The sequence below is a fragment of the Eublepharis macularius genome, chromosome 17 (assembly GCF_028583425.1).
Source record: "Eublepharis macularius isolate TG4126 chromosome 17, MPM_Emac_v1.0, whole genome shotgun sequence".
In the NCBI taxonomy this organism is placed as follows: Eukaryota; Metazoa; Chordata; class Lepidosauria; order Squamata; family Eublepharidae; genus Eublepharis; species Eublepharis macularius.
This window is the reverse complement of record NC_072806.1, coordinates 5999776-6143954: the sequence shown is the minus strand read 5'-3', so window position 1 is coordinate 6143954 and position 144179 is coordinate 5999776. Positions and strand designations below refer to the sequence as shown.

The following is a 144179-nucleotide window of genomic DNA, read 5'->3' as shown; positions in this document are numbered from 1 at the left end:
GGACTTATTATAATGATAACAGAATTACAGAATTAAATGCTTATTTCATCTAAGAACAATCAGGATACTAATTAAAACAATAGGTTTTTTAAAAACAGAAGCATCAACTTTACTTGGAAGCGCTACTGCCTTCTTACTTCCTAGTAAATGAGCACAATCAGGTTTATGAATCTGTGCAAGAAAGTGGGGAATGCTTCCTGAATGGAGACTCCCGCATACATTCCTTCAACATACTCTGCAATCCGCTGGTAACAATTGGGCTTAATTTATTCACAACAGCCATATAGAACTTTTTAACCATATTGGCTCTCTTGGGAGCAGTTGGAAATCAGGCAAGAGTGTGTGCGCGCGTGGAGAGGTGCTGGAATTTGGAATACGCTTTATAAAGTGAAACGTGCTAAGATTATGTTTTGAAAAGACCATTTGCAGATCTGTGCTTGTCCAGATGTGCATTCCGCACTCATAACAATATGTTGCATTGGGATGCACTTCCAGGTATGCAAAATCAGAAGAAAATTCTAAGGCCTGCGTTGTGGTGGTGCTCAGATTGCAGTGTTATGGTTGTTGCTGGGGCCTGGCAAAACAGAGGCGGCAGGAGGGGGAGAGATCCAAAACCATCCCTCTCTTCTATTTGCGTGTTTCCAGAAAGCAAGAGGGGCATAAACCCAGGGTCACATTCCAGCAGTCTTGCAACACACTTGGCAGCAAGGTCTGTTTGCAAGTCCTGCGAGTGTCAACAGCCCCTCGCTCCTCTCTCGTGAGCTGTGGCTGTCATGAGACAAGTTGTACCCGGGATAATTTTGGAAGGGGCTTGTTTTAAAGGAGCGAGACTGTAAAGGAGGGGAGGGGGTTACAGCTTCCTAAAGGCTGCAATCCAGGCACACCCTTCTTCCCTGTGGAATCACCCTCCGTCAATAGTCCAGAGCAAACGGGTTTCCTTTTTTAAAAAAATACAAGCAATAATGGGTAGGCTTATGCTGAAATAAAATGGAGCCAGCCTTTAAGATGCCACAGGCCTCCTGTCAAAACCAGATGCCTCTTTGGAAAAAATGATGAGACTTGAGGAGGGGCTGTGGCTCAGGGGTAGAGCAGCTGCTTGGCATACAGAATGGCCCAGGTTCAATCTCGTGTCTCCAGGTTGAAAGATCAGGTAGTATATGATATATGATGTGAAAGGCTTCTGCCTGAGACCCTGGAAAGCCACTGTCCAGTAGTCTAAGTCAATATAAGGCAACTTCGTGAGCACAGGAAGGCCTGTTTATTGATCAGCCCCGCCCACTCCCAGTGCAATTTTTATAAAAGTGCTACCCAGTTTTGCAGCCCCGCCTTTGACGCACTCCACCCCCTTTTGATTTTTTTCTCCTTTGTCACTTGGGCAAACTGAAGCCGTCCGTGTTCATTTTTATGCTATTCTGCTTCCATTTCAAATTTCCCCTGTTAAATGGGCCACAGCCCATATTCATTTATTGGAATATGTGTCTAGAGAATTGCTCTCTTTAGGGAAAGAGCCATATATATACACACAGTTGCTCCAATGTAGATTCTGTCCCTAGAGTCCTGTTCACAAGTTACCAACATGTACATTTTTTTTCTTTATTTTGCATTGAGTAATTCTCATGTTTGCCCTGACCTGGATAGCCTAGGTGAGCCTGATCTCATCAGGTCTCAGAAGCTAAGCAAGGTTGGCCTTGATTATTAATTAGTATTATTAATTCATTAGTAATTGGAAGGGAGACCTCCAGTGAAGACCAGGGTTGCAGAGGCAGGCTATGGCAAACCACCTCTATTAATCTCTTTCCATGAAAACCCCACCAGGGGTCGCCAGAAGTCTGCTATGACTTGAGGGCATTCTCCACTATCACCAGTTCTCAAAGTTATATTCAACACGTGTACAGAATGTGTGATTTTAACCCCATATTTATCCAGGTATTTATCCATATTTATCCACTGGCAGGCAACCTGGGAAAATATGCACCGGGCACGCTCCCATCGGGGCATGACAACATCACTTGCTGATGTCTTCGTGCCAGCTGTGGGCATGCTTCTGTGCTTCATTAGGGCCAGTTCTGGCCCCAGATAGGCCAGAATTAGCTCTGCATGAAGCATGGGAGCACACACATGGCCAGCGTGATGACATCACTTCTTGGAAGTGACATCATCACATCTATCTGAGAGTGCATGCATGAGAGAACAACACAAGCTATGTCCCAGGTCCACCTGGAGTGTATAGAGACCTGGGAACCCTAATTTGTGGGAAACAGGATGCCCTGTTCCATGTCATCAGCATCTGCTAACACAACCCACACTTCCAGTCCTCATGGCTGTTAGAGAAGTACAACCCATGGTGCAGGGGAAATGGGAAGATGAAAAGGCAGGTTGCTTCACTCGGTTTCAGGACTGACCCCTGTGATCTTTGAATGCTTATCAGAATTTACACCCGATAAGCATCTTTCTTGCAGGCAGTATTGGTGCAGAGATCATGTGATTATATTTGATTTTCGGAAGCAAACATTCTGTCCCAGTCAGATGATAAACCTTCACCTTTATCCCAATAGCACAGTTTCCCCCGAGCCATCACACGATTATCACATGTACAAAACATGGACACATTGCCCAGACAGTAGGCGGAGCCAGGGGTGAGTTGTGACATGTGGTGGGTGGAGCTTATGAGGATTTCTGGGTTGAGAAGTTGGGGGGGAGGGTCTGGCCCCTTCCAGTGGTTCAGGCAAATGGCCCAGTTATGTTGCCTCGATAACTATTTAAAAGAATTCCCCAGCACAAAGTAACTGCTTCATTCAGCAACATGCCCACGGTCAAACTTTAGACCAATAAGACCAAAAGAAATGTAGGTTACCTAAAAATCAGAAATCTCATGATTTAGACAATCAAATAGGCTTTTACTGAATTTTACTATTGCAAACTGGGAACATTGCTTTTATGACTGCCTGTGTACAAAAAACTAGCACATCACAGAAGCTCACTGGATCTCATTTTATTACCACAGATCCAGAGGAGTTAGCCGTGTTAGTCTGTAGTTGCAAAATAGTAAAGAGTCCAGTAGCACCTTTAAGACTAACCAACTTTATTGTAGCATAAGCTTTCGAGAACCACAGCTCTCTTCGTCAGAAGTGGTCTGCTTGCAAGCAGTTGTGATACTACTCCGAATAAGCTGGCCGCCCTGGATTTCCCTTCTTGCCTTTGAAGGCGGCTTCCTTTCACACAGCAGTCCAGGATGGGCACAGCCTCCTCAGGGAGGATGCAGGCTAAGCCCTCAGCCAGGAACACACGTGCTGCTGCCAAAAGATTATTTATAACCTACATGCAGCTCTGGGACAGAACCGGTTTGTTCAGCCGGACAGCGTGCCAAAGAACCTTTTAACAAGCAGGATATGGGAAATTGGATCGGTAGGCGTTTCAGGGAAAAGAAAAGGTGACTCGAAGCTGGCCATTGGGAAGATGAGGAAAGTCCGGGGAAGGGGGTAAAAATCTGAAAGGTTGCGGTTAAATTTACAGGGTTCTGCGGTGTGTTTCTACTTGCAGTTACCTTACGTGGAGGCAAATGTCAATCTAGAAGAGGCATGCCCTGAAACATGAACATAAAGAGGGAATGCTTCTTCTAAAGTGTCACCTCATCACCAGGATAGGTGATGTCAGGGGGTGTGGCATATGCAAATCAGTTATGCTAATGACACACTTCTGGTGATGTCAAGGGATGTGGCATATGCTAATGAGTTATGCTAATGAGTTCCTCCAGCTTTTTCTACGAAATGACCCCTGCTCATTGCTTAAAATACAGTCATACATATATAGCTGATTAATATATAGTATATAGTAAAACGTCCAGTAGCACCTTTAAGACTAACCAACTTTATTGTAGCATAAGCTTTCGAGAACCACAGCTCTCTTTGTCTACAGACTAACATGGCTAACTCCTCTGGATCTATATTGTATATATAATTGTTACCAATTAATGGAATTAGTGTCTCTTTAGTTCCTTAGCAAATTTTTAATCTGACTCATCTAACAGATTACGACCCTTGAATACATTGATTGCAACCCTAAACATTAATAACCACCTCTGTTGTGGAATTTGTGTCTACTATGTTTTATTTGTGAGACATAAGCAACGACAACTGGCAGGTTCTCACCTCAAGGCAATCACAATCTAAAATTTGTCAGTGGCTGTTTCTGCATGAGCCTCCGGCTCAGTGCTGTTAGTCTTTAACAATTTTTATTTTATTGATAAATTTAAAATCCCATTAAAAAGGGGGAAAGAAAAGAAAAAAAGAAAGAAAGAAATAGAATAAAAAGGAAAGAGAACAGAAACTAGAGAAAAATGATATTGCTGGGAAGCAGGTTTTCCCCCCTGCTTCGCCAGCCTCATGGAGCACCTCGTGGGGTTTCCCCGGCTTTTCTCAAACCTGCTTTACTACAAAAGTTCTGGGAAAGATTGCAGTAAAGCCGGGACGGCTGCCGCGTGGGTGGGAAAGTTTGGATTTCCCCACCTACATAGCAGCCATTTTCCCTGAGCCTGCCCTGGCAGTGGCCATTTCCTCCCCCTATAGTTTCCCACAGTTTCCTCTGTGGAGATCAGTTGTAATTCTGGGCAGGGGTCATTTCATAGAAAAAGAGCTGGAGGAACTCATTAGCATAACTCATTAGCATATGCTGCACCCTTGCCATCACCGAAAGTGTGTCATTAGCATAACTGATTTGCATATGCCACACCTCCTGACATCACCTATCCTGGCTGTTTTGGACCCAATCCTGGCCACTCAGGGCCGAAAAGGGGCCCAAAGTGGTCAGGATTGGGCCGCTGCTGAGTGAGAGTGATTCACCACCTGTAAGAGGCCTGATCTGGGCCGTTTTGGCCCCAATCCAGCCTGAAACGGGCCCAAAATGGCCGAGAGTCAGATGGGCGGGGCCACCTGACATGTGACCTCTTTGGGGAACTCCCGGAACTGTGTTCCTGTGCATTCCCCCTCGAAATTCCCCCTCGAAATTCTGGGAGATCTCCAGGCACTGCTTGGAGGCTGGCAATTTTAGTCCAGGTTTAATTCAGCTCCGCCTATCAGCAACTTTATCTGGCACTGCCTGTTGCAAATGGTCATTGGCTGGTCTGAGACTCAAAATCAGCGGAATATTTGGACGTGTGAAAAGGGCCTGTCTCACAAGGAGGTAAACCCTAGATGCATTTGGTGAAGTGGACTCTAGTTCAAACCAGTCTAAGCCACAATAAATCTGTTGACATGGCACAGAAGGAGCCACATGATACTATTCTGATCACAATAGACTAACACAGCTACCCTGCTGGACCCTCTTTAGACGCAGAAGAATTATTCGGGAGGAGGAAGATAATCCACTCCTACTGAACAGGTTATTAGGGAGATGGTGGTTAACCTGCCCTCCAACCATTAAGGTAGGTTTGGTCTATGGGAACTTGAAAAGGGCCCTTTTCCTACCCCTCCCAAATTTGGGAAGGGGATATAAGGTTTCAATTTAAAGCAAACAAGATCATTTATTTATCAGGTTTTAGGTCTGTAAGAATTTATAAGATGGTCAATTGGGATTCAGGTCTCTGGGATGATTTTTTTTTTGTTGACAATAATCAGAATTTACAGTTTCATTTATTTTGATTGAGTGACTGGATAATGCTGCCCTTTGGTCCTGTTTGCAGGATCTCCAAATGCAAAGGTGTGATCAAGCAGATTACATTTTGCATTGTGCCTTGGCATCCTGATTTTGCACCTCTCACCTTCTGACCTGGGATAGAAGGGCTCAGGGATCCCCATTCCTGCTGGTAGCTGATGAAGAGAGCTGTGACACTTTACAGCTTCTGTCCTGGAAAACTTGTTGGTCTTTAAGGTGCTGCTGTGGTGGTAGAGAGCGCAGCCAAGTCATAGTTGACTTTTGGCGACCCCTGGTGGGGTTTTCACAGCAAGAGACTAACAGAGGTGGTTTGCCATTGCCTGCCTCTGCAGCCCTATTGGAGGTCTTCCATCCAATTACTAACCAAGGCTGACCCTGCTTAGCTTCCAAGATCTGATGAGATTGGGCTTGTAGTGGACTCTGATCTTGCTCTTCTGCAGACCAACATGGCTTGTGTGTGTCATGTGCTGTCAAGTCGCCTCCGACCTATGGAGACCCTATGAATGAAATACCTCCAAAACGTCTTATCATTGACAGACTTGCTCAGATCTTGGAAGCTGGAGGACGTTGCTTCTTTTATTGAGTCAAGCCAGCTTGATTTGATCTAGTACCCGCTTATTTGTCTTTTTGGCCTTCGATGGTATACTATCCGCAAAACTCTCCTCCAGCACTACATTTCAAATGCAGCAATTTTCTTCCCGTCAGCTTTCTTCACTCTCCAACTTTCACATCCATACATCGTAATGGGGAATAGCTGTACTCTGGCCAAGAGGCCACTGTTAGGACAGAATATGGGGAAACAGAATGGCTTACAATTGGCAAGGGTGTCAGACAAGGATGCATATTATCTCCCTATCTGTTCAGCCTCTATGCAGAGTATATTATAAGGAAAGCTGGATTAGATCTAGAAGAAGCTGGAGGAAAAATTGGCGGAAGGAGCAACATGGCTTACCTTCTCGAAAGTATCTCCATATAACAGTTGTTGTTGGAGGTAGCTGCCACCAGAGGGCAGCGAAAGACTGTAGGCAGCAGCCAAAATTCACTTTGAGGATCCCAAAAAGAAAGGGCCAGGGGTGTGGTTCAATGGTCAGTCTGCAGGATGTGGGGAGGTTTGGGCTGCCCATGTGCTTGATGCATTTCCCCCCTCCGCACACTGCAGAGAGCAATGAGGCACCCGTTCAGGAATGCGCTGTTGACGGATGAAATCTTTTGTGACTGGGAGTGACACAGGGATGGGGGGTCAGGGGGTCACAGGGTGAACGGCACACCCTTCTGGGCAGCGAGGAAGCTGAGCCGGCTGAGATGGGGAGGGTGGATTCCCCATGTCCAAATTGGCCATCTCAGCCAATAAATAACAGGTCATTCGTTGCATAGGACCAAAGAGTTGGCCAAAAACATCAGAGTTCCCGAAGAATTGTTGCATACAGCCTGAAGCACAGGGTGGAGGGGCAGTCATCTAGGGATGCCAGCTCTTGGTTGGGAAATTACTGGGGATTTGGGGGTGCAGGGTAGAGTTTGGGCTGGGGAGGGAACTCCACTGGGGTGTGATGTCTACCTTCCTGAGCTGCCATTTTCTTTAATGGAATTGGTCTCTGAAGTCTGGAAATCAGTTGTAATTCCAGGAGACCTCCAGGCCTCTCCTGGAGATTGGCAACCCTAGGCCCAAGCCCTGTTCTCTCCCCTCCCCACAAAGAGGCTTCCTGAAACTGAGAATTATAAGCACGTTTTAAAAGACCCCTAATAAGAACAGGAGTTTGCACTTAACTGTCTTGTTTCTTGCGAATCAATCTAGTATGGTCTTGCCTAGTGATGTCTGAGGAACTCACTGCCACAGGATCCAGTGATGGCCACTAGGTTAAGTGGCTGTAAACCCCTCGTCAGTCCTGCCAGTTGGCCCAGAGACCTCTATAAGACTACCAAGACTTTGGTTTGCTCTTGTTAGACCTGCCTGTGCGGCTAAAAGGAATGGAGAAAGTTCACTCTGCACCCTTCAATGGAGCTACAATGGATGGGGAAGGGATCCATAACAATAACTGCTCATATACCATTCTTCTAGACAGATTAGTACCTCATTCAGAACAGTGAACAAAGTTAGTGTTGTTGTCCCCACAATACAGCCAAGGAGCTGAGAGGAGTGGCTCACCCAAGGCCACCTACTGAGCTTCTGGCAGTAGTGGGATTTGAACCAGCAGAGTGGTGATTTGCAGCCCAACCACTTAACCACTATGCTAAAGCAGTTGGGGTGCTGTGATTGGAAGGGGAGGCTGCAATAAATACAAAAAAAAAATAGATGGAGCAGCCCAGACATTTTGCCCTCAGGTGATTATAGTCTGAATAGCTCGAGAGATAAAGAAAGCAACAGAGGGAGGAAGAGGAAAAGGGATCAGCAGGTAGCCAGGAATGAAGAGGCATAACAGACCTTACCTTATGCAGGCAAGATGCCAAGGCAAGGGGTCCATCGTTTCTATACAGCACCCAGCACACTACAGGGGATTAAGAAGTTTTGACTTCAGCTGGAGGACTTGCAGCCAATGCCACAGTGGTATTGAGGGAGGAAATTCTCTGTCGTTCATATTATTATTTGTTTCAATAGGTGCAGTGCTTTAAAGAGAGAGTACTGATCTCTGCCCAATGAAGCTGCAGAGGGTAGATTCCAACTTGCAATTTCCCTTAGTTCTCTGAAAGCAGAAAGCCAGCACTGCAAGGAGAAGGGCTTCAGATGCTGGTTTTCTACTTGCCTGGAGTTAAAAAATAAACCACATTCCAAACTGTAATAATCTTCCGGTTCTTCCTACTCTCTCATTCTTCGGCAAGCATGAAACAGGCCTAACATTCAGAAGAAAGGGGATAAAAGGAGAGGTGGAACGCAGAGCCGAGGGTAAAGAGGGGGAGTGGAGCTAAGGAGAAAACTGTGTGATTCAGTGCCACATTTCTAGACTTGGTTTTAGTGGGCGATGAGGACTTCTGTTCACATCTTCCTCTTGCCCTCCCCTCCAAGGAGGCCAGGGCTCAGGGTAGCTTGCATGTACTCCCCCCAACAGTCCTAGGTAGGACAGGGTAAGAGAAAGCAACTGCCCAAGGATTATCCAGCAAGTTTCCATGGAAGAGTGGGGATTTGAACCCAGGTTTCCCCAGTCCTAATCCACCACTGGACCATGCTGAATGTTTGCCTCTTTCATCTCTCCTCCTTTTTTGAGCAGGACTTGCTTTGTCCACAGGGCGAGCAATAACTTCGGCTTCGACCCACCTTCTCACTCCCTTTCAGCATGAAGTTATTTCATGCAGCCAATGTTTGGCTGTTGCCGGGGCAACGGTTCAAACAACCCAGGCCTCTTGGGCCTCATGACAGCTTCACGTGGCTGCAGAGCCAGGCCAGGCTTAGAGGAAACGAGCTCAGCCCGCCTGCCGTTAACACCCAGAGAGCTCTGAGGAGGGGCGACCTTTTTTAATAAAACCCTAGGCCGCAACTTTGCCCAGGACTTCAGCTTGGAGCCAGGAATCTGTGTCAGGCAAAACACAATTCCAATCAGGATTCTGTGGGTCAGGCAACAGACCCATCCACCCTGCATTGCCTAGAGCTGCCAGGAGAGACAAATATTTCTGATGTTTCATACGTTGCTGTTGCAAACTGTTTTGTCCCATCCCCATCTATTTAGGCTGCTGATATTGTGGACACATTTTTCATGCCGCTGATATGCACAGCAGCTATCTCGGTTACAAATAATGTGCGTGTAATGCTGATGGATTGATGAAGAAAGAATGTTGAAAAATGCTTTCTGATCAGTAAGGATGTAATAGTCCATTATTGAAAGAAACTACACTTTGGATAGAGCAAGATTCAGGTCCCGTAGCACCTCAAAAACCTACTAGATTTCTAAGGTATGAGCTTTCTAGAATCAAAGCCCCCTTTGTTAGATTCTCAAAAACTCATACCCTGGAAATCAAGTTTGGTCTTTAAGGTGCTATTGTCCTGGATGTTGATCTTCAACTGCAGACCAAAACAGCTTGTTGCATTGCTGCATTTAAACACCCGAATCCTGAAGCGGGAAACCCGAATCTTTTTTGGGTGGACACTTGGCATTGGCTTCAGTGACTAGAGAAACAACCATCGGAAGAGCTCAAGACACATATCCAGAGACGTTAAAAATAGCTGCACCCAGTTGGTGGGCAAAAGGACCCTCAAAGCAACTTCCAAGAGCCAAAGAAAAATGCCTCCTAGATTCTAAACAGCCGACAGCCCCGACCACAAATGGAAGATCAAAGACCAGCAGAATCCGAAAAACCAAGCCAAGCCGACAGAAGGAAGAGCTGCTCTAATCAGCAGAATGGAAAGCCCAGGAACTGTCAGAAGTTAACTTAAAAGAGATTAAAAACCAACATAAACAAAAAGGTACAAAGGCACAAGAAGGTATGAAGTGTCTCTTAGAAGGGAGGGAGGCCTGAATTGCAGGAACCTGCAAAAATCAAAGCAACATTTCTTTAGCAGCTAAGTTAGCAGCGTTTGTAGCATGTTCCATCTTCAAAATAATTTTTAAGGCTATATTTCAGTTAACAGAATCTTAGTTCCAGATGGGTAGTGTGTTAGTCTGTCTGTAGCAGAGGAAAAGAGCAAGCGTCCAGTAACACCTATAAGACTAACAAAATTAGAGGTAGGATATGAGCTTTTGTGAGCTACAGCTCACTTCTTCACTTACTTAATCAACTAAGATTCTTCAGAATCAGAGGGCCAAGCTACAAGTGACGAATGACACTTGAACGGCAAGTGGATTGAGTGGAGGGCAAGTGAACAGGGAGAGATACACTTGCCGTTCAAGTGTCATTCGTCACGTGTAGCTTGGCCCTTAGTTGATTAAGCTCTCGCACATACACACACCGGGAATGTTTCTGACTTTTGCAAACCCGCCATGCCAGCTTTGCTTCTCCCTTGTACTGATCAAACCCACAAGACCATTGCCAATCCATTTTCTATTTCCCTGTGCCATTATTTCCTTTTAACTATATACAATTTTTACCCTCCCGTTTGCATCCAATGAGTCTAAATTGCACAAAAGAAACCAATACACCAGGAACACCCGCAATGAAAATATCTTCAGTGACCGCATGGGATAAAAATAAATGAACAAGGGCATATTCGTGCTCTCCTAATTGTTTGAAGTATTTTAGGGCACAGCACATTCCAGACTCCAAAAACCAGGATTCCATGGTAGTAACTCTTTCTGGCCAATTTCAGGCCCCTTCCACCTTTCTTGGCTCTTAAAATTAACTCTGAATTCCATTCGGATTCAGGGGTCTTTTAGTAAAGCTCGTAAGTTCATCACCCCCAGAGCTGAATGCTACTGATTCAGCTGTTACAGTGTACATACACACACACACACACACACACACACATACAGCCTGCAGGCTATAAATAGTCTAAATGTGTCTAGACTGTGTCTGCAGTCGGCTGGGGTGCATCTTTGACTCAAGGGGAAGACTTTGCTAGACCAGTGCAAGAGAAGGGGAAAGGAGCAAAGGCTGCTCTGTCTCCCTGCAGCTGCGCCTCGCTCTCTCCCGCTTCCCTTCCAAGACAGACACTGGCATCTTTTGCTGAAGGCATTCAGGAGATGCTCTTCCCCTTGCAAGGCTACTCGGCAGCCTGCCCACAGGAAATGCCTTACCCCAAATCCTTTCCCGTCCTGTGTTCAATGCTCCATTGAGTGTGAGACGCCCACCACATCAGCCGTGCACACCTCTGCTAGCCACCTCTGGCTCCGCTTTGTACCAAGGAGGGCTTTCCACTGAATACCAGCAGCTCCAGTTGGAGCTGGTTTACTAATATACAGGTTGACCAGGCTGCATAGAGACACTGGAACAAGCACGCTGGTCCCGGAAACATCACATCATGCCAATCTCCCAAGGGGCTCTTTGTCAACCCATTTTTGAAGACAGCTTGTAGTTCAGTGGTAGAGCATCTCCTGGGCATGCAGAAAGCTCCCGGGTTCGATTCCCTGCATCTCCAGTTAAAAGCATGTCAAGGAAGCAAAGCAGGGATCTTGGACGGCAGCTGCTGGTCAAAGGAAACCCTCATTGGCTAGACAGACAAATATTCTGGCTCGACTTCACAGGTTCCGGTTTTGCAGGTTCAGTCCCAGGCGTTTCCATTTCAAGAACCTCAGGACGGAAGGAATAATACATGAGGTGCACTTCTTTTTGTTCTCTTCAGAGGTGCAGCTGCCGAGGGCCTGCTGTGTGAATCAGCCAGGAAGAGAAGACAGGCTTCTTAGCTCTGCCATCGGGGCCAGCTGGGCCAGAGGTCTGACTCTGGGTCGGGTTGCTGCAGGTGTTTGACCAGGGGCTGCATCAAGACTTCTGCTGTGGATGCCAGGATCAGCCCCAGGTTCAGTGCCTGGCATCTCCATCTGAACAATTTCCGGTGCTAGGAAAGACCTTTCTCCACCCAAGAGGAGAGCTGCTGCCTGCCCATCAGAGCAGGCAGTAGAGGGACAGCGGGTGTAAGAAAGTGTCAGTTCTTAGCCATGCAGGATTTCTAGGTAGTTTCAGATGGGTAGCAAGATATGGGTCCAATAGCACTTTAGAGATCAACTAGATTTCCAGGGTGTGAGCTTTCGAGAGTCAAGCTCCCTTCACCAGACACATGGAGTAGAAAAAGGTAGGACTCTTTAAAGTCCAGGCAGAGGGTGGGAGGGGTATCGCAAATTAGATTCTCAGGAAGCTAGCTATAATACATTTTGTTATTAGCTTGATAGAACATGGGTGTGAAGTGTGTAAAATTAGCATCTGTGATGTGAGAAAAATCCTAAATTCAACGTTGGTGGACCCATGGTTCCAAATCTGCAAATAAACTCAATTTCAGTGATCTCAGATTTCTAGGGGAAATGCTGCCCTCTGTTGGCCGCAAGGAGAGCATTTTTCTTCTTGGCTGTGTTTCAAAGCTTAATATTTGGGCTGAGAAGCATCTTAGAGCCAAGCTACAAGTGACGCCTGACACAGGTTGGACACTTGTCAGCTTCCCTCACATTTTGGTGGAAAATGTAGGCATCCTGGTCTTGCAGCTGTAATGGAAACCCAAGCTGTAAAACCAGGATGCCTACATTTCCCATCAAAACTTGAGGGAAGCTGACAAGTGTCCAGCCTGTATGAGGCGTCACTTGTAGCAGGGCTCTTAGAGACCAACTAGATTTCCAGTATCTGAGCTTTCAAGAGTCAAAGGGAGCTTTGCAGACCAAGTATACCTTCAAGCACCAGGTGCTATGGATCAACAAGTGGATTCCTAATGTCTTGTTGACCATCCCCCCTCTCAATCTGTCACTCTTAAAGGCATTCCCAATCTACAACTACCTATTGGAGCTACCACTGCTGGTCTGATGGAGGCTGTGAACATCACAAAGAAGGGTTCTTATTACTTCTGTATTCCGTATGTACAGCACCTAGCACTGGCACTAAATAAATATTAAAAATGGTAGAAGGAAAAAGCCATGGACTGGCAATAAGGCAGCCAAATGTGTTCCCAGGAACCCCCCATCTTTTCTTCTGCCTTCTCCAGACAGCTGGAGGTGTTTGTGTGAGAGAGAGAGGGAGAGGAGAGAAGAGTCCGCCAGATCCAGACACAAGGACTGTTATTTAGTCTAGAGGCTCTCCGAGGAAGTATCCATTTGCACGTGAAAAATTTCTGGAATTTCTCCCTTGCTCGCCTGTGTGCCTTCTGACACAATTCGCTCTCTATGCATCCTTTTTTGCACCCTGGATCGGAAAAGCAGCTCCTCTGCTCTGCTTCCCCTTCACTGATGTGCATATGGGAAAACTGGAAAAGAAGGAGCTTTCCTTTTGCCGCCTGCGGGTTGGTGTTTTCTGGTATTGCTGGGGAGATTCTCAGATGCAAAACATTTACAAGCAAGCCCTGGAAATAATCAACTCCATTTATTAAAGGTCAATAGTCAAAGTAGAAACCAGCAAATGAAGGCTGTTGGTCCATACCTGGCCTTTTAAGGCTAACGTGTCCTCATCTGTAGCCAAATCAAAGATGGATGGGAGAGGTTGCTGCAATGGGAATTGTAAGAAGGCCATGTTGGTGGCAGAGTACTGGGGACTTGGCCCCCATTCCTTTATCAAAATGCAAGAACTAACGGATGATTAGATCAAGATGGGTTGCTGTGTTAGCCTGTCTGTAGCAGTGAAAAAGAGCAAGAGTCCAGTAGCACCTATAAGACTAACAAAATTAGTGGTAGAGTATGAGCTTTCATGAGACAGCTCACTTCTTCAGATACAGCTAGAACATGAGTCCATCTGTCCTTATATCTTGGAGAGTGGAGTGATTACAGAAGCCGAATGATAATAGCCGGTGAATGACAAAGGCAGGCATGATTGAATAGGGTACGGTATGCAGAGGGGTGGTGGGTGTGGAGAAATCAGCACTGGTGATGAGACAGGAATTCTTTGTCTCGATTCAGTCCAGGGGGATGCATTGTCTTAAGCTTCGTTATCAGTTGCCATTCAGCAGTCTCTCTTTCTAATCTCCCTTTGAAATTCCTCTGCAGGAGAACTGCTACTTTTAGGTAGCAGTTCTCATACCTTGCCACTAATTTTGTTAGTGTGATAGGTGCTACTGGACTTTTGCTCTTTTTCATTGCAACAGATGATTAGAACATCAAAGTGAACCTTTTGCTTATCCCCCATCAGAGAATGCCTGTCAGAATTAAAAAGACTCTCGGAATCTGTTTTTATTTCCATCTGGCTGATAGGAGTTTCACAGTACATGAAAGGCCACCAAGAATGCCTCTCTCAATCTCCTTTTTCAAGATTGTCACCTCCAAGGCACCACTGAGAAATAACTCATGGAATTAGTTACTGCTCAAATTACTGCCTAAAGTTGCAAAGTCTTGTAGGACATGAAAGTGGGCTGAGGGAGAGCTGGGGGCCTGTGACATTTCCACATAAACCTAACAAATACAAGCTGAGAACCGAGAATGAAAGACTTGCTATGTTAAGCTGAGCAAATTGTGGGAAACACGCAGTTCCAACTCAGTCCAAAGGGAATAGAAGCAAACTGTATGATGATAGATGCAGGTGGGTAGCAGTCAAAGGGCAAAACCCAGGTCCAATCGCACCTAAAGGACTAACTAGATTTCCAAGGGATGAGATTTCAAGAGTGAAAGTTCCCATCTGGCCATTTGACACCCAAGCCTAAAACGGAATCGGAGTCAAAGCTTGGGAAGTTCTGCCCTTGTGGAGTTTCTATGTGCAGAAACCTGGATTCTTTCAAAGTGACCTGGACAGGGTTAAAGGAATGGAAACAGAAGAGGATGGGAACGCTGAAGCAGCCGAACTGCAGGTGTTGGTTATACAAAAGTTTCCAGCCAGACAGTTGGCTCTGGTCTATCCTTTTTCCCCATGACTCGGGCATTGAAGTTCACAAGCTTTTCCCCGGAAACCCTGAGTAAGAAGCACCTGCTTGGATGTGGTCGCCCCCGTGACCTCAGCACAAGCTGAGCTTCTCCAGAGGAGGAGAGGACTGCAGGTTTCAGGGAGACACTTACAGCACTCACAGAATACAGAGGCAGACTCTCCGAGGGTAGCTTAATACACACACGCACAGCAACGCCACTCTGCAAAGGCCAAATACACTGTGGGTGCAGCCCAGATGGAAGGACTGCTTTTGGTCCTTCGATAATTTCCTTTTAAAATGTTTCTTTCAAACCCTACCTTTCCAGCATAAAAAGGTACTCGAAGCAGCTAGCAGCAATTAACTCGGCAATTCCGAACTGTACTGAAAGACGGAAGCCCTTTTCATACGTTCTGATGGAGGGGTTCATATCATATATGCTCCTCTCCCAATCTACACATATTCATTCAACCATATGTGCAAAGCCTGTGCATGTAGAAGTGTACGCACATCCTGCAACTGGAAACCTGGAGAGAGGGAGGTTCCTTTCAAACAATCCCATGCTTCGACTGTAAACTCTTTGTAGACAAAAAACAAACAACTGTTTACAAAGCCGAAGCAGACTTCAAATGTGTGAAGCACACAGAGTGGGATGCCGAAGACCTCAGCCGCTCCAGAGTTCCTTCTGCTCATTGTAAGCAAACTGGCTGGAGCGGAAAGCAGCCCGTCTCTGCTGACTCACAGATGCAAAGCAGCTGGAAGTACAGAAAAGGCCCCACACCAAAAGCCGGCAAGAAGGAACAGGGGGTTGGGTCCAGCAGAGGATTTCCGCAGATGGGGCAATTTTTCACCAGTTCCCTCCTCCTTCAACCCCCTGGAGCAGCATAGGGGTAGCATTTGGGCTAAAGTGGCAGGGTGCAGGCAAGAGAGCCCGTGCTCAGCTCATGGAAATTGCGGCCATGAGCAGAAATGCCCAGGGGATCCAAGCCATCATCTGTAGTCAAAAAGACAGGCCAACTGGATAGATGTCCCTGGTGCTTACAAGCCATTGGCCCAGCCAGCAGGCCCCTGTGACCATACAGGGAATTCCACCATCGAGGTGCCTCTACAGGGAAGGCCTCTCTCTGGTGATCACCTCCTAAATGTCTAAAAGCGGGAGGTGCTCAGAGAAAGGTCTTCACAAAGGAGTAGGTTTGGAGAAGAGCAAGCCACCCCGGTAGCACAAGTGGTACGGCTGCGAATCAGCACTCTACTGGCTCAAATCCCACTCCTGCCATGAGCTCAGCAGGTGGCCTTGGGTAAGCCTCTCAGAGCCAAGCTACAAGTGACGCCTGACACAGGTTGGACACGTCAGCTTCCCTCAAGTTTTGATGGGAAATGTAGGCATCTTGGTCTTGCAGCTGTAATGGAGAGCCAAGCTATAAAACCAGGATGCCTACATTTCCCATCAAAACTTGAGGGAAGCTGACAAGTGTGTCGGGCGTCACTTGTAGCTTGGCTCTGAGCTCCAGCTCCCCAGCTGTATTGTGGGGATAACAGTAACACTAACTTGTTCACCGCTCTGGGTGGGGCATTCATCTGTCTAGAAGAGCGGTATATAAGTGCGGTTGTTGCTGTTGTTGTTATTAAGTGCTAAGTGGTGTCAACGTGGACTGGCGGCCACCGTTTTCCCAAGCCTCACACTTTTACAGAAATCCTTGCACTGGATATGCAGGCACGTGAACCAAGGAAAGATCTCCTTCATTCTATCTGCACTCTGAGCTACAGTTTTTCCTGTTACCTGAAGCATTTCTGAAACTGTTTTGGCTCTGGCATGGAATCTTAAGCGGGAACATGATAGTGACTAAGAGGCAGGAGTTATGGAAGCTGTAGTTTCACAGTTCAGAAAAAGCACAGGTTTGGATATATGCAGAATTTGGCTTCCTGAAAACCCTCGTTTTCCTTAAAAAAAAAAACAGAGATCAAATTTCCAACCTTTGGGATTGTGATATACTTGAGAGCATGTGGCAAAGTTAGAGAGATGGCCAAATAATATCCATAGCATGTGGGAGTGCGCGCGCACACACACACTGGCTAAAGTCAAGCGAAGCCAGAACCATTTACACAAAACAGGAATGGTCTCAGGAGACAACGCGCACAATTTCTCACTGGGTTCATCATGGATTTTTTTTGCAAAACCTATACTGAACGCACTCTCTGTGAGGCAGAAATCCACTAGGCCTCTATTGTCCAGTCCGTGTGAAAAGAAAAAAGTGGCAATTCTGCATGGAGGCCCATCCAAATTTGGGTGCAGAAATCAGAAATTCAAATGGCCTGGGTTCAGAACTTCACTTTTTCACCCTGCACGCAGCCTTCAATGAATCTCAGCTGGACGGAAAGTGTTTCTGAGCATGTACGAAGAGACTTTCCCCTTTGTCACCAATGACCCACGCCTGTGCACTGAGGATTGGAGGAAGTGCCTTTCGAGAGAGGACCCCACAGCACCGTCCACCTTTCAAAGCAGCCATTTGCGTAGCAGACCCTGAGAACAATTCCACCATCTTCTTTGCCGGGTCAACCTGCCTTGCTTTGAAAATATACAGGAAGGTCTCTTGGCCCGCCGACTTTCCTTTCCTGTCTGTTTAACAACATTGACCGTGGCCTTGCGACATGATAAGGGGGATCGTTGTTGGCAAGCTATAAATAGACCATTACTCTGGGGTCACCAAGGCCGTGTGTTACTCACTGCTGGCGTGTCAGCCAAAGGTCTCCTGTCAGGAAATGAGTGTCTGTCACAGCCCTGCTCTGTCCCCCCCGCCACTCCTGTCTCAGTATTTTCTCCTTATGCACCTTGTGCCCAAAAGGAACTGATTCGAACATCTGCCCGACTTGTCTCCTACTCTTGTGAGTTGGCAGGTTTCCGGAGGAAATGTGGGAGGAAAGTGACTTGCAATGCGGCTGAAAAACCTGAGTCAACTACCGTCACCCAGCTCACACCCCCTACATCACATACGTAAAGGATTAGTCTCTACTCTCTATACAATTGTATTTTGTTACAGGAAAAGCTCACCCAGAGGTGAGAAACGTCAGGCGTTTGTTCTTGTCTGCCCCCATGTGGTGAAACAAAAGATGACATGACGGAATTTGTTCCACGGAAAATTTTTTCCTCCTGTCCCATTTGTAAAAACAAGCAAACATGGGGGGAAATAGCAGTGATTTCTCACCTTGTGAAGAAAAAAAGTGTGCCAAAATTCAACCTTAGGATAAAAATCAAAGCAGCTTTCTTGCTATCGCCATCTAGGACTCACCTTTGACTTCACAATAAGGATCAACTGGCTGCTTCTGGATTCTGTCCCTCTGGATTCACGCCCCTGGACTGATCAGGGGCACAAAAACAGACCTTCTTTGAAAGCCCTGCAGTACATCCTCCCTTCCTGATATTCAAAGCAGGGCCTTTTTGGCTGTGGCACCCCAGTGGTGACAGATCACCCTCTCTGTACCTGTTCACCAGGTGCCATTTCTTTTTTCAGTGTGAGGATGAATTTCTTACATCCTCCCACTGCAGTGTTGGTTATCTGTTTTATCAGCTTCCTGCCCTAACTGAATCTACTGATTTTGTCCGGCCTGTTTAAATTGTTATTTTTCCTGTTCCAGTAATCCACACAATGCTTTTAATGTCGATTTGTGGATTTCCTAAATAGGCCTGCTGGCTTTAAAAGTTTGGGTTATGATGGTAAGATTTTAATTGTTTAATGAAAGTGGGTGTTTTGGTTCTTGCAAAGACTTTAGGTAAGCGCTCCCCCCCTCCCCCGGCAAAGTATCTCATGGAGGTAGAAATATTTTCCAGCAAATGAGGTTCAGTGATCTCGCTGTGGTGCAAGGGATTCAGCACCGTGGCCCATCGGTTCCTATCCCAGACAGAAGATGTCTGCATGAAGCATTATATGACCGGGAAAGAAAAATGTGGGCACCCAACCATGCTTGCACAGCCTGTGTTCACAGTTGCTGTGAGGATAAAGCGCTGGCAGGGAGCATTACATATGTGTCTTTAGACAAAGGGTAGGATTAAAAAAAATTAAAGATAGCTAAACGGAACCTCCCTGTTCCAAGGCAGTCTCTCTCTTGGGAACAAATGGCTGATGTCTTTGCATGGTGCTAGCTGTGTATCTGGGCTGACCGCTGGTCTAGGTAAAACCTTACATCTGTTCCACCAGTACAGTACTTGAGTTTGTATCGTCAGCCAGCTTGGAGGATAACTGTATGAAGTGAAGCTAACCTCAGTGTCTAGCCTTCTTCTTAGTCTGAGGCATATGGTTGCCAGCTCCAGCTGCCTGCCCCATCCTGCAGAAACCACACACACACACACACAGGCACACACACACAGGCAAGCAAGAACACAGCCCCCTGCCCCCAAGGAAAGCCGAGGGCCAGATGTTCCCCGGGCCTGCCACACAGCTGCCTGCCGTGGCTTGTGGTTATGGTCGGTTAGTCAATCTGTCTGTCTGAGATGCAGCCAGACGCTGAGGTTGCATTTCCTGGAAGGGATGCTGAATTGTGGCAGATTCCGTCCACCAGTAAATTCTGGGCCTGCTGCTGTGGAATCCGATAAAAAAAATTCAGGCCTCACAATCTCAGGTTGAGTTCACCAAAACGGCTGATGAGGTTGTATACCTACATCTGGAGGGCCCAGTTCCTGACATCTGACTGAATACTTGTGAGAATAAAATCCCCGTAATCCAGAAAACAAGTATGCCAGGGAGAATCTATGCTGGGTAAAAGACTGTTTGTAACCTTTATTTTATTAAAACGTTTATACCTTGCCTTTCCCTGTGGCTGAAGGCAGCTGTAAACTCCCTGGGAATGCCTTTAATAACAAGGTAAGGTGTAAATTCCTAAGTGCAAGAAATCAAAGCCTTTCTACTCTTCACAATGTGGAAGCGTGGTTCTACTAGGAGTGGCCCTGTCCACCTCTTATTTATGTACAACATTTATACCCTGCCTTTCTGCCCCATCAAGGCCACCAAAGCAGCTAAGAGATTAATAACATAGATAACAAAAACACATCTTGAAAAGCATTCAAACCAAACAAAATCACATCATTAGAACAATTAAACCTAAAGATAAAACACACAAACAAAAACATTTTAAAAAACCTATTAGAACAAAGGGCAGGGATCGCTGAAGGGACACAAGATGAAACAAAAAGAGACTTGCTGTTGGAAGACAGCAACAGAATGGGACAGGCAAGTCTGTCTGGAGAAAGAGTTCCAGATTTTTGGTTGTTGTGGGTTTTCCGGGCTGTATTGCCGTGGTCTTGTTATTGTAGTTCCTGATGTTTCACCAGCAGCTGTGACTGGCACTGTGACACTGAGAGATCTCTGTCTTTTGGTGCTACACCTCTGAAGATGCCAGCCACAGCTGCTGGCGAAACGTCAGGAACTACAATGCCAAGACCACGGCAATACAGCCCGGAAAACCCACAACAACCATCGTTCTCCGGCCGTGAAAGCCTTCGACAATACTTCCAGATTTTTGTTGCCACGACCGAAAAGGTCCTCTCCCACGTTACCACCCGCCTAATCTCAAAAGTCCATTGCAGAATTCTTGTGCTGGAGCAAAGCGCCATCACTAGCAGGACAGACCCATGAAATCCACACAAACTGACAAACAAAAACTTGGGCAAAGATTTATCACACCTTGATTGAAATTGGGCAGGGCTGCTAGAGGCCCTATAAAGGGGGAGGGACAGATTCAGCCCATAGGCTTCCAACAGCCAGTTTGGTGTAGTGGTTAAGAGCGGCAGGACCCTAATCTGGAGAGCCAGGTTTGATTCCCCACTCCTCCACTTGAAGCCAGCTGGGTCAGTCACAGCTTCTCGGAGCTCTCTCAGCCCCACCCACCTCACAGGGTGTTTGTTGTGGGGATAATAATGACATACTTTGTAAACTGCTCTGAGTGGGCATTAAGTTGTCCTGAAGGGTGGTATATAGATCGAATGTTGTTGTTGTTAATAATAATAGTAATAATAGTAATAATAACAACTACAACAACAGGACACACACCCCTCCACTACAATGCATGTTGTGTGCTGTTTCTTGATGCCTGGGCTGGTTCCTTGTTTCAAAGGAATCACATGAGTCGTATAGAGTACCTAAAGCATCTTAATCAAGTCCAATTTTTCAGAATTTCTGAGAAATGGCACACTTCCTCCCCCCCCACCCCAGACCTCAAAGTTAAATGGGAGCAGCCCTCTCAACCCAGAGGTAAAACTGGAGTCACACATGCCTGAAAAGGTTCATCTTTTTTATAAGAAAAGGCTTAAGAGCCTTCAAGGGAGTCTCCCATGAGTCACTGTTCTGGGATTCCTGGCAAACCCAGTGCAGTGACTCATGCAGAGTTTCAACAAGCAGCCTCCTCTTGAGGACATGGTGATCCTGCTGGGCCTCTGCATGGGGAGCCCTTGAGCCACCCAACTGCAGAGACAGAGTTACCTTTCCCCATCCTTTGCCACAAGCAAGGGCAAGACCCGAGCAACCAATCATACAGAGACAGGGCAGCCGCCTCCGTGGGTGGATCCTTGGAACTCACAGGAACCTTTAATTATTGGAGTAATTTATTTCTTGTGGCACGCGAGCAGCTCTCCCACAGCAGCCACACACGCCAGCACATAGTTTGGGCCTTACTCATTTAGATAGAAGCTGTGAAATACTGCAGGCATTTCTGCACAAATGGCCCTCAAATTTTAAAAAGGTTGTAATAAGAGAGAAAATTAGGCCTAAGCAGCACGGAAGTTGTGCTTGTGTACAAGTCTGTGCTAAGAACACCCACAAACAGCTCTGCCATGGCTGTGCAACATCCCGAGAGCGGCCTCCCTCCATGTGCATCCAGAAACATTAAAAGGGTCAGTTGAATCTCTTGGATTTCTTCTGCTGGCGGAAGAACCCTTCCTCTGCAGAGAGCACGTCTGCTAATGGAATTGATCCGCTCCGCCCTCAGAGACTCATCTCACAGGAACATATGAACCTGCCTTATACAGACTCGGCACACCAGTCCATTTTCCTCCGCATTATTTCCCTTGACTAGCAACAGCCTCCAGGGACTCACACAGAGAAGATTCGTTCCCAATTCCAGCTACCTTTTAACTGGAGCAGATGGGATCAACCCTGGGACCTTGTGCATGCTTAGCAGGTGCTCAGCTACTGAGTTGCAGCCCTCCACTGAAGAATAGTCAAGAGGACTAGATAGTTTAGGGTTAAAGCAGTCTACCGAAGATGTTTCGGCGAACCAGTGGCAGAGGGGAAGTTGAGCTATTCAGCCTCCGAAAGGTGCCTTGTCTTCGTTCTCATCTGACAGAGGAGATGTGCTCAGACATGGGGGCTACAATGAAGGTACTGCTGGTGTGCCTACAGCGATTAATGCTGGCTTTTGTCAAATGCCCCGTATAAGCAATGGAGGGAGCAAGTCAGAGATGCCCCAGGAAAGCGTCAAGAACAGATGTCAATCTCTTTTCGTCGGCAACCCCTGGCGCCAGAATTGTATAAACTCTCTGCAAAATGTCATACATCTGGCAAACAGCACCTGCTGGCCAGCACCCATTCCATGTACTAGAAAGCAATGGCTTATGACAACGACACTGGGGCCTTGTTTCAAGACAGAAGGCAAAGCACACCTGCGTAACCCTTGGACATAGCCAGGCTTGTGTTTCTATTGCTGTGAGATGCTCAGGAGGCCATTGAAAAAGACAGGGGAAAGAGACACCACTAGAGAGCGTGAGCAAAATGAATGCGATTCGGGAAAGACAAAAGAAAATACTTCTTTCCACTATGCTTGTGGAACTCTCTGCCACAGGAAATCGAGATGGCTGCTCACTTACTTAAATGAGCACTTTAAAAGACAAATTTAAGAAGGCACCATGAGAATTAAAGCGGGTTTGAGGATTCTTTGGCACACTGGCAGCTTGGCGTGGTAAGACATGTTCTGTCTCAGGTTGCAACCAACAGTCCATTCTTCCAAAACATTCTAGCGGCCACCAGATGCCAGTTACTTAAAACACACACACACGTTGCCGATTGATGGTCTCCGTAAGCAGAAACAGTGCCTGAAAGTAACATTTTCTCCCAGAAAAAGAGACAGGCCCACGTGCTGCAAATTAGAAAATGGGTTACACAGAAGGATTTGGCAAGCAGAAGAAAGCAGACATCCAAGCCATTCCAGTGTGGTAGACAAGTAATGCCATTAAGTATGTACACTGGCCAGCCCCCCAGTAGATACTGGTTGTGTAGAGACCCCCACGTCCAATCCTTAGCTAATCCAGGGTGGCTCCCAGACTCCCAATCCTGCAGAATGGCTATAGGAGAGGTCTGAGCATGTTCTAATGCATTGATCCTAAATGGCTGGACCAAATTTTGTCAAGGCGCATTACTGGGGAAAGAAGGGATATTGATTTGTCAGCTGCTGGGGTCAGAAATGAAGGACTTGTCCTGGAAAATAGGAACCAGTAAAGTGTATCGGCTTTCCTTTTTAAAGGTGCACCTGGAATGCACACAGGCCAAAGTGCGGTCAAAGATGCCTGGCTAAGCATCCTTCGTGAGCCAAGTTGTGTCCCCTAGCACATGCCCCAGAAGTCTCTGTGAGGGGTCATGGCAGATGTGCCAGGATACTATGCAGCTATACAGCCAGTGAGTTGGAAACCCCGGAGCTGAAGTCCATAACGGAAGCCACACTGCCCAGGGCCTACAAGAAATCTGAAAAAACTGTGTGCGTACGTGTGTGTCTGTCTGACCACCTCTCTCTTTCTGGTTTTCATCTCTCGGCAGCATGTTCCCGATTAGCTGTGGCTCGCTCTTGTTTCTCCACAAACCATCTGGGCAACACCACCAGCGAGCCACAGTCTGCCTCTGCTCTGTGACAGCATGCCAGGAGGAGGAATTAACCACCAACCCGGCCTGACTGCGCCTCCGATAGGAAGCAAGCAAAGCTCATCTCCTCCTCCTCTTCCTCAAGGCACTTTCAAAAGGAGGATGCTGTGGTCTCCACATGTGGAGGCAGAATGGAGGAGGTAGAGACTTGCAAAGAGGAGGAAGTGGGTGGGTTGGGGAGGGGGGGGGAAAGAGGCTTTGAAACTTAAGCAGAGGAGGAGGGAAGGGAGGGAAGCAGGAAGAGAGAAATCTGAAAACTTCGGGGCAGAAGTCATTCCAAGAATGCTTAAGCAAACCAGCAGAAACGAGATCCGTCAGTCTTCCGATTGCTCTTTCTGGGCTAGGGGCCCTTTGAATTGCAGGGTAGCGATCAAAGGCAATGAGTGGCTTGGAGGGGGCTGCAACGAGATGTTTGAAGACGCATGGCTGCCACCGATAATGACAGCTCCGTCCTCCCAGAGGATGTCTAGCAATACAAAACGTGTGTTCTGGACGGTGTCCTTGTGTGCTGAATTTTCCCATTCCTGTGAAGTGGCCGCTGATTACTCCGAGCACAAGGGCAACACGGTCACACCACGCATGTCCTGGGACTCACTGGAGAAAGAAGGCGAAACAGACCCAGAGCTGCTAGCTTCAGTGGCAGCTCCGTGATTAGCCAGATTCCCCCTGGAAACCCAAAAGCCAGCCACGGCCAGCCCCTGCAACTCGTGGTGCCATTTGCCACAGAGATAACTTGCAGTGCCTGAACAGATCTTTAGCGAGGCTTGCAAGAATATGGTGGTAACTACGTTGCAAACTTAATAGTTTTACATGCCCAGGGGATCCAAAGACTTTTCTGTTAAGGATCCCTAGAACACCTCCCCCTTACAGACTGGCCATTAAGGCCACTGGGGGAATTACTGGGGGGCTGATGAACTGGGGGGCTGCCCCAACCCCAGGGCAACTCCCTGTGAAGTGGGCAAGAACTACTGCCACCATGAGTCGGCAGCCCCTGCAAGGAGGTTAGGAGATGCCACCACTGTAAGCCAGCAGCCCCCACCCCATATGAGGCTAATGGGTAGGAAGTGGGCAGGAACTGCCAGAACCTCCGCTCTGCACAATGTGGGCAGGTGCAAGCCAGGTGGAAGCCGCGAGGAGACTGTTCTTCCCTCCCCTCTGTGGGTGGGCAGGGCTGTCCCTCTTCCTCTCTCCCAGGTGATGCTGGAGGTGAGCCAGAGGTGGGGCCCTTCTTGCCTCCCAGTCCATTGCTGCCTGCAGTTCCCAAAGTTAGGGTGGAATACGCAAGAAAGAAGATAAGACCCTTTCTCTTTCTCCTCTAATAGCAGGCTTTGGTGTCACCTCAAGCAATTGATAGGCAGTAGATTCATGAGCGAGAAAAAGGAAAGACATTTGACAATGTATAACTTTATTTGTAGTCTGCCTTTCTCACTGAGACTCAAGGCAGATTACACAGTGCAACTCAATGCATTCAATAGGATGAAGCGTCCAATAAACAATGCAACAGGACTAGAACTGCTAGAGGATGCAACTGTAGCCATAAACATAGGTCACTTTAATGGGGCATTAGACAAGTTGATTGGTAGGCAAAGCAGTGACTTTGTACATCTGATCCAGAGGAGTTAGCCATGTTAGTCTGTAGTTGCAAAATAGTAAAGAGTCCAGTAGCACCTTTAAGACTAACCAACATTTTTGTAGTGTAAGCTTTCCAGAACCACAGCTCTCTTCATCAGACGCATCTGATGAAGAGAGCTGTGGTTCTCAAAAGCTTATGCTACAATAAAGTTGGTTAGTCTTAAAGGTTCTACTGGAACTTGCGAGATTAATGGCAGCCCACTTGTCGTCTAACACAGATGGTGACATTTCAAGAGGCCTTCTGTTTTTATAGAGCATCAAATGAGGTAGGAGTTCCAACTCTTTGGCCCCTAGGAAGCTGGAAGCTGGTGCAGAAGAGCTGATATGACAGTTAGGTGTGATCCCAGAGGTCTCTGGTTCGAATCTCACCTCAACCACAAACTCACTAGGATAGCCACTCTCAGCCTTGTCCAGCCACGATAATACCAGCCTACCTTACAGGGCTACATGAAGGCAAGATAGTATGCATGAAGCTCTCGGAAAACTACAAGCTCTAAACGTTAAGTATTAGGAACCAGGTCTCTAATTTAAAAAACACAGACATTTTCCAACCTATGAAGTCTGCTTAATCAGCAAGAACTGTTTTCTTTAAGTGGTTTTGGCTTCGGTTTGTGGCAATTAGAGGGACTTTCCAAGCTTGCATTCAAGTGCTTTTCAAGGAAACAGGGATTCTCAAGGCTACCTTCCTTCCCCGCAGCCCCATCCCGTTTTTTAGCTTGGGTGGCTGGCAGCTGGTGTCCAGATTGAGAGCAGGAGGAGAAACTGAAATGATTTCCAACACAGAACGCCTGTGCCCAACTCCTCTTTTATGGAAAACCTCCAGAAGATGCGTTTTCCAAGGCGGATCTTGCTAACAAACAAGCAAACCTGGAGAGATCTGAGAGTGGTAACAGTGGAACGAAAAAAGACCAAGCGAAGGTGAATGCCCAGCATCTGCCATTCAAATGTATACTGCCTCTGTCCAAGGAGTCTCCATTCCCAACAACCACAGCTAATCAGAATGCAATAATCATACCCTCTAATCCAGCATCCCCTTTCCTACAGGAGGCTCTCAAACAAGGCATGGAAGCTCCACCCCTTCTAGCTATTAATATTCAAAGGTATACTCTCCAAACACGGCAGTTTTATTTTGCTATTATGCTTAATAGTAGAGATGGGCATGGACCAGGAAAAAAAGAACCATGTGGTTCGTCGCATTTCACGAACCACGAACCTGCCCTGGTTCACGAATCAGTTCATTTGGTTCGTCAAAACACCACACTCGGAGCAGCAAATCATCACTTCCGGGTCAGCAGAAGGCCACTTCCAGGTTAGCAGAAGGTCTGCAGAAAGTCCATCCCCTGTTGCCTAGGAAACTGATTGATTGGCGCCAGGCTGTCTGCAGTGACGAACCAAAAAACGAACCAAACAAACCAGCCTAAAGTTCGTGGCGGTTCATCAGAAATGGGCTCTGACGAACCACCGGTTCGCGAACCACGAACCATCCTGGTTCGTGCTGAATTTTGGTTCGTATTTCGGTTTGTGCCCATCTCTACTTAATAGCCACTGAGTCCAGTGGCACTTTAGAGACCAACAAGATTTTCAGAGTATAGGCTTTTGAGAGTCAGAGTTCCCTTCTTCAGACACCTGAAGACGTATCTGAAGAAGGGAGCTCTTACTCTTGAAAGCTCACACTCTGGAAATCTTGTTGGTTTCTAAGGTGCCGCTGGACTACTGCAGGCCAACACGGCTACCCACCTAAAGCCAAAAGGAATTTGCTTAACCTTCTTTTAAACTTGTGGCTTTCAACACATCTTGGAGCAATGAATTCCACAGGTGTTCCAGTCTAAGAAATCCTGGCAGGGCAACTTCCCCTACCCATGACCTTTGGAATAAGGTTTTGAGTAGAGGAGGAATTAGCGTATTTAGATGTCCCAATTTTAACTCCTTTTTCCTTTCTCGTACAAGTGAATGAGGCGGTTGCTGTCTCTCCTTACTCCCTCTTATTGTTGCAAAGGAACGGGAAGTGAAAAGGGGAAATGTATGGCTCCCTAAAAGATCCGCCTAGTTGTCTTGGAGTCTGCCTTCTCACCCCAGTCAGATGCTTGTGCTGTCTATCAGGTTGAGCTGACCCTGCGGCTGAGGATGTACTAAAAAATATTCTGCCCTGCCCTTGCGTACCACCCAGGATGCCCAGGTCAGCTCACAACAGATGGTAAAACAAGATCAAACTGTTAAAGGGTGGATAAAACTAGCAGGTAGCTCACCAGTGCCAGCAGCATTATTTAAGAATCAATCGTCAGCAAAACCCCAGTCAACAGCCAGATGTGGAAAAAAGCCAGCCTTCAGTTTGCCCTCCAAAAGCTCTCTTAAAGGGCACGGCTTCCTACAGCCAACCAAACATGCACAAGGAAGCAAGGAGAGGATAGATCCCACCCCTTTGGTGCAGGAACAAATACGCAATGTATGTGCACAGACATGAAGGAAACCCACATCTGCTGTTTTGTAAACTGCAGCTGCAGAGGCATGTTTTGAACTGCTGGCAACCTACTGCAGGGCGATGCAGTTCTTCTAGAGAGGAACAAAATAGTAAAGAGTCCAGTAGCACCTTTAAGACTAACCAACTTTATTGCAGCATAAGCTTTCAAGAACCACAGCTCTCTTCATCAGCTCTGACGAAGAGAGCTGTGGTTCTAGAAAGCTCATGCTACAATGAAGTTGGTTAGTCTTAAAGGTGCTACTGGACTCTTTACTATTTTGCTACTACAGACTAACACGGCTAACTCCTCTGGATCTAGAAGGAACAAACACCCCCCTGGCTTTTATACTGGGAGGAATTGAGGGGCTGCAGAATGTTAGTTTATTTTATATATTTATATCCTGCTTTTCTCCTTAATGGACATCCAAAGTGGCTTACATCATTGCCCCCTCCTTCTCCATTTTATCCTCACCACAACCCTGTGAGGAAGGTTTAGGCTGAGACGGTCAGAGAGACAGGCCCAAAGTCAGCCAGCAAGCTTCCATGGCAGAGTGGGGATTCGAACTAGATTCTAGCCCATCACACTAACTACTAAGAGCGGGACCACAAGTGACGCCTAACACAGGTTGGACACTTGTCAGCTTCCCTCAAGTTTTGGCGGGAAATGTAGGCAGCTTGGCGGAATGTTGGACAAGTGACAGTTGAAAAGTCCATTGGACAGCAGTTGGAGAGCCAAGATGAAAGACCAGGACGCCTACATTTCCCATCAAAACTTGAGGGAAGCTGACTAGTGTCCAACCTGTGTCAGGCGTCACTTGTGGTCCCGCTCTCAGACACCATTCTGGCATCAATCCATTGTGTCAAAGGGAGACTAGAACTTTTGGCAATGTGCCGTTATGGAGTGAGGAAGGCTAGAGCGGGCCACAGATACTTGAATTGGATGTTAGAAGCATACCTCTACACTGGGAAGGGGTATAAAGTCCCACAAGATCACAACGCACACACCCTTTCAGGTCACAATTGCTTAGCGGCTTCTGGGTACTAACAGCTTCTTAAGCATCATCAAGAGCTTTTTGGAGGTGATTTCAGGAGGGTGGTTATGCTGGAACTAGTTCTTAGCACGACCAGCTCTAGAGTTCAAGGATACTTGAGAGCTCCTTGAGAGCTCCTTGAGCTGAAGTAACGGTTGTCAACTTCACAGCACCCGCCACCCAGGCGCACACCTGGGTGTGATAGCCTCACAAGAGGGCTCTCAACAATACAGGCCAGTCCGAGAGGAAGACGAATCTAATCTCTTTCACACTTGCTGGCCGGTTTTATTTTATTTTTTTAAACAGACACACAAAAGGGAAAGAGGTTCCAGCATGGTTGAAATAACTGCTTACTGTCAACTGTCCAAGAACAGCTCGGCCCGCTCATAAAACTGTCTCTCACATCCATGCGGTTTTGCGTCGCTAGGCGACGAGATACACAAAACACACCATCGTGCATCGGGCACTATAAAACCTTATATCCCCCTCAGAGCCGGACTTCATTTGAAGAAACTGTATCACCTAATTAGAACCAAATTGCGTGCACTCAAATTTTTTTTAAAAAAGGAGTGCTTTCGCTCAACACTCCCCTCTATCCAGTTATAAGTTTAAAATTACAATAAAGTTTGGAAAAGGGATTTGGGTAGGCCTCTCGAGTGGGCACAGCGGGTGGCAGAGTCCTCGCAGGTGGCTTTCCAGGAGAAACATGGAGAAGAGAGAGTCACTCCTTCCTTTCATGACTGCCTGGGGAAGCAGGTGTTGTCTGTTTCCACGCTACTTTCTTACCACCGAGGAGCGTGAAGGAATGCCTACTACGGGAAGCATGAAAAGAAAAACGGTACAAAAAAGACTGGCCCCTGACAGGCTGTTTTTCCTGACAGGAGAATAATTTTTTTTTAAAAAAAAAACTGCTCTTGATTTTCGTGACTTGAAATTTTGGTTCCCCCTCTTAGGACAAAGCTAGGCTTTTTAAAAAAGATAACAACAACAACAACAACAACAACAACGTTGATTTATATACTGCCCTTCAGGACAACTTAACGCCCATTCAGAGTGGTTTATAAAGTGTGTTGTTATTATCCTCACGACAATCACCCTGTGAGGTGGGTGGGCTGAGTGCCAAACTACAAGTGATGCCTGACACAGGTTGGACATTTGTCAGTTTCCCTCAAGTTTTGATGGGAAATGTAGGCAGCTTGGTGGAATGTTGGACAAGTGACAGTTGAAAAGTCCATTGGACAGCCGTCGGAGAGCCAAGCTGCAAGACCAGGACGCCTACATTTCCCATCAAAACTTGAGGGAAGCTGACAAGTGTCCAACTAGTGTCAGGCATCATGTGTAGTTTGGCCCTGAGAGAGCTCTGAAGAGCTATAACTGACCCAAGGTCACCCAGCTGGCTTCAAGTGGAGGAGTGGGGAATCAAACCTGGCTCTCCAGATTAGAGCCCTGCTGCTCTTAACCACTACACCAAACTGGCTCTCTGATGGCTCCAGAATGAAGCTGTGTTGCCCTGAGTCAGATATATTGTTCAAGGAAGATCAAAAAAGTCTGCCCTGACCCGCAACAGAACAGGAATTCCAGTCTGGGTCTCTCCGATCTTAGTCTGACACTCTAACTACTACACCACCAGTGGCTCTCTCACTTGGCCACCCACCATCACCCCTGCAGTGTGCGTCCATGGGGAGGGAATATTGTCTTGTTGGGCTCTCAGTTCCGGTGCTCCATTTGGTGGCATACCAAATCTAGCTGGCATACCTCCTATATTGAATATGCGTCAGTGACGGCACATCCTTTCAGCAGCCCTTATGTACTAGGGGCAGCCAATTTTCTGGCAGCTGTCCCCGGCAGCTCACAAGCCTTACTCCAAAGTCAAGGCACCAAAGATGGGCAGCTGTGGCTATTTTGTTCTGGAATGAACAAAAGGCAAGGGAAACACCACCTCTTTTATCAACGCGACAATCTTCCCAGATTCAGACGCTCATTCTATTAGCGTGGTTTAGAAAAATTGTTACGGTCAATTTGCAAACATGCTGTGCTTCTGATGCTGGCACAGGATAAACTGCTGTAAAGTGAGTGAGTATAGGGCACTGCAAGCAGAGAGGGGCCCTAACCCTAAACCATCTAAAAGGAGGAAGGTCTTCGGCAGTGTCACTGTCTTACATCTTCAGCATTCGGCACCCTGAAATTCCTCTGCTGTCCCTTTCTTCCTCTCCTTGGATGAGCCAAAGTTATTGCATGGCAGATTATGAGGCAGCTGGACAGCCCAGAGGACTTCCTTGAGCAAGAACGCTTCATCAGTGTTATGGGAGTGGAAAGAGATTACTCACCCTTTGCTCCAAACCCCGTCACTCTTTGATCTGAACAAATGGATGCCGCCCAGGCAGGCTCGCTCCGTCTCATGGGCCTTAGCCCACCTGCCAGCCAACACTCGCAGCACAGCTGTCATTCCAGAATTTCCAGCACTGTGCAGGGCGGGTGCAGCGAGAAAGAAAGAGCGGCTGCTGGAAAGGTGTCAGCTGCCAGCATTGCCCGTCCTTTCCCCTTTGCGCAGGAGAATGAAAAAAACGGAGAAAAAGACATGTGGACTTCTGACGCTGCTTCGGGTGCCAACATTAGGATGCCCCAGAGTTCTGTCTCACTGGGGGGAAATGTGTCAAACTACAACATGGTGTGGGAACAATAGGCCACTGGAGACAATGCCATACTCAACTAGGAATTATTTATTTAGGGGTGGGGGGGGGAAATGATGCATGGCAAACCTGAATAATAGCCTCACTCCAGTTTACCTTTTGAGCCTTTGCTCCTCGGGAGTTCTTTTGATGCAAACATCATCTGGCTATTCTGGAAGGGGCGCGTACTTTGTGGATTCACAGTATTGCTATTGTGGCAGCTTGAAGTCCGGGTGCCGGCCTGAAGCATTTTGCAATTAAAGCACACTGCTGAAAAAAAGAAAAGCAGGAATATGCATCACTAACAACTGCATTTGCCTATGGGCTTCTAGATCTCCTGGGATTTCTACCGATCTCCAGATGACATTGGCTGATTCCGCACATGTTGGATAATGCACTTCCAATCCTCTTTATAGATCATTTGGAACGGATTTTTTTCGTGTGCGGAACAAAAAATCCACCTCAAACGATTGATAAAGTGCATTGAACGTGCATTATCCAATGTGTGCAGAATTAGCCAGAGATCAGTTCCCCAGGAGAAAATGGCTGCTTTAGAGGGTGGCCTTATGGCCTTACACCCTGCTGAGGTGCTTGCCCCCCCCGGCTCCACCCCCAAATCTCCAAGAATTTCCCAACCCAGAGCTGGCAATTCTATCTGCTACCCTTCCATCCTTTTATTATCTTGTTCCTTCTCCCTTCTCTACATGCCTCAGAACATGTGCAGAGTGCCATTGCCTCATTACTGCCAGTGAAGTACTGCAAAGATCTGGGGTGAATTTCAGAAGTTTCTTTGTGAATGGGTTCAGTGGCCGAGTGCCAGCTTGGGTAGGCAGAAGATCCCAGAGAACACCACTAGTTAAAAAAGTTTGTATCAGGGAAGCCCCAGGACAGCCAGTCAGAGTACACCCATGCTAATCTAGATCAGAGATCTTCAGCCCTTCTAGACTGGGGCCCATCTTTAATTAACCTATTAAGTTAATTAAAATCTATAGGTATTAACCTATAAAGCCCTAAACGGACTGGGACCAGCATACCTGAGGGACCGTCTCTTCCCATATACTCCCCAGAGGGTGCTGAGATCAGCTGGTAAGCACCTACTGGTAGTCCCTGGCCCCAGGGAGGCTCAATTGGCCTCAACCATGGCCAGGGCCTTTTTGGTCCTGGCCCCAACCTGGTGGAGCTCTCTGTCTGAGGACACCCGGGCCCGCCAAAATCTTGTCTCCTTCAGGCGGGCCTGTAAGACGGAGATGTTCCACCAGGCATATAGTTGAGGCCATCAGGGTTTCCACCAAATGAGCCTCTCTCCCGGTCTCCTCTATGTCTGTAGGGGGTATTGACCATCTTCCCCCCATATATGAGTGATCACGCATGGTTAAGCCGCACCCCCATCTCCGTCAGATGTTATATGGTTTTTATACGGTGAGCAGGTGTTTTATTAGAAAGCTGTGTTAATTGATTGTGATTTTATTTTGTATATTTTATCTTCTGTTGTGACCCGCCCTGAGCTTGCTTGTGGGGAGGGCGGGGTAGTAGTAGTAGTAGTAGTAGTAGTAGTAGTAGTAGTAGTAGTAGTAGTAATAATAATAATAATAATAATAATAATAATGGCTTTTTTCAGGGGGAACGCGGGGGAACGGAGTTCCGGAACCTCTTGAAAATGGTCACATGGCTTGTGGCCCCGCCCCCTGATCTCCAGACAGAGGTGAGTTGAGATTGCCCTCCGCGCCACTTGGCGGCGCGGAGGGCAATCTCAACTCCCCTCTGTCTGGAGATCAGGGGGCGGGGCCACAAGCCATGTGACCATTTTCTCTGAGGACAACCCACTGAGTTCCACCACCTCTTTTCCCAGAAAAAAAGCCCTGATAATAATAATAATAATCTTTAAGCAGCAACATGGAACTTGCTAAACTGCAAGTACTGTAAGGATACCAGCTCTGGGTAGGGAAATTTCTGGGGGTGGAGCCTGTGGAGGGTGGGTTTTGAGAAAGGGGCGGACCTCAGTACGGTATAATGCCACAGAGTCCACCTTCCAAGGCAGTCTTTTTTCCAAGGGAACTGATCTCTGTCAGCTGGAGATCAGATGTAATTCTGAGAGATCTCCAGCCACCGCTCGGAGGATGGCAACTCTAGAGCACTGTGAAGTCAGGGGCAGGGAACACACAGGGCTGGCACCACCAGGAGGTGTGGCACCCACAGCGAGGAACAAAGCCAAGAGTTAGCAGCGCACTATGGAGGGAGCTTCTCTGCTGCCGTATGGCTTTTGCGCCTTCCTGTCTGGCTGCTCTTCCCATACAAAGAGAGGCCGAAGCCCTGTTCTCTTTTCAGCCGGATGCAGGCCGCTGGCAGCACATCCTGCCGAAAGAAAAGATGGAGGCTCTAAAGGGGCTCACGGCTCAGCAGAATTCCTTATGGGGGCCCCAAGCTTTTACAGGCACCTGAGGCAACTCTCATTCAGCTCTTGCGGTCCTTCTCCTGTCCAAGGAGAGTTTCAGAGGGAATCAGCCGCCACGGGTGTGTAAAAGGGAGTGTCACATCCGTAAGAGGCTGTATGCTCCAAAGGGGATACAGCTGCATCCTCCGGGCCAGGAATCTGCTTTATGCTGCTGTGTCTCTCCCACCATAAACGGATTCCTAGACCTAGCCCCAGTCTGCCCTCTCAGGCTGTGTGGCTGTGCTGTTAGGAAATTCACTTGTGTGGCCACCTGAAGAAGGACCAATCCAAACAGGAACTCATTACCGAAATATCATTCATTTGGGGTGACTCCGCAGCCACCCATGGCTGTGGGATTGTGCTCTGACATCATTTTTAAAAAGAATTAGAGAGAGAACTTCTCCTTTTGGTTAAATTTCATTTATGTTTTCAACTTAAGTATGTGCTCCTATGTGCTACTTCAAGTATTGCCCTTGAAGCTTGCTTCAAGTATGACCCTACTAGCTAGTTCTATGTTGTCTAATGTCAGTCTTAGAATTGCTTATGCTCTGTTTCGGCATTTCTCTGTATCTGTATTGGATTTCTGCTAATGTTATGTCTTTGCAAACTTGTGTTTATTTACCCTATGGCATTGTTTACGGAAAAGTCCTTGATATTCACTGTACTAATCTCACACTGCGTAATCCGCCTTGAGTCTCAGTGAGAAAGGCGGACTATAAATGACATAAATAAATAAAAATAAAATAAAACTGCACATATTGGAATAAGAAGTAAAGGCTTACCACCAATATTATAACCCACACTTAAGCTGGGATTTCTCTCAGCCACTCTTGGTCCACTTCATTCTCAGGGTGGAGGAGAGGGGAGCTCTAGCAGAGCAAAACAGGTCAAAATTCAACAGGTGAAGTTCCCTGCCTCAAGACAGGATGGGAAGCTTCAACAATTAAATTCTAGCTTGCCACACAGTAATTAAAAAAAGAGAGGCCCCACTAGGAAAAAGGTCATGCTAATAAGAAGGCATGCTCCAAATTAGACATGGGCATGAATTGGAATACACAACGTCACGAAATGGGCTGTTTCGTGTGAAGCGAAACCGTGTTTTGTGGGGCCGCAGTTATCACGAAATTATTACAGACCAATTAGTCTCTTAAATATTATCTGTAAACTGTATACTAAACATCTGTGTATGAAACTATACAGTTGGCTAGATCAAGAGAAGTATTTAGAAATGGAGCAAGCAGGGTTCATGCAAGGTCGTTCAACTCTGGACCACTGCCTGATTTTAGATTATTTCATCCAAAAGTATGTAAGATCAGCTAAGAGATCCTTATTTGTTGCATTTGTTGACCTTAAGGTGGCTTTTGATACGGCGTCACAAGGCAGGCTCTGGGCAAAATTAGGAAGTTCAACCATAGATAAAAGGCTCCTACTTCTGATAAGCAAATTACATGAGAAGACTCAATTGCAGATTAGATATAACTGTGAAGGTAAGCTAACCAGACGTATCCCCTCACAAAAAGGAGTTAGACAAGGTTGTCTTCTGGCCCCCTTTTTATTTAATATTTATATAAACTCATTGATACAGTGTCGACAAGGGATAGATGTACATGCCCCTAACCTTGCGGGAAGGAGACCTGTACCAATACTTATGTATGCGGATGATGCCATTCTCATCTCACAAACTAAAATTGGGTTAAAACGCGCTTTGAAGACATTTATAAAACAATGTGATGATGAACTACTAACTGTAAGTTACTCAAAAACGAAGATTATACATTTCAGTAGAGCATATAAGAAATACAAATGGAAAATCAATGGTCAGAACATTGAACAAGTAAATATTTGGGGGTAGCCTTTACATATAATGGCAGTCCATCAGCCCACCTAACATCTATAACCACCACAGCAGAGAGAAGTGCCAACACCATCCTAAGAGCAGAACCACAAGTGACAAAAGGCACAGATTGGACACTTGTCTGCTTCCCTCAAGTTTTGATGGGAAATGTAGGCAGCTTGGCAGAATGTTGGACAAGTGACAGTTGAAAAGTCCATTGGACAGCAGTCAGAGAGCGAAGCTGCGAGACCAGGATGCCTACAGTTCCCATCAAAACTTGAGGGAAGCAGACAAGTGTCCAATCTGTGCCTTTTGTCACTTGTGGTTCTGCTCTTAGATTCTTCAGAAATGAAGGTTCAGGTTTAGTCCCGGCAGCTTTAAAGCTCTTCTCTGCTAAAGTATTGACCCAATTTACGGGAGGCAAGTAATCGTAAGTAGCAATAACAATTACATGGAGCTAGAGAAAGTACAATCTTAATTTCTCAGGACACTGTTCAATGTATCAAAATGTACACCTAATGTGGCCCTAAGACAAGAGGCAGGGATGCCAAGAGGAGAACTGAATATCTGGACAGTTGCAATCTGTTATTGGTTAAGAATCCACCTAAAGCCTACGGGACTGATCCCTTTATATCTAGCTTCCGCTCCCTATCCTGATTGGTCTATTAGACTAATGGATAAATTGAGAACAATTGGGTTATCCCTGGAAAATCTTTTGGAAATGGGTTTAAGTAAAGCCCAATCTATGGTTGAACAATGTTTGGTTGACATAGAGGTTCAAACTGACGGAGCACTCTCACCTAGCATGGATAGTAGTTTAAAATCGTGGTCTGGATTTGCAGCAGCCCCATATCTCTCTAGCATCACGCATCTAAAGAAGAGATGGGCCTTTTCTAGAGCATATTTTGATGCCTTCCCTTCCAATATATTGCAGGCCTATCCATCAAAGATGTTGTATATGCTTAAAGAAGGAAGTTGAAACTGTTGCTCCTATTCTTTTACGTTGTAAGTTGTATACCAGAGAGAGACAGCAGTTAATATATCCATTACTCTCCAATTTTAAACCTCTGGATAATCATTTGAAATCTGTAGATTCTGTGCTGCTGAAATATTTGCTGGAAGATACTAAGAAGACTGTAACCTCGGCAGTAACAAAATATTGCTTTTTGGCTATAAACAAGCAGAAGTTTTTAACAAGAGGAGAGACTGAAGATAGCTCTATTTTTTAGGATATATTATTTGCAGAGTATGAATATAGTTTTAACTAGATCTCTTGTGTAGACAGGAACTGTGGTTTGTATTTGTGATACTTTCCTTTTATTGTCATTGCTGGTCAATTGACCGTAATAAATTTGAATTTGAGGACATTTGAATTTATCACAAAATTATCACAAAATTCACGACTTTTTGGCCTGCTTTGTTAGCTTTGTGAACTATTTGTAATTTCAGACAGGCTGGAGCCGATCCATTGATTCCCTAGGCAACAATGGGCCCAGAACTTTTGTTGCCATTGGAAGCCCCAATCATAGCCCACTTACCCTTGACTGACAGCTCTCCTAGCCATCTGGAGAGCTTCCATTCTGCCCTATACAGCCAGGAGCTGGTGGCCAATCCCCTAGGCAACCAAGGAGGTGGGCCTTTTGTAGCCATGGGCACAAAATCTCACCCCTCCAAACCCTGTTAGGCAGGTCTGTCAGCCAACCACAGACCTCCTGTTCTGCTCTATGTCAGCATTTTTTATAAAAGGCACCTCTCTCTGCCTCCTGTTTCAGTCTCAGTAGACAGAGGGAGAGGGAGGAGGACCTGTTGCTGGGATTAGAGTGAGAGAGTGTGTGGAAGGATTTGGGATTGTGCTTTTCGCTGTTGCTGCTTTAGAAGAGACTAAAAGAAGCCTCTAATTTCCAGCTCTTGGCCTTGTTGTAGGAAGGTCTTTGGGTGAGGGTCCCTTTTTTCCTCCACCCCACCCCACTCTAGTCTCAGGCCTTAGCCTGGCTCTGGGACCTAGCCCTCCCCTTTTTTAAATTTGCTTGTCTTTGTTTCTTCTCAATTCTTTCTCTGCTCTTTTGAGGGCTCACTCTTGCTGTTGAAATGCCCCGGGTTCTGACAAATCACGAAACTAGCAAATTGTTTTGACAAATGTGTCAATTTCATGAAATTTTGTAATTCGAGATTTGTGGATCGTGACAAAACCCAGGTTTTTCCCCGTTTCATGCCCATGTCTACTCCAAATAAGTCATTTTGGTGACTTTGAAAAGGCTACCCTGGTGTGTGAGTGCTGGTGGGGAGGACATATTTAAAGGCGTTGACTGCATTTTCCATCGGCATGTTTTACAGCAGCAGCAAGGGACACCATGCTTTTCAGGCAGTCGCCCATTGCTGTTTCATCTCAAGGACTCAGGAGCAAGCGGGACCCAAAGACAAGATGGAAATAAGCCAGCACTTTCTTATGTCTCTACAGATTCTGCATTTTACCCTGGATCTTCCAGATACCTGTTTTGTACATAGTCCCTCAGTAAGCACATAAGTGGCTCTTTGTTGGGGTCCAGCTCAGCACACAACAGCCGCCTTGATATGCTTCAGCTTTTGGGGGGCTCAGACCTGAAGATCACTGAGAATCTAAAGAACCTCCCATGAAAAGGAGAGAAACCAACTTCTAACCAGTGCCGGCGAGCAGGAGGTAGATAGCTTGAGATTCTGCCACCCCTCTTTGTCCAATCTTTAACCTTTCTTCTTCTGCAAACCTGGGAAAGATATTGTTGTCTATTTTGTTTTGTGCATGGCATGGCAGCTGCCTGCCTCCTGCCAGGTGCTACCTGGATAATTCATATATTCCATTAGAGTCTCTCCCCCTGCCATCTCTCCACCGCTTCCCCCCATTTACACATGCAAAAGTGATTCTCTTCTGCAAATCCAGCTGCCAGCAAGGGAGGGAAATTCTTGAGACAGCTGGTGCCGATCCAGCTTCCTGGCTAGTCTTGGCCTCCCGTTCTCAGTGGCGACTCAGCACAATCCACCCAGCAACCAAGAGAACAGAGGAACTCCTCTTGCTTTCCAATCGGTGCCAAAAAGTTGATGACCCCAGGGGAGTGGCGGGAGGGCGACAAAAATATATTAAGCAGTTGCAGAAGATAAGGCAGTACCAATCCACTGGCTGTGCAACGCTCATTAATGAATGAATCCATTGTACTTTATCTCATGCGTTTCCCAAACAGAACAAACTGGCATACAGAGATCCCAGCCCAGTTTCTTCCCTACGATACTCCTGTGAAGTAGGTGAGGCTGAAAAGGTTACTGGCCAAAACCTACTGATAAAAGTTTGAAATTAGCATATTGGGTTGGATCCAATAGAGATGTTTGCAATTAGAAGGGATTTCCATCCACGGAGCCTGACTTTTGGGCCTCCTTTTAAACCTTTGCAGTCCCCAAATGTCCCATCCAGCCGGGATAGAGACGCTCAGGAATAGCAAGGAAGGTTGGAGATCTGTGGGAATAGGAAGTGGCAAATATCCATCACCACCACCTCCTGAGAGGCAGGCAAGAACTAAAATATGAACCGAAGTTCGTCAGGAACCTGGCTGGTTCATGGTTTGCGAACTGCCTGTTCGAGGGAGCTCATTTCCCACGAACCATGACCAATTTTAGCCCGGTTCATTTGGTTCATATTTCCGTTCGTCACTGCAGACAACCTGGCGCTGATCAATCAATTTCCTAGGCAATGGGGGGATGGGCTCTCTGCAGACCTGCTGACCTGGAACTGATGTTTTCACGAACCGAACTAAATGGTTCGCAAACTGGGGCAAGTTCATGGTGTGCGGTTCGTGAAACGTGATGAACCACGAACCACACAGTTCAGAATTTTCCCGGTTCATGCCCATCTCTAGATCCAAACTAATAATCTTTGTTATGAAGAGGTTTGGGCAGCCCACTGACTCAGCCTTCAATAAAAATAGACCTCAGGGCTTGTTTTTTGTTCTCCCCTCTCTCTTTCACCTACTTTTTGTGAGAGAAAACTGATGAAAGCACATTATCGTTCGCCCATGAGCAATGGGAGGTGGGGAGACATGCTATTTTATTTAAGTGTTTATATACCTGCTGTCCTCCTGACCATCCTGGGACTCAAGGAGTGGCGACAAGGTCACAAGAGCCAGCTGTGGTTACAACCATCACACACAAAGCAAGCAAAATGCAGGGCTGGTGTTGCGGGTGGGCACGGTCATGCAGGGCAGAATAAAAACGTTCTGGATAAATAACTTGTAGCTTAAATGCGCTGGCCTGTCCGCTTCCACCCAGGAGCTATGATGCTGCAAACACTTCTGGGGCAGCCTAGGGTTGCCAACCTCCAGCTGGGGCCTGGAGTCCTTCCAGAATTTCCACTCGCACACATATGAAACTGCCTCGTGCCAAGTCATACCATCAGTTCATCAAAGTCAGTAGCCCAGATAGAGGATTTTCATATTACCTCTCACCTGGTGATGCCGAGGTTGCACCTGGGAACTTCTGCATACCAAGCAGATTGTCTACCACTAGGCCATGACCCCTCCAGACTTCAGAGACCTGTCCCTCTGGAGAACATGGCTGTGTTGTCAAGTAGACTTATGGAATCACATCCTGCTAAGCTCCCTTTCCTCCACCCTGCCCTGACTCCACCCCCACATCTTCAGGATTTTCCAAGCTGAAGTTGGCAACCGTAGCAGCCATCTCCTAGTACCTGATAGAAAACATGCTTTTATACCCCACCAATCCAGGTGAGCTTGATCTCATCAGATCTTAGAAGCTAAGCAGGGTCGGTCTTGGTTAGTAATTGGATGGGAGACCTCCAACAAAGACCAGGGTGGTAAAGGCAGGCAATGGCAAACCACCTCTGTTAGTCTCTTGCCATGAAAACCCCACCAGGGGTCACCATAAGTCAGCTATGACTTGAGGGCATTCTCCACCGCCACCAATCTTACTTAGCCCCACCCTATGCCACTTGGAGGGACTGGGGCTTACTTGACAAAAGGCCTACAAAAACCTGGCACTGGCCCGCTCAGCTCTATCCAGATTAATAACGCATGTCCCCTAACTTGATAGTTTAGGCCTGTGAACTGGCCTCGAGCCAAGTTAAATTCAGTTGCCGTTTACACACAGGCGATTAAACTGGCTAGCAAATATCCTTATCTCACAAGTAACTCCCCCCCATTTTGTAAAGAATTGCTCCACTTTCTATTTTTAAAGACACTTTTGGACCGTCTCCCAGATATGCAAACTTCTCTATGTCCGTGATTTGTTAGAAAGCTTTGGTTGGATTTCTCTCAGGGGATATCACTGGGTAGTGCTTCAGCACAGCTCTGCAGTAAGGGATCAGGGCCAAGCAACTTCCTAATTTTTTCTTTTTTTAAAAAAAAAAATCACACACCCTGTTCTCAGGACATCAGATGTCAGAGTTCAGCGCTAACAGTCAACAGGAGGCTTGCTCGAAACAAAAGCACAGAGCTGGTGAGAACATAAAAACCCAGACAACATCTTGTTATATAAATATCACACAGCAGTACTCTCCAGAAAGGGCTTCCAGTCTATTTCTCAAGGTTTAAAAGAGGATTGCAGGTGGTTTTCACATTATGGCAGTGGGGGGCGGGGGGCGGGGAGGCGGTCATTGTCTCCCATCTGGTTAGGTACGCTTCCCTAAACTTTCAAACATCTGAATTAGAATTACATACGTTTACAGGACAATCCCAACCACAGTTACTCCATTCTAAGCCCATTGAAATCAACTGGCTTAGACTAAAGTAACTCTGCATAGGATTGCACTGTTAATGTATATCCCTTGAAGTCAGAGAGAACAACGGCCTGTGCAAAGGAGGACTTGCTTTTTGCCTCTGTGTAAGTCCATGAGTTCATTCCTAACTGGAATGAGGCGCGCACAGAATGATAACTCATACAGAGATGCAACAGGCAGGCTCCTCAGAGGCCAGACCGTACAATTCTGCATTGAACTTTTGTAAACACAGAGATATGGCTGAACTATATGTCTGTGGTGGTGTCTGGTTTGAAAGGTGTGACTGAGTGACCCAATCACAGCTGACCCTGCAATGTGGCAGAATTGCCATCAGATAGGAGAGGCAAAGGGAACCATAAATCATGCAGAGCTGCAATGGGCAGCATCTTTTGCAGCTAATTGTTTAAGTTATTCTTAATGGCAAACTAATGTCTCCCAGCAGATGGACTGGAAATGACCAAACTAGTGGTGTAAGAACGACACATACCTTTATAGGAAGTCTACATTTTTGCCCAGCTGGATATCACAAGTTAATTGTCTTAGGAGCTAAGTTCTACCCACGGAACAAAACAGGAAGGGATATTTTCTTTTCTGTCAGATTAAAACAAATCACATGCATGCATGCACACACAAAGAGGTGGGACCCACTCAGCTTTTCCCAATCTCACCCAACGTTCTTCCTTCACTAAAGCGCTCAGTCCTTGTGTTTTTTTTTGTCTGTGCAACCCCCCTATCCCCAGCATAGCCTTTTAGCATGATTAAAGAGACCACCTTCCTCTTTATTTCCCCAGCGGAAATGCCGGTTGAATCCAACCCAATTCTTCTGGCAACTGCATCCTGAGTTTGAACACAATGTCCACTTTGGCAACGTTTTGCAGACTGACTAGGCATGTTTTTAACATGCAGCATAATTGTACAAGCTTCCATCTGCTCCATGTGCATCGAATGGGTTTGGGAGAAGCGACGCCTGAATCCACTCCTGGTCTGTCCTTCCATCCTTGTTGAGTTTTCTTCCCTTATAGGCAAATTATTTTTTTGTATTTTTCATACTACCCAGTTCTTCAGCTGAGAGTTTGGGGGGGGGGGAACACCTTATAAAAGAAAAGTTAGGCAGTGCATTTAACATTGTCTTTTGGGAAACACTTCTTTCCCCTCCCTGCCCCCAAAAACAAACAGCATGTATTCCCCTGGAGCCCACTCGCTTCTCTAACTCTTTCTTGGCAACTTACTCCAATTTAGCTACATTTCAAGTGCCAAATCCCATCTAACGGACTTGTGAACATATGAAGCTGAGACCATTGGTTCATCAGAGTCAGTATTGTCTGCTCAGACTGGCAGCTGCTCTCTGGGGTCTCAGGCAGAGGTCTTTCACATCACCTACTGCCAGGTCTTTTAACTGGAGATGGCAAGGATTGAACCAGGGACCTTCTACATGCCAAGCAGATGCTCTGCTGCTGAGCCACGGCCCTTTCCAAAGTCCGGTAGAAGCCCAGCAAAAGAGGCTCCCCCTCTCCACAAGTCACATGCCCCCCTCAACTCAAAACGCACTCAACGCACAATTTTGTGCTCAAACATACGGGCCAATTCCATCAGCAACAAATTTTCTATTGCAAGTAACATGAGACGGTGGCAATATTTCCTTTCGTCCTGCAGTGGATTGGAAGCCCACAGGATCTTCCTACTAGTATTGCATTGCTTCTCTCTGCTCCAAATGGTGGCCAGACATATGGATCCAGCAACCTTTGTACAGTCAGAGCTCTTTTGAGGGGGAAGGCCTGCAGGGACCACGAGCAGCTGTGTACAAGTTTTCAGATAGTATTTTAGACAACGCCATGTAGAATCAACAGCAGGAGACCCCAGATCCTGCAAGCCAAAAGGACACGAAGCTACTTCTGCTAGACTTCCACAACTTGGGACAAATCTTATTTCATGCAATTTAAACGTAAGAGTCGCCAGCTTATCAAAAAGACAGGAGGGCAGAAAGCACCCAAACGCCTAAGCTTGTGTGTGTGTTTGGGGAACTTTGCAAAACAGAACAGACTGGCTCACAACTTGGCGTATCTTGATAATGGTGAACTTGCAGTCCAAAATTCATGCACTAGGAGTGGAGAAAGAGCAGGCAGAGGGAGGGCAGGAAGACAGGAATGGACTGAGCCAGGGCACTGAATTCCAAGCAGTTTGTACTAAACAGTAAGCAAGCCGTAAAACACACAGTCAGACAAAACATCTGGCAGCTGGTTCAAATAGTTTTCTGTCTGAAGGGCGGACGAGACTGCAAGTGACTCGTAAATCAAAATGGGAGCCTGGACAGATCCGGAACTCAACCATGCTCTGTTGCTAGCTGTTTTTCCTCTCTGGCCCCTTCTCACTGTTTCTATGGTAGCAATTAAAACATCATGATTCCTTCTTATCCCCCCCATCCATAGCTGATTTTTAGAACTGGAGCTGTTGACCCTAAAAAAGAAACCTCCACTTTTGCTTCAGCATTAATTGTTCATTCAGGCATGTCTCCTAATTGAAAAGAAGCCAGACCTGATACTCATGCAGAGAAGCAACAAGAAAACTCCTGTCTTTTTCATCTGTGATTCCGCATACCATTGAGGCATGTCATCAGTTTTTCTAGATGAGTATTGTCTACTCTGACTAGAATCAGCTTTACAGGGCCTTTAGCAAATAATGGACTTGCCTAAGTAAACTGGGGTTGAATCTGGGAACTTTTGCATGCAAAGCATGCAAAGCAGACACTCAGCCATCTGCAGAGAAGAAGTCTGTGATAAATTTTGCTGTATGATCTGATGCTGACACACTATCGAATTTATTTGTGGAAAGTGGATGAGGAGGCAGAGCAGGGATCCATGCTGAGATGCAACAGGCGCCTCCACTGCAAGCTCAGGGACCTTTAATTATTCCATTAATTTCCCTCAGCACACTAACATTGCCTCACACAGCCTGGAAATTATTGCCACTTATCTTTAGAGATCCAATTTCACACCCAAGAATATAAAAGATGTCCGAAGCTTCGAGTTTCCCACAAAATTGTTCAGCAGGAAATCAACAGATGGAAGAAACTGCTTACTTCACACAAAGTGTAATTCTTTTAAGGAATTCATAACTAAAAGTTGCAGCGATGGCACTACGTTTGCAGGTTTTTTTCATTTAAAAAAACAAACAAACATCCAGAGATAACCGGAACATCAGATAGCTAAAAGAAACCTCCATTTCAAAAGTTGTAGACCTCTCAACATAAGATTCTGGGGATAGTCGAGTGATTCCGCATACATTGGATAATGCACTTCCAATCCTCTTTATAGATCATTTGGAATGGATTTTTTTGTGTGCGGAACAAAAAATCCACCTGAAACGATTGATAAAGTGCATTGAAAGTGCATTATCCAACGTGTGCGGAATCACTCGTCAACAAAGGGGAATGCTTCTGCCTGCATATTCTGCTCAAGAGCTTTCAGAGGTACCTGGCTGGCCATTGCTGGAATGACAGCTCTGGACTAGGTAGCACTCCAGTTGGACAAAGCCCTTAGCGCCATGTGCTCTAACTACTCACAGAAGCATGCTAATCATAACTAGGGAGGGTGATTTGAACTTCCTCACTGCGTGCCAGGACAAAAGGACAGGGGAAAGCCGTTGTCTGTATCCTCTAGTTAGGAGGAGTTTCCAGGAGACCTCTGAATGGCCTCCATCGACTTGGAAGAGTGTAACTCTGCTTAGGATTGCATTGACGGAAAGAGAAACTGGATACGTTTCAAGATGCAGAACATCTAAGGTAAGAATTAAAATGGTCATCATTTTGTTATTTCTTACCTCTCGCATTTGGCACCACAATGGCCAATAAATAGTTCTCAAAAACATATTCCTGAATTCTTTGCAACATTCTGGGGTTGTGCGGTAGAAGGATCCATCTGGAAACACTTGCTCAGGCGTCAACATTTTGGAAAGTGCTGGTGTAGAAAACAATTCTTCCAGGGTGTCTTGCCATGGCCTGAAGTGATACAGGGTGCAAAGAGAAACCCTAAGTTTTCCATGTAATGCAAAGTCTCTCAAGTCCAAAGCCTGAGCATCTCCAGTTTAAAGTATTTCAGGCTACAAGGCAAGGAAAGCCAGCCACACTGAGCAAGATGGACCAATGGTCTGAGTCAATCTAAGGCAGCTTCCTAAACTTTGAGAGTTCTTCCCTGTCGCTGTTTGAATTAACGTTGCAACTTCCATCACAGAGACACGCAAGCACACCTCTTATCCACATCTGTTGATTTCTGCTGTAACACACTAATACAGCTACCTGTCTGGAATTATTCTTCGTTCCAGGAGAACAAATAGTTTTCTTTGAACTTTCTGCTCTATAAACCCATTCTTAAAGACAAGACTACCAGTACCTAGTTAGCCTCATTTGACTGAAAAGCGCTTCTGTGAAAATGTATCCGCTGCAGCATGTCAAGAAAAAGATACTAGTTTCCACCAAGATTTGAGTCCTGCAGCACCTTAGAGACCAACAAGATTTTCACCTTTCAAGTGCCAAAGCTCCCTTCTTCAGATGTTTCTTCCGACTCTCAAAAGTTTACACTCCAAAAATCTTGTTGATCTCAAAGGTGCTCCTGGACTCCAATCCTGCTGTTCTACTGCAGACCAACATGGCTACCCACTTAAAACAGTTTTCACCAAGGGGTCTTGAATATATGATGACCCATTCCACTACCTAGGACAGGGTGCAGCAAAAGAGAATTTTTAAGTATGTACCTGAACTCTGGGCAGTCTCTATAGTCTGTGCTGGAAAAGACGCAGTTGTATGGCTGGAAGTCATATTCTCCTTTGTGGCCCTGATTGGGCAGAAGGACAGAATATGAAATCTGTAAATATATATCACCATGTACATCCTCAAAGAACTGGGTTACAAGCTTACACCCCGCTATATCAAAAAGTAAATTTCAGGAAGGTGAAAGGTTGTGCATAGGTACGATGCAGGTACACACACATTCAGGGCCATGTTTTTGGAACGAAAGTCCTCAATGAACCCCCTTCAAAGCTGCTTTTAATTCTGCTGGAGAAATCTTTTGTGCGTCCTAGATCAACAAACAACTCCAAGGCAACATGTTCATGATGGTGCCAACATAAGCAAGACTAATCAGAAATGAAAAGTGGGTTCGCTTGAGCTATTATTAGCATCTAGATCTTTTTGGAAAATTCTTCAAAGTTATCAGCAATACAGCCTGAAATTAAAGTGAATTCTTATCCAAGTAATTGGATTTCATGCTTCTCCACTTGCAGTTTTGCAAACAAAGTACAAGAGACAATTTAAGTCCAAAGCAGATTTGTACGGCAGTGTACGAATTCGAAGATATCTTCAATGTATACAACACATAGTTAAACTAGTGTGGTAGTTCCCTCTCCTCAGGGAACTGGAAAAACAAAAAAAAGGATCTTGTAGCACTTTAAAGGTGAACACATTTATTGGAGCAGAACATTTGCATGGCCTTGAGTGCACTTAAGCATCAGGTCAAATGCAATGAAGTGCATTAGTCAGCAAGATTTTTATACACAGAGGAAAAGCGGGGGTGGGCGGAGGGAATGGAAGAAGCCTGGTTGGACACATCTCTATATGGAACTGAAAAGTACATAGGTAAGTAAAGTGACCATATGCAAGGAATTTTAACCTGATTGTTCCCGGAAGCTTTGCCATCTTATTCCCAGAATACTATAGGAGAAAACCATCATATAAAATTAAAGGTTTGTATAAAAGGTTTGCTTAGCAGGTTCATCAGGCTTAAAGTTATTAAATGCATAACATTTGGAATGAGTTGACAATTTTAGTTTTGTGTGTGTGTGTGTGTGTGTGTGCGCGCGTGCGCGTGCTTGCTAGGATTTGGACCACCTATCCAAATTACAGCGAAAGGACTACTAAAATTAGTACAGGTTTGTTTACAGAAAAACAGCATTTTGCTTCCCCACAGAAATGGGAAGGTATTGGCAAGGTTGCCAACCACCAGGTGGTACATGGAGATCTCCCAAAATTACAGCTGATCTTCAGACCACAGAGATCAGCTCCCCTGGAGAAAATGGCTGCTTTGGAGGGTGGACTCTATGGCATCAGACCCTAGCTGAGGTCTCCTCTCCCCAGCCTCCATCTCCTAAATCTCCAGGAATTTCTCAACCTGACGTTGGCAACCTTATCCATCAAGCGGCACTCTAGAGCCAGCTTAGGATGTGTCACAGACTGACCAAGCAAGGCAGAAAGCAGGCTTCCAAGGAGAAATACCTGGACACACTAGGGTTGCCAGCTCCAGGGGGGTGAAATTCCTGGAGATTTGAGGGGTGAAGGCTGAGGAGGGCAGGGTTTGGGGAGGAACTTCACAGGGTTATAATGCTATAAAGTCCGCCCTCCAAAGCATCCATTTTCTCCAAGGCAACTGATCTCTGTGGCCTGAAGATTTCCTGTAATTCTGGGAGATGTCCAGCCACCATCTGGAGGTTTGCAACCCTACAGATACCAGATCAAGGGGATACAGGCTTTCTCAAGAAACGCATCCCTCAACCTGCAGGGCCAGGCCCACTGGCATCGCATTCTGGCCTGGGCCCCAAGGAACCTGTCATTACTGTTAGGCCTAGTGAGCAGGCCGCAGCCTTTTGCTCAAGTTGCGCAGTCTGGCCTTCCTCCGCTCCCCCCACGGCTGGCACTAGGCCTGTCTTGGTTGCCCAGCAACGTACATAAACACCACCCCCCCAACAGCAAGGAGGTCATTGATTACAGCTGCTCTCCGGAGCTGGCCCCAGCGTCTGTTTGGGTGTCTGGAAGCCAGCACGGACAAAATATGCTCTCCCCCTCCCCAACTCCTCCTGAGGCAGTTTATGGCCGTGCCAAACTTGCATTCCATCCTGAAGCGTGAAGGAGATTGGAATGGAGGGGGGGGGGACTGGTTTTGCCCACATATGGTCCGAGATGGAGGTGCCCCTCCTAGCCCCCTCCCCCAAACTATCCAGCTACCTGCTCCAACAGGAACCTAGGCTGATTGATTCCACCTGTGGCATTCTCACCCGCAGACTCGGCCACGCTTATTTCAGAGTTGGCAGGTCAGAGGTCTCCTAGGAGGCAGAAGCAGAGGTAGGAAAAGGAATTACAGTCTGGACATAGGAAAGGCCTGTTAACAAAGAGCCTGTCTGCACAAGACATCTTACACGGGGACTCTCAAGTGACTTACTTTGTGTGGTCTTATATTCAAGTGCACTCTGTCTCTTTAGTAGTGCATGCGTATCCACAATGGGAGATCAAGTGTAAGATCTTTCACTTGAGCGTCCCCGTGTAAGATGTCTTGTGTAGAGAGACACTCAGACCAGGGGTCCAGCTAGCCTAGAGTCCTGCTTTTCACACAGCAGCCGACCAATTTGGTCACCCTGGCTTGTAGCCATTGATGGACCTGTCACTTCACAAATCACTGCCCCTTTTAAAGCCATCTATATTCAGGCCCATCGCTACCACCACTGATGGTGAATTCATCAATTTACTCACTAAGTAAAGAAATATTTACTTTTGTTTGACCTGTGTCCATTGTCCATTAACATCATCAGGTGCGTAAATTCTAATATAAGGAGAAAGGCACGGAAAGCTCCCTTTAACTGCTTTCCCCGTGCATTACATAATTTTATAATCTCCTATCATGTCTTTCCCCTCCCCACTCTCTTTTTCCCCCCTCTGGAAAAGTCAATAATGCTAGGAAAAGTGGGAGACCTAAAACAAGATGGCTTGACTCAGTCAAAGAAGCCACGTCCTCCAGTTTGCAGGATCTGAGCAAGTCTGTTAATGATAGGACATTTTGGAGGTCTTTCATTCAAGATTCTCTGAAACAGTCAATAATGCTAGGAAAAGAGGAAGACCTAAAATGAGATGGCTTGACTCTATCAAAGAAGCCACGTCCTCCAGTTTGCAGGATCTGAGCAAGTCTGTTAATGATAGGACGTTTTGGAGGTCTTTCATTCATAGGGTGGCTGGCAACTTGATGGCACATAATGCACACATAAAGTCTTCATAGGAAAGGCACTCCAACCTTTCCTCTCAGTGACCCTCTTTTGCATAGTTTACAGCTGTGAAATACAGCAACTAGGACTTGAATGCAGTCTGCCAATGAAGGCTACACTACAGATCTTCTACAGAAGCATATTGGTTATTTTCAACTCTGCTTCCTAATAATCCCCAGTATGTAGGTTGCCTTTTTCACTGCTGTCACACACACTGGGTGGATATTTTCATCAAGCTATCTGCTGCAGCAGGGGTCCCCAATCTTTTCAAGCCTGCGGGCACCTTAAGAATTGCGACACAAGGTGGCAGGCGCAATCACAAAATGGCTGCTGCAGGAGGCAATGCCAACTGCAAAATGCCGGGGAGTAAGAATATGCCTAACTGACAGTAGCTCTCCAGCATTTCAGGCAGCTCTGTTTAATACATGTGCAAGGAGGAAACGGCACTCACTCACACATACAAAACCCAAATGCAATGCAGAAGAAAGGTAATTTTTAAAAGTACACTGGGAAAGGGAGGTAAGAATAAAACCAACACTGGGGGCAGTTGCCCACTGAAATGACTTTTTAAAATGTGCACAGCCTATCAGATCTTCAATGGCTAATCAGAAGCCTTGCTGGGCATGAGCCTGACCTCACCCGCTTTCTGAAAATACTTGGGGATGCCAGGAAAGTTGTCAGCAAGTGTTACGGTACCCATAGGCAACATGTGGGGACCCCTGCACTATAGCCAATTAGCTGGTTCCTGGTAGTCTCTTGGCACATCTAAGGCACAAAAGCTTCCCAGGATGCATGTCTATGGGTGCATGTCTTTGCAAACCAGTCCATTCGTGTTGTGCCAATGCTGAGGCGTATCCTCTGTTGCCAGAGTTCTTGCTGCAGCAGCTTGCAGAATTTATGTATAGGCTTTCTCCATGTCTAGTAAAGTTCTATTGGACTTTGGCAGGCAGCTGTTGAAAGCAGAGACACTCATTTCGCCACACAAGTTAGGAAGAAATACAAGGCGTTTCTTCGGTGCATTCATGCCCATTTGAGCAAATGGCGCCAGTGGCAGACAGATTATTTTTTTCTCTCGGAGAGGGCCAATGTATCAATATAGATTTCATGAAGCTTCTGGTGACTGGGGCAAGTCATTGGTTTGTCTAGCCAAGTATTTTTACTGCCAGCAGCTCGCTAAGTTCTTCAGATGGAGTCTTTCCCAAAGGCCCTGTTACCTAGAGATTGACTCTTGCACATGCAAAGCCAACTGACCGATGAACCATGGCCTGCCCTCAAACTTTGGTAGCAAGCTTCACGGTAGACTAGTCAAAAATAAAAGTTCATAATAATTTATGAAAACTAACTAAAATGGCCTTTGTAGAAGGCACTACATAGGTTTTGAAATTTTGATTTGGACCACCATGGCTACCTGCAACCTCGTTATTCAGTCTCCTAGCCTAGCCTACCTCACAGGATTTGAAGATAAAGTGGCGGTGACAAAACCTCTTCCCGAACTCCTTTGGCAGATGCTTCGGCAGATGTGCAAGGTAAGAGTCTCCCCCACCCCACTGCAATCCCTTTCTCAAGTACTTAATCGAGCACTGAGATTGTATTTAGAGGCTAGAAGCTTGAACTGGTTCTTCATTTCTTTCCTCAAGGTTGTCAAGAAGCAACCTGTGCTACACACTCACAGTTCACTTAGATTACCACAATAAATTGGAACACACACCACAGATTCTCAATATTTAATAAACTTTATTTTTTTTTCAGTTTGGTTACTGATGATCTATAGTCAATAGGGGGGAAATAATGAGACATTTAAAAACTGTACAAGCCAAACACACCACGGGTTTAAACAGGAGACACAGGTGAAAAGGAGAGAAGGTGGCTCTGAAACACAAGGTAAGGTGACCGATTCCAGGTGATGGAAGACGTGTGCAGGACTCGTCAATTAAAATTCTTGGCTCTGTACACATTTAAAACTCCTTGTGCAATTTGAAGTGTCCCACCCTGTAACAGGTTTCTTCTTTTAAAAAGACTCTGGTCAAATTCCCCTCCCCAGTCTGATCTTGGCACCATTGTGTGCTTTATTAAAAAATAGGCAACTTTCTTTAAAACAAAGATTAACTCCCTACAGCAGCTTGTCTTAAAAACAAAAAAAACCCAAAGAGTCCTTTTTACAAACCAAGGCAAAATATATTAAACATTTTCTAACAAACAAGTTCATTTGTACCTGTACAGAATAAAAAAAAGAAGACACCCCCCCCCTACACAAATCTGGTGAAAGACACTCAAGTGTGTTTTCCTCCCCTCGTGAGAAGAAAAAAAACCATGTGCAAAAAATTAACCCCTCTAAGGCAGCTTAGAAGTTTAACAAACTGGGGCAGCCACAACTATGGCTTGAGAAAGGAAAAGTTGCTCTTCTAGACCAACGTGTGCATCCCTCAATTCGAGCACAGTCTGCATTCTCTTTGCGTGCCCCTGGTGGTGGAAAGCCCCTATGCTGTACCAATTGGTGTTCCTACAGATACCCCCACCTCCCTTTTCCAAGGCTATGCAGGTCAAGAAACTAGAACAGTTGTATTTAACCAAGAACCCTGCCCTTTACTGCTGACCTGCATTTCAGACCTAGTTTACAGCCTGATCGGACATAAAGTATGGGGAGAACCGTATCTTGGAAGAATCACAGTGCAGGTCTCTTGAATGCCAGCTAGAGATCTGTCCAGCTATGTGGCAAGGCAGTGATATTTCAAGACAGGGAGTGCCCAATATGCAAACAACCTTGTCTTTGGCTCTGCAATATGGAAACAAGATAACTACAGGGAATCAGTTTCCTCTCTCCCTCTTAATACGATTTTAAATCCAAGGAGGACAAAGTTTTGCCACGCATTGCAATGGTGGGAGAGAGAAGAACCGAGACACAATGTTGACTCAAAGAGTGCACCTGAAAGATGGTAGAACTTACGGAGAAGAAAGCCCCAGGCACTTGAGTTTTAAAACTATTTTAGGCCCAATGAGTTGCTCAGTTAAAGCTAATATGGAGTAAGGGGTGGAAGAAAATCAGGGGCCAGCTTTAAAGATGAAGAAGGCAGTCTAGAAGAGCAAGTTTGACCCCAGGGCCCTCATAGCCTACAACCATGTCTTCAGTAGAGTGGACCTGCGCACCATTAGAAGACGCTCTCGTGCCAACCCTCAGAATTGCAAGTTCAAGTGAATATCCAGACAGAACAGTCAAAATGGCAGCATCTGGGTTTTGGGCCTCCAGTCAGTACCAAACTGGAATGGCAACACAAATCCCAACAAGCAGAGGGCACGATAGAGGGAAAGATGCTCCTTGTAACAGCGAGGGCTGCTTACACCAGTCTTTGTCCGAATGAATACGTATCCACATGGCGAATTTTTCTCTCTCATAGTCTTGCCCACTGAAGTGTTAGGTAAAAATTGGCTGTTTTGGGTAATCCTTTAGGTAAAGATGCACCAAGTTGCACTGTGGCAAATGCTTAGCACCTGGTATTTGATCTGCTGTCTCCCCCCCAGATTCTGTTCCCTCCTCAACCAATGTAAGAGTGGGGAATCAAACAAGAGTGCCACTTGGACGATGGCCGGAAACTGGCGAGAGATGGCATTGCAAGGTTCTGCTGGTTTGTCAGTTGTTTGAAACACAGGTGGTTGTTATCTTCCTCCCCGCATCGGCTGCCCCTTGCTCAAGACTTGCGTAAGCCACTCTCTCAAAACAGCCGCTTTGATTTTGCATAGGGACGGGGAACAGATTTCACGTCAGCATCTTCCAAAGGCTTGTTCCAGCAGATGTATGTGCAGGGGACGTGGGCCATTTGTCCAGAGATGCAAATCCACTTCCCTCAATTTCTTGTGCAAGTCAGTCCACTCAACGGGGTCACTGATAGAGAAGGTAACTCTTGAGGGATTCAGGTAGCGGCAGCTCAGGAATTTCATTCAGCCGATCCTTGCCCAACGCGAGGCGCACAGAACGCCGGCAAAGGTCCATCAGAGGCAAAGGTTCCGCTGCAGAAGAGAGGAGACAAGCAAGAAACAGTTTGCTGTGAAATCAAAGCTGTTCTCTCTGAACAAGAGACCCAAGTTCACAACCCAAGAGGGAACGTCCTGGATAGCTCTGGGCAAGTCAATAGGCCTCAACAGACTCAACAGTAAAATAGGTCTTGTAGTAATGCACCTGACAGCCTTTTCACAGATGCAAACTGGAAGTCATGGGCAACTTATGGCGACCCCTGCTGGGGTTTTCATGGCAAGAGACTAACAGAGGTGGTTTGCCATTGCTTGCCTCTGCAATCCTGGTCTTCGATGGAGGTCTCCCATCCAACTACTAACCAATGCCAACCCTGCTTAGCTTCCGAGATCTGATGAGATCCAGCTTGCCTGGGCAATCCAGGCCAGGGTTTTGCACAATTTACAAGTGTGTATATAAATATTAAGTGATTTATACTTGGCTTTACTCCTCAGTTATAACACTGTTCCCCTCTCTTCCATTTTATCTTTGCCAACCCCACCCTGAGATGCAAGCAGGCTAGGCTGAGAGTGTCCCAAGGTCACCTACGGAGTTTTCACGGCAAAAGGGGGATTTGAACCAGGGTTTCCCCGATTCTAGTCAAAACACTTCATTTCACTGTTTTGCAGGGAGAGGCTCTCAGATGCTTCGCTAATGAGTTAAGGATCATAGACTTCACCACTATGTTGCCTTACGTACTATCTGTTGTTTGAAATATGTGCTCCTATGAGCTACTTGTGCTTCATGTGGTCTAAATGTCAATCCTAGAATTGCTTATGTTCTGTTTCAGCATTTCTTCAACTCTGTATTGGATTCTTGCCAACGCTACGTCTTTGTAAAGCTGTGTTTATTTACCCTATGGCATTATGGAAATATCCTTGATATTGACTGCACTAATCTCACACTGTGTAATCCACCTTGAGTCTCAGTGAGAAGGGTGGACTATAAATGGCATAAATAAAAAAATAAATTTCACCATGTCGAGAGTTCAACATTCCCTGGTACCACCACTAGGATAGCTGGACGCCGAGTTGAGACTTAGAAAGAGCGCAGCCTTGCACAGTACCCAGCCCCTCCAATGAAGTCACCCACCACACCCCAACAAACACGGCCTTAATGCAAGTCTTTGTGCTTTAGGCAACAATCCAGCGCACGGGTCCAGACCACCACCACCCCCCGGCCCAATCTAGCATCTTTGATTCTTGGTTTTGCACACCAAATGCCTAAAGGTGGCTTCTGTGCACTTTAACATATGCTTCTCTCCAGCTCCCCTTCCTTCCCAGGAGGAGTCCATAACTCAGTGAACCAGGGCTTTTTTTCAGTGGGAACATGGTGGAATGGAGTTCTGGCACCTCTTGAAAATGGTCACATGGCCGGTGGCCCCGCCCCCTGATCTCCCAACAGAGGGGAGTTTAGATTGCCCTCTGCGGCGGGGCCACCGACCATGTGACCATTTTCTCTGAGGGCAATTTAAACTTTAAAAAACTCCCCCCCCCCCCGTTCCAGCTGACCCAAAGTGACTGTGCGGTCGCGAGTTCCACCACCTCTTTTCCCAGGAAAAAAGCCCGGCAGTGAACACACCTGCTTAGCATGCAGAAGGCCCCGAGTTCAATTCCTGACATCACTAGATAAAGGACCTTCTAACAGGTGTTAGAAGATTCACTCTCTGCCCAGTCAAAGGAGAAAAGACTTATCTACACAGCTCTACTGCCTTACTCCATGAAAGCCAGCGTCCTTTGTTCAAGAGTCAGCAATGGGCACTGCACACACAAATTCAAGCTTCTCTCTGTAGCCAAGAGAGGCTTCAGGCTTGCTGCTACTTCTTTTTAAATGGAAGGCCACAAGGAGCCAATGCTACGATGCCTTTTCCCACGGCACTCCTGCAAAAATTGCTTCCATGCCGTTCTAACAGACTCTCCCTCTCTAGCTAGCCTTGCTTGAACAGAATAAATTAGTCATACAGTATTTATTGTAGAAAAAGCTTACAGGGTACTGCAGTGCATTGGACTGGACGAAGCCGGCTCTTGTCCACAGGGGCTTATACCATGAAAAACAAGGGGGAATGTCTTGCAAAACTTGGAAGACTAAGAGCAAATTCACGCAAGCCACTGAAAACACTTCTCAGACCATTCCCCACGGATAGGTGTTTTTGTGAAGAGCACACAGGCCACTTAAAATAGGCTGCCTTCATGTTTCTAGACAGCCATGCATGATGGCTGACTTAATCCCATTCTAACCTCCCTGCTCTTTGCAGTGCATGTGAGATTCTCACCAACCCAGCTATTGCTCGGCAATTAGTTTCATAGCCCTGGGACTTAAACTCATTTCTGTAGTTCCCACTTACACTATACTAGTGTAGCGAACAGCATTATACAAGCCAGACCAAATCTGGAACCAGCTGCAAGTATTGGCCGTTGTCAAATACGGCACTGCGTCCCATGGCAGAAATCGAAGAAGATTGCATCCTGTTGCCGAAGGTTTCCTGAAAGAGCTTCTGCCTGCGGGACACCTGCACAGCCGCCCTGAGCCGACGTCATGGAGAAGGGTCATAAAAACTCCTTTCTCTGGGCAAACTACACTGTGGTGACCTGTTTCCAGCTACAGTTTCCTCCCCAGACGGATTTTCCACTGAGGTAGTTCAAGACATAAGCATTGATCAGAAACGACCGCGGTTCCAGCTTGGAAAAGGAAAAAAGGCTGCAAGCTTTTGAAACATGAAGTCATCGGCGAAATCAGATCTCGCGTCCACCGGGGAGTCTACGCCAGCTCCATGTTCAGTCCTGGCTTGTCAACGCCAACGGCTCCCGTAGAGCTAAACAGGGCTCCCTAAGGCATCCAGACATTGTGCTATGCTAAACACCAGCTAGCTGTAACACTCGAAGGCAGGTGACCCCTCAAAATGAGGGGTTTGGTTGGCACCCCACAGGGATCTCAAACCAGTGTTTGCAGTACTAACTACATTTAGTACCCATTCGATCAGTGCTATCTTTTAAAGGGATATCTGGCCACAGAGCTGGGAGAAGGGCCTTCCTTCTGGAAAGAGGAGAGGATACAAGGTTTTTATACACACAGACTGAGATTTGTTGCTTGCGTCTGGTAGGCTAACCAGAGACTTTTACATAGAACATGGCTCGCTGCAACATCTGAATGCAGCCAAGGATTTTGGACCCTGGAACTTATTTTGCATGCAAAGACTGCGCTCTGTGTGGAGTTCCAAAATCCTGTCTGGACGGACATTCTTTCCCCACTGCGCACCTACCGTCAGCCACTACACAGACATGCCAGATTTAAGGAGCAAAGGGGTAGAAAGGGAGGTATCAGGATAATACAGATGTTTTTGAAGCAAGGTATCCTGGTTCAATGACTTTCCCCTTTGCGGGTCCATGTTTGATTTATGATTATGGGCAAGGCCCAAAGATTTTATCTTTGGACAGAGCCTTACAGATTGTCGATGTTGGGAAATATCTACTCTTTGCACCCTACTCACAATGTTTGCTCAACCAAAACCAGAAATTCTTTCTCAGATTCCAGCTCTCAGCTTTGGGGTTGTTAAAACAACAATCACGGAGCAAACCGTAAATTGGTCCAGAATTTCTTTCCCTCAACACTAGGCAGCCAACAGTCAAGCAGCAGTAGGCAGAAGGTGGAGGCTAACCAAATATCTGTCGGCATTCCTGCCAAGGATGCTGGCCCGGGTAGACTTTGGTCTCATCCTGTAAACCACTTTGGTTGTTTAGATGTCTTAATACAGAGGACTTCTGCCCTAACTGGCAAGAGATGCTGAATACAGTCTTGCTTCATATATACCAGCAGAGCCCATGTTTTTCTGCCCTAAAGTAGACCGCAACAGATTAAAGCCAAACTAACCTGACATTCAAGCTTCCAAGAGGTAGCCCACACATGGCACATTCACACAGTGGGACCGAGTGCAAGGCTAGCCAGTTCTGAGAGCGGCAACACCCACTAATGTACCTCAAGGAGCATTGCAGCTCTACGAAACAAGTATACCTTCTCTGCATGCTGAACAGGCCATAGCAAAGCCAAGTGTTATAAACATGTTGGGATCTTTGCATACAAACATGAACTTTGCATATCTTTGCATATGACCCTTCAGGCCTCAAGAAGCGCGCAAATGGTTCCCGGGGTAGAGGGCCAAGCCACAGAACACAGGAAATCTGCAACTGGAAGTCTTTAGGTACTCCTAACCTAAACAGTGCTCAAAGCTACACACAAGCATGAAAACGTGTGGGTAGTACAGATTGGAGAAAACCATTCTAATACTATGGACAAAATGGGACAGCGCTAGAGACGGGCACGAATCAAATACAAACCAAAGCTTGTCACGAACCAGGCCAGTTCGTGGTTCACAAAGCGGCGGTTCTTGGGAGCTCATTTCTTACAAACTGTGAGGAATTTTAGCCCAATTTCTTTGGTTCGTATTTCGGGTTGTCACTGCAGACAGCCTGGCACCGATCAGTTAGTTTCCTAGGCAATGGGAGGGGGGATGGGCTCTTTGCTGACCCGGAAGTGATGTTTTCATGAAACAGTTCATGAACAGGAGCAAGTTTGTGAAAGTTTGTGAAACACGATGAAGCACGAACCATAAGGTTCGGAATTTCCGCGGTTCGTGCCCATCTTTAGACAGCACAGACTACACATGGCACTTAGTCACAGAATACATCATTTATAGATGTTACAGCCCAGGATGTAGTTGTCACGGCTCCAAAAAGATAATCAAGAAAAGTCATGGACGATAGCTATGATGGCCAATAGGCACCGATGGGTCCAAATAGAGCCTCCATGTTCAGAGCCAATGTATCTCTGAAAGCCAGTTGTTGCCTTCAAGCCCCGCTTTGCGGAGGAAAGCATAGGGCTTTGGCTCAATCTGGCCCCAAGGGTGCTTCCTACAAACTTCTGTACAGCTTTGCCACTTGTTCAAATAGCTGGGCTGCAGAACTGAGCTGTACCCCCTTGCTTCTCCAGAAACAAGGTTGTGTCTGCGCTTCTGCCAAAACCCATTTGTAATTTGCCGGAGACCAATAAAAGTCAATATGTTCATTTAAGTGTTTACAGCTGGGACAAGCTGGGAACAGAAATGAGATCTTGCCACACACCAAGGCGGGGAGGGGCGGGGGGAGAAGAAAAGAAGCTGAAAAGCAGATGAGCCTGCAAGTCCCAGAAGACCAGACCTTAATCGAGTCACCCTGGAGGGCCGTGATGCTGCCTGCACAAAGACCCCTCCCTTCTTGCTAGGGGTAGCTTCCTCTGCCATGTGCAGATAAGCAGCGAAAACCCAGGGACTTTTCAGACGAGCTAGGAAAAATAAAGGCAGCCAAAAAGCAGTTCTTGGTCATCACAGCAGTCCAGCTTCTCACAGGCCAGGCATGTGTGTTTGTTTTTTAGCAAGTTACACCTGAATTCACAGCTCACTTAGCTGCCCCACCCCCTCCAAAAGTTTTTTGCTGCAAATATGATTTGGAATATGATCTTATATTTGTGCATGACTTGTTGCACTGGCCAGATCGCTTGCTTGGAAGACCCAATCCTTTTGGGTTGCAAGAACAGAACCTCCGCTGGAGAGAATTAGGACAGATTTCAATGATATAGCTGTACCCCAAAATATGAGCCAGCTCAAAACTATGCCGATCATAAGAAAGCAAAAAAAGAACCTCAAGTCATACAGAGACTCACAGGCAGCCTCTTTGAGACTGAGTTCTTGGGAGCTCACAGGAATTTGAATTTCTCAACAGAACATTTTCCTGCTGGCTCAGAGTTTGGAAAGCGGAAGCCGGTTTGGGTGAAAATGAAATGTACTTGAAAGCTTTGAAAACTAATCATTCAAGCCCTTTGCTTCCAATTAGGGAAATACCTTTCTGGAAAATTGGCTAAACCAATCAACCACCAATGAAACACCCATTGCATTTTTTCCCTTTACATTTATACAACCTTTATACGTGAAAGATTTTAAAAAGACAATAAAATACGCTTAAAGTGATAAACTCTCATAATTAAGTTTCCTAAAAATTATTGTAAATCTTAAATTTCCTGATTAAAAATTGTTTGGTAAGGGTGTTTTGTTAACAGTAGATCGTTCTTAGGAAATCTAAAAAGAGGTTGTCATTTCACACAGAAATCTGTTGTTCCTAAGGGGTTTGCCAGAAGGTGTATTCTATCACTTATTTTTTCCATTATTAGTTGTTCCCATATTTTTTTGAACCAGGTATCCAGATTTGGAGGTAAGTGTGATTTCCGCCCATTGCATTTTTTGATCTTCCTTTACTATAAACTGGCTCTAAACTGGCATTACTAAGTGGCTCTACAGGCTGGAAGAATCGTACAATGTTGCCCTGAGCGGCTTGAAGGAAGGGCAAGAAAAAACTATCATCACAGCAAGAGAGCCAGTGTGGTGCAGTGGTTAGAGTTCAGGGCTAGGAACTGGGAGACCTAGGTTCGAATCCCCACTCTGCCATGGAAATGTACTGGGTGACCTTGGGCCAGTTATATACTCTCAGCCTAAACTACCTTACAGGGTTGTTGTGATTAAATGGAGGAGAGGAGCAGGATGTAAGCCACTTTCAGTCTCTGAAATAAGGTACTTACGGTCAAGTCCATTCAAGTAACGCATCTTAATTTCACAGTGGCCCCACACGGCGCTTACAACCGGGTACAGCTTTTTCCCTTTAAGTCCCCGAAAAGCAACTCCCATATACTGCCCATCCACAATGAAGCTCAACGTTCCATCATCCATGTCCAGCACCACCAAGAAGGAGTCAGGAACAATGAAGGTTTCATCCGGCTCCAAAAAGGCAGGGTATGTCTTGCTTGGCTGGTTCTTCCCATCGTGGTACAGCCGGTTCCGCCCGAGATCCCATCCCCAGGACTCGTGGTTGTTCCCGACTAGAGTTGTGTACCCGACGGAATGCAGGGGGGCATCTGCTGTTGCCACACCCACTACAGCATGCGTGCCCCGCTGCCGCATGGCCCATGTTATCTGCCACACGTGGAGCCCCCGTGTGTACCCCACTTTGCCCCGGATTGCGTCCGTGCTCTGGGCCACCGGATGCCGGTGAAATATAAGCTTGTCGTCCTCCTTCACAAAGACATTGAGCGAGCGGTCATCGTTGTTCCACGAGTGCATCAACTGGACCTCACGGGGGACGGGTGGCATGTCCAATAGGAGGTCCAACCGGGTGGGCTTATAGTAGTCCAGTCCTTGAAGCTCATGTTTCAGCGGCCTATAAGCCGGGTCCCTCATATCCACAGTCTTTATCCCGCCAGTGACCTTCTGCCCCATCCTTACTGTCGTCTGTTACCTATTTATAGACGGCAGGGGCCGAGTTCATCAATCGACTTTGCTTCGGCTGTCCCCTGCTATCATCCAAGCCTGGGAGAAAATGGGGGGGGGGGAGGGCCGGGAGGTTGCTAGGAGTCTCTGATGCGGTACTGCGGCCAGTCAGGGTTGCCTAACGGATAAAAAGAAAAACAAGTCAGAAGGAAGAGTTAAACATTAAAAAGAGCACCAGGCCCAGCCCCTCAAGATACACACAACCTGTTTGTCTCCCTCGCCCGGAGTGGGTGATCTCAACTCCCCCCCTCCCATTCCGTCCAACAGCATCCCATTGACCACAGCAAGTGGAAGGCAGTCCTGGCTTGTTTCAGGCCACTAACTTCTACCTTCCACAGCACAGAAGAATTCCGAGGTTCTACATTCTGCAAACACAGCCCCGATTATCATAAAGGCCCGTTGCCTGGGGAGAAGGGGGGCTCGGAAGGCGCATTCCCCAGTTGCCCAGCAACCATCAGGAAAGTTCTCCCCGTCTGGTTTCTTGGTAGAAAGAAGAGGTGGGCATGATTCAGTTCATTCCTGTGAATTTGGGGGACCAGCATTTCTTGATGCAGCGCGAAAGCTCAAATGAAGCGTCCCAAGCATCAATACCTAAAGGACCCTTATTCTCTTACAAGCCAACCCGACTGCTACACTCAGCCTTGCGTCAGGTGCTCCCGCCTTCTGAGATTAGGCGGGTGGCAACCTGGGAGAGCGCTTTCTTGGTCATGGCACCACAACTGTGGAATTCTCTCCCTAGAGAGACTCACTTGTCCCCTTCCATTGCCATCTTCAGCCAAGGGGTGAAAACTTTTTTTGGTCTGTTTGCCTTCCCTCACTCATCCCTCCTTTCTGCCCCGTTTTAACTGTCGTTTTTACATATTAGTAGAGAGCCAAGTAGCATCTGATATAAAGATGCATCTGATGAAGAGAGCTATGGTTCTCGAAAGCTGCTGATGCATCTGACAAAGAGAGCTGTGGTTATCGAAAGCTTATGCTACAATAAAGTTGGTTAGTCTTAAAGGTGCTACTGGACTCTCTAGAACAGGCTAACATGGCTAACTCCTCTGGTGTTTACATATGTGTATGATGTTTGCCCTGACCTGGACAGCCCACGCTCACCCAATCTTGTCAGATCTCACCAAGGAATACCACCAAGGGAGTACAGGGTTGCTATGCAGAAGCGGGCAATAGCAAATCACCTCTGAATTTTTCTTGCTTTGAAAAGCCCATGGGGTCTCCATAATTCAACTACAATTTAATGGCAAAAAACAAATGATTGTTAGGTTTTAATGGTTTTTACGATGTGTTTTCATTATGTATGGGTTTTTTTATCCGTTAGCCTCCTTGGTGGCTGTGATGAAGGCAGAAAGGTGCTGTATAATTTCTGTATATTTTTTTAAAAAATTGATGCCCCTTTTTGCCTTATTTCCCAGGTCTGACTTCTCAGTAAATATAGTCACCCAAGAAGTACACTGTACACTCCTGTTGCTGAACAGAAATGCGGCAGTTCAGAATAGAGCCTCCACAAACACAGTCTACACTGTAGCGATGCATGCTGAGGGTCTATCACCGCCTTGTCTACTCCAGTTCTGAGCTTCCCATTCACTGTAGTGGCTGCTGTTGGCAATGGGATGCTGGACCAAATAAATCCTTGGTCTGAATCCAGAAGGACTCATTATGCACAGCATTCCAAATGTGGTCCAGGGATTTTCTTTTTTCCACCTCACAATAATCCTTAACTCCCATGACTTTCACTGCCACTGCACATGCAGGTTTTGCACTCAACACTTGCACTGGACCACCAATGCTTTTGGCTTTTTGTAGCCATAGCAAGACCAAGGTTTTTTTTTTTAAAGGTAACTATGCGAAGTTTCAGATGGCACCAAAGAAAGGTATTTATGCAAGAGTCAGAAGTTTAACTGCACATGGAGTCATGCACAGAGTTTGTTCACTTAATGCAGTTTGGAAGATGGACTGAAGCAGTGTCTTGCTGATCATCCAAGCCACCTAAGCTGGGAGCCGTCACTGTATCTTGTGGCAGTGTGTTCCAAGGGCTGCCTGAATACCAGAAAACAGACAAGTACCTCACACTCACAAGGCAGCGGAAGGGCCACGCTCTGTGCATCTCTAATATGGAAAGCATTCTCTCTTTTGTAGGGTGGGACAGCAATAAGCATTAGATTTCCTTCTTTCGGGTAATTTTTTTTGGCTTGGCTGCTAAGCCAACCTTCCCTGGCTGCCTGGCCTCCCGTGACAAAGCTCCCTTGGGCTTCACAAAGACACCACTCTGCCGCTCCAACTGCACGATGCAGGCGCCCCACCCTTCACCCAAGCTAGTTTATCTTTCTAACACCAATGCCAGCGTCTCTTCCCCACATATAAAGAGGCCTTCTGCTTTGCTAAGCCGACTCATCCATTCCAAGAATGACCAGGCCATTTTCAAGTATTCCTAATTTGCACATGAGCTCTTTTTCTTTTTAACATGCAAGCTTAGTTTCTAGAACTTCAAGCCTGATTGGAAATAGAAATGTTCTGTAGCTTCTATGGAATCTTGAGGTCTAGAAACTTGCCAAGAAGGTGCAACTGAGCCGTATTTGTATATAGTTTTCTTTTTCCACTACAGATTAGTGTACACACACACACAAACACAGGGTTACGGTTCAGACATGGACTCATGAACACTATTCAAAATATAAACTACTCTTATTCGCATTCCCCAAGCCAGTAACATTTCTTAATTACGTGAGAGATGCAGGTTTTCAGTCCCTGCAAGAACTGCTGTAGCGACTCAGAATAAGGTAGACTGTACCTACTCAGAGGCAAGGCTGATGACCACTTTGAAGAATACTTTAATAGTGTTTTGACATGAGATTAAAACAACATCAGATGAGGGTGCTAACGCAGTGTTACCCCCTCAAAGAACACACTGAAACCTGGGGGCCGCTTGCACATTTCCAGTGACTTCCCGCCCAATCACGGAACAAACGCTTCCTGGTCCTTCTCCCATTTAAAACAACACGTATTGCCAACCAACACCAAGGTTGACCTCCCACGTGCAAAACTACACAAAATAGACTGAAGTCACTGAGTCGGCTTGGGTGTCAATACTACGACGTCCTCTGTAATAGCACGAGCTTGGATTCTGGCAACTCTCCCAAGGCCGGGAGACGTTGCATCCCACAAACCAAGGCCACCACAAAAATCACTGAAACAAGTCCCGTACGGCTGAATGGTCACACCCTGAGCCCTCATAAAGAAGCAGGTCCACATCTTGCCCAGCTCTCTTTTCCAACCAGGCCTTTGTCCCCCACCCGCTGTATCACAATACAATTTCCTAGCCAGGCACCGAAAGGCCTAGGGAATACCAACCGTGAAGGCTTAAGCCAGCAGGCCTCCCAAACAGTCGGCCACAAAAGGGGGAGGGGGAAACCCTTTAATGCTATTTCAGCATAGCCAGAGCAGAAGAGGCAAGTAAAATCAGTGTGTGCCTTGGCCTCTTCTGGTTTCACTTTCCTGCTCTGCTTGGCAGGAGACTTGCAAAGGAAGGGTTAGTAGTGTTAAGCCAGAGGTGTGCATTAAAAAAGTCAAAGAGTTTCAGTCCCACTGCTTGGCTCCTCTTGACCAATGGAGAGCCCTGCCAAGAGACCAGAAGGCAATGACTAGACCGAAGCCCCCAACTTCTCGAAGGATGGGTTTCCTTCGGATCGGCAGCAGAATACGAACTTGCCCCAAAGGACTCCAGCTGCTCTATCGCCAATAAAGATGCCGCAACGAGGAGAGCCCAGCGGCTCAGTCTTCAGAGGGCTCTACACAAGTGACCTTCTGTGCGGCAAAGACGCCAGACCGAGGGGGCTGTGGGGGGGGATGAAAAAGTGGAGAGGGTGGGAACTCGCTCTCTAAGAAAAAAATTTGTTGTTTTAAACATTTCCTGGAGTGAGGCAATCGCCCAGAGCCTGTGCCAGCTGTAGTCACAGCGCTTACTTATGACCAAGGTTTCATTTGGCATGGAAAGAATCTGGAGTGATTCAGACCTCATATAAAACACAGAATATATTTCAAAAGCAACTGGACGTTGCGGGGAAAAAAAAGCAGAAAGGGGCTATATGAGGGGACCGAGAGCCACAGCCACAGGCAATATGATTACTTTATTACAGCAGCAACCGAGCAATGTTAAGAAGCCGCTTTAACATTCTCAGGCCTTTGGTTAATGGATATGCAAGAATTACGACGTGCTGAAATCAGGCTTTACTCGTAGAACTCAAGCGGGTGATGTTGGGCTGGTCCCCACATCTGAGTGTAGCCTACTTTGCAGGGTTATTGTGAGAATGAGATGGAGGGAAGTATCAGAGAAACTGTCCTGTGTTCCTGGGAAGAAGTGCAGGATCAATATCTCAATCAACCACGTGCAGAGCCAGGGCGTGGATTTCAACAGTCACATGCACCACTGGATACAAACATGTGTCACAAACTATTTCCTGCCTATCGCACAAGTATCACAACTCGAAGAGACAAAGAATGCCCCCAATGTCCTCTTTACAACCCCCCCCCTTCAGTTCTACGGGGCGAAGGAAACAGGCTGCAGTCGATAAACACGAAGGCCTGCTCTTCTCTACATGGCAGAAACTAACACACGGGCTGGCCGAACCTCAATCCACCTAAATGAGCGCCGTCCGTTTCCTCCATAGCAATGAATGGCAGCTGTTTGTTTCGACAGGAGGAAACGCTTCCCTGTGGGAGGGGGATGCAGAACGGTTCCTTAGTCCAACACGGCCATCTGGGCAAAAGCCTTCCCAGGGCAGGACTCCAAGCCAGGACTTGGCGCCCGTCAACTTGCACTTGGGCCGAAGAGATAGAAAAAACATCAGCCCTACCCACCCTGGTCAGTCTTGAGATTGTCCAGCTAACATTGGAAGTTTGACCCATTTACTCACAGGACTAAGCCACACCTCACCTTCCAGTATTCTGGCCAGCGAGTCCAGAGTTCAGGACAACACTGCTGAGTTTTGCAATGACTTCAGCTCGTGCCCCCTCTAGCTGGTTGGCACCCTGAAGCCCCAACACAACGATTTTGGCTGCCAGCGCAACTATGGGGGTGGGGATGGCTGTCGAGAGTTGTTTACACAACAGATAACTGGCAGGAAGAGAGAACTGCTCATGCTTCCTGGAAGCCGCATCAGCAATGCCCCCCCCCATCACACACAACCCAAATGCTGGCAGGCAGCATGAAAAACTTCCAGGTGAATGCCAAGTGAATCTTCTTCTCTGGCTAACAAAATACAGGCACTGTCCCAAGCGATTCACAGCTGGTGCAAGAGGATGCCAGGTCAAACGAGTTCCATTCAAGCAATGCTCCCATTTATTAATGAAGCCAGCCTATTCCTACAAGCAGCTCACATGCAATGCAAGAAGTTGCTCCTCCTTTGCATGTAGGCTCCGGTAATCAGATATACTGCTTCTGAGCATGGGGGGGCCTATCTAGCAATCATAGCTAGCTGACCTAAAAGTAGCAGTTATCCTGCAGAGGAATTTCAAAAGGAGATTAGAAAGAGAGACTGCTGAATTGCAACTGATAACAAAGCTCAGGACAATGCATTCTTCTGGACTGAATCAAGACCTAGGTTTCCTGTCTCATTACCAATGCTGATTTCTCCGCCCCCCACACCCCTCTACATACCCCACCCTATCCAATCACACCTGCTATTGTCAGTCACCGGTTTTTGTCATTCAACATCTGAAACCACACCAGTCTCCAAGATATAAGGACAGATGGACTCACATTCTAGATGTATCTGAAGGGAGCTGTGGCTCACGTAAGCTCATACCCTACCACCAATTTTGTTAGTCTTACAGGTGCTACTAGACTCTTGCTCTTTTCTACAGCTACTAGTTGTTGGAGAAGAGGCCTATAAGCCTGTTTAAGTCTTAAAATAAAAATTATTAAATGAGGCCTGCACAGTTTCTTCCCATTTACTACCAGGGTCTGTCCACACATGCTTCTGAGAAATCTTTAAAGTTAGCCAGGAAAGCCATGTTTCCTCGCCACCAGCAACAGCTACTTCGAAGGTACGCTGCCTTCACAGATGGAAGATTCCTCTTGCCGTCATGCACAAATACCAGCTGATCGCTCGCCTCTCCCCGCCCCACAAGGTTCGCCACAGAGGCGAGGGCTCTAGAAAACAGCTGTGGCTGGCCCGTGTTCCCCAAACCTGACTCCATTTCTCAATTAATTAGGGACTGAAGTTCACAGGCCCTGACAAAACAACTCTTATTAAACTATCCGCCCTGGAATGCCCTTCCCAACTCACATCATACGAGCATATCAGATAGTTCTCAAATGAACGTTCTCCACTGGATTTCCCCTACCTTCAGGAAATCCATTCTGCCAGGGGGGAAAAACATGGAAGAGGAGTGACTGAAGTGTCAGTAATGCTGCTCCACCTGCAACTAAATGTTTCCAAACCGATGTGTACGATCACGCTCATGCGACAAGCATTCCCGTGTTCACGTTTTTATTTCATACTCGTGCAGCGGCGTAATCCACAGTGCTCCTGCACTCAGAGGGTGAGGGCAACAGCATAATCAACTGCGGTCTTTTTCAAAGCGGTCAGAGCGCTCCCCAGTGCCAAGCTTTGTATCCAGGGACATACCAGGTGCGGCTTCCTGCTGTATCGAGGGGATGCAGAAGGGCCATTTCCAAACGGCAGTGCAGCTGACGCAGCCCGAGTTCAATCCTGGCTTCTGCGCTTTGACCAACTTAGGACGCAATCGCTGGGAAAGGCCTTCCAAAGACTCTGGAGAACCCTGGCAAAGAATAGAGTCTATGGACCAAACATCAGGCCATTTCAGACTCTCTCGTGTCATGATCTAACTTGTTTTCAGCTGAAGAGACTCCATTTTAATTCTGTCTGTATTGTAAGCTTCTCTTTTGCAGGTGGCAGGCTCTGTCTACATTCCACACTGTACCTTCAACCTTGGGAAACTTTCGTTTTCTCACACACTAGAAGATTGTTTTGAGAACTATGCGGGGAGGATGGGGCCTAGGAGAATCTCTTACTTTGTACCTTCACCACTGCTTGTCATTCATAACAATGTTTCATGTTAGCTCAGATCAATGAATTTGAGATGTGTACTCCAAGGGTTGTTTATCATCAGTAAAAGCCTTTTGAAATCTATGGACTCTTGTCTTATAGCAAGGGGCAGACTGGATTACAACTTTTAGCAAGCCACAGTCTGACATTTATCATTCCATGATATCAGGAAAAGAGGCAGACTTGACATGGACAGCTTTCTAGGCACATAAACTCGCTTTTCCACAATCACACCATCAGTGGTGCATCAAGTCATTAATCCCATGTATGGTTTAGAGTGAGCAGAAGCCTCTGAGACAATCCAAGGAGAGATTGCAAGGGCTATAGACCCAAGATGTAATGCATATATCCCCATCCCAACGGTTCCTAGGTACTACGGCCATCCCTGCAACCTCCCCTTAATACCTTCCCCAAATCCCCCAAATAAGGATTCAACCACTTGCGAAGCTGGACGGTGGTACGACAACACACCCAACGAGAATGCCCACAACCAAGGCAGCTCGCTTGTGAGACTTTACAGCCTTTGGAAGTTTGCTCAAGGGAGCAAGAACGAAGCAACAGTCTCTGATTTGTCGTCTGCAGCCTTCCGAGAACCTCAGGAACCAAATGGCCAAATCCAGGGAATGAGATCACTCCAAGACAGGAAGGTGGCCTCCAGCTAATTGGACACCCCCCCCTATGCCTTTCTTCTTGGACTGAGGTTGAACCGCACACAGATGGCCTGGAAGCAGCTCAGAGCACTGGCTAATTAGAGGGGAACTCAACTTCCAAAGGCTGCCAAAGCGCCTCCAGCCCGGCCTGGGTAACGTTGGGGCGATGGCAGGAAGAGAGATGCACACTGACCGACGTGCTGCGATGCAAATGCTTCGGGGATGTTCCGCTACAGGTCTGCTGCAGCCAAGGGAGACGCTTCCCTGTGCTACATTTAACCATCATTAGAAAACTGGCATGGTGAAGTGGTTAAAATGTTGGACGAGGAGTTGGAACTACCCATTCTGCTACGGAAGCCCACCTAGTTACTCTGGGCTCATCATAATCTCTTAGCCTAACCGACCCTCACAAGCAGTAACGTGGGGCACAATTTTTTCAATGCTATACTTTTCCATGGATAATAACTTGTCACCCCACAGATGTAAATACACTCTGCTCATCTACCGTTGTCGGGGGCACTATTGGGCTGCAAACCAGCCTTGGCATTTTCCGCACAGCCCGTTGTTTCAAATTTTGCCCCCCACTTTAGGTTTGTGTTTTGCTGAGTCATCCCGACAACTCATCCTCTATATGCAGTACCCACAAGTGCTTACCTTGGGTTGTGAGGTCACAGGAAAACCTCGAAACAGTCCCAAAAGGGGGTGGGAGGAAGGTTGGGCAGTTTCATCATCATAGACTAAAAGCACTCATCCCACTTTTTTGGGGGGGGGGGACTTTTTGCATGCATGATTGCAAGCAGCTACTGTTGCAAGCAGGTTTCTGCGGCGGAACGGAAATGTGAAGAAAGGGCAAGAGCTTCCGGGAGCTGGACAAAGACTGGGAGCATCAGAAAGTTTCCTCAGAAACGCTTCAAATACTATGCTAGAAAATGCAGAAAAACCAACAACCCTACACTGGAAACCCGCAACAAAAGCAAACATCAGAGCAAGTGCAGTCCCAGTAAATATGCAGAAATGGTTAAGAAAACAAAGCAGTATGCACACAGATGGCAAACGATAATGTGTGCATGCTTGGGGGAAAGCTGCCACAGTTCCAAGGGTGAAACACTCCTCTAAAGATGTGCAGAAAGAGCTCTTGTGAGATGGAATTAATGTGGAGTGTGAAGCATGGACAAACACTGCGTGCTCGCTTTCTTTGCTAACACTACGTTTGGACGCTCACATTTTGGCTCACAAGGTTGTTGTTAATTCAGGCAGGTAGCCTTGTTGGTCTGCAGTCGAAGAGCAAGATCTGGGTCCAAAGCACCTTAAAGACCAACTGGATTTCCAAGGTATGAGCTTTCAGGAGTCAAAGCTCCTTCCATCAGACAAGAGGTGGTGGTGGTGGTGATTTTAGATGGAGGAAGGGAAAACAATTTGAAATGCTGCTTTAAGCCCTCAAAAGGGAGAAAAACGGGATATAGATAATAATAACAACAACAACATTTTGATTTATAAATAAAAGATAAGCTTCATTTGAGACAGAATCAACATTGGAATCAGATCATTTATCTTGCTCTGAACTGTCTCTGTCTCGCTGCAACTCTTGAGGGTCGCCTAGCGGAGAAGCATCTGTGCCCCCTACCCAAACCAGCAACCTGAGCTCTTTAACTGGAAACGCCAGGAACAAAGCAGGTGCTCAACCACAGAAGCACACTGAAATTTTAATGCATTTCAATACTGCTCTTCAGTTTCCGAGGGAGTTCAAGCAATAGAACAAAATAAAGATGATCAGATAAAGCAGCAATATAATGCCAGAAGTTGCAATTATAGAAGCCAGCGAGATCAGCAACAACCGGACACAGAACATTAACTATTCCTCAACGCCTGGGCAGACCAAAGGGCCTTCATTCCACCTGTAGAATTCCAAGCAAAATGCTTAGAAAGCAAGTTTCAAAGGGAAGGGGCTGCCACAGAAGAAGCCCGCCTGTTGTGGCAAGCAGGTTGAGGGGCACACCACCGAGCTGATAAGGCTCTTTCCATGCCCCTCAACCCAGGCTGTTTAAGGCATTCATGCTGTCGCAGAACTTTTGATCTAGGTGTCGGAACTAGGAACGGGGACTACCTGGTTCGAATCTCCACTCTACTGTGGAAGCTCGCTGGGTGACTTTAGGCCTATCTAAATCTCTCAGCCTCATCTATTCTCACGAGCAGTAATATAGGGCAGAACTTTTTCCAATGCTATTTTTCCAATGCACACAGAACTCAGCCAGCAAGTGGGATAGCTTTTGAACAGCCCACAGCCATCACCGATAACTCTTGCCAGGTGACACCCAAACTGACTTCTGCATACCTCTGGAGCTGCAATCTGGCCATACCAACATACTGAGACGGAAAACACATTCCACACACATCACTTGTGGAAGGAAGAGAGGTGTGTTGTCCATCCTGTACGAAAACCGTTCTCACAGGGTGAAGTGTGGGAACTCACTGAGTCAGGGCATTAGACACTGCACAGGAAGAATTAAGCTGAGTACTTGTACATGTATTTTGCATAATTTATTCTGGTTTGGCTCATCGTGGGACATGTACCAACCCTCCAAGTGCTGCTAATTCAGTCACCTGTGTATGGCTTTTGTAATGCCTCCCAGCATTACAAGCAAATCTGCCTCAGCAATCCTAAGGGCTAGTGACTTGCTTGAGAAAACAAAAGAGGATGAACTGAAAACACAGTTCTGCCACCGATATCCGGACCTGATCTTTTCTGCAAGGCCCAGCACACAGCTTTGCTCACAACTGCATAAGTAGCTTGTGTCAATCGGCAAAAACAGAGACTCACATCTGGGGCGCCCCATTTTATTTTATAGGTCAGTCCACCCTTCTCTGAAACCAGACCCAAGGCAGGTTACAATGATAATAAAAATACACAATTAAATGTAGAAAAACAAACAATTAAGAACTGGCAGCAGTCTCAAAATCCCTCCTGAGTAATACTTTTTAAATACAACTTGGATTTTCAACAAAATGGAAACCTTCCTAATAATGTCAGGAAGGCAACTGATTCCATAAATCAGGAACAGCCACTGGAGAAGCCCTCGATTGCCCTTACTACCCTATAAAAAGAAGTACTCAATACATCCTAGTCTGAGAAGTGGAGCTGCAACATGCATTGATACTTAGCAAGACAGTCCAGAGAGTTTTACTTTTAGGGCCCCTTCCTCTGCCCCAGGATCCACTACCATTAGAAAGGAAAGCAAAAGGCAAGCTATGCGCCTTTCCCCAAATTCAGGCCTAGCAACAGACTTGATTTCACACTAAGTTAACTTGGCACTCTGAGCAAATACACCTCCAACACAAACTCTTCATCTTGAACAAAGACACAGGCGCACACAGGCGCACACAGGCGCACACAGGCGCACACAGGCGCACACCGGCGCACACCGGCGCACACCGGCGCACACCGGCGCACACCGGCGCACACCTTCCAGTGTAGAGAATCTTTCTGCCTACTACATCAGAAGCCAGGCAGCCATCAAAAGCACACCTAGCTGACCCCAGTGCACATTGTTATGCGCCAAGCCCAGCCAGTTTTTCAGGGACATGAAGGGAATGTGTTGAAAACTCAGATCTGCGTGAGTTCCTGGTTTTCATTTTGGTTCTTAGGCTAAGAAGAGAAGAAAGCTTGCAGGAGAGAAGGAGGCTGCCACCATCCTCTGTCAACCCCGGCAGCGGAAGCAACTTCACCAAGATGGTTTTGGTGGTTAAGCTTGGCTGAGATGCTTCCTTCGAAAGCAAAAAATTTGACCCGAACGGTTGCAGTGGCAGCACAAACGCATTCACTCTCTCCCCGCATTCATGTGCCAGGATACATGGAACTCTAAAAAATCTCTCAGGCTCATGCAAATCTAAAATACCGAAGAGGGTGCCTGCTGCAACACCGCATGATGTGCTCGCCTTGCTCCTTTCTCACCACCCTCCATGGGTGGAGGTGGGTGGGAGAAAAGCCTGCTGCTGGGCAATCTATAGATCAACTCCTTTCAACAAAGTAGCCTGACTGTCCATCAGAGCAGACTGTTGTTCATCTTCATCTCTGTACTAAGGTGAATTTAACAGCAAATTCTGCTCAGTGACTGACTCAAAAAGGAAGCACAACAGCACTGGTGTCACAACAAGCCCCCCTGGCTCTTCTTCAGCAGGGTGAGCAACATGCTGGGGTAAAAAACAACAACGGGATCTGACTTTTCACCCGCTGCTGGGATTCCTCAGTCGAACAGCCGAGGGAATTTCAACAACTAGTTAAGCAATGCGCACCAGGACAGCAGACCAGGCCTGCGTGTTCACACTTAAGGTCTGCGAAGCCAATCGCTTTTGCAGTTTGCCAAGGCTTAGGCAAGGAAAGTCCCTTTTAAAGGACGGAACACTGCATGGAAGGAGCTTAGCCAAATCACTCCTCTGGGGGCAGGAAAAAAAAGACATGCCCCTTGCCATGGACGCTTTAGATTGCGCCTTTCCAGGACAGAAGCTATCAGCATTCCAAGAAGTCAGCAAAACCATACGGAGGGTGTGTGCGTGTGCGTGCATGCGGTCTGCCCCAATCTGCAGCCCCACAGACGCACTCTAGATACCACCAACTCTTTCAGCCCCTCTGCAACACATGAGAATACCTTTTCTTACTGTATGAAGATTACTGCATTCGTGTGAAGAGCTTGCAAACCAAGTATTACTAGTACACCCTGGACAGATAAGGCGAATAGTCATCTAGTCAGGTTTCAGTTAAATGTCTCATGAAAGCCCATAAGCAGAGAATAAAGCCCCCTGAATCATCACCCCCACCAACTGATATTCAGATTTATACTGCTCTTGAATATGGAGGTTTTATTTTACCATCACGGCTCTCCAACAATCTGCTCAGTTGCCCTTTTAATGCTATCTAAGCTAGGGATAGATCCAGAGGAGTTAGCTGTGTTCGTCTGTAGTAGCAAAATCGAAAAGAGTCCAGTAGCACCTTTAAGACTAACCAACTGTACTGTAGCATAAGCTTTCGAGAACCACAGTTCTCTTCGTCAGATGCGCATCTGACGAAGAGAACTGTGATTCTCGAAAGCTTATGCTACAGTAAAGTTGGTTAGTCTTAAAGGTGCTACTGGACTCTTTTCGATTAAGCTAGGGATAACCACCACACTCTTGCGGCAGTCCATCTCCCAACTACGTACGGTGTGAAGTCCTGCCTTTGACCAGTTCTGAATGCAGTGTCCTGCAGCATGATTACACAACCGCATTAAACCAGGAAGCTTAGAGGGGCTGTATCCAATGAAGTTCATCACAATCTAGTCTATAGTCACACAAAATAAAATGTATGGACCTGGGCAATGATTTTATACTTTGCAAGTAGTCCTAGGATAAATGCCAAGCCATTTCTCTAGAGCTTCAGCCATTCTGAAATGATACTGTAGCAGAGAAATAAATAAAAAGGCCTTGCTTCCTAGCCCTTAGTGAGGGAGTACTGTTTGAGACAAGCCATATAGTCAGAGTAGTTTTAGGTGGGTAGCCATGTTGGTCTGCAGTAAAATAGTGGGATTGGAGTCCAGTGGCACCACAGAGAGCAAGATTTTCAGGGTGCAAGCTTTTGAGAGTCACAACTCCCTTCTACTTGTGTCTGAAGATGTGAGCCCTGACTCTTAAAAAGCTTACACCCTGAAATTCTTGTTGGTCTCTGTGGTGCCACTGGACTCCAAACCATATAATCTGAGGCTCAGTGTGCAAATTTCACAAGCTGAACTCCATACAAAAAACTCTTTTGACCAAAGAACACACCGAACAGAATAGAGGCCAGGCCAGGCCTCCATCATGAACACTGGAGGCTGCACCTGTGTTCTTTTGCAGCAGATATGCAGAGAAATAAATAAGACCAGGGGCTACTTTTTCCAGGGGGAAAAAAAAGCAGTGGGCAGCAGTTGGCTACAAGACATGCCACCCCCCAAAATGGGTAAAAGAGGCCTGTTAATTCCAGGCCCACGATTGGAAAGTAGTCTGCAACGCAACACCTTCTGGGAACGAGATGAACAAAATCAAAAAGGTACAGCTGACAGAAAGCTGGCAGGCACTTCCGCTTCTCTGTTCAAGTCTGAGCTCGGGAGAAAACCAAAGCAAACTTTTTGAAAACATAATAAAAAATTCTGTGGAAAAACCCTTCTTCTCTCTAGCAACACAGGAAACAGAAGTGGAGACGACTCACCCAAGCTCCACAGACACAAGCCAAGGCGGAGGAGCAGCTGTTCGCTTTCGGTACCTCACCCCACCCCAAGAGAAAAATGCATTCCCCCCCCCTCCGGCCCCCAGGCCACTGCCTCTTTGTGCAAGGAACGAGACCGGACTTTCCTTGGTGGCTCGGTGCCTTCAGAAAAGCCACGGCTGGCAGAGGTGGCCCACAGACCCAGCCAGTAAGGGAAGGAAAAGTCTTTGGCACTCTTCCTTTCCTCAGAACGGAGCGTTCTTTTTTTAAAAAGGAGAGGTCAGGACGGATTGCCGGGGAACATTACATAACCCTGTTTGGGACCAGCGTTACCCAAACTGATTGCTGAGCTGTATTGTTTTAAGAACTGAAATGTCAAAGGCACGCCACAATGAACACTCAGTTTCCTCCAAGTATTATTCAGCAGGGTTGCTCTGCTATGATCTGGCTACGCAGCTCAACGTGGAAGTAGGCAAGCCCACGGCTCACGCAGAGATGCACCAAGCAGCCTCCTTTGAAGCCATGTGGTTCCCTTGCACACTCATATCATGATATAGATTTGGCTGAGGAGAGGTGGATGGCCAAGACTGACCGGAGGAAAGGCCAGATCAGCACATCATACAGGGGACCAACAGGCAACTTCCTACACACTTTTGGGCTCAAAAGAGCCACTGATCACAGATTTGTTCCTCCCAACATCGCACGCTGTTTCAAGGTACCTATTTCTAGCCCTGCATTTTGTCTCAGTTGTTTGTTTGCTGACTACAGGCCATTTTATAATTAAATTGCATGTTATTGTGAAACACCTCCACACATGCTTGCGGAGAGGCATTATGTAAACATTGTAAGTCAAAGGAGAAGAAAAAAACCTGTTTAGACCAGGATGCTGTCGCAGGCCACGAAGACGTACAACTGGTTTTTAAGATCACAACTGGCACACAATTCTAGGAAGGGTCATGGATCACTGGCAGAGCACCTGCTTTGCATGCAAAAATCTCTCCAGCTCAAGCCTGGGGAGCATCCCCAGTTAAACAGTTTCAAGTTTCTCTCCCTTAGGCCTTGGAGGCTGCTGCCAGACAGAACACATCGCACTGGGCGAGAGAAACCGACACCCTGACTATGCAATGCAGATGTTCTCTCTAAAGCAACATGTTAATTTATAGGCTCTTTACGTCACTTGGAGATGAACATATTAAGTGATAGCCGTGGAGATGGGATAGCCCACTGCAGATCTCAGTACATGGTGATGATACGTGGCCATATTAGCTTCCCTATGGAGCTAGACAGCCTTCCCCCATCAAGTTAAAGGCATGCCACACCAGGATTGCAGGGAATCAGGGGCTGCTTAGAGTCACACTGTTGACGAGCTTAAAGCCTGTTCAGTTCTGGTGCTTGGACAAGCCCTAGGAGGCTTGGGATATCCATAGGACCACTGGCTCCCTTAAAGACCTGCCCATGGGCCAAGTCAGCCAATTCCCCCATTCTGTGTGTACCTTCAGCAGTTAGGTAGGTGGGCGGCTACTTGAGACAGGGCATATTTTATCATTATCGTGCCACCATCCTCCCCGTAAAATACATTTGCAGAGCAGTTAATGGCTCTTAACTGCTTTGAACGCAAGAAGCTGCCTCGTGCCAAGTCAAAACATTGATCCATGAAGGTCAACACGGTCCACTTTAATTGGAAGGAGCTGTCTGGGCTCTCAGGTGGGGGGTCTTTCCTGACACCTCCCAACTGATCTTTTTAGCAGGGACTGAACCTTACAATTTCTGCATGCCCAAGGTTCTGAAGCTGAGCCCCTCCGCAGAAAGCTGTCAGGGGTGGGCTTGGTCTTTTATTCTTCTTTCTGTTAAATCATCTTCTAGATCATACCTAAATTAACAATTGTTGTCCTGCTGTTTTCCCCAAAGAGCTCAGGGTGGCTTACGTATCCCCCCCCCATTTTATCCTCCAACATTCCTGCAAGGTAGGCTGGCAGAGGCAGAGGCTCAACCTGGCATCACAACTCGACAATCAAGGGGGAGGCGGACTTGAACTCAGATCTTCTAGGCTCAATTTGGGACCCTAACCATGAGACCACATGAGCTCTCAAGCAAGGTGTTTCACAGCAACAGCCTTCTCCTCCTCTGCATATAATACTGTTCCACCAACATGGCCACCCTCCAACCTAGTCCAGCCAGAGATCCGTTTCCTAGCCTGTCCACAAGCCAGATAATGGACTACTTATTTATTTTATTTATTGGATTGTAGTCCACTCTCCCCACAAGCAGGCTTAGAGCGGATCACATCATTTAAAAAGACATAAACAGATAAAGAACAGCTAAAACCAGTAGCATAAAAGAGCAAATACAATACAGAAAACTACTCTCAGCAGCGCTCATTGTACAGCCCGGTATATGATCCTTTGGGCCCACGGGAGGCCATCGACAATCAGCAGATAACACAACGAAGACCAGGGAGGAGCAGGAGACTGAACTGGAGGTCGAGGCGCAGGGGTGAATCTCACCCAGTCAACCAAGTATCAAGAAAAGGGGAGGAAAATCTACCTAACACCTCGTCAAGGGTTATCACCTAGCCTGAAAAATCTACAGGATTCAGAATCAAGTAAATTTTGGAGAGAGGGAAGGAAGAGCCCCACAACTCCTGTACTGCTCAGCACATTTCAGCTTGCAATGCCCATTAGGAGACACTGTACCACATGGATGACTTGCTGCTTGCAATCAACTCAAAAGTGATGAACTTGGTGCCATGACCGGTGGCCGCCGCCCCGCTGTTCCAGGGAATGTGTGAACAAGGGCATAGGAGCCTTGTCCATCTTTCTGATGGCACCCAAGGTTCCAGAAAAGAACCCAAGGCAACTACAAAAAAACTTGGCAAGACTACAGTAAACAGGTGTTCCACCTAAGCTGTGTTACAAACTGGAGTGGAGACACACCGAGGCAGCCATTGCCTATGTTTCAACCACCTCGTAGGCCAACACGTTCTACTGAGTCGGTGAGCCTTGGACAGTCTATTTAGTAATCCACACACACCTGTCACAAAGCAGTCCCTTATACGTCGGGAACAGGTTATTAGTAACAAGGGAGCTGAGGGCCTGATCCGTCTGCTACCAAAGAGGTGTGGGTGTGACAACCATGGATGGGCCTCACCTGGCGGTATTACAGACCTGTTGTTCAGCATGGGCTGTAATCAGATTTCCCAAGTAAATCACGAAGTGTCTTCTTAGAAATAAGATCGCCTAATATGATGATTGGCAGGGCTATAAACCGGCATGCTGGCAGAGTCCAGCCTTCTGGGGGTCCTAGCCATCGTTTAAAAAGCAAACTCACAAGTAGCTAGCCCTTCTGGAAGAGGATGTGCTTGAGGAACGCCTGGTAAAGCCTCACATACCCGGCGTTTCCAATAAAATCCCCACTAGTCAGGGTTTTAATGTCCTGTGCAACTCCCTCCCCATCCCCGTAGCGAGCAAGATCAGAAATTACGCCAATGCAGAAACTATTGCATTAGGAAAGTAGTGAGTGCAAATTCTCTTAACTGGAAAAATTAAACACGTTGCAGAATCACAGTGTTCTTGGGGTACAATCTGTACTGCCTTGGCACATCACTCTCTTAGGATAAACATCGGAAGTTGCCTCATGCCACGTCAGCAGATCGACTTATCTCACTCCGTACTATCTAACCTTACACGCAGCAGCGCTGAGTCTCGAGCATAGAAGAACCTTTCCCAAGGGTTTTTTTTCCCTGCACAATGCAGGAAATCCACAACTACGTCCCCCCCCCACCCCCCCGGTGACCCCAGCTCCATGCCCAGAAGATGGCAAAACACCGTCAGGATCCCTAGCCAAACTGGCCTGGGGGAAATTGCTTTCTGACCCAAAAGTGGCAACGGACATTACCCCGGGCACGTAAGAAGGGGCTATGAGAACTACGCACTGATGTAACCCTTCCTCCCCTCTCTCTCATGCTTTGGCTAGGTTCACAGAATCCGCATTGCTGTCAGATGGCCATCCGGCCTCTTTTAACTGGAGGTGCCAATGCACCTGGCACCTCCAGTTAAAGAAGCCTGAGCAAAGGGGAGCCAATTCTTGGCCTGGATGCCCAGAAATCCCCTCCCTGAGAGAGCAGTGAAAACCAAGGATCAGACACAATTTAAGATCGCTTCAGTGGACGCGAGAAGAGCTCATGGCTTGTCAAGCAGAATGTTTCTGGCTCAGTCTCTGGCTAAAGGATCAGAGACTGCCAGGGCTGGGAAACCTCTTTCTGGCTGAGAGCCCTGCAGACTCATTGCCGGTAAAGAAAACTCAGTGGCATAATCAGTGGCCCAACCTGGTTGAAAGGCGGCTTCACGTGTTCACTAAGGCAAATGCTTCTACCTCCCAGGTGGGAACATGGAAACCGAGCTGCCATCACGAAGTATTGCTTCCACCCTGCCCTCCTCCTCCTCCTCCAGGTGTCCATTCCAAGGTTAGTTTCGTCACTGGCCCCATTTCACCAGTTTACATAACACCCACAGCACCTCCCTCTCAAGTGCCATGGAAGAAATATATCCATTGTCAAAAGCTGGCTGGGTAATCCATTGGCAGGCAGCGAGCAAGCAACTCTGTGGTGGCACTCGGCTTGCAAGCAGCTCTGGGGGCAATTATGGAAGCCTCCTCTCTCCCCAGTGTGCGCTCGCCCTCTGCTATGCCGGAGCAAACCTGTCAGCGACTTGGGCACAGAGACCACAGTTGGACCACATCTGAAGGGCGCCAAGCTGGCAACCGTCACAGGCCTCAGGAAAGGCGTTTGACAAACAGAATTTAAAAACTTGCTTTAAAGGCTTGTTTTAGTAGCTTGACACACTGCCCAATGTTCACCCCTTGTTCCTGAGGAGTTACCCTCTACAAAAGTATGCTGAGTCCAAGAGAGTGGCTGATTCCGCACACGTTGGATAATGCACTTCCAATCCTCTTTAGAGATCATTTGGAACGGATTTTTTTTGTGTGCGGAACAAAAAATCCACCTCAAATGATTGATAAAGTGCATTGAAAGTGCATTATCCAACGTGTGCGGAGAGCAACTGTACTCTCAGGGATGCATCTGGGTGTATAGCCATAGATGACGTTCTCCAGTTCAATGCATGTGGCATCTCCGGTGAAAGGGGCTTGAGCCGAGGGAAGACAATTCGTGGCCTGGTGGAATTGCAGGGACAGACCAGACTAAATCCTTCCCCTTCCACGTAAGGAGGCACCTTAAAGGCCACAGGAAGAATGGAGCAGGGCGCACAGGTAGTCCGGTCACATCTTTCTCAGCTATGGCTGCATCTACCCCATGCTTCTTTCACAGGGGTGGGGGGAAGCAAAGGACAAGAGATTAAACAGTGTTGTAGATCTAATGCCGGGCGGTGCCCCCTAGCCGGGGGAGCACAGTATATGCCCTCCCTACTACTGACACCTCCATCTCTCATACATCCCTAGCAAAATACTCTGAAGATGGCTAAATAGGGGGTCGTCTGGATTATGTGCCGCCTGTGTTTACATACATACACGTGTGTGTGTGTGTGCGTGTGAGAGACAGAGAGAGAGAGAGAGAGAGAATGAATATGTTTACATGTATTTTAATCTATGTATTGGGATGTTTTATGATTTTAAATTGTATATATGATGAAATATGTTTTTAAACTTGGTTGTGATCCACCCTGAGCCTGCTGATGTGGGGAGGGCGGAATAAAAATTAAATATAAATAAAAATAAGCAACTGAGAAGGACTGAGATTACAGAAATCTAAACCAAGCATAGTAGATCGGAGAAGATACATAATGCAGGAACCATGCAGAGAAATGGCCTTACGTTAGTAGAATTGATCATAGTCACAGAATTGTTTCAGAACAGAGAAGATTTTTAGTTTGATTTTTCCAGCTCTCTCCCCCCCCCCCCCCCCACAAATAAATGAAGGATTTTACCACCTTTGGTGACAAAGTCGTCATTTCTGTACTACAAGGAATCTTTTTTTGGAGGGTTAGGAGAAAAGCTGTGTTGATTTTCTCTTTTAAAGAACACAGTTCAAGCCAAGCCATTTTAACACAACACAGTTGGATCTCTTCCAACACAGTAGAAGTTAACTTCTATTCAGCTGCCGATTTTGGAAGGACGGTTGTTACGAGATGCTAGAATTCTTTTGTTTAGAGGGAAAATGAGAACAGAGAAGGAAGCGAACCACCTGAATACCAACTGGCCCAACAGGCTAGAAAAAATAAACTCTCCTTTACAGTCTTTACTAGTTCCTTCGATGTTTACAAGCTCCACCTTTGTTTCCAGCTCAGGCAGACATGAAAAGAGGGAAGGGAAAAAAGAAAAGGCTTGGCAGGGCAAACTTGGACAGCAGTTAAGACTGAACCCCAAAGCTTTTCACAACAGAAAAGCCACAGCCAGAGTTCACAAGACCAACACAGGTTTCCATGCTTAACTCTTGTTACAAATCCCCACCCCACCCCAAACAACAAGAACAATTCCATTTACCAAAAGAAAAAAAAAGTCATCAAACCTGGGTTGGTTTTTGGCAAAAATTCAGGCTTTGTTTCATAGCACTAGAGGGTTTACACAACATGAGGTTTCTCAAGAGAAAAAGGCGAGTGCAAAACTATGTATTCCACAGTTCGACCGTGTGCTTATATACCACCCTTCTGGACAGATAAGTGCCCACTCAAAGCAGTGAACAGTTATTATCCCCACAATACAGCTGGGTGGAGAGGCGCAGATCACTTGTTGAGCTCACGGCAGGAGTGGGAGTCGAACCAGCAGAGTGCTGATTCTCAACCCAACCACTTAACCACTGTGCTACAGCAGCTCTTGATCTGCAATTTGATGGCAGGCAGAGAACTTTTAAAAATGAGACGTATATGGCCAAAACTCTCGATCACTGCTGATCCAGGGCACAAACAAATGATCCTGCCCGGATTAAAGCAGAGTCAGTATTGTGATTCCAACAGTGACTTTGGGAAGCTTAAAAGCGGTCATGATATTAGCCACCTTCCAGTCATCACCATGATCCAGTATTCTGATATACTGCCTCTATCAATGGAGGCTCCATTTAAACAACTGTGCCTAAAAGCTGTCAAAACACCCATAAGCTTCTTTGCTTTTTAAATGCCATCCAAGTTACCAGTCGTCACTGCTGTAATCTTGTGATAGTGAGCTCCATAAGCGAATTACATAACAACTTAATAAAGAACTTGCTTTGAATACCTTCAACCTAAGCTTCCCTGGGCGAGCCCTAGTTTTATTATGAGGGAGGGTGAAGAATTCCTTGCCTACACACAGTACCTGCATCTTAATTATTTCTCTTCCCATTCTCAGTCATATTTTTTTTCTATACCCAAGACAGCCTCCTCCCAACCTTTTACTGGAAAGATGCTCCAATCCGTGAACCGTTTTTGGCTGTCTTTTGCTAGTTGATGAACCAAACAGACTTTTAAACCTTAATTACCAGCTATCAGTTGCCAGTTGAAGGTGTCCAATTTTGGCACAGCCCTTGACAACTCTTGAGTTTGGGGCTACAAGACTTGCACCACGATGAAGAAAAACCTCTGAGTGGGTCACAGCGCCCTTCTTGCCTCATTTAGTTTACCACACAAGTTTGGTACATGGGAGGAGACTCTATACAAATTCTGGCAGACAGAGGACTGCCCATTAACAAAAAACCCAAGATTTCAGGGAGCCTACAAGGATCTCTCTCGGCTCCACTGGAAGAGTCCTAGAGAAAACCCACAAGCAGTACTTGATGGTTAAGCTGTCCCCAGTGCTTGCCATATGGGCCAAGCAGCCACCCCTGATGGCACAAACCATTCACTAAGTTATGTACTGTACAAGTCTGGCCCACAGTATTTCCAAACAGGAAAGGCACATTCTCTGTGCTGCTGGCAACATTTAAAGCACCTGCCAGATTGCAATAATAAATCCATGCATTCGCCTCTTCCCCCTAAGTTCTGGTACACTTCTTAGCTATCCAAAGTACCATTCCTCAATCTAGGAGACAACTTTTTTTGGATCAAACTGTATTTCTGAAAGCCATTTTTCCCCAACCACGAGCCCTTGGGCAAGTTGAGGCATTGCACAATATGAATGTTGCTGAGTTTTATCAGACGGAACTGTTGCATTTATTTTGCTATCTTGTTTTTATACTCTGATTATGATCCACTCTGAGCCTGCTTGCAGGGAGAGCGCGGAATGTAAGTGCAATAATTAAATTAAATTAAAATACGGTAATCCAGCAGAATTATTACACACGTACTCAAACCTCTCAACACACAGGTTTAAGCAGAAGCAAAAACACCCATCTATCCATGACCCATGTTTTGATGAACTGAGCGAATCCAGCACGGCTCCAAGTTCTCCTCCAAAGGATCCCAGAAACCACTATGGTAATGGCACCCCAAAAACATAAAGCAACCCCATTTTCCAAACAGGGCAATTAGTTGAAAGGTGCCCAGAGGAAGTCATTCTAAACAGACATTACCATCAATATATGGCTAAACAGGCCACAATTAACCATTAATGAGAATATCTTAATACATAATCCCATCAGTACACCCTCCATTTTTAGTTTCTCCCCTGTATTAACATGCCCTCCCTCCAAGAGCCAGCTTTAGCAAAAAATATACTGGATCGAAAAATAGTTTACAACGTAAACTATCTACCGAAGAAGGAAACCAAGGGTATGGTTAGATCTTGGCATAGCACCAGATCCCAAACAGATCTGGTGCTAGGCAAAGAATGGTAGAGAAGGCATATCACAGGAGAGGGTGCCATGACAACACAAGCCCTTTAACACAAGCCCTTTCTCTAGCAGCCACCACACCACCACCAAGAAGCCTCCGTCCCAATTCTTGGGAAAGTCCTCTAATGTAGTCAATATTATTTCATTTAACTTTCTCTTATACATGCCAGCGTGTAAACAATGTGTTCCAATTAACTGGGGCAGGTTACTAAAAAAGACTAAGGCTTAAAAACTGCAGGCATCTCAGAAGAGTTATTCCTCTTCTCTCACAGGTGGAAATGGCCCTGTAGGATAGTTCTTGCTTCAACACAAACAGTTTGCATTTTGTCTTCTTTTTAGCAACCTCCAGGTTATTCCTTGTGGGAGGGCAGAGCCTGGAAACTGGAAGCAGTACTAGGGGATAGCTGCTTACATCCCAATCCAAGAAGCTGCAACTTCCACCAGCTCGCGGCAAAGCCAATCTTTCCGAAGTGCTGCTTTTAGGATTCGACAAACAAGTGGAAAAACCAACACAGTTGCTAAGTAGTCCCTTTATAAGCATCCCTCAACTGCCAAGCCAACCACAAGCCTTTTCTAAGAGAATACGGAAGTCGCCACCTAAGACACAGTTGCTGCCCATACCGGTCAAGTGACATTTTCAAAAGAGGAACTTGCAGTACCTCCCATGGTGTGTGTTGGGGGTGGTGGTGAGGGAACACCAATATTAAGCCCCAAATGGGAAGAGCCGCCCCTGACCAAAAGCTCAGATGTGCTGCAGATAAAAATATACCTTTGCGGCCTGATTTGGGCTGGGCCAATTGGCAGCTTCATGCATTCTGCAGCCATTGCACATTCTACAGCCATTGCACATTCTACAGCCATTGCACATTCAGGCTGAAATAACTGGCTGCTCACCCGGCCCAATTCAGCCAGTAAAGTCCTGAAACGAAACCTCCCAACACAGAGTTATGCTGCAGCCATGAAGATACAAGAGCACACCTCCTTGTTTTACAAGTTCCCCAAAGCAGCGGATGACCACAGCAGCCTAGTAAAACAGCAGGTCCCACAAGACGGAAAGCAAACCTACCTGGAAATATGCTGCAGGCTCTGACCCGATCCTGCCAGCCACAGCCAGTGAAAGCAGTACGGAATGGAAACGTCATGACCTTCGCTCAGGGCTACAACTATGCCGTGACCCCTCGGCTTCATGGAGAGGCCACCATAATAACTGGAATTATGTGTCCTGTTACGTATCTGCAGCCACCCAACAATATCATCTTCTCTGACCAACAGAAGCTATGCTGGGTTCTCAGGCAGAGAAGAGTCAAGAATCTTCTAACTGAAGATGGAACCCAAAACTTTCAGGCAGCAAATATTTACCTTTCCATTCAAGTCACACAAGCAAGGTCAGAGGAGATCCAGCCAATATCTTTTAAACAGTAAAAAGTTCCGTGCAGGGTCCAAAACACAAACAAGCACATACCACAAGTATTTTCAAGATGCCAGGCAGGAAGCGGCTTTGTTCATTTAGACAAATAATCAAGGCAAAGCCATCTGTGCTCTTGGATGCCTGAACTGCATCGGAGTAAAGAGCCCAGTAACACCTTCAAGACTAATCAACTTTATTGTAGCATAAGCTTTCGAGAACCACAGCTCTCTTCATCAGATGCATCTGATGAAGAGAGCTGTGGTTCTTGAAAGCTTATGCTACAATAAAGTTGGTTAGTCTTAAAGGTGCTACTGGACTCTTTACTATTTTGCAGTTAAAGACTATACAGACTAACACGGCTAACTCCTCTGGATCTAACTGCACTGTAAAAGCACAAAATTGAGTACCTTAAACAAGATACCGATCCTTAAAGCAGGGGGGCTCCAACATGATGCCCGTGGGCACCATGGATCCTGCTGACATCTTTCCTGGTGCCCGCCCATATGTTTTTAGAAAGCGAGTGGAACCAGATGGGGGTTTTGCCCAGCAAGGCCTGAAGAAAGCTGTGTGGGTGCAAGAAGATATTTTAAAAACGACGTTCATTTTGAAAAGCACCCTGAAGCAGAGTTCTGCCTGAAATGTTGAAGAGTTACTATTAGAGATGAGCATAAATGCACTCCCTGGCATTTTGCCATTGGCTCTCCCTCCTGCAGCAGCCATTTCATGGCTGTGCCCACCCAATCAGAATTCCAAAGGTGACCGCAGGGTCAAAAAGTTGAGGACCCCTGCCTTAAGGACCAAAGATAAAATCTTTGGTGAGCAACACTGGGTGAATTTGCAGACGCTGAGCAAGTAACCAATTGCAAAGAATCATGAGGATAGCAACAGAGAACAATAATCGTGACAACCTAACGAAATAAACACTTATAACAATTGCAAAAATATTCTTATTGTTATTGCATAGTTCAATTAGAAGCTGAGCAGGTGGCAAAGGAGATGTCCTGAGATACCAGCGGGCTTGGTTACAGTGCCCCATGTACATCTCTGGATTAGTTGGCACATACCAAGGTTAGTTTTGCCACACAGAATCTGATGCAAAATAAGCAGCTAGATTCTGTTATGTGGGCCGCCCTAACTAGATCCAGTTTGACAAATGGGTTTGACAGCTACTGCACTTGCCAACTGAAGACACACAAACAAGTGGCAACTTTTTGGCACAACACCAAAGCAGAACACACACGCTCTCTCTTGTGACAGTGGTGGAAAAGTGCTGTCAAGCCGCAGCCAATTTGCCACTGCCAACTTGAGACAAGCTGCTTTCACAGTCCCATTTTACCTTCACGATACCCATGTTGAGGGAGGTGAGACTGAGAGCACATGACTGGCCCAAGGTGATGCAGCTGGTTTCCACGGCAGAGCAGGGCTTCAAAACTGGGTCTCTCCAGTCTAACCCGACAAACAAACCATTGCACCCTGGTGGCTTGGTTTAGCTACTGGGAAAGAGATAAGCTGTGCTAGATAAGCACAAAGAAGGTGCCCAATCCTCTATTTAGAGAGTTCGGCTAACCCAAAAATGGTTCTTCTCCACTCTGATAGCTCACAAGTCATTAAAAACATCCTCCCAGTAGCTGACCAGGAAGTTGACAGGAGACTTAGTCAGACCACCTAAGAGACGCAACGGTAAAAAAGGCAGAAGTCTTCCCAGGAGAACCGGCCATGGGGGCTCTCGCTTATCATGCGTCTGGAATCTGGGGGAAAAAAATAATCCTCCTCTTGTAGGCTTCCTGATGAGGAAGCCGAAAGAAATGCACGAACACGCTGACCCGACAGCTGCTTCCAACCCACAAGCTTTCTGACAACTGCAGTCTGAGCGATGGGCATTCCTCACCGTCTGCTTTAATGCAAAGTATTCAAGCCACATTTCTATGCGCTTGCTCTTGCTGGAGGTGCCCCAACACTATGGAGCTGGCAACGGCACCAGTAACTCCTGGGGTGTTTCGCTCCTGGAGGACAAAGCAACCGCCTTCCAGTGCGTCCAGGACCCCACTTGTTCGAGCCAATCCCAATTAGTTGGGGGCTAGATGCACGGCCATGTCATCAACGGTATTAGAAGGGAGAAATAAAAAGATTCCACGTGCAGAAAGATTTTGCCACTGCACTATGTGCGAAGTGGAATCATTGGAACGTGGGTTTTTTTCACTGTCTTTGTTACAAGAAACTTCAAGACAAGATTATTTCTCCCCTTCTTGACAGACCAACAGTTTATGTAGATAAGACCTGCTTGGAGAAACTTTTAACAGATAAAAATCCAATGATCTCCAGGCTTATAGCCAAGTTCTGCACTTATATGATAAAAGCTCGTAGCAAGAAACAAGGTCACACACAGAGACCTACTGCTCCCTCCCTTTTATTAGGATTATTAATGACATTAATGCTTTTAAATATGTATTTTAAATGCTATGATGTGTTTTTATATCTTATATACTGGAATTTAGGACTTGTAACTGTTGTTGATGGTTGTTAATGGCCATTGACCGTAAACAACAAACAATTAGTTGTGGGATCTTTGCATTCAGATTCCACAACCTATGGGTTGGCGGCAAACTGGAATTTCAAGCTACAGTTGGTTGCCATAATGTTCACTGCCATTTGTACCAGTTGTGGATTGCCATGTTGCATAACGTCACACGCCACGGCTGGACAAGACATGTCACCCTTGTGGCTGCTGTGAGCAGTACTGAGAGGTGTATTTGTATGGCTCTTTACCACAGCTACGGGGTGGGCACAGGCAAATTGAAACCCAACTATAAGTCCCAGACGGTGATACCATGAAAAGGTGCAAGCCACAATTACAAGCCAGGAAAAGCCTTGCCAGATGCTCCAATGACATTTGTAAATATCCAGCCAGCTCCAAATCAAGCCAAGGGGAGCTTTCTGATGGCGACGTTAAAATGGGATATACAAGCATCTTGCATGGTTTCAGGGTGGGGTGGGGTGTTCCGTCCATGCAGCTCTCTGCTTTGCTTCAGCAGTCACACTGTCTTGAGATAATTCTCAAAGCTCTGATTCTCAAAACAGAGGCCTGGCCATCAAGAGTCACCCCTTCCAACCCCCTCCACGCAAACAGCAAGGGCGGATTTGTCACACTGCAACAAAACAGCACCACCTACTTGCTAAGAGGGACGCCAGATGTGCATGAGCCCTGAGCTCTGCCCATGGAAGCTGCTTCAGAGACCAGCGCCAGCTCATGCCACACCTCAAGGACTTTAAAGGAAGGTGGCGCAGAGGGGTCTTCCTCGGTAAAACTCCCGAGCCTGTCGCTGCTGCCACAGCCCAACAGCACCCGCTTGGCCTCGTCATCTTGGGCCATGGAGTCTGACCTGCTGCCAAGCATGCCCTTCTTGCGCTTTAACACACTGAATGGGAAGTGGACCCAGTGTTTACATAGCGATCTGTCTTCCCCTGCCAGAGCAGCAAAGTCCGTCCAAGACCTGCACTTCCATACCGAGGATGGAAATTCTGACGACCGAAGTTGGGAAATAAGACGCGAAGGCACATTGGAAAAAGCCACACTGCTTCGCCTACACAGGGCAGTCCAGAATGCCGGAAAAGCAGACAGTTTCTGCCCTAAGTTTTGTGCAAAAAGCAGCAAACATATGCAAAACCAATCCATATGCAAAAGAACCTCCTCAGGATACAGTGAAGCCTCCTGCCATTAGCATTCCACACCCAGGAAACTCTTACACGATGACTCAGCCCAAACCCACCTTCCTGAGTAGATATAAATTACCTGCCAACATCTTTTCCACACTGTGACACTGAGAGATCTCTGTCTTTTGGTGCTACACCTCTGAAGATGCCAGCCACAGCTGCTGGCGAAACGTCAGGAACTACAATGCCAAGACCACGGCAATACAGCCCGGAAAACCCACAACAACTAACAGAGCAGAGACTGGCATGTTCAAAACAACATCCACTTATGAGCAACAACCATCGTTCTCCGGCCGTGAAAGCCTTCGACAATATATGCAAAACTGACCACCTACCGGCTGCAACGTTTGACTTACTTGAAAATTATTTTGCCAGCCAGGAAGAGAACTATGCTGGCCAATGTAGCATCACCTTTTGGGAATGCGGCTGAGCATGTACATACCCTTTCCCTCGGGCACTGCCCACAGGCTTTCATGTCCTTTAGCCTTAAAGACTAGGAAGAAGGCTTTTAAAAATTAAAAACAGGAACAAGACATTCATAAAGCCGAAGGGACATACCAACGGTCAGATAAGTAACACAGCTCAAGTTTTCAAAGCACTCCATACCCAGTATTTTAATAATAACCTTTCTGTATATTAGCACCTTTAAGACTAACAAAATTTGTGGTAGGATATGAGCTTTCGTGAGTCACAGCTCACTTCTTCAGATACCTGAAAAAGTGTTATCTGAAGGTATGTGGAAAAAGTGAGTCGTGACTCACGGAAGTTCATACCCTACCACTAATTTTGTTAGTCTTATAGGTGCTACTGGACTCTTGCTCTTTTCTACTGCTACAGACAGACTAACACGGCTACCCATCTTGATCTTTCTGTATATTATTCACAATGCACAGATAGTAGGGGAAGAGCAACAGAAAAGCAGCTTGGCTTCTTTATGAACATGCCAACCAGCTGAGGACATCGCTAGGGTTCCCAGGCGCCTGCCGTTGTTGTGAAACTCCTGGGGATTTGCCCCCTCGGCCAGCGATCGGCAGGAGGGGGCAAGCTCCCAGAGGTTGCCCACCACCAGCAAACACCTCAGGAATGCACGCCCTGCACACGCACTCCCAACCAGCACGGTGACATCACTTCCGGAAGTGACGTCGTTGCGCCAGCTGCCGGCGCGTTCCCATGCTTCATTTGGGGCCAATTTGAATCGGCCCCACGCGGAGCACAGGAGCGCTCGTGTGGCCAGCACGATGACGTCACTATCGGAAATGACATCATCACGTCAGGCCCAGGGTGTGCACGTGCAGAGGATCCTCATGAGCGGAGGAGGTAAGGAGGACCTGGCAACCCTAAACATCGCTGGAGACCTGCTCCCATGGTCCTCTGTCTGAGGACGGAACAGGCCTTCTCAGTGGTGGTGCCCAACTTCGGAACGCAGTGCTACATTCATCTGTTTTCCACTGCATTTTGATGGGGAAAGTTTCACTTCTGCCCTATTAGACGCAGAATAGCATTCAAGTTTTATCTATTACCATTGCTCTTCCTGGATTATCGTGGCAAAACATTGCTGATTTGAGATAGTCAGCATACCAGCCTTTATTCTGTGTCCTTGGCTGCTAAATTTTGTGGTTTTAAAAGTTTATGTTTTTAGGACAGCTTTATTATTTGCTGCTGACTTTGCCATTGGAGATTCAAGACTCTTGCTCATTTAATTTACAAAGGGACTATTTTCAGCCATTTTTAAAGTTCCCGTTGTCTGCTGTGCAGCAAATCAAATGAGGAACGCGAGAGACAGATGCTTAAACCAAAAATTAAAGGCTAACACCCCCTGTGAGTTTGTAGCCAAAGCAAGATATAACCAACCACTTCTAAGCACAGGTCTTGAGATTCAGCCCCCCCACCCCCATTGACCCCCCTACAACTTACATACATTCCTGATAGCATAGCAGCAACGCCAGCTGTTGCTTTCAGTGGCAAGCTTTCTAGGTGACAGGGAAGCAGACATTGAGGTCCAAGCAAGCCAGGCATAGTTGCCAGCTGATCCCATGGAAAACAGCAGCTGTCGGCCAGAGGTTCTGAATCTCAAAGGGTTTCAACTGCACAACGGGCGCCCTCCCGAGGGCACATAACTTGCAGAAACTTTGCCCAGAGATGCAATTATTTTATTTATTTATGCTATTTAAAGTCCGCCTTTCTCACAGAGTTTCTCTATACGAGATGCCTTAGCACATGTTCATCAAGTGTAGGGAGATGCAATGTTAGCCAGGAAGCGTAGTTTAAAAAGACAGAACCGGTAGAGATCACTCTTGAGAGGGTTTGTTAATTTCATCTTCGCCTCTGGTAGGCTCTGTCAATTTCATCTCTCAGTCTGAAACTGTGTGAGATGGCAACCAGAGGGCAGTGAGGAATGGAAATGGGCTGGAGTTGCCTTCCAGAGCCAGGTTTGGACCTGGAGAGGTTATAACGGGCTGAAGTTTCCCTTCTGGCATTTCACAGCTCCTTCACACAGCTCCAGTATATAGCAAAGCCTCTGCCCTGCTACTGGCTCTGTCTTTATAAACTACCCTTCCCGGCTTCCATTGTATCTCCCAACACGTGTTCTTCATGTGTCAGATGTCTTGTGCAGACAGACTCTCAGACTCAAGGCAGATTACACAGTGTGAGTCAGTACAGTCAATTTCAAAGATATTTCAACCAGCAATGTAATTGGGTATATAAATGCAAATGTGCAAAGCTTTAAAACTAGCAGGTGTCTAATAGAGAGCTGAAGGAATGCTAAAACAGAGCATAAGAAATGCTAAGACTGACGTATTAAACAACACAGTCCTCATCTCCAGCTGCCATACCCATCTTCAGGGTGCACAAAGCAAATGTGCTCGAAGAGGGGCACGTAGCACAAACAAGGTCACCGAGCACAGCAGCCGCACGATTTAACCTGCAAGAAAATAACTCAGGTGGGCCATGCGCTGTGACAAGAGGGCAGACCACACTAAGTCAAGATGATGCCGGGATTCAGTGGGAATGGGGCAGCGGCTGCAGCAGAGCAAACCAGGAGGGAAGGGGGTGGGGGGGACAGCTTTCCTTGGTACCTAACCAAGTGGACTGTAGGCCACTAAAGCTGCCGCTAGAATCAAAACTGTACAGTTTTTACAGTGGCACACAACTGCCACTTAGCCATGGCATACATCCCAAAAGCATCATTCCTGAAGCGAAATGGGAAGCACGCCACACTCCAAAAGTTTTGCTTCTAGAACATCCAAGAGTCTGGCTTAGGACTCTTGGCAAGAACAAGGGCAGCCACGAACAGCAACTCAAGCAGAGACACCAAGCTTCAGAGAAAATCTGTCAATTTTAGGTGTGGACTGAATGTTCCAGGCTCACCTATATGACTGGCAAGCTACCTGCATATTATAGGCTATATAATACCAGCTTGGGATGGGACACCTGGATTCGGTTTCTCACTTGGTAGAGGACTTGCAGCTTCTGTTGCGAGCTGAGTTTACTTCCAAAAGTTGTTGTAAAGACAAAAATTGTGGGCGAGGGATCATGTTGGGAGAAAGGTAGGATAAAAGTGGAACCCAGGAGAAGCTGACAGGAACAAGGCAAGGTCAGAACAGTAACTCACACAGAGATGTCTGACGAAGGAAACTCTGACTTGCAAAAAGCTCATATTCTGGTCTCTTAAGCTGCTACTGGACCCAAATCTTGCTCTTCTGTTACAGACCAACATGGCTACCCACCTGGAACTATCACACAGAGATGTTTAGAGATATCAGTCCTTTATGCACCTGGGACCAAGGAAACAACAGGCATCCATACTACAGCTCTAAGACCATTTACAAATGGAAGAAAAGAGCCGTGAAGTTATATATATTCTTCCTGCTTCCTAAACAAAGGAACTAGCAATGTAATTGAGCTCCCTGCCTTACGCTCAAGCACAGAAGCCCCGGAAGCCATATACAACCTTGTAAGCAGCGAGTGACTCACCCAGAGCAATTCCCAAATCGCTGATGGGGCAGTTCTTATAAATGAGATGTGAACAGATTCACCCTCTCCATCCCCCCCCCAACCCATTTTCCACAAGTGACAGAACACATGAGCAGGTGGGCTAATAAAAATGTTATGTGCTGATCCCTTGGAAGGGTGGGGTAAACAACACATGGTGCTTCAACCACATGAGGCAAGTTTCGCCGTACGTGAGAAGAATGTTTCATTGCTCCAATCTACAGACCATGAAGGGTGGACTCAAACACGGCAGACAAGCTACTGAAGGTCGACCCCAGGTGGTACCCTGAGTGAGGGAATCCATTGTCATCTCATCCCAGATTCCAGCCACGTTACACAAGATATTGGAGTACAAATCCCAGTTTCGGCACCTACCAAAATGGCGGCAGAACTCCCACACCCAAGGGACGTGCCTCTTGCAAGACAGCTTGCCTTCTGCAATTGAACGCAGCTTTCCACACTGGAGAACGTCACAACCGCCAGTGTACAGGGCAGTGTACAGGGCAATGTACTCAGGAGAACAATATGTACATAGATACTTGCACAATATGCTGGATCAAGGTGCCTGAACTAAGGGAACAGCAGGATTTGGGTCCAGTGGCATCCTGAAGACCAACAAAGATTTTCAGAGCGTAAGCTTTCGAGAATCAGAGCTCCCTTCTTCGATGAGATCGGAAATTTACATTATAAACTGGACGGAAGGTGTGTGTGTAGGGGGGATACCTAAGAAGCACGTATCACCCACCCTTCCACAAAACCAAAGTCATTTGAGGTCAGGAGAGGTGCAGAGACAGCATGTTACTTTTGTTTCCTGGTAATATATTAAGACATATGTTTTGTTCCCAGGATAAGACATGCTGTTCTCCAATTTCAAAACAAAGACCTATTCGAGAGTCATTTAAATTCATCTTCTACCCAGCCCAGAAGATTTCAGGAAGATAACGTTTCATTGTGTTCTCTTTTCCATGCAGATCAGCCTTGACAGAAGTGGACATACAACTGGAATGGGGGGGGGCATTGTGTGGGCAAAGCCTAGCTGTGAATGGAGCTGCCAACAGTCACTGTGGAACAAGGAACTCCCACCCACTCCCCAAACCAATGCACCCCTTTAAACGATTCAGGATGTAAATAATCTGAAATCAGTTCTTAAAAATGGCTTTGCACTCTCTCAACAGTTTAATAGTAAAGAGCCCAGTAGCACCTTAAAGACTAACCAGCTTTATTGTAGCATAAGCTTTCGAGAATCACAGTTCTCTTCGTCAGATGCATGGAGGGTATGAAGAAACTGGCTAGATATATATCGGTGGTGAGGGGAGGGGAGAGTAGATGCAAATCAGTTGCAAAAGTCTTGAAAGAGGTGGAGTGCACAATCCAGGCTGGGTGTGACCCCTCCCCTCCATAGCTGAATCTGAACAGAAAGCCTGAAAGGCAGTGACTTCTGATCTCAACAGTTTATTCCTCCTTCTGCTTGAAGCTAATATCAGGAGTCCTTGAAGATTCCCTGGGTAATTTGGAAATCGCCGCAGACCCAAATATTTTCCTAGTACCCCAGAAACCTGAGGAAGCCAATTTCTTCATACACCGCCCCCCCTCCCCACACACACTTCTGAACTCAACATTCCCTCCCTTGCAGGGCATATTTAATCGTCCTCTTTCAGAGAAATTACAGGTTCACATTTTCCTACATCTCTTATTTATGTCATTCAAATGCTGCTCTTCTCCCCTGGCAGTTTGCACTGTTCTCCTTTCCTCTATTTTATCCTCAAAACAACCCTGCAAGGTATATTAGGCTGACAGTATGTGTTGCCATTGAGCTCCCATGACAGAGTGGGGATTCGAACCCGGATCTCCCAGATGCTAGACCGACACTCTAACCACTACACTGTGCTTGTTTCTCAACTTGTTTGTGCAAGGCCTAACTTTTGATGACCGACCCAAGATCACCTAGCAAGCTGCCAGGACAGAGTGGGGATTCGAACCTGGGTCCCACTGGGAGTGCAGAGACCAGCCAGTTTACTATCAGACAGAGACTTCTAATTTTTGCAATGTTTGATGAGAACTTTGCTCTATTTGAGCCACTGCCAATCAAAGGAAACAATACTAAGTTGAACAGACTGATAGCTTGCCTTGCATAAGACAGCCTTCCTTCAAGTGCTAACATGGTTTAGCAATTCAATTGTTCATGGGGAGATAAGGGATGAAATCTCTCATCAGCTACAAAGCTCATTGGGTATGTAGGACAACACCTCCGCCCAACACCCCCCCCCACAGGAAAAATAAAATGGGAGAGGAAAAAACCATATACACCCCATTCACGCTGGAGGAAAGAGGAGATAAAGATGAGACTGAAGCAGGACCTTCTAGCACCTGGGCATGCAAAGTTCTTACGCGGCTCCCATTCACACTTGGAAATGTACCAGCTTGTGGCGGGGAGGGGGGTGGGGTGTACAACTGTGTGAGAAAACAGCCACTCTGCATCGGTGCTTCCTAAAGCCATGCTAGAACGTGGACACCATGTAACACCCCCCTGCACAGAGCACCCGGAAAACAACTAGGCCGAGGTTCATGTAAGACCGGCGCATGTGTATGCAATGGAAAGCCACCTGAACTTCTCCTTTACAAAACTGCAAAACTCCCTCTGCGGCTGCTAACAATACTGTGACCACACACACACTCGACAATCTTTTCCAAAAGCTTTCACTCAACAAAACCCAAAGCTGCACTACCTGCTTTTGCTGCCCAGCACTGAACCAGGTGACCTTTGGCTCGGGAAGCATTTTGACTGTATGCGCTAATCATCCCCAGCTGGGCGATAAAGGAAATATGTTCTTGCTCAGGCCTCCAGCTAGTCATTTAGCAACAATTATAGGGCACCCCTCCCCAATCGTTTTCTCACAAGAAGAATGCTTTCCTGTGCTTCATTCGAAGTGCCCCACAGGGAGCGAGAGGTGTCTATTGCAACAGCTTAGATTTGCGCAAGACGTTATTTTTCCATGTGCGTTAACTCCTCTTCTAGACTCCACATTTCTTTTTTAAAAGCTTGTAATGTAGGACTTCACTTTTTTAAAAAAAAATCTTGCAACTCAAGAAAGCCTCTAGCTTGTCTAATTTATTTAGCGTGTATATCGTTCTCAATACGCATCTGGTAATTTTCACAGCAAAAGGAGCCAACTTTTCTTTCAAGGCCAGTGTGGTGGGACCAAAACTGCCACCTGGAGCGCAGCAGAGAGAGCGCGCAAAGCTGGTCACGTGGCCAGAGAACCTATCGGCAGGCACTGTGGCAGTAGAGGATCCGTTCCAGTCCAACCCATACTAATATATTACACAGAACTACAGTAACATGAAATTCGTTCTATTTAAGGCATTTATTTTAACACCTCTGGAGCTTTTCATCCAAGTTTCCGAAATCCTTCTTCCTTAGGAGGTCCTCGTTCAATCCTCAGCACTTCCTAGGGGAAAGGATTTCGGCGTTGGGAATGATCTCATTCAAAATCCTGGACAGAGTACTGAGCTAGGCGGCCCTAATGTTTAACACAAGGCACCATGCTACAAGTTACAGGCATTTGAAGGGTGAAGGCAGTAGCAGAAATGCTGAAAGCACTGGAAAGGGCCTTCTGAATTTGCAAACGCTTTGAAGAATTCGCCCCAGACAGAAATTACTGGTCTGGGTATGAAGGGAGGCTAGGTTCCCAGCAATAGGCAGCCAGGGGCAAGCAGTTCTCCAGGTGTTGAAAAGGCACTGGGGGGACAAAATCTTAGGTTCGGAGAACACTTCGAAAGACAAGTAATATCAGACTCAGACCTGCGAGCGTTTGGCTCAGAACTGGCCCAGCAGGGTGCGGAAGGAAAAACTAGTTAGCACTTCTGAACTAACAAGAGTTAGTCTGGATGGGCCTACCTTGCAGGGCCAGGGTGCAAACCAGACAGGTTTCTTTGCCTCATGTTTGGAGCAACCTCCAACAATACTTAGAACCGAGCCCAGAAACAACGTCCTGCGGCACCTTAAAAGTTCAACCAGTTCACTGAAGCATAAGCTTCCCTGGGTTCACACTACAGCAAACTAGTTTAAGTCTTGAAGGTGTTAAAGAATTCTTCACTGCTGGCTGCAAAAACTAGCACAGCTACGCTCTCCCCGGGATTTACTTGCCATTTACAACAGTTGTTAAATTATGCCAAAACAGTAATACTGAACGTGATTAAGCAAAAAGCAATTATCCCAATATTTCAGAAGCTGAAAAAGAAACCCGCTGCTTCCCTGGCGGTGCCAGCTACATTCACATACCCGGCAGGAAGAAGTTAGCAGCTCTCCCCCTTTCTACTCACCCCCCCCCCCCCCGCCCCAGCTCTTCTCCGGCAGCCAGACTCGCAAAGGGCGATCTTACGCGTTAAGTCCCAAAAGGATCGCGCACCCAGCCCCATCGCTTGAGACGCACAGAGCGAGCCGGCGACGGGTTTACTCGGAAGTCAGCTTCCCCCGGCAAAACCGCAGCCTGCAAAACACGCACGCACACACACACAACCATTCATTCAAGACGGAGGTGAGCAAAAACCCCTGGCGAAGCGCAGCCGCCCCACCGCGTTAAATCCACAGCAAACTCACGCGAGTTAAACCCGCAGCAAACTCAACGAACAGGGCGAGGAAGCCGAAGCAACAGATGGCGCGTACGCGGGCCGGCAACAAAGGCGAGCGGCCCCCTTTCCCCTCCGCCCCGCGGCAGCCCCGGCTGCGCGCCTCACCTCGCCCGGAATCCGGAGCCCAGCATGGCGAGCAGACCGTGCGCCCTGGCCCTGGCGCGCTCCTGGCCTCGGCTGCTCCGCGGGGGCTCTTCGGAGCGCGCCCCGTCGCTCCGCAGGGCAAGCCCGGCCGCCTGCCTTCCAGCCGCCCGTCGGGTCAAGCGCTGCGCGGCCCGCAAGCCATCCAGGGGCGCCCCAAAGGCCCGCCGCCGCGCTCCCGCTGCCCGCCCCGCGGCTCCGCTCGGGCGCCAGACGCGGCGAAAAGCCGAGCGCGGCCGATCACATGAGCGCCGAGAACTCCCAGCCGCCTCGCCGGCTCCGCCTCTTAAAGCGCCCGCCGGGGAGGTGGGCCGCGGGGCGGCGCTCGGAGCCCCGGCGCGCCTCCTCGGAAGCCGGCCTGGCCGCAGCCCAGCGGGCCTTCGCTTCCAGGCGCCCGGAGAAGCGCTTCCCCGCAGGCGGCTGGGTTGGTGGTGGCCAACTTTGGGCGGGGGGATTCCTGGCATTTGGAAGGGTTGGAGTATAATGTCAGCGTCCACTCTCCGAAGCGGCCGTTTCCTCCAAGGGGAGTGAGCTCTGTCGTCTGTTGCCAACCTCCTGGAGATCTCCCGGAAGAACCGCCGATTTCCAGACGACAGAGATAGTAAATGGCTGCTTTGGTCTGTATGGCATTATGCTTCACTGAGGTCTCCCCCATCTCCAAATCTCCTCCACCCCAAATCTCCAGGAATTTTCCAAGCTGGAGCTGGCAACCTTATCTGGAGATTAGTTGTATTTCCAGGAGATCTCCAGGTCCCATCTGGAGGTTGGCAACACTTAGGCTGCGATCCTGTGCCCCCTTCTTCCAGAATAAAACTCACTGACTTCACTTCGGAAAGAAATTTATATTTAGGGCTGTGCTGTAAGGCTGCAGCCCCCCCCCCCCAATATTTGACAGTGTGTTTACTCGAAAGTAAACCACAATGAGTTTAAGAGGACTTACTTCCGAAGTAAGCATGCACTGTGTATCCATACTTGGGAGCAATGTACTGAACAGAGAAGACAGAGGGGCTTGCTTCGGCAGGCTCTCATCCAGTTACTAGCCAAGGCCGACCCTCATATAGCTTCATAGATATGATGAGAGCAAGCGTGCCCACTGACTTCAGTGGGGCTGTTTTGAATACAGCTGCATCAGCTTGCATCCAGAGAAAGACTGAGCTTGGGGAAATGCAAAAGGATGCAAAGAAAGTGCCTCTGAGCATGTACAGAGTTCACTTGGCCAAGGAGAGAGAGGCAGCATTACGGATCTAAGTGCACTTACTAGAGATACATACACCCTCATTGTATGTATTGGCATAGAAATATCACTGTCTATAAGGCTGGTACTGCATAGCATTTTTACAGCCAATGCACAGCTCTCCCCCATGGGCATGGGGGAGGGGGGGTGGACCTCTAGGGAGGGGTCATGTCTTACTGGCAGGACATCTGCTTAGTATTCAGAAGGTCCAAGGTTCAATCCCCGACTTGTGGTAGGTGATAGCAAAAGACCTTTCTGGTTTAAAGGGAATTGAAACCTTAATGTCAAAACTGAAAGAATTTGGTGTAGTGGTTGGTTTTAAGGTTAATAAGTAGAAGACTAAAGTGTTAACTAAAAATATGAAAATACAGGACCAAATGAAATTAGAGAGTAAAACAGAGTTTAAAATTGAGAAAAAGGTTAAATACTAGGGTGTTATTTTGTCAAATATGAACTTTCTGTGGCTGAGACCCATTTCTACCCTGAGTACAAATACTGAGCTTGATGGACCGATGGACCGATTCAGTATGCGGCAGCTTCAGTTGTTCAGGTTCAAATTCTTGCTCAGCCGTAAAAACACACACTTTTCACCTCTCTTTATCAGCCTAACTTCCCTCAGGGTGGTGGCGAGTGAACCCAACGCGTGCCACCCTGTGCTTCTTGGAGGAAGGGAGGGATTTTAAACCAAGAGACATCAAAGTAGGGTTTTAAAAGCAGGACTCCTACGTGCATTTACCTGGGAGGAGGTTCGACACAGTCAGTGAGGAGTCATTTCTGCGAAAACCTGCCCAAAGATCAGACTTGTTCCACCTGGAGAGCAAGTACCTCTGAGGTGGTTAGCCGTGATGTCTGAAGAGAGCCTCCATGTTCAGCAGCAGTATACACCAGAGCTTGGAATCCAAGAACGGGGGGAGCTGGATGGAAATATCAGGTTGACGTGATGCAGCAAGACATGGTCTTATCTTCAAATATGGGTATTGGGCATCTCTAAAGAACGAGACCTAAAACTATTTTGATTTTCCTTAGATTTCATTTCCTTGGTGGAGTACCTTGTCAGCAGGATTATTAGAGAGTTCTGGTGATTTGGACTAATTATCCAAATAGTGCCAGTAATGTATATAAACAGAGCGCATGAGAGAGACAGAAGGGGTGTGACAGACGGCATGAAAACAATTCAGTATAATTATGTACCAACACCAACTTGATATAAATGTACCAAATTACGGCTGGCAATCACCCCCAAATTATACAGCCTTGATTGCCGACTGAACATCCTGACGTCACCGAGAAGTAGTTAAAAAAATAATGTTTTGTCAAGGTGTGGATGATTAGGACAGATTTCACAAGATAACCGTATAGCAAGATCCAGAGAGCCATGTTAGTCTGTAGTAGCAAAATAGTAAAGAGTCCAGTAGCGCCTTTAAGACTAACCAACTTTACTGTAGCATAAGCTTTCGAGAACCACAGCTCTCTTCGTCAGATGCAGTACAGCAAGATGAGGCCACTGTAAGACCTAGTGGTGGTGTGTTTTGTAGACCTGCCCAAGGAGTAGCCATCAGAGGGCACTCTGTGCATGCTCAGAGAGACTTGATCTTACGTGAGTTAAAAACTGAACCCATGGCACTCTGCGCATGCTCAGAGGCACTTGATATTATGTGAGTTAAAAATTGAATCTGTTTCTCCCCTCCATCACGCTCTGCTCACGATCAGTAGCATATTGGCCCTTCTTTCTGGAAGAAGGGCACACTCAGAGACACTCAGTCGGAGAGGGGGGCGGAATTTTTGGAAACAAACCGTGAGCAAGCCAGACTGTAGCGCAGCGGGAAATTGTGGAAGCCTGTGCACAAAAGCCCCTGAATGAACTGAAGAGCTACGTACGAGCCCTGAAAATGGGACCAGAAATCCTGCTGACCCATTCTTGACAAGCATAGATTTTGCTGCGCACGGGTGGAACATGAGAAAAGTATTTGGTTGGTGACTTCAGGGGCTCCCTTGTCCTGCTGCCAAACATTTCCTGCACGAAGAGAGAGCAAGAGACAGACAGAGAGAGACTGCAAACTCATCCTAAATTCCGATTGAGGGCAGGATTTATAAAAGGGTATGAAGGGACGTGGGTAATGGGTTGGCATCGTATAGCCTGATCTTGTCAGATCTCGGAAGCTAAGGCGGGTTGGTACTTAAGCCCCAGCAGGGGTCGCCATAAGTCAGTTGTGACTTGATAGCACTTTACACACCCAGGTAGGTATGAGGGTAGTGGCTTGGTGTGGTACAGCCTGATCTCATCAGATCTTGGAAGATCATAGACTCATAAGAGTTGGAAGGGGCCATACAGACCATCTAGTCCAACCCCCTGCCCAGTGCAGGATCAGCCTAAAGCATCTCTGACGAATATTCGTCCAGCCTCTTCTTGAAAACTGTCAGTGAAGGGGAGCTCACCACCTCCCTAGACAGCTGATTCCACTTTTGAACTACTCTGACCGTGAAAAAGTTCTTCCTAATATCCAGCCGATACCTTTGTGCATGTAATTTAAGCCCGTTGCTTTGAGTCCTATCCTCTGCTGCCAACTGGAACAGCTCCCTGCCCTCCTCCACATGACAGCCTTTCAAATATTTAAAGAGAGCAATCATGTCCCCCCTCAATCTCCTCCAAATTAAACATTCCCAAGGCCCTCAGCCTTTCCTCGTAGGGCTCAGTCTCCAGACCCCTGATCGTCCTCGTCGCTCTCCTCTGCAACCTCTCGATTTTGTCCACATCCTTTTTGAAGTGAGGCCTCCAGAACTGCACACAGGACTCCAGGTGTGGCCTGACCAAGGCAGTATAGAGAGGGGAACTATGACCTCCTGCAATAAGCAGGACCAGGACTTGGATGGGAGACCGAGGAAGGCTGGGGTGGCCCAGCAGAGAAAGGCAATGGCAACCCACCTCTGCTCCTTACTTGCTTTGAAAAATCCCTGATGGGGTTTTCATGAGTAGGTTGCAACTTGATGGCACATAGACATATATGAAAGAACGAAGCTGCCTTCTGTCAAGTCAGTCCCTCAGTATTGTCTCCTTTGACAGACAGTGGCTCACTGAGGCCTCGGGAAGAGAAAGGTCTTTCCTGCCACCACAGACCCTTTAATAGGAGAGCCAGGAACAGAACCAGGGTTTTCCAGCATGTCAAGTGCACCCGTTAGGCTGCAGCCCCACAATCCAGCTCCAGTGTCAGCATGTGCTTGTCAAGTCATCTCATATTCTCGCTGGTAAAACACTGGCGTTCTAGAAGGGCAGGGGGTCCAATGGCATGTGCAGATATATTTTAAAAGCACAACACCTGCGGTTAGAGCGTTAGCTTTTTCAGCCCTGGCACACACCTGGTGGAACTCTTGTCTGTGAAACTCGGGGGCAGTTGGATTTATTATCTTTCCACTGGGCCTGCAAGACAGAGATGTTCCACCAGGCATATGGTGATTGAGGCGGGCAAGCCACCAAACCGGTTTCCTGCCGGAAGGGGGGTATTGTCCCCACAGACTACTTCAGCTGGTAGCTGGTCACTTTGCCCCACAGATTTGTCTAATGCCTGGTGGATAGTGCAATGTGTACGCAACTGTTTACATAGATTTTATTGACTGATGTTTTAATACATGCTTCCGACCTATGGTGCTACCATGTTTTTATTGTATTTTGTGATCCGCTCTGAGCCCGCTTGCAGGGAGAGCGGAATATACATATAATAAAATAAAATATTAGGACTGGAGAGACTCAAGTTTGAATCCCTACCCATCCATCAAGTTCACTGGATGACCCTGGGCTCGTCAGTCTCTCTCCATCTAACCATGAAGGATAAAAATGCTGCCCTTTGATCCTTGGGATTAAAATGCAGGTTATCTCAGACAATCAGTAACCCTCCACATTTGGGTCCAATTGTCCCCATTTTTACAGGGTGGGGGAGTTGGAGTATTCAGCTATCCCAGTCTGATGCTTGGCTAAGCTGTCATCGTAAAGATGTGCAAAAACTCACACTCCACTGCAGGTTGCCCCTGGCTTCTTGGATTTGCAAAATGCTGCCCCCCCACACACACACACCAAGGAGGGCCAATGAGAAAGACCTGCCGGAATCCAGCATCAGGACCTTACAGCCAAAGCCAATGTGACCAAGGCAAACTCGCTCACAAGAGGGAGTGGGGGGGGGGTCATTCGCCAGAGCCAAGAGGGGCCCCCTGTACCAGTTGTGTTGGCCCAACCCAGGAGACACGCCTTTCTATCATAGTTGTCTTTTCTTATTAAAATCAGCTTTTCCTTGTCAGCCTTGGGCCATCTTTTCTTTCCGTTCCCATCATACCAAGACATTTTCCCCTTATCTTTGTTTTACGTTGGGCCGTCCTGTTCTAGAAGATAGATATAGCTTTCGACACCATAACCCCCTGACGGAGCTATTTCGCAGTCTGCTTGGGCGTAAATGCAGTCTGTGGCTGTGTTATTTTGACCCCCTGGATGGGGAATGATCAGTTCAGGCTGCCCGCAGCCACGGAGATTAGGCCCTGCCGAAGGCTGGACAAGTTACAGGGTTTCGCTGTTCTAAAAACAAACTCCTCTCTGTGCGTTCCTTTCTAGGACAGTATCTCAAAACAGCTGGGATACTTTGAAGCGTCACCATTTTTGTGTATGTGTGTGGGGGGGGGAGTGCTCGAGCAGAAACAGATAGATGGGGTGGGAGATTCTCAGTTCTCTTTGCCCAAACTTTCTTGCAGGTTTTCAGATGGACATTCTTTGATTCTTTAGGCAGTAAGCTCACCAAAACCACAAGTCTCTCAGGGCCAAGCTACAAGTGATGAATGACACTTGAACGGCACGTGAACAAACTCATGTGTATTCCTCCTCATGTAGTGATCAAGTGGAGCACAAGTGAACAGGGAGAAATACACGTGAGTCTGTTCACTTGCTGTTCCAAGTGTCATTTGTCACTTGTAGCTTGGCTCTTACGTGCGCAAGTGGCGCGCAAGTGAACAGGGAGGAATACACGTGAGTCTGTTCATTTGCTGTTCAAGTGTCATTCCTCACTTGTAGCTTGGCTCTCACTGCCACAGGCTCTGCTGGTTTCTAAAGCGATTAGACAAGGCCAAGGAAGAGAGATTCATCAACGAACGGTTAATGTGCAGGAAGGCTGAATAGGAGCCTCTCTCTGAATGCCCACGGCTGGGATCGGGGCAGCGGGTGGGGGGAGACAGGTTCTGAGCCCATTTTTGACCTTTGGTGATATTTGTAGGAAACAAGATGCTGAACTAGATGAGTCATTAGCGTATGCCAAAAACGCACACCTGGGTTCTTCTGAACGAGCGCTTCTGGGCACCCCGTTAGTGGGCATCTGAGCCAAGCATGGCTTAGTAGTTCAAAGTATCAAACTAGGATGTGGGAGACCCAGGTTCGAATCCCCACTCTGCCATGGAAGATTGCTGGGTGACTTGGGGCCAGTGACTCCCGGTCTTACCTACCTCATAGTGATAGATCAAGATGGGTAGTTGTGTTAGTCTGTCTGTAGCAGGAGAAAAGAGCAAGAGTCCAGTAGCACCTATAAGACTAAGAAAATTAGTGGTAGGGTAGGAGCTTTCATGAGTCGCAGTAGTGAGAAGTGAGCTGTGACTCACAAAAGCTCCTACCCTACCACAAATTTTGTGTCTTATAGATGCTACTGGACTCTTGCTCTTTTCTACTCCTACCTCCTAGTGTTGTTGTGAATATAACATTTAGGCCCCCCCACCATTGGGAAGAAAAGTGGGGCACAAATAAAGGTGTGCTCAACTCCACATCTGGCACGTGTATTTTCTGATCTGGGGACCCAGAAATCAAGGGCTGGACTTGGGTTCAAGAGAGAGTGAGAATCAAGGGCAGAAAGTCAGGCTCCCCGTCTCGCTACTGGGCTTGGCCAATCCAGATGCTTCTTACTGTCTGCCCTTTGCAAGCATGGAGGTTGCAACTTAACCAATGGACCACTGGCCAGACCCAGTTACGGCCTGTTTGGAACAGGGGGAAACTCACACATGCAGTGATTCCACACACGTTGAATAATGCACTTCCAATCCTATTTATAGATCATTTCAAATTGATTTTTTTTGTGTGCGGAACAAAAAATCCACCTCAAACGATTGATAAAGTGCATTGAAAGTGCATTATCCAATGTGTGCGGAATCAGGACAAGTTTCTGCCATATGGCGGACTCAACCTATTAGATTCGCCTCAGGAGGTGGTGGCAGCTTCAAGCATAGACAGCTTCAAGAGGGGATTGGATAAACATGTGGAGCAGAGGTCCATCAGTGGCTATTAGCCACAAGGTATAGATGGCACTCTCTGTCTAGGGCAGTGAGGCTCAGTATTCTTGGTGTTTGGGGGGGGGGGCAATCAGTGGGAGGGCTTCTAGTGTCCCTTCTCCACTGGCAGACCTCCTGAGGACACCTGGAGTTTTTTGGCCACTGTGTGACACAGAGTGTTGGACTGGATGGGCCATCGGCCTGATCCAACATGGCTTCTCATGTTCTCTTATGTTCTTATTCTGGAAGACCATTTGCTGAAGTCGAATGCAGTGCAGGCAATCTCTTTCTTTCTGGGGCAGGCAAGAACATTTCTGTAACAAATGCAGTGGTTGGGGTGGGGGGTTGAGGGAGATGCTAACTGGAAAAAGCCAATTGGGGAGATTTTGCTTGGAAGGTTCCCCTTTTACCAGCCATTTGTCAAGGAATTGCTAGTCTGATCCTGACACAAACAGCAGCACAAACAGTGTAATCCTAAGAAGAATTATGCCCACTGAAATCAATTGGATTTCACTGCATGCATGTCCTTGATGGCCCTGCTACAGTTTGCCGGCAAGACCTGCAGGAGAACTGCATTGCTACGGGGAACGTGCCAGCTCACTGCAGAGGTAGGAACCACTTAAAACACACACAATATTTTATGAAGCAGCTTGGAAGATCTGCCTGGATTCCTAGGACTATTTTGGGACCAGCGGATCTCCCTTAAGGTCAGCAGGGCTTCATCTTTCAAGATGCTAGTGTGTGGAGTCACTCCATGAAACCAGGACAGAGAATCTAAAGGCTACATTCATAGTTTACGTAGGATACTCACTACCTGATGATGGGGAGATGGCCACTAAATTAGGTGTTTTCTTAAACAAAGAAAATTCATGAGACAGTGGGATCGAATCAATGAAACCTCCATGTTCCAAGGCAGTATATCTCAGAGCTGCAGATGCTAGAGAAAAACAGCAAAGGGTGTTCGTGGCCCTGGTTTGTGAGAATTCCGAAGGCAGCAGGGGACCATTACGGGTAACACAATGCTGAACTGGGTGGTCTCTGATCCAGGAAAGGTCATTTTGTAGTTTTATACTTGTAAACATTTTGAGTCTTATTGCATTTTTCATTCCTGGGCCAGCACGGCACGGCCACATTTCAGAACCTCTGAAGCCTGTTTAGTTTAACGTGGCACACACAGGCTAATTTTTCCTGTGAGTACTTATTCAAAGAGACATCTGTTCAAGCAGAGGGAGGAATATCGCTTATCGGTGGAGTTTCTGCGTGGCACATGCAAGGTCCAGCGTTCCACCTCCTGCATTAAAAAGGATCTCAGCCTGGGAAAAGCCTTGACGAGCCAGTGCCAGTCAGAGAAACTAGTCCTGGGACAGAGGAACCAATAACCTAATAACAATAACAACAACATTTGATTTATATACCGCCCTGCCAGGCAACTTAACACCCACTCAGAGCGGTTTACAAAGTGTGTTATTATTATCCTCAGGACAATCACCCTGTGAGGAGGGTGGGGCTGAGAGAGCTCTGAGAGAGCTGTGACTGACCCAAGGTCACTCAGCTGGCTTCAAACAGAGGAGTGAGGAAATCAAACCTGGCTCTCCAGATTAGAGTCCTGCCGTTCTTAACTGCTACACCAAACTGGCTCTCGTAAGGCTTGACTCCGCATAAGGCAGTTCCTTGCACTGAGAGGTAGCATGCACATCTTTCTGCCAAATGCTGCTAGCCCACATAAATGTCGCTCATTCAGTGGCATGATGGAGCCTTACACCAAAATTGCACTTGGCAATTTACAAAATCTGTCCCTGCCTGGTCACCTGGAGGCCGTTGTTCCTTACGGCAGGTGAGCCGTGACTAGCGAGCCCGTTCATACTTTTTTACACGGTCAAATGCATGAAGGCCCGACTGCATTGGAAGTAAGCAAGATCTCTTCCGACATAATGTGCATGCCCCATAGTGTTTCCATGGTGATACACACATAAGGGTCGACTCTGCTGCAGTTTCATATGCTTACAGCCATGGCTTCCCACTAGAAGCACAACCCAGCCGGAGCTCAGCAAAAGGTAACAACTGATTCGAACGTCCACATATGACTCGCTCCCACTGAAAGCAATGCGTCTAAAAACGCTCGGAAGAGCTGAAGTCGCTGATCTCTCAACTCCCACTCCATCTCCACTGAGGACAGAATTGTCTCATCTTCGCACGCGCTCCCGATTAACTCTATGGGTAATAGATTCAGAGGAGTTAGCCGTGTTCGTCTGCAGTAGCAAAATAGCAACAAGTCCAGTAGCGCCTTTAAGACTAACCAACTTTATTGTAGCATAAGCTTTCGAGAGCCACAGCTCTCTTTGTCAGATGCATCGTCAGATGCATCTGACGAAGAGAGCTGTGGTTCTCGAAAGCTTATGCTACAATAAAGTTGCATCTGATGAAGAGAGCTGTAGCTCTCGAAAGCTTACGCTACAAAAAAGTTGGTTAGTCTTAAAGGTGCTACTGGATTCTACGGGTAATATTGACGAATAAACTATAAAAAGCTTTCACAAGCTAAAAAGTCCATACAGACCTCTGCTACGTGTAGAAAAGAGCAAGAGTCCAGTTGCACCTATAAGACTAACAAAATTTGTGGTAGGCTAGGCGCTTTCGTGAGCCACAGCTCACTTCTTCACTATCTGAAGAAGTGAGCTGTGGCTCATGAAAGCTCATACCCTACCACAAATTTTGTTAGTCTTATAGATGCTACTGGACTCTTCCTCTTTCTACTGCTACAGACAGACTAAGATGGACACCCATCTTGATCTCTCTGCTATGTGTGACAGTAGTTATGAAAAAGCAAAAATGGTATGCAGGAGCTTTGACTGATACACAGAGTCAAACAGGAGTTTGACAATAATGTTAATCAGGAGTTTGTTTAACAGCCTGCGCACAGTGCTTTGGTATCTTTTTCTTCATATTTTATACTGTGGTCCTTTGTTCTGGTTTGGTTTTCATCCTTGCACCCAGCAACATAGTATGTGAGGAACACCTGCGATAGTTTGCACGTATATTTCTTGTACTTGTGTTATCCCTATCAGAGACTTGTGACAGCTTTTAAGAAAGAAAGAAGACTTTATAACTCAGTCACCAACACAATACACTTTTTTTCCCTTTTGAGCAAAAGAGAGCTCACAGCCCTCTCTACAAAAAATCAACATGTATCAATTTTTTGGCACAAGAGCTTATTATTACTTACAATTCATAAAAATAAAAACATATTTCCAGTGTCTGAATTTAAAAAGGCACATAAAAACACTTAAAATGCTGATTCCTCTGGGCTGACGTTGATGACGCTTTTCATTTGTTTAAAAGTATCAGCAGAATTAAACTACGGGTGGGCGGGCACAGAAAGTCAGGAATAAGTTAGCATCCTTTTCAGAGACCCCTGAAGGGTTGGCAGTATTTAAGTAAAGGCACGCATTGTGTATACCGGAGCAGCGGTTCCCAACTATGTTGTGTAAGAAGTAAGTAGTAAGGAAGGAGGAGGGTGCTCGCTGTACCTCTGTACGATCTACTGCTCTGACCTTGACTCCTAATCAGTCTCCATTGGGGAATGGATAATTTCATTACATTTGTAAGCCAAGTGCAATTTTATCATTCAATCATTATCAGTGCTGAGAGTCAACTCAATGACCCACCCCAAGAGGAGGCTACACGTTTCACTAAAAGGAAACCACATGAGGTTTAATGGGTAAAATGTGCCTTCTAGTTTTTTGTAAGTTTGGGAATCACTGCAGCACTGACTTTAAAGATTTATGCCCCACTTTTCCACCCAATGATCTCCAAGGCACTCTGCAACATATCAAACCCTCCAGCTGGTGGCAGACACCCATGTCTCATGGGACAGCAGAGCAAAGTTTTTGCAAAGTTCTGTTTTCAATGCTCTAGCTACAGTGTCTTCCTCACTTGTGTGTGTGGCTGCTTGATGTGTTAGCCCATCAAGCGATGGATGTGCCTGCACAAATCAGCCCCTGGTGTATTCCCATTGGGCTGAATATTCAGGATGTACTTGCACAAATCAGCCTCTGGTGTATTCCCATTGGTCTGATCTTTCACACTTTCTAGCTGCAATGAAGCCACTTCAAGAGCGACTCATCTGACAAGAGCCCCTCTGCAAATCTGCAGTGGGAGACCCGGCATCTTGCATGAGATTCTCAGATGCATTATGAAGAAAGTGACCTAGGACACACCTTGCAGTCCCCCCCCTCCATTTTATGGGAAGATGGTAGTGGGGAAGCAAGCGTGTCCTCTATCATCTTCTCTGCAAGGGAAATGGGAAAAGCTTCCCTGGATTTCCCAGGGCATCATCTAAAAGACACAAGGGAACTCTGAAGGCTCCTGAACTACATAAAACCCCAATAGAAATCATATTGGAATTATTGGTTTAATGCCTAATAAAGGTTTTTGTATCGTACCATTCGTGAGAATTCTGCACCGAAGTATCCTAATTCCTAGGAAATAGCTCCACCTTGTGGCATGACCTAGCCCCTCTTGCAAAAAACCCAATGTGAGAAAATGCCTTTTTACCCCAACAAAGAGCACCTTCTCACATTACTGACCTGAAACAAGTAGGCTCAGGGCAAGGTTAGGAATGCATCAGCTCAGGCTACTGGGTTGCTCATTTTCTCAGGAGTAAGCCCCACTGAACTCAGGAGGGCTTCCTCCCAAGCATATGCTCTAAGAGAAGGGATCACAAAGATGTCTGATGTTTTAACCCTCCACTTGAGCAGGGGGAAACACCCAGAGTGACTCCAGAAGGCCCAAGGCAGGTCTAAGCAGTAGAAGCCATAAGTTTTGCAAATTAAAATGCACAAATTTTGCATTTTTGCGCAACCTTCAAGATTTTGGGGTTCTTCCCCCACAGTGCATACATACAACCCGAGCTACCGCAAGGACCTTGAGCCAAAGACCAAGGATAAATTCTCCACAAATTTATCAACCTTTCCTCATAATTCAGTCATCCAAAAGGGTTCTGGGCTGTTCCTGCGAGGTAGGTCAAATCCTCTCTCTGTAGAGGAGAGGAAAAACAGAGGCACACAGTGGTGAAGGTGAACATGGCAGAAGGAATTGGAAAATGTCTTTTGGCACTTAGCTCCTCCTACTCACCAGCACTGGCCACTGGAACGCTCTGCCACAAGATATGGCCATGGAGGGCCACTTATAATGGCTTCAACAAAAGGATTAGACAAAATCACAGGAAAAGGAAGGTCTGTTGGGGATCGATAAATGGAACCTCCATGTGCAGTGACAGTAGAATCCTAAATTATGGATGCTGGAGAGACTCAAATGCCAAGGAAGGCAATTATCACCTTCTAAACTGGGGAGGGGGGTGAGGGGAAAGATCTGGTTGGGCCCTGTAGGAAACCGTACTTGCAAAGAGGGCACATGTTCTGATACATTTAAAAAACACCTGTGCTTCTGTCGTTAATAGGCACTGAATCTCTTAATCTCACCCACGAAACAAGCCCCCTCTAGAATTCTAGAGAAGCAGCTGTTATAACCACAAGAGATCCTAAACGACAGAAGAGGAGGCGGTGGATAGCACTACAGATCATCTGAATAAAGCTTCATAGTCCACATACCATGCTATGTGGCCAGAACGGGGACTGACCCCAGAAATGGGCCATTTCTTGGGCTCGTGTCCCGCCCTGCTAATCAGGGTCACAATATCGTGTTTTCTTTTCCCCATCACCAGCACGGACACTTGCTTGGCTTTGTTGATGAGCGGCAAGCTGAGAGTCATCCGCTGGTGAGGTTTGAAGGGGCTCTCGGTGAACACGACATCTTGGCTCCCCTCGAGGCCCACGGGGGAGTGCGGGAACAATGAAGCCGTGTGCCCGTCAACCCCCACCCCAAGGAGGACGAGGTCAAAACTGCCGTTCGTCACCAAGGCCGCAATCTCGTTGGCGTACAGCTCCGGGCCCTTGTCCTCCTCCACACAGAGTCGCCGGTTGAGGTGTACCGGCATTGGGTGGACGTTGTAGTAGGGGACTCGGACGTGTTGGATAAGGTGGTCATGCAGGTTCCTGAAATTGGATTCTGGGTCAGTGAGAGGGACACAGCGTTCATCCACCAGCCACAAGTGGGCATGCTTCCAAGGGAAATTGTAGTGATGTACAGCTAGCTGCCTGAACAGAGCCAGAGGGCTCGATCCACCGGAAAGCGCCAGGTGGAACTCGCCAGATCTCTCTACGGCACTGGCGGCTGCCGCTTCTATGTCAGATGCCAGGCGGCTGATCAGTTCTTCCGGCCAAGCAGTAACCAGTTGGTTTTGCCGGAATCTGGACTGGAGGGTCTTGTACTGATCTGGTGTTTGCTCCTCCTTAGCCTGCATCACCTCTAGCGCCTCCTTCACTGCAAAGGACAGTTCTCTGCCTGCCATCTCAAAATCCAGGAGGTGTTCGTTTTGTCGGCCTCCAGGGTACAAACGAGGCACTTCCCCAGCTAAACTGTCCAGCAATGGGCTCCAAAATTCCCAAGATGCCAGCAGGTTCTCGGTGGTGATGAAGGAGTCCTTCTTACCATGGTAGATCCTAGAGAGGAGGACGGAATAAGGGTCTCTCTCCTGGATGGGGATGTAGGTGTAATAATCAGAGAGGGGCTGTCCAAAGAGACGCAGCCAAGGGCGATCCACCACTTCCTTCCAGCTGTCTTCGGGCATGTCGGGTCTGAACAGGTTGCGGCTCACCAGGACAGCAGGGGAATTCAGCTCCCCGTGCCCAATGTAGAAAATGACCTGCCTGGGTTTGCATTGGCTGTTCTCGCTGCTCCACATGGTTTCGTTCTGGGTGCAGAAGGCCCGGTTCTTGAACAGGAGACGGATGTAGCCGACTCGTTCGTCCAGGACTTTTCCTGAGACGAGGACAAAAGGCACTCCTTCCCAGCGCAGGCTGTCCAGATGAATCAGCACTCCTGAGAGCAAAGGAAACAGAGGTGGGAAACATGAATTAATTTAATCAAAGTATTTGTTATATATTATTGTATATGCTGATGCAAATTCTGATCCTAGATCGTAATAACAATAAATGAATGAATGAATTTAGAGAGTCGAAGTGAGTATTCCCAACTCCTCATCTTTAAAAAAGAGGACAGAAGCCACTTAAAATCAGACTTCCCTCTTTCCAGACCTAGAACCTGCCTTTAAGTGCAACATAAAATCCAATCACAGAAAATTTTCTTATTATTATTATGATCATTTATTATATTTATATCCCACCCTCCCTGCAAGCGGGCTCAGGGCGGGTCACAACAGAAGATAAAATATACAAGATAAAATCACAATCAATTAACACAGCTTTCTAATAAAACACCTGCTCACCGTATAAAAACCGTATCGTCCCTCCTGCCCTGGCATGGCTCACTTCCTACTGGAGTTCAAGTATTAGAAAAAAAGATTTTATCGACAGAAGAAGGTTTCACTCCCCTCAACTGTGCCCACATGCCATGAAAACGACACCCTGGCCTTATTTTACATGCACACCGGCAGACACACCAATCATTATCCACAGATCGGCCTGCCACGTTTCGTGAGGGGTGGGGCCTCACTTTTACCATTCCCTCTTCTTTTTGCAACATCGTATTAAGAAGCAGCGTTCATTGGCATTCCGGATCAAATCCGACGTTTCCCTCAGCTGCATGAGGAGGACACACCTGGTCTTATGACATCAATAGCTTAGCATTACAGACTGGCTTCATTCCTGCTTCCCAACGGAAACCACAGCTGTGCGTCCAACACTACAAGATCCGGCAATCTGGCCCCACCTCACATGCCTGAAACGGCCTGCCTACCTTTTTAAATTTTCAGATGCACCCACAGGAACACTCAGGTGTTCATCTGCTCATACATTCCTTGGGAATGAAGAAAACAAAATCTTTTTTTTTTTAAGGGTAAAACTGCTGTGGGGACGTGGACGGGAGATTCTCAGCAACTTCACATTGGGACAGCCAGTTGGAACTCTGGGTGGTTGGCTGCAGAAGCACATGAGCAAACCCAGGTTTTTTTCCTAGAATTGAACCTTCAGGCCAAAGATGACTTGACAGCAGAAAGTCAACAATCACATCTACTTTTCTTTTTAAAGTTAGTGGCTACCGTTGGAGTGTGTGTGTGTGTGGGGGGGGGGGTAGCTAGAATGGGGCCTCCACCTGACACCTGCTTCCAGCCTCCACCCAACACTCGCTTCCGGCCTCAGTCTTACCAGCAAAAGTGGGCGTTCGGCTGAAATGGTCCGGCCCTTTTTCAAGCTCCTCCCTCACGTGGCTGTTGTAGTCCATGTACTGCCCAACCACAGCGCAGCTTTTCTCCAGGCCTTGCAGCAACTGGAAAGTCCTCAGTTTGCTTCGGAGAACCTCTTCGGAGCTGCCGACGTTCGCCGGAAGCTCCATGGCGAGAGACATCAAGGCTTCGGTGAGGTGGTTTTGATGGACGTCACGAATGACCCCGTACTCTTCGTAGAAGCTGGTGCGATCTGAGCATGGGCGGGAAAGGACGGGCACAAGAGGTCAAATGAGCGGACTGGAAGGGCACCCGACAAGCTACTCATATAACCCATTTATTTCAACTGGCAAGTAGGGCAGTGTGGATTATGCAAACTAGGCCATGCTGGAATACGTCATAAGGAACAGAATCGAAGCTAACAGATATATGAAATTGGAGTTCACTATGACCCATGTTTTATTTTCTATTTTTGACTCTTGTTTTTAAACTATACTGTTTTATACTCATGTCTGTAAATTTCACGATTGTTTTTCTTCGGTATAATTCGCTTGATCGATATATGCTGGTTATGAACCGTAACTGTAAATAAAAAATAAATACATTGAACATCTAGAATCCAGGTCCTTTGGAATCTAAACTTTCATTTAAGCAACCAAACAAGCGTCTATCCCTTATGGTCGTAGAGACGAGTTTAGAAGAACATAAGCAATGCCTGCTGATGTTTTAAAGGCCAGTAAAACAGAGGCTATGCAAATAAGCATGTGTATGCAAACTGGCTTAATGTGCACAATTTATGTGGCAAGCAGAAATATGGCGCAGAAGTCCAACAACTAGGTACCGAGATAATTCTGCTTCACGGGGCAGTTGGGAGGAGAAAATGCAGCTGCCAATGACGAAACTTGCAATAAAGTTTAACTTGGAGACAGACAACCATTTTAAGAGAGTCAAAACTGACTTTACTTCCCAAGGAGAGGGAGTGCTATACAAATGTGGGCATTTCGCCCCCTCCTTGCATCTGGTTCAAGAGGTTTAGCAGGCTGCCCAAACAACACAAAAACCTGCAGGACCTATTTGCAAGATGCAAAAGTTGGGGCAAATGTTCACACCCCAAAACTATCTCCAGAGCTGAAAGGCATTCTCCATTGCCAGCTGAAGGTTCAAACATATCGTGTTTGGCACGTTTGACCGAGCCCTGACTCCTCCCCTTCCAGTTAATGACTTTTGCTTCTCCTCCCAACCTTTGCTCTTTTTATTTGTTGTTCGCCATCGGCCACCGTGGGCCCGAATGACTATGCAGGATTGTGCAATGTGTGCTGCTAAGAGTGGGTTGTGAAACGGCAACTGCTCTTTTTATTCTACCAGTTTTAATTGTTTATCTCTGTATTTTTAAATGGATAGTGATCCACTCTGAGCCTGCTTGTGGGGACAGCGGACTAAAAATCGAATAAGTAAATAATTTAGCACAAGCCCCTCGGAGATGACATTCAAACTTGCAAACCAAGGTGTGACAGTTCAGATGAAATTTGTATGTGGAAGACCCACCTCGGCCCCGTAAAAGAGGTGGGAAGGCGCGCAGGTCCACCAACGGGCTGTGGGATTGGCTGCCCCTATAAGGCCACTGAGGTCACAAGAGATTCACTCATAATGCCTGCAACTGGATTCAGCCACCATTCTGGCTTGGGGGATTTCACCAGCCTTCACCCACACATTTTGCATCTCCACCAAGAGGAGAAACTTGAGCGTGTTTTTTTCCAAACGAAAGCTGATTATCTAGGCAGCTTAATCCGGCACCTGTCACTTCGTGCTGCAACTTTCCCATGCTTACGCACAGCACTATACAGTGGCGTTAAGCCGTTCTGAGCACCTTGACGGAAGAGCAAGAAGAAAAAGAATGAAATGAAGCAGAGGTTGGAGAATGGCTCCAAGCAAGATCCCTCGGGAATTTTCTTGCTATCGTACCCTTGAGAAGGTGCTGACCCCCAAAGCCTCCCCTTGCCAAGTTCATTTCTTACTGGGTGATTGGGGGTGGGGTGGGGAGAAGGGCCGACCTGAAATTTCTCCTTGACACTTCTCTGCAAGGAAGCTCTGCAGGGGGCACAGCCAGGCCAATTCTCTCCTTTTAGCTTTGGAATGAGGAAATCCATCTCTTCCTAACTCACAGCGTATTCATTAATGTAATCAATGCTGCACTTTCTGTGCCATGGGAGCGAGCCACGGGGACACGGGTGCGTGCAAAGGGAGCAGTCAGCAAATGAAAGATGGTCGCTGGAGAGAAAGGGAGAGCCCAGGACGGCTCGGCTCTCCCTCGCTTTCCTTCCCCGTCTCCGTTCCCTACAAAGAAGCAGCGGGGCTTTGCCAAGCCAAAACATCACTCACCGCTTTTAATAAAGCAATTGCGAACTGGCACCGTGCGCAGAGACGCATTCCTGAGGCCGCAGAAAGTGAGGGTACACCCCCCCTCCCCACAGTCATCCCCGGGACTGACGTGGGCAGCAGGTGCAGCCTGCAGCAGCCGGGCCTGCAGAAAAGATGCTGCAGCAATGCAGTAAACGGGAGCACAGCTGTGCCCTTGATGGGACAGCAGCGGCAGGCCAAGCCGCACCGACTGGCTGGAAAAAGGGGGCTGGAGGGCCAGCACGCAAAGCACGGGTTTGCTGCAACTCCCCCTCAGGAAAAACCTGCCGCCTCTCTTTTCTCTCCACAAGTCGACTGGCAAGGGACGTGAAAGATAATTTCTCATCCCACTGCGCAAAATTAGCTTGTAGAATCCTCCTGCTGCAGGATGGGTTAAGGACATCCGCTTAAATGGTTTTTATTTTTTAAAAGGTAGGGGGACCATGAGATCTAGGTGGGACCTCCATCGGAGGCAAGGTACCTCTAAGGACCAAAAGACGAGATGGGAGGGCAGACACCTTTGTGCCCTGCTTCTGGCTTTCCCAGGGGCATCCACCTGTCCACAACTAAGAACAAGTTGCTGGGCTTGAAGGACCTCTGGCCTAATCACACAGGGCAAATTCTTGTGTTGCTATAAGACTTTAAGACTGGTTGCAGTCCAGGTCCCTCTCACTCTGCTCTACCTCCCAGGGTTGTTGTGAAGATAAAATAGAGCAAGGCGGGGACCACATAAGCCACCCCTGAGCTTCTGGACAGAAAGGGCAGGTTAAAAACGTGATCAAGGGAATTGTGAGCTGCAGTGAATTGTGTATTCTCCAGGGGTTAATTTTAGAAATTCTCCTACTTAAAACCTACATTAAGAAACCAAGGAACAGCAGGGTGGACTTTTGCACCAATCAAAAAATGCAGCAGGGAAGTTCTCCTTACCAAAAACTGATGTAGCAATGCAGAAAGCTCAAAGAGACTCAGATTCCAGGTCTACCAGGCCCATCAGCCTGCTTAATCTCTCTCGAAGAACCTACTCCAACATACTGAAGGCTGACATGACGTATCCTAACCTGATACTGGAAGCGAAGTTCCACCCTGAAGTTTTCACATCCATAAGGGACAGAGAGCGGTTTCCCTTCCGGCACCCACCACAACGCCATGGAAGAATCACCTACTTTTCACATCTACTGTCTCCTTCAGAACAATTTCCACCCTCTCGATGTGATGTCTGTTCCAGATCGGGTCCAAATAGCGTCGGTTCTGGTCTCGGAAGGGCAAGATGTGGGCCACAGCCTGTAGGAAAAGAGTAAAAAGGAAAAAAATGTCTGAGGATCACAAGTACTAAGGACCCTCTTTCTGCTAGGATGGTAGCTCAGAGGCAAAAACCCACGTTTTGAAGCAGAAAGTCTTGGGTTCAGTTTCTAGGATCTCCCGTTTTAAAAGACAGAATAAAAGTCTTGCAAGAGACGCATCTAAGCAGTCAATACTAGCTGGCCCAATGGGCAGACGGCAGAATTGTATGTTTAGAAACCTGAACACACAGCTGGGGGTGGGGATTATCTTGGCAATTATTTGGAAGAGGAAATCTGCATAAAAACAGGACCAATTCTGGAAAAGTTGGGGGAGTGAGGGGAAGGGAGGTTGCATCAGGCACTGGACCAAAATCTGGTTCGAAGACAGCTTCCTGTCCCAGATGGCAGCTGTGGGGTTTTCTCAACTTCTTCAGGCAGTTTCCCCAGCCCTCGTTGGCTAACAAATCCAGCCTTCAGATTGGCCAGGAGTTCTATATAAGAATTTCAGTCAGGTCAAATCTCATTAGGCGTAGTCCATTTGCAAGAGATAGTTTCTCACACACACACACATCCTAATCACACACACACACCCTTCACATCGCTGTGGACTGGGACTATTCTGAAAGCTAGGTTAGTGCCATTCACTAGGTTAATGAGAGCCAGTTTGGTGTAGTGGTTAAGAGTGCAGGACTCAAATCTGGAGAACGGGGTTTGATTCCTCACTCCTTCACTTGAAGCCAGCTGGGTGACCTTGGGTCAGTCACAGCTCTCTCAGCCCCACCCACCTCGGAGGGTGATTGTTGTTGTGGGGATAATCATAACATACTTTGTAAACCGCTCTGCGTGGGTGTTAAGTTATCCTGAAGGGCGGTATATAAACTGAATGTAAAATAATAATAATAATTCTTGAATTAAAGAGGCTTACCATGCAATCCCAAGGGCTTAAGACTGGAGTAACTCTGCTTAGGATTGCACTGTTAATAACCTAATTTTGTGAATACAGTGAGCCTGCTGGACAAGACCCCAAAGGAGTTCAATTCATAAGGCATGAATCTCACCGGGTGACCTTGGACCAACTGCAGTCACATGAACACATGGAAGTGTTGGGATTTTTACATAGATCCAGAGGAGTTAGCCGTGTTAGTCTGTAGTAGCAAAATAGAAAAGAGTCCAGTAGCACCTTTAAGACTAACCAATTTTATGGTAGCATAAGCTTTCAAGAACCACAGCTCTGTTCCTCTGATGCATCTAACAAAGAGAACTGTGGTTCTCGAAAGCTTATGCTACAGTAAAGTTGGCTAGTCTTAAAGGTGCTACTGGACTCTTTTACTATTTTGGGATTTTTACAGATGTCATTCTCTTCAGTCATGAAGGAGTGAATTTGTTTGTGTTTCGTTAGAGACAACTAGTTTGCATGAGACCAGTTAGATGTTGAGTTGTTCTTCCCGCCAGGGTAAAAGGGGAGTTGCACGCTTAATGAACAGATCTAGGACTGATTATTGGCTGACCAGTTTTATTGGGGGGAGGGGAAACTGACATTCTTTCCTCTTCTCAGGACGCCACTGCTCTCCAGTTAGTTAGACCGTTACCTTTAGATCATCAGGATGTAGGAACTGAGTTAACTATTTTATCTCCCATGTACCCTATTTCCTTTTTTCCCTATATGTAGTAAACATTTATTCTAGAAGCTGAACACACCTGTCTGTGATTCTTTACCTGCTGTGCAAATAATTTCTACTCTGCAACAATACTTACCCAACGAAGTGCCTAATACTGAGTCAGGCCATCGGTCCATCAAGGTCAGTATTGCCTGCTCAGACTGGCAGCCGCTCTCCGGGGTCTCAGGTGGGGGTCTCTCACATCACCTGCTGCCTGGTCTTTCTAACTGGAGATGGCGGGGATTGAACCTAGGACCTTCTACATGCCAAGCAGATGCTCTACGACTGAGCCATGGGCCCTCCCCCATCTCTCTCAGCCTACTCCATTTTTGTGGGGATAAAATGTGTGCGGGACCTCCTTAGAGGAAGGACAGAAGAAAAAGATATAGATTTATTTTTCTTTAACAACACTCAGACCTAGATTGCAGTGGCAGAAATACACACACACACAACAGAATCTGCAATTTGTCACTTTCCTCTTCTTCTTCTTTTTGTAGTATATTTTTATTTTGAAAAACAGAACCAGGAAAAGAGATTATAGAACGTAATTGTGTAAATCAGAGATTGTTATATATAACAGAATATATAAAACGCCAAGTATTTCACCCCACCGTTCCCTTCTTTAAATTTTTTGTAACACCTGCTCACGACCTGAGTTTGATCCTGGCGGAAGCCGGGTTCACATAGCTCGCTCAAGGTTGACTCAGCCTTCCATCCTTCCGATAAAATGAGTACCCAGTTTCCTGGGGGTAAAGTGTAGATGACTGGGGAAGGCAATGGCAAACCACCCCGTAACAAAAAGTCTGCTAAGAAAACATCGTGACACAACGTCCCCCCATGGGTCAGTAATGACTCGGTGCTTGCACCTTTACTTTTACCTTTTCTATGAGGTACAACGATACTTGCTTATATTAGGATACATGTATATTCCAACATTTTAAATTATAAATTTCATACTAACAGTTATTCTTAGTTATCAGCTACATGAGCAAAAAAAGGCTTTCAGTTTTCCCTGAAATTCTAATATTGGCCTGTTATGTATACAAGATGTTAATTTTGCCATTGGCGCATATCCGCATAGCTTATTCATCCACTCTGTCAAACCTGGGCAGCATTCTATTTTCCATTTTCTCATGACAAGCCCTGCCCTTAATACCAATGCACGCATTCCCTGCATGAATGACTCATGTACGAGGGGGTATTGCACCCCACAGCATAAAGAGGGGAGGTAACAGAACGGGGTCAAGTAGGATCAGGTCTTTCCCTTTCGAAAGCCTGTAAAGCCCTCCGCACTACATGATTCTGTCAGAGCACCACAAGCTATCCCTGTTTAGGAAGACGCCAGCTTGTGACATGGAGGTCTGCAAAGTCCATGTGCAGCAAAATTCCAGGAGAAAAAGCGAGACCTCAGCGAATAACCAGCCTGCTGAACCTTTTGCCTCAAAAAGCCCTTGCTTGCAATCTGCACGCAACGCGCACTCATGCGTTCCCCTTGGGCTCACAAGAGGCTGAGTCAGGTGCTGGGGTGGGGGAGCGCTGAGGTAAGATGAAGGCAGCACTCAGATTGGCAAAGTTGTCTGGCTTAGTTTATTGTGTGTGGGGGGGGGGATTTCTGTTTTGCAGGCAATGCCCGAATCATGATGTGTGCAAGAAACCACCGGGCACCTGCACTGTCCGGCACGAACGCCAAGGAGAATTCTAACAGAGAGAGCATGTTTAGCCTGCCTGTTTTTGAAAGGCGACTCCAGGTGAATTACAGCATTAATAAACACAATTAGCATCTATTTTAAACTAACATGTATCATTAAAACATAGGTGACGGTGTTAATAGCTCCCCCAAGATTTCCACGGTGCATGACTTGTGGAATCTCAAAAGAGCCTTCCTGAAACTGACATATTCCATAAAAATGGAGAAGCCATTGGTTAAGCCTTGATCTACCAATGACTGTCATAATTACCCTACAAGAAAGAATAGCCAATAGTGGCAGTTCTGGGTTCTGGAGCCATGGCAGGGGTCGATAACTAGGACAGGTAGTCCTGCAGATTAGAAAAGCTCAAGAATCCTTGCTTTCTACACACAAAGCCAACAGGCTGGCCGTGCCAAAGACTTGCTACTGCCAAGGCTGAACAGATGGTCTGTCACTGACCAGAGGTGAGAGGTCTGTGCTCTCCCACCAGGAGGGGAAAATGGTCCCAGAGACCCCAGCGGCAATTTCCCAGTTTTTACTGGGAGGAATGTTGGAGGGAAAAGTGCTGACCGAGCTTAAAGGTGTGCAAAACTGTTGTACTCGACGCACGGCATGCTTAGCAGGGAATCAAGGGGAGGCATTTTGCCCATGCCCCCCTCCCCAAAACCCGGAGTGGATCCTGTCAATATTAGAGCCATCGCTCACACTGACCATCCATTGGGGAGATCGAAACCTGACAGCCCTCTCCCAGCCTGCACAGAAGGAAGGGCAGTGGTTGTTCAGCTACGAAGACGAGGCACACTGCACATGGCCAGAAGCACTGCTTTTTTTCTTTCTCGCACTCCAAGGCTGGAAGCTGGCCGTGGCCGCTGTAAGGCTCTGCTTTGTCTCAAAATGAAAGCTCATCTTCCACTGTGCTATCTGTAATTCACTTCCCAATGCAAGGGGAAAATATCCTGCCCTGAGCGGATGGCACGCTCTGGGGTGGGAGGGGGAGAGAAAATGCACCACGTTCCTATCAAATTAAAAGCCTCGCCTCGAAGTCTGGAGCTTGGCAGCCTTGCAGTTAATGACAGCACCAGCACGGATGTGGAGGGGAGGAAGAGGCTGATGACTCGGCGAAACCGAAAGCCTGACCTTGGCTGGAAGATCAAGTGAAGACAGGTTTTATTCTGCCTCTACACACACATACAAAGACACTCACAGACATTTTAAAAAATCTACCTCTCCCCCCAGTGATGTGTGTGTGTGCTATGTGCCATCAAGTCGCCTCCAACCTACGGCGAACCTATGAAGGAAAGACCTCCAAAATGTCCTATCATTAACAGACTTGCTCAGATCCTGCAAACTGGAGGACGTGGCTTCTTTGACTGAGTCAAGCCATCTCGTTTTACGTCTTCCTTTTTTCCTACTGCCTTCCACTTTTCCAAGCATTATTGACTTTCCCAGAGAATCTTGTCTTCTCATGATGTGACCAAAGTACGATAGCCTCAGTTTTGTCATTTTAGTTTCTAGGGAGAATTCAGGCTTGATTGGGTCTAGGACCCACTTATTTGTCTTTTTTGGCTACCCATGGTATCTTCAGTGATGACGTACTCATAAAAAAACTTGCTTTGGTGAAAGGAAAGGTCCCTATGGGGTTTCAGGGCTTATTTTCTCAGTAAAACACAGAGTCGCCAACGACCAAAGCGCACTGAATCAGGCCATCTTAGCCCAACACTTAGTTTCCAGCAGTGGCCAACCATATGCCATCACACAGCCCACATGCAGCGCATGAAGGAAACAGCCCTCCCTAGTCATTTGCTCACAGCATTTGGAGGTAAACTGCCCCTCAACATGGAAGTTCCATTTAGCTGCCAACAGACAGAGAACATTCTTCCATTCTCAACAGCTTTCGTAGCTCTCATCTGTGCTGCCCAATTTATTTTTGTTGCGGTGCGCTTCCCTTCTAGAAGGGACAACGTAGGGACCAGCTGTTACATGCCAGTTAGCAGCTGGAAGATGGGGGGGGGGCAGAGTGAAGGACTTTGGGGATATTCTTTCCCCCGCCCCCCACCATCCTCTCTGCAAATGGCAGTCCCAGTTCCTCTGGGGTCAGCCAAGACCCTACAAAGCCTGATGCGTTCTGTCAAGCCTCTTTATTTTGTCAAAACACGCACATACAAAAGGCACTGAGCATTTCAGCAACTGGCTTTAGTCAAAAATTGTGACTGGTTTAAAGTTGTAAGCCAGTTTGGGAGCACGTCTGGCTAAAAAGCAGGGCATAAATTCACAGATGGTTCTCTTAGCCAGGGGGCGACCCCAGTTCCCAGTTTTAAAACACGAGCTGCTCTACGAGACAGGCATGAAATGGAACCCTATATGCTGGAAGAAAGCACATTTGTTTGGTAAAAGACAGTCCAATAAAGCATTGTATTCCCTTAGGAAACAGCCACCACATTATGGATTTTATAAAACTGGCTTGGCTTTATTCATTCTGAGAGCACAATGAAATCTGTAGCTCAGCCCATCTCTATAGACCTATGTGATTCAGGAACCATGGAGACTTGAACCCAGAACCTAGGCCCAGCAGTTCCAGGGCCGAGTTCAGTTGCACCTATCTCTCACTCTATAGGCTCTAACTACATGATCCTTGTTTATTTTAGAAAATATCCATCCTGCTTCTCCAGGGAACCTGCTTACTAAATAAAATACAATAAAAACAAAACATTAAAAGGTATTAATTAAAACCCAGCTTTTAATGTTTTATTTTTGTACTCTTCCCTCTTACATGACTCACTTCCGCGCCCGAAAGCATGCTGTGATATTGCAAATTCACACTGCGGTTTCTTCCTAGCTCGTAAAACGTGTAGGGTCCTTTGATCCATGAGAGACAATGTGTACAGTGACACCTGTTTTACCTGGGGGCAGCTTGACAAAAAGATGCAGATCTAGCAACAATGACTCTAAAATTTCTACGTTCAGGATTGCTAAATTGCTGCCATACACCTTGTCTTCAGCAATGTGAAGTTAGCCTCAATGAGAGCTGGTGGAGTGTAGAGATGCGATGCAGCACTTCGTTGGTTCAAATCTCACTACTACCATGAACTCAGCAGGTGGCCTTGGGTAACCTCTCCTCTCAGCCCCAGATCCCCAGCTGTATTGTGAGGATAATGATAACCAGGGCTTTTTTTCTGGGAAAAGAGGTGGTGGAACTCAGTGGGTTGCCCTCAGAGAAAATGGTCACATGGCTGGTGGCCCCGCCCCCTGATCTCCAGACAGAGGGGAGGTTAGATGGCCCTCCACACTGCTTGGTGGCGCGGAGGGCAATCTCAACTCCCCTCTGTCTGGAGATCAGGGGGCGGGGCCACCAGCCATGTGACCATTTTCAAAAGGTTCCGGAACTCCGTTCCCCCGCGTTCCCCCTGAAAAAAAGCCCCAATGGTAACACTGACTTTCTTCCCTACTCTGAGAATGGCAATAATCTGTCTAGAAGAGCAGTATGGAAGTGCAGTTATTATAAGGGAACTGCTGTAGCACAGTGATTGTGGTTGGGCTGTGAGTCAGCACTCTGCTGGTTCGACTCCCACTGCTGCCATGAGCTCAGCAGGTGGCCTTGGACAAGCCGCTCCTGTCAGCTCCAGCTCTCCAACTGTATTATGGGGATAATAACACCGACTTTGTTCCGTGCTCTGAGTGGGACACTAAGAAGAGCTGTGGTGAAGTGGTTGGACTGCCAATCAGCACTCTGCTGGTTTGACTCCCACTCCTGCCATGAGCTCACAGGTGGCCTTGGGGAAGCCCCTCCTCTCAGCCCCAGATTCTCAAATGTATTGTAGGGATAATAACACGGACTTTGCTCACTGCTCCAAGTGGGCACTAATTAATATCGTTCATCTGCATAGAGTTATTAATTATACTGAACTTCATTCATGTAGAAATGGCTCATATTTACGGTGTATATACGGCAGGCTGATCTATTCTTTCCTATTTTCTGGATCGCAGGGAAGTCACACTGACAAAGCTATAGCCAAGGAATGGCCATACAACCGGGGGACTCTCGAAGCATAGCACCCCACTGCAGCCTCTGTCTGCCCTCTTATCACAGACAGCAGGGCATCTCCAGGCCCACATGCTGCTCTAATCAGGCAGCTAGAAATAAGCCTGCCTAGAAAGTCTCTGCACAGGCAAGCAAAGCCACTCTGTACATGCTCAGGAGCATGCTCAGTTTGAAGTGGTACAGTCCTCTCTACCACTCTATTCTGATTCAGGTGTAGATTCAGCTTTCCTCCTGGGTGGAGACTGTTTATATTCCCCTCAGTCAGCCATACTTTTTGATTATTGTCCAGTGGACAAAGCTTCCCTGGAAGTCAATTTCTGGCCCCAGATTCTGCACGGCTGCTCACCTGCTTGCCAAGGTAGTGGTCCACCCGGTACATCTCCTCTTCCTGGAAAAAGGTCTTCATCTCATCAGCCAACTGCTGGGCAGACTTGAGATCGTGGCCAAACGGTTTCTCCAGGACCACACGTAGCCATGCCCCAGGACGTGGCCTGCAGCTGCTGTTGATGTGGCGGGCAATCTCTGCGTAGGCAAAAGGGGGTACAGAGAAGTAGAAAATCCTGCCCGCTTCCTCCAAGTCTTCCTGGCTGAGCAGAGTAGCAATATCCCTGCTGAGCATGGCGTAGTCCTCTGCTGTTTTAAGCTGGTGATACTGCGTCAGTCTGAGGAACTGGTCCTTCACCATGGCGCACCGGTTCGGAGACACGTCTGACGGACACGTCAGTTTCTTCAGCCGATCGAACATCAACTTCTGGCCTCTCTCGTGCTCTGCCTGAGCAGCCCCATAGAATGTGAAGGTGTGTCCATGGCTCACTTCGTCCAGGTAGAGCTGGAACAGTCCCTGCCACAGGTACTTCTTGGCTAGGTCTCCTGTGGCGCCAAGGAGGATCACAGAGATGTGGCCGTGAGACCCTGTGGCCCCAGAGGGCAGGCCTCCCAGGAGAAACAAGGCGCTGAGTGTTGCCGTTAAAAACATGGTGAGAAGAGGGCAGGCTGGAGGGCAGAAGAAGGAAAACAATGCTTTAAAAACAATGTGCAATAGGACAGAAGTACCCAGAGCCATGCAGCAAGGCTTTTCCGCACGCACTGGATAATGCACTTTCAATGCAGTTTAACAATTGTTTAAACATATCAGTAAAATCATTCAGGAAAATCATTCAGAAAAATAGAGCTTCAAATGATTGTTAAAATGCATTAAAAGTACATTATCCAACTTGTGCGAAAACAGTCCAAGTCTACTGACACCAACGTGGAGATTTTGCCCAGAGAGACAGGGTATTTATTTAATCAATGTTATTTCTAAAACTTATCCTAACCAGAATTACTCCTTCACATGCTTGTATCTCAAATTATCTAATGCTAATCAATAAATCTTATGCTATACAAAAACACCACAACTGTACAGAACACAAGCAAAGACTCTTAGAACAGGAAAGAGAATTAAGTTTCCCTATCGTTTGGGAAATAAAATACATTTGGGGAAACAGAAAGAATTATAACTTCTGAGATGTCACATGATCATCTCCCCTTCCAGCATATCTGTGCAAACGTGACCGAGTATTTGCTCTTATCAATTTAAAACTAAAGTTGAGATTCCCACAAATCTGCTCTTGAGATTGCATTCTGTGCTACTGCTGCGTTCTGCGTAATCCTGGCGTACATGTATCACAAGTCTTGCCAAGTCACTGAATGAGCTGATCAGGAGCCATCCCAGGATGGATTTCCCTAGAAAGAGAAGGCCACTACCAAGAAGGTCCCGCACACTGGGGTACCGCAAGAGAAGATGCCAGGGGGAAATCTAGAGTTCCTTTTCTCTCCCTCTTTCATGGTCAGGCTCAGAGGATCCAAGATTTCCAGATCCCAGCTGCAGTCTGCAAAGTTTTTTGGTATAAATCAACAGTGGCAAAAGAGAGTGGGTATAGAGGTAGAGAATGTCAGTGTGTGTGGGGGGGATGTATGAACACACCCGTTTCCATTTCTTCTTGTTTTGAACGTTACTATCAGAATGTTTTTCATTCTGCTCATTTTCATTGCTGGTGTCTTTGATTTGTCTGCTTCTGTTATGGCATTATTATGCCATTTATAGGCAATCGATGCAAAAGTAACAGTAAAAACATATACATTTAACAGGAAAAATCTGACGCATGGAAACACAAAAAAGCTTCAAAAAGCAATCGTCCCTAAACACCAGTAATTGTAAACGAGCATCATTATTAGCTACAAGCTTTAAAAGTTTCCAGGTGGACTCCTTTTTCAAAATGCTGTCAAGCGGGGTGTGTGTGTGGGGGGGGAGGGGTGTGTGCACAAATTAACGGCACATGCAAAGGATTTTGCACACTGTCTGGTCAATATACATACTGTCCAAAAAGCGTTGGGAAAAATACACGGCCTCCAGCGCACAAATAAGGTACTATGCACACTACTTGATCAATAAGCATATTCTCTACCTGGAGACTTTGCAAATTCACAGGTCAATATGTGTGATCATCACAAGCCATCAGATTCAGTTGAGACACGGCTTCTGCAACCTCTCTCATGTAGGAAAACGGGGTGAGCCCCGTCCTTTCCATAACAACACTGTTATTTCTTTATTTAAGGAAGGTGGACTCCCTTTTCAAAATGCTGTCAAGCGGGGGGGGGTGTGGGGGGGGGCGTGTGTGTGCACAAATTGACAGCACATGCAAAGGATTTTGCACACTGTCTGGTCAATATACATACTGTCCAAAAAGCGTTGGGAAAAATACACGGCCTCCGGCGCACAAATAAGGTACTGTGCACACTACTTGATCAATAAGCATATTCTCTACCTGGAGACTTTGCAAATTCACAGGTCAATATGTGTGATCATCACAAGCCATCAGATCCAGTCGAGACACGGCTTCTGCAACCTCTCTCATGCAGGAAAACGGGGTGAGCCCCGTCCTTTCCATAACAACACTGTTATTTCTTTATTTAAGGAAGCGGCATTCCGCTGTTAGAACAGGCGGTCAGGCCACAAGGCCACCCCTGTAAGATAAGTTTCTTTCTACCTGAACCACAGTAAATAATCACTGGTTAACGGGAGGCCCCCTCAGCTACGTCCTTGTCCACCTCCTTCCAAAGAAGCAGGAAGAGAAAACGCACCAGGCCATCTGGGGGCTGCCACCTTGCACAACTCCAGCTTCTACTTTTGTGCATCTTGCCTGGAAGACTCACCTGAGCAACAGGGAAAGTGATGCAGGGGGAACGTGGGGGCTAAAACGCGTGTGGATTCTTTCCTCTTTCTCTTCTCACCGTGCAGCCATCGAAGCCCCAAAGCCAGTCAGACCTGCTAGCCTCGCTCCTGTTCAATGGTTAAACAAAGATTACAAGCCAGAGATAAGAACCTTTCTCAACGTTTCCTGGTAAAATTGCTGCTCTGATCCCTCCCTTTCCCAGAATCCCCTGCAAACTCAAACAGAACACTGCTCAACCCTCCGGTACGTCTAATGGTGCCTTATTATACAAAGTCAGGGCATGTTGTGCATAGCTCGGTACGGTCTCCTCTGATTGGCAGGAGCTCTCAGGCAGAGATGGGAGTTTCCCCACACCTGTTACCTCAGAAGTCTACGGCTGAGGCCTTCCACAAGCCAGGAAGGGGCTCTACCACTGATCCCTTCCCCTAGTCTCCCTTAGGGGCTTTACCACCATCAAGAATATGGCTATTATACTGTAAGAGGGAAAGCCACAGTAAAGGAGGGCACTACAGTGGCCCCTTTCTTCTCCTCCGCTCAAACATGCACCTGTCTCAAAGATGTAACAACAGGGAAAGTCACACTGATTTTCAACCTTCCCCATACAACCAAGAACCTCTGACAAGGAAAATCAAAGTGGCACAGTGGCTTAAAAGCCCACACAAGTTTCTAGTCCTCTACTTACTAGTGTGCTCCTAATTATGGGAGTCATTTGCAGCCTAAAAGAATCAACATCTGTGACGTTTCCCTCCCTAATCGCCTAAGGTGATTCTAAGTCTTTGGAGGCAACCATGCTTTTTTGGGTAGCAAGACAAACTTAAACCACAACAATTAAAAGTGGGTTTGTGGTCCATCAAATGCAGGCCAAAAAGTAGGAAACACACCCTGGTATTCAGCAATCTGCTATTATTAGTCAATATACTGAAACAGAGAGAGTTTAGGGGAAAGGGAAAATGTGCGTGTATTGACTGGGGGAGGGGGGGGTTGTATCTGGTTTTCACCAAAGAAGTGATCTGCTCTCCCCTCCCTGGAACAGTTCCACCTACACATCTTTACTGGCTAAACCAGTTTCTCAACACTTTCTAATTGCACAACAGTTCTCTAGCTGTGTCCTCACAGGAGGCAAATAAATCTCCAGGGGAGGGGAAGGTTCGTGGGTTGCGCATGAGACGGACTACGCAAGCAAGGGTCTTTCCCCCATATGGATGCTTTCCTAGCAGGGTGCAAGACATTGCAAAAAGCCCTGTATGGATGCAGGGAAGCAATAAACGACAACGACAATATTTAATTTAGTAAATCATTTTTGCAAGCAGTGTCACAATGGAAATGCACAAAGGGAAGGTCTATACTACTTTTGCCAGCTCCAGGTTGGGAAATTCCTGGAGATTTTTTTTGGGGGGTGGAGCCTGGGAAGGGTGGGGTTTGAAGAGGGGAGGGACCTCAGCCTATACATCGGAGTACACGCTTTGCACAAGAATGTACAAAAAGCCTGGCTGGATTGGTCCTTTCAGGGTTGCATCCAGTCTCTCGCAGCAGCCAACCAAATGTCCTGCAACTGAAGGCCTACATGTTAGGGGCACTGGTATTCCCAGATACACTGTCTCTGGACATGGAGGTTCCACTAAGCCACCAGCTGTTGATAGCTGCCTCTGTCTTATCTCCTTCCTGCAGACTGTCCCAGCCAGCGCTGCCGGGGAGGTGCACGTCTCCCAAGGCCGGAATTGCCAGACTGCACAAACGCTGCGTTGCAAAAGAGTCCGGGACTTCGCTTGCCTTTGCAAAAGCCCCGAAAGGGAGGCGGGGGGCTTCAAAGGCGCAGCGCCGCTTGCCCACCGCCTCCTTTCGCTTTGCAACGAGGGAAGCCAGATCCGAGCCTCCGGTTCCCGCCTCGCCCTCCAGCACTGCAAAATACAGGCCGCGTTTGTCCTTTTTTTTTTAATCCACTCACCTCCCTTGAGCCAAAGAGCGGATTTGGGCCAAACGTGAACCGGATCCAGCTCGGGCTTTCTGGAAGGGGAAAGGCAGCCGGGCTTGGCTCCTCCTCCGGGGGCCAGGAGGCCGGGCCAAAAGAAAGCGTGTGGTTCGCGTTGCACAAAAGGCAACGCTGCGAAGCGGCAGGGGCGGTGGAGAGAGAGAGAGAGAGAGAGAGAGAAGGAAGCAGGACCGGTTGGTTGGGACAGGAGTCCGGGGGCCCCCGGGAAGGCTGGGCGAGCCCGGTCCCGGGAGAAGCGCTGGTGCCGCTCAGCTCGCATCAGGAGGTGCAGGAAGCCACGAGGCCCATGCCTTCGCTCTATACGCGAGTCCCAGAGAGAAAGGCGGACGATAAATAGTGACAACAACAACAATAATAAAAATATAATAAAGGCAGCAAACCACAGAAACGCGGGAAGGGGGAGCGGATCCCAAGTGGCCTCTGTCCAGTCCTGCCTTTCTGTGGCTTGTGACGTCGAGGATCTGAGAGATGCAGGTTTAAATTCCCAGTGGGACCTTGCCTGGCTAGGGATTTTCTTTCTTTCTTTCTTTCTTTCTTTCTTTCTTTCTTTCTTTCTTTCTTTCTTTCTTTCTTTCTTTCTTTCTTTCTTTCTTTCTTTCTCACTAAAAGCAAAGAGTCCAGTAGCACCTTTAAGACTAACCAACTTTATTGTGGCATAAGCTTTCGAGAGCCACAGCTCTCTTCATCAGATGCATCTGATGAAGAGCTGTGGTTCTCGAAAGCTTATGCTACAATAAAGTTGGTTAGTTTTAAAGGTGCTACTGGACTCTTTACTATTTTGTCCATCTGAACATCAGTTACTGGCCTGGGGGTGGAGACAATAGCGAGAAGCTATTGAGACTCAAGGAGGATGGCACAGTGTGGGTCAGTACAGTCATTTCCAAATGTAATAGGGTATATAGATGCACATTTGCAAAGGTTTAAAACCAGCAAGACGTGAATACAGAGGTGACGATATGCTGAAACAGAGCTTGAGCAGTTTCTAAGTTTGGCATATTAAACAACATCGGAACTACCCAGTAGGCTGATACTTACAGCTAAAGCCTATAGACTATTCTACTTATGGCAATAGCAATAAAGTCTCTAGTCCCTCCCTTTCCCGATGCATCTCTTTGGTACGGCCCTCCGATCTGAGTAGAAAGCCTTGAATAATTCAGTTTTGCATAGTTTGCAGACCGCCAGAGAGCGAGAGCTTTCCTGACCTCTTCAAGCAGGTGGTTCCATAAGGTGGGGGCCACCACAGAGTAGGCACTTGTGCAAGCAGCTGTTGATTTTGCTCATGTACAAGGTGGCACCTGCAGAAGGCCGTGTTCAGATGAGCAAAGGTGCTGTGGAGGAACATGGGGAGAGAAGCAGTCCCAGAAATATGACTTTGGGACAGTCATTCTTTCTCAACTTAATCTACATCACTGGGCGGGGGACTGTGTGAAGATAAAACGGAACAGGGGAGAACAATGTTGCAAGAGGCTACATATCCCCTGTGGATGTACGCATGATGCTCCGTGCAAGCTCATGCTGGGAATTAAGTTGTGACTCTTTAAAGGTGCAATTTTTTTTACTGTGCAGTAATAAAAGATGAAATCCTAAGCAGACTTACTCCAGTCTAAGCCTCTGCAGTAACGCTGTTAGGATTTCACTGTAAGACAGTAAAGAGTCCAGTAGCACCTTTAAGACTAACCAACTTTATTGTAGCATAATGATGTGACGTCCTCCTATGGGTCAGTAATGACTCGGTACTTGCACAGGGGACTACCTTTACCTTTACCTTTAAGCTTTTGAGAACCACAGGTCTCTTTGTCAGATGCATCTGAAAGCTTATACAGTAAAGTTGGTTAGTCTTAAAGGTGCTACTGGACTCTTCCCTATTTTGCAACTACAGACTAAGACGGGTAACACGTCTGGATCTATGACTTTAAGACAGCTATCTCTCTGGAACAGCTGCTTTGAAATACAATTCCAGGGGCAAGGGCTTTTTTTTTTTAAGCCCCTAAATGTTTCATAATAGCAGGGTCAAGGCCTACCTTGAAGGGTAGTCATAGAGGTTAATGCCAGCTCAACAAATAGGGATATGGGTATTCATATCTAGGATTACATGCTCTGAATTAACAGCAACATCATCATCATTATTTAATCTCTAGGCCTTTTTAACGGGGAGGGTAAATGTACAGGAAATCTTCTACTTCATTGCTCAAGCTTACTGGCATCTGTGGCAATAAAGCATTTTTCAGATTACATTTGCACTGTTGTATACAAAGGGGTTTCTCATTTATATACCATTGTTAATATATTAATTCATTGTGGCCAGATTTTTGAATGCCCTGACCTGGATAGCCCAGGCAAGCTTGATTGTTCCAGACCTTAGAAGCTAAGCATGGTTGGCCTGTGTCAGTATTTGGATGGAATATCTTTAAAGAAGAGCTTGGTTGCAGGGGGCAGGCAATGGCAAATCACTTCTGTTGGTCTCTTGCCTTGAAAATCCCAGTAGGGGGTAACCATAAATCAGCTATGACTTGATAGCACTTTCCACTGCCACCAGATTTTGCAGATTACGTTTTCTGTGAGACTTCACTTGCTTAGATTTTGCTTTAGTTAATGATATTTATTTAGGGATATAACCCAATTAAAAACACATTTCGTTGCTTAAGCATGTGAGAATTAGCCAATTCATTTAGAATAAATCTGGATATGATTTAAAAATCTAATTTAAAAGCATCACTTCTTGTTTTTAAGTGATGCATTAACTGGCTGGAGCACAAGCATCTTAAAAGAGCATCTATCTCATCGAGGAGGGAATGCCTTCTTTAGGATGGAGCTTGCTATTTGCATTTTTAATCCACGCTTGCATTAAAAATCATTGTCTGAAGAAGGGAGCTTTGACTCTCGAAAGCTTACGCTTTGAAAATCTTGCCGGTCTCAAAGATGCCACTGGACTAAAATCTTGCTGTTCTACTGCAGACCAACACAGCTGCCCACCTAAATTAAAAATCAAGGCTGTTGGAAATAGAGCAGAACGGGCTAGTTACCTGCTAGTTTTTTAATTGCAGGGAGTTTTGAATGGAGAAGAAGCACATTTTAAAAATAGCCCCTTGATGGTTGCAGCACAGTTTGCCATTGCATCACAGGGTCTGATCTTTTGTGTCCCTCCCAAACACTTCACATGTATTATCTCGCACCCATATCAGCACTCTGGTAAATCAGTATTCTCCACCCACCACCCACCTTTGGCAGGTGTAAAAGAGCTTGCCCTGAAAGGGGGATTTGAACCTGGAACTTTCATAGCTCAGTCCCTCAGCCACTCTCTGGTTTCTGGGTTGCCAACTGGCCAGTATAAGAGAAGTCAGGCCTCCTTCCATGCAGCCTTTCCAGCCATATTACATTTCTGGCTATGTTCCTGGTGGCAGATCTATTTCAAGCCAGCTCACATTCTAAGTAAGCGTTTGTGAGCATTTTGCTGCGTGAGGAAGAGCTAGTCCCCGACTGGTTTGGATGGGTGGAACTGTCTCTTCCACCCCCTTGCAGCCTGAAATGGACTTCGGTTTCAGAACAGACAAGGACATTCTCCCCGAGTCCCTGCAATGAAACACCCTGGCAAACTGGGAAGCAGAGAGCCAGCAGGCCTGAAACGTCCCCCTCTCGGCCAGCCTGCTGCTGCAGAGAGCTGCATTGCACACACAGCGTGTCCAAAGGTGCATCGGATGGGATGGGAACTGCTGCAGTTAGAAGGGGTTGAGCAACTGCAGAGGGAAGGGAAAAAAGACCCAATACATGCGCATCCGCACACACAGACTTCTGAGCCTGGTGCTGTTTTACTATCACAAATGCTATCGATCCATTCTTTATCTGCCTTCCCCTGACATACACAGACACTCCAAGCTTGATAGCAAAGCTGCAGATCAAATGCATGCTGCAAATAATTAAAGTTGCATGTTTGGATCTATTTTGGTTCATGTATTGCAGACTTTAAAGTTATCGCATCACACATGTGAAGATGACATACTGGGTCAGACCCTTTGATTATCAAGATGTGCCTCGTCTATTCGGACTGATAGCTGCTTTCCAGGGTCTCATGTGAAGGACTTTCTCATTATCTGCTGCTGAATTCTTTTAACCGGAGATTGAATTTAGGACCTGCTTGCCTTTGCCACTCAGCCACAGTCCCTATTTCTGCTTTACTGGGTTCTCCTGCTGGTCTAGTACTGCTTAGCACTTCCAGAGCACTTCCAGTGTTGCAGCAATTCTTACAACAGCCCTGTAAGGCAGGGCAGTATTACTACTCCCCCCCGATACTGCTGATAGGAGAGTAGAGGTTGAAAGGCTTATCAAAAGGCTACCTAGTGTCCGATGCGATATCTGAATGGGGGACTTTATTCTCTTAACCACAATGTTACACCACCTCTTATTTTGTACAGGCAGATTTTGATTTGGGAAGCGAGAATACTGAACGGATGTAAAATGCAATAAACAGGTACATCAGTAAGCGTGGGTTAAGCAAGATACTGGTTAAACTGTGGTAGGGACTAGTGCCAAAGCTGGGAACTCCAGCCTCAATGGCTCAAACTGAGCATTGATTAGCAACTGGGTTTTAAACAGGCCCCCAAATGTGACCCAGCTAAGGGAAAGACAAAAGCCTGCAGGAATTCACACAGCATCTGCCGTGGGAAGCAGTGAGAAAAGTGAGTATAGATCAAATCTCAGTTGTGGGGCTGCCAACTGACCAGGAAAACCCCACCTTGACCCGCTCCTGTGCCTTTAACAGTTAGCCACTGAGGGTCTGCAGCAATCAGCAAGTGAAGGCATTCTTATAAAAAGGTTATCCTTCATGTCTATAGGATTTAAGGTACTTTTTGTTGTACATGTTATGCTGGGTGTTTTCAGTTGTTCTCTGATTTCGTTATCCAGCTTCTACCCTGTCGTATGAGTTTTCACTACATTGTTCTCAGATCTTGTAATTCCTGCGTTACTGTCTGTACTCTACTGTGTGTTTAGTATATTGTTTTGTCGGTTGTATTATTATACTGCTCCCACTGCATTGCTTTCCCTTGTAATCCGCCTTGCGTCTTGGTGGGAAAGGAACACTATAAATGAAATAAAATAAGTAAACAAGCAATCCCACCTGCAAATGTTTGCAGAGCTGCACCCTGCCACGGTATCAGAGAAGGAGAGAATGATCAGGCTCTCATTCCAAGCAGAGCCAGGCAATGGAAAACCACCTCTGTTAGTCTCTTGATGTGAAAATCTCCGCAGGGGTTGCCATAGTCAGCTATGACTGGATGGCACTCTCCACCACCACTGTTATTGATTTGTATCCCGTCCTGCCTCCAAGGAGCATCTGGCAGCATACATTGTTCTCCCTTCTTCCATTGTGTGTATGTGTGTGTTGTGTGCCAGCAAGTCGCCTCTGACCGATGGCGACCCTATGAAGGAAAGACCTCCAAAACATCCTATCACCAACAGACTTGCTCAGATCCTGCAAACTGGAGGACATGGCTTCTTTTATTGAGTCAAGCCATCTTGTTTTAGGTCTTCCTCTTTTCCTACTGCCTTCCACTTTTCCAAGCATTCTTGACTTTTCCAGAGAATCTTGTCTTTTCATGATGTGACCAAAGTACGATAGCCTCAGTTTTGTCATTTTAGCTTCTAGGGAGGATTCAGGCTTGATTTGATCTAGGACCCACTTATTTAAAGGTAAAGGTAGTTTCCTGTTCAAGCACCGAGTCATTACTGACCCATTGGGGGACGTCGCATCATGACATTTTCTTGGCAGACTTTTTACGGGGTGGTTTGCCATTGCCTTCCCCACTCATCTACACTTTACCCCCAGGAAACTGGGTACTCGTTTTACTGACCTCGGAAGAATGGAAGGCTGAGTCAAACTTGAGCCAGCTACCTGAACCCGGCTTCTGCCAGGATCGAACTCAGGTCGTGAGCAGAGCTTGGACTGCCGTACTGCAGTTTACCACTCTGCGCCACGGGGCTCTTCTACCCACTTATTTATTCTCCATTATATCCCCACAACAACCCTGTGAGGAGGGCTAAGCTGAAAGACAGAGGCTGAGGTTACTCAGCAATAGGGTCGCTAACATTCAGGTGGGGTTTGCAGATCTCCTGGAATTCCAACAGATCTCGTAACACAGATCAGATCCCCCGGAGAAGAATGTCTGTGTTGGAGGGTAGACTCTATGGCATTATACCTTTTTGAGGATCTTCCTCTCCCCAGCTTCACCCTCAAAATCTCCAGGAATTTCCCACCCGTAGTTGGCAACCCTACTCAGCAAGCTTCATGGCAGGGGTGGGCGGAACTGCCTAGTCTTGACACTGTAACCACTACACTATACTGGTAGAGGTCCTGGTATCACATAATAACATGTAATAATATATAGTTATTAATAATCACTAATAACAATTATTAATAATGACTGTTGTTATCAATAATTATTAATAATTATTTATTATTATCAATAACAACAACAACATTAGATTTATGTACTGCCCTTCAGGACAACTTAATGCCCACTCAGAGTGGTTTACAAAGTATGTCATTATTATCCCCACAACAAACACCCTGTGAGGTGGGTGGGGCTGAGAGAGCTCTGAGAGAGCTGTGACTAGCCCAAGGTCACCCAGCTGGCTTCAAGTGGAGGAGTGGGGAATCAAACCCGCGTTCTTAACCACTACACCAAACTGGTATTCCTAATATTATTAATAACAGGAATAAGCCAGTAACTTCTGAGCGCAGGGTGCCCTGAACAAAGTCCCGTGGAGCATCCAATCCCCTCTCCCCTCACCCCTCTGCAAACCCTGGGGGACCGGATGGATGTCCTCGCGAGCTCCCTCTCTTGCAAAAGGCGGAGGGAGACGCTTGCCTGCGGGCTGCTTTGCCTTTTGGATGCAGCTGGCTCGGAGAGGCGTTCTTGCAAAGTAAGAGGTTTCCTATATTTTGTGTGTCCCCCCCCTCCCTGCTTCTCCTTTCCGTGCCAGCAATTCGTCCTGCCTCCTGTCCAGAAAGCTTATAACTTTTAAAACAAGCATCATTCCGGGGATCGGAGGAGAGCCGTGCGGAGCAGACCCAGGAAGAGGAAGGCAGGTAACTTTGGGAGTGGGGGAGGCTCTGAAGATCCTAACTGGGAAGCGGGGGGGGGGGATGACTGTGGATTCTCTAGTGGTGCTATCAATTATTCTCCCACAGTCTGGATTATCTAGTGGATTCTGGATTCTCTGATGGTATTATCTAATTTCTCTGGTCCTTTTTTTTAATTCTAAGAAATTCTAAGAAACTGCAATCCCCTTTTCAACTTTTATGTTTTGCTTGGGTTTCTGTCTGACATGGTCCCCAGGGCCAGCGGAAGGGATGGGTCCTCTGCATTCCATTTCCCCCACAATTGCACGCTTCTGGAATTTATTTCTGCCTTTCTGTGGATGGGGGAAAGTATCCGTATGGTGGGTGGGTGAGTCTGAAGCTCTGGGGTTCTTTCTTTCTTTCTTTATTACAGCAGGGGTTTCACCGTTTCAGCTCCAAGGCTGTAGCTGGAAGTTGCCTGCATGCATTGCATTACATTGCATTGCAAAAAAACACACACACACACACAATTTTTTTTTTTCATTCTGATGCAGTCTCGCTGCAGTATGAACTCTGGGGGAAGGAAGGAGAGAGGGGGGAAACTGCAGAGGTTGTATGCAGCAGCAGAAATGTGCATCAAAGGGCTTTCCCTTGCAGCAGAAAGCAATAGAGGGAGAGAGGAGGGGAAGGGGCTCCTCTCCGGAGGACTCTTTTGCCCTGGCTGGCTTCCCCCACCAGTTTTACAACCTCTTGCAAAGCGCCGGCGTTTGGCTGGCTCAGGATTGAAATGCAGGAGAGCAGCCAAACACTGCAGGTTTGAAACTGCTAGAGAAGAGCGCAAGCATCCCCCCTTCTTTTTCCTCTTCTCCACTTTCCTTCAAGTCATCTCCAGTTGCAAGAGGAACCCTTTAAGGTATCTCACCTAGAGCCGCAACCACAGCACAAACACACAAGAGAGTATTTCAGCTCTTTCAGTTTGAGAGAAATGATCCAACTGGAAAGCTGTGTATAATTCTGGTCGCCCCATTTTTAAAAAAAGGGTAGCATAGACAGCTGGCGTAAAAGCAGGCACCAAGATGATCAAGGAAGAGGTGGCGCTTGAAGCATCTTCTCTAGAGGAGGAGTGGAAAGTGGCTTCTTAGTTGAGAAAAAAGACAGGTCAGGCAGATGGGCCAGGATGGGGTTTCATAAAATAAAGGATGGGGTGGAAACAGTGGGGAAAGAGGCATTTTTCTCACCAGAAGTCAGGTCAGCCAGCAAAACTGACTGGCTTTAAGTTCTGGATAAAGGTAGAGGAGTGCAAGCACCGAGTCATTGCTGACCCATGGGGGGATGTGACTTTTTATGGGGTGATTTGCCATTGCCTTCCCCAGTCATCTACAGTTTACCCCCAGGACATTGGGTACTCAGGTCGTGAGCAGAGCTTGGGCTGCAGTACTGCAGCTTACCACTTTGCGCCACGGGGCTCCTTAGCGCCATGGGGCTCTGGATACCCAGTAAAAAAATACTTCTGCACATGGCACATAATTAGCGTATGGAACTTCCTGCCTCTGCTTTAGATGGGATCCAACAAATGCACAGAGGATCCTATGGCTAAATGGAACCTCCATGTTCAGTGGCAGTGTATCTTGGAATAAACAATATTGGGGACCAGGGGGATGATTGTCGCGGTCTTGGCCTGTCTGTGGCCTTGAGTGTGGGTGTTTTTTTCAAAGCATCAATTTCTTGTCTACAGTCAGGGCTCTTTTTCAGCAGGAACGCAGTGGAACGGAGTTCCAGCACCTCTTGAAAATGGTCACATGGCTGGTGGCCCCGCCCCCTGATCTCCAGACAGAGGGGAGTCTAGATTGCCCCCCCCCCCCGTGCCTCTGAAGCAGCGCGGAGGGCAATCTAAACTCCCCTCTGTTTGGAGATCAGGGGGCGGGCCACCAACCATGTGACCATTTTCGCTGAGGGCGATTTAAACTTTAAAAAACTCTCCCCTTGTTCCAGCTGACCCAAAGTGACGTCGTTGTGCAGTCCTGGAAGCATGTGCACACTTTGCACATGCACATGTGGTACCCAGGGGCACTACCTCCCACCAAGAGTTGCCCCCTCTGCTGGCAACCACTGAGTTCTACCACCTCTTTTCCCAGAAAAAAAGCCCTGTCTACGGTCATATCTTTCTCTTCTGTTCCTTCAGCACAGACTTTTTAATATTAACAAGCAAATTGCCTTGTGTTTTGTTTTTTTGTCAGCAAAATTGGAAAAAGAGGGGCCATCGCCAGTGATCCATAAACTGCCATTCCCTTTCAACTGAACTGAGAAATAAGGTAATATTGATGGTTGTTGGTTTTTAAAAAAAATTGAAAAGAAAAACATGAACCTGAACATATTTAAGACGGCAGCGGATGTGGCCGCCGGAGAAAACGTGCTTCTGCAGTATATCTCAAGCAATGTCTCGAAATGTGTAAATAGTATGGCCGAGTGAGCTTTTTCATGTGAAGCATATTTTCTGGGATATGATTCTAAAATAACGCTGCGCTTCTGAGAATACAAATGCACGGAAGGGGAGCAAATGGGCAGGCTTGAGTGATTATAAATTCCCAAACGGAGTAGAAACCAGAGTTTAGTTTTTCTCTGGGCTCGAGCAAGGTGGAGCAGCTGTGGATGCGAAACCTCAGAATTCTACCTTGTTCATTCTCACATTCCTGTAAGAGAACTTGCCTGCAATGAGTAAAAGCTTTCCCACCGCCATTATCATCTAGTCACCTAGAGGAGACTGTTACTCGCCCTTGGCAACCAGATAGCTACTGCAAGTCTGAGGCAGAGATACTGTGTTTTGAAATATATATATGAATCAATTCATATGAGCACACATCAGTTTAGAAGCCAGAGCAGTTGTTTACCTGGATAAGTTTCTAGTCCTGCAGAATGAAAAGCAATTTGTATTTAAGCCCATGAAGACAGCTTGGGGTCTTCATGAAAATACCTTTTCAAGGCATCTGTAAGAAATTATATCACTGTAACATAAGACATTATTTGTTATTAACTATGGGGGGAAAACTGCTATTTTTTTTGGAAAGGATAGAGTTACTTAAAGGGACACCCCTCCAAACTGCTGTACAGGGCCAGAGTGGAAACTTATTTCTGCATCAGTGTTTCAGACTGTGTGATTATACCACAGGAGCATTTATGCCCATTCTGTGGTCCTATATGCTGAGCACACTGGCACATAAACCTCAAAATCAGATATGCATATCAAAGGCACAAATCCCTTTGCTTGACAAAACAAATGGGAGTCTGACCATTGCTAAAAAGGTGGCTGTAGCTATTATGCAACATAAAAAAGTAATCAACACAAGTGTTCTTATTCCCCCCCCCCCCATTTTTGCAAGCAACCACGCTCAGAAAATTTCACACACACAAATATGCTTAAATTTGAAAGTGGGACTCCTGTCTGACTCCCATTGGCTTCCTATGTGCCTGGTGTGCTCCCATGCCATGTGCTGGGCATTAAGTGACTTGAGCATGGCATGGGAGTTCCTATACAGATTAAGACCATGGAAAAGCCAGCTAGCTGGTTTTAAGAACAGTCCTGCAATGTCTGAACTTCCTCGGGAGGTTGTAGGTTGGCTTTCCTTAGAGGACTAGAGGTTAAGAGGGCTGGACTGGGAACTAGGTTCTAATATCTGCACAGCCTGAAAGCTAGGTGAGCTTGAACCAATCACTGATCTCTCTGCCAAACCTACCTTACAGGGTTGTTGTATAAGATACTGTAGTTTTGGGAAAGGGGTAATCTGTTGGGCAGCTCCTAATTCCAGGGCCTTCTGCGTAAACTCATATCCAGGTGACCAAACAGGAAAGATATGTAAACTGGAAGAATTGGACTCTTTCCCCCTCTTGCTTTCAAGCCTTCCACATGCCACAAATGACTTGTACTGAGGTGCCTCATAATGGTTTTCGTGGGCTAGTAACTTTTGGGAAGGAATGACAAGACTGGATTTCACAAGGTGGCCATTTCCATTTGAATGCCCTTATTTTAATTTTGTTTCTCCCTTGTGAGAATCGAACCTGTGGGTCCTTGTTTCCCCATACTCATCTCTTTCTCTGAACTTTGCCTGCTAAAATGAATACATTCTTTGCAATGACATGTCCTCCATTCAGAAGCTTGTTCGCAAGCCTGTTTAATATGTGTTTTTTAAAAAAAGATTCCAGTGTCAGATCCTAGATCTCTACCCTTAGGAAGAAGAGATCCCCTGGGATCCACTGACTTGGGGGTATCTGTCCTCCCAGTAGCCAACACCTTTAGGCACAATAACAGGGGTCATTTCATAGAAAAAGAGCTGGAGGAACTTATTAGCATAACCTAGTCGCATATGCCACGCCCCTTGCCATCACCAGAAGTGTGTCATTGGCATAACTGATTTTCATATGCCACACCCCCTGACATCACCTATTCTGGCTGTTTTGGACCCAATCCTGGCCATTCAGGGCTGAAATTGGGCCCAAAATGGCAAAAAGGGGCTGAAAATGGCCAAAAAGGGGCCCGAAATGGTCAGGATGGGGCCGCTGCTGAGTGGGAGAGTGATCCATCACCTGTCAGAGGCCCGATCCGGGACGTTTCGGCCCCAATCCAGGCTGAAACGGGCCCAAAATGGCTGAGAGTCAGGTGGGCGGGGCCACCTGACATGTGACCTCTTTGGGGAACTGCTGGAACTGTGTTCTGGCACGTTCCCCCTCGAAATGAGCCCTGCACAAAAATAAAGGGTATGCATGAGCAGTATCTCTGATAACAGAACTTGGTAGCAGGCTGCTCTTCCCCTCCACGGGCCCTCTTCCTTTTTAACTGTTGAACAAGGTGCTTATCTCTGGTTACCTTGCTCCAGGGGGCTGCCACTTAGGGGTGCATGCAGCAATGGTTTGTCCAAGGTTGATTGCTGCGTACCAAAGTGTGTATTTTTACAATGATTTAATTAGTGGACTTTACACTCGCTAAACCTTTAAACCTCCTCGGGTGTTTACAGGCCACATCCAAGTGAAGAACATTTTGGAGGGTCAAAGAGAGAGAGTCAAACGCTTGCTTGAATTTTTCGATCTCTCCCTGTGTCTTCCTTCATGCATTATTCGTACATCCCGTTCTGGCGCATGTTATAGATCCGATATTGGATAATTTATTTATTTTACTGGATTTCTAGTCTGCCCTCCCCACAAGCGGGCTCAGGGTGGATCACGTAATTACATACAATCATTAAAAACATTATAAAAATCATTAAAAGCATTATAAAATCTCAGTCAATTATAATACAAAAATATAATCAATAAATTAATATGTTATACCTCCTACAATGCAATACTAAGCAGAGTTATACCTTTTTAAGACCATTGAATTCAAAGGGCTTAGAGAAGCGTAATAGATGTTAGAATCTCATTTTGCTTACCCATGTTTTAAAAGTCGTTTTCTGACCCTTTATTGTTAACAGGATAAAACCTTGATGTATTTATCGCCTGAAAATGTATATGCTGCCTCTTTGTAAACCTGTTTGATAGACTCATTGGTTTATTTTAAAGATTTCTATCCTACCAGGTGTGCAGTGGTAGAGAGTGCCCTCAAGTCATAGCCAACTTATTGCAACCTCTGGTGGGGTTTTCATGGCAAGAGACTAACAGAGGTGGTTTGCCATTGCCTGCCTCTGCAACCCTGGTCTTCCTTAGAGATCTCCCATCCAATTACTAACCAAAGCCGACCCTGCTTAGCTTCTGAGATCTGACAAGATCAAGCTCACCTGGGCTATCCAGGTCAGGGCACCAGGTGTGCAGCACACACATATTCCATCTTCTTAGATTATATCAAGCATTGCTCGTGTATTCAAGGCTAACTTCAGGATCTTAAGGGCTAAGCATTTATTTATTTTTTGCCTTAGAAAAAAGGCTCTGGGTTCCATGCCCAGTGCTGAAATCTACTTGCAGAGTGTGATTGTGGAAACCTTGGATTTGGTGAGGTCTAGTTAGTGCTCATTTTCTGAATTGCAGGAATTAATCAGGGGGGAGGCATATATGAAAGGACAATCTGTGAGGCAGTGGTTTGGACTTTTTTTGGAATCCCTTACAGATAAGCAGTGATAAACATCTGCTAAAGGCCCCTGGCCCCAGAGAGGCCCGCCTGGCATCGACCAGGACCAGGGCCTTCTCGGTCCTGGCCCCAGCCTGGTGGAACGTTCTGTCTAATGGGCCCAGGGCCCAGCAGGATCTGTTATCTTTCCGCCAGGCCTGCAAGACGGAGCTGTTCCACCAGGCGTATGGATGGTTCTAGGCCGAGCCCCCTGGTCGGTTGATTACAGAATAAGCCCTCCCTACTAGCAACACCCCCATCTAGTCAACAGTCCCTGCTGCGATGCTCTAGAGAAGGGCAAAGGTTGGTCGGCTGGATTTTGTGCTGCTATGTATAGGTATATATATGTATTTTAATTGTGTAATGTTGGATGTTTTATGGTTTTAATTGGTATTAACTGTTTAAGGCATTTTATACTGTATGTGGTTGTAATCCGCCCTGAGCCTGCAGGTGTGGTGAAGGTGGAAACAAACAAACAAACAAACAAACAAACAAACAAACAAACAAACAAAAATCATGTTGCACTGCAAGATTGCTCTAGGTAATGGCCCTGGGACCTTGATGACTACCTCGTTTTCTCCTGCAACAAGGAGCAATTAATTCAATAGCACCTTGAGGCTGCTCCTTTAGAGAAGCAGATCTCCATAAGGACGAGGGATCCTGCAGTCTTTTTCTTCCGCTGGCTGGTATTCCTACTAATCAACTTCTCCAAGGGAAAATTGATTCATAAATGGAGAGGTATTGTCCGGCGTGCATCTGCTGGCTTTCTTGAGGCCCTTCATTTGTTTCCACGTTATCGATTCCCCACCACCACCCCCATAACTCACCGAGTGGCACGTTCTTGTGTCCTGTCCAGCATGCAGCAAACGTGCGTTTCTGTAAATCAGCGCCATCTCAGCAAGCAAGTGCTGGTGCCACGGCAAGAGCCGTGCGGCTGGGATGGAGAGAGCTTGCCGGGCTGTCCTACAGGGCTTGGTTTGGGAGAACTTTTCTCAAACCGGAGTTGAACGTAGCATAAAAAGGGATTTCCACTTAGGAGACTTCGCACGGTCCAGAAAAGTGTAAGAGAGCTTCCTGCCTCTTGCACGGACTCGCTTTGTGGCCTTGTGCAAGTTAGCGCTATTTGTTGTTTCCAACACAGGAAATTCCTTTGTAGAATTGTTAAGATAGCAAAGCAATGTATAGATTCACAGGAATTAGAAATGAACCAAATTTTGCTTCCAACCATTAGCAAGTTGGATACTGAACAGTTTCTGGATATATTCTGAGCACTGGATAGTAGCATTTGACTTCCAATGATATGTGTGAATTATTATTTGACTGCATTGGATGGTTACCATGT

At 46.8% G+C, this 144179-nt stretch overlaps 2 protein-coding genes across 2 annotated transcripts; both read right to left on the bottom strand.

The window, feature by feature from the left end:
* Positions 1–51473: 51473 nt before the first annotated feature.
* Positions 51474–97899, bottom strand: SPSB1 (splA/ryanodine receptor domain and SOCS box containing 1). Its single transcript, XM_055000955.1, has 3 exons — positions 97632–97899; positions 60355–61217; positions 51474–53753 (listed from the first exon to the last, which is right to left on the bottom strand). The coding sequence occupies exons 2-3, from the start codon at positions 61046–61048 to the stop codon at positions 53626–53628; spliced, it is 822 nt and encodes a 273-aa protein (XP_054856930.1). The 5' UTR covers positions 61049–61217; positions 97632–97899; the 3' UTR covers positions 51474–53625.
* Positions 97900–108290: 10391 nt separating this feature from the next.
* On the bottom strand, positions 108291–129716 carry H6PD (hexose-6-phosphate dehydrogenase/glucose 1-dehydrogenase). The gene is made up of 6 exons (XM_055001706.1): positions 129645–129716; positions 127680–127806; positions 124831–125477; positions 116983–117100; positions 113406–113675; positions 108291–112122 (listed from the first exon to the last, which is right to left on the bottom strand). The coding sequence occupies exons 3-6, from the start codon at positions 125458–125460 to the stop codon at positions 110762–110764; spliced, it is 2379 nt and encodes a 792-aa protein (XP_054857681.1). The 5' UTR covers positions 125461–125477; positions 127680–127806; positions 129645–129716; the 3' UTR covers positions 108291–110761.
* Positions 129717–144179: the final 14463 nt, after the last annotated feature.

Bases quoted from the DNA above. Each gene is read 5' to 3' on its own strand.
- SPSB1 (XM_055000955.1), bottom strand. From the start codon at position 61,048: ATGGGGCAGAAGGTCACTGGCGGGATAAAGACTGTGGATATGAGGGAC. The intron at 53,754-60,354 runs GTAAGTACCTTA...TCTCTTCTGCAG, and splicing joins TTACTTGAATGGACTTGACC to CGGAACCTTTGCCTCTGATG.
- H6PD (XM_055001706.1), bottom strand. From the start codon at position 125,460: ATGTTTTTAACGGCAACACTCAGCGCCTTGTTTCTCCTGGGAGGCCTG. The intron at 117,101-124,830 runs GTGAGCAGCCGT...CTTTTCCTACAG, and splicing joins ACCACTACCTTGGCAAGCAG to GCTGTGGCCCACATCTTGCC. The intron at 112,123-113,405 runs GTAAGACTGAGG...CTTTGCTCTCAG, and splicing joins CCGAACGCCCACTTTTGCTG to GAGTGCTGATTCATCTGGAC.